This window comes from Vigna unguiculata, chromosome 2 (assembly GCF_037176805.1).
Source record: "Vigna unguiculata cultivar grain cowpea cultivar isolate G323 ecotype 2 chromosome 2, ASM3717680v1, whole genome shotgun sequence".
NCBI lineage: Eukaryota > Viridiplantae > Streptophyta > Magnoliopsida > Fabales > Fabaceae > Vigna > Vigna unguiculata.
In genome coordinates, this window is record NC_140793.1 from 7,897,367 (window position 1) to 8,041,545 (window position 144,179).

The 144,179-nt window shown below is 32.5% G+C and overlaps 11 protein-coding genes across 15 annotated transcripts; 5 read left to right on the forward strand and 6 right to left on the reverse strand.

The window, feature by feature from the left end:
* Positions 1–1,062: 1,062 nt before the first annotated feature.
* LOC114174415 (uncharacterized) lies at positions 1,063–1,811 on the reverse strand. The gene is made up of 2 exons (XM_028059259.1): positions 1,331–1,811; positions 1,063–1,130 (listed from the first exon to the last, which is right to left on the reverse strand). Exons 1-2 carry the CDS (start codon positions 1,809–1,811, stop codon positions 1,063–1,065), a joined length of 549 nt encoding a protein of 182 aa, XP_027915060.1.
* A 2,219-nt stretch (positions 1,812–4,030) lies between these two features.
* LOC146888295 (uncharacterized) lies at positions 4,031–5,395 on the reverse strand. Its single transcript, XM_085670038.1, has 2 exons — positions 4,956–5,395; positions 4,031–4,898 (listed from the first exon to the last, which is right to left on the reverse strand). The coding sequence occupies exons 1-2, from the start codon at positions 5,393–5,395 to the stop codon at positions 4,031–4,033; spliced, it is 1,308 nt and encodes a 435-aa protein (XP_085526164.1).
* Positions 5,396–15,272: 9,877 nt separating this feature from the next.
* LOC114174155 (uncharacterized) lies at positions 15,273–19,052 on the forward strand. Its single transcript, XM_028058931.2, has 6 exons — positions 15,273–15,659; positions 17,122–17,239; positions 17,379–17,716; positions 17,818–17,949; positions 18,159–18,257; positions 18,365–19,052. Exons 1-6 carry the CDS (start codon positions 15,337–15,339, stop codon positions 18,888–18,890), a joined length of 1,536 nt encoding a protein of 511 aa, XP_027914732.1. The 5' UTR covers positions 15,273–15,336; the 3' UTR covers positions 18,891–19,052.
* Positions 19,053–22,185: 3,133 nt separating this feature from the next.
* On the reverse strand, positions 22,186–26,430 carry LOC114174156 (1-aminocyclopropane-1-carboxylate oxidase homolog 4-like). The gene is made up of 3 exons (XM_028058932.2): positions 25,845–26,430; positions 22,580–22,954; positions 22,186–22,510 (listed from the first exon to the last, which is right to left on the reverse strand). The coding sequence occupies exons 1-3, from the start codon at positions 26,406–26,408 to the stop codon at positions 22,259–22,261; spliced, it is 1,191 nt and encodes a 396-aa protein (XP_027914733.1). The 5' UTR covers positions 26,409–26,430; the 3' UTR covers positions 22,186–22,258.
* Positions 26,431–76,034: 49,604 nt separating this feature from the next.
* On the forward strand, positions 76,035–86,732 carry LOC114174159 (uncharacterized). 4 transcript variants are annotated; one of them, XR_014992957.1, is made up of 2 exons: positions 76,035–76,839; positions 84,357–86,732. XR_014992957.1 is itself a non-coding variant. In XM_085669776.1 (2 exons), the coding sequence occupies exons 1-2, from the start codon at positions 76,410–76,412 to the stop codon at positions 85,182–85,184; spliced, it is 1,245 nt and encodes a 414-aa protein (XP_085525902.1). In that variant the 5' UTR covers positions 76,081–76,409; the 3' UTR covers positions 85,185–86,732. The 4 variants fall into 4 exon arrangements, 1 of the variants encoding a protein (XP_085525902.1); XR_014992956.1 differs by lacking the exon at positions 84,357–86,732 and adding an exon at positions 78,078–84,350; XR_014992958.1 differs by lacking the exon at positions 84,357–86,732 and adding an exon at positions 82,250–84,350.
* Positions 86,733–90,993: 4,261 nt separating this feature from the next.
* Positions 90,994–99,422, forward strand: LOC114174160 (ubiquitin-conjugating enzyme E2 variant 1B-like). The gene is made up of 5 exons (XM_028058936.2): positions 90,994–91,172; positions 93,085–93,224; positions 97,947–98,072; positions 98,236–98,362; positions 99,155–99,422. The coding sequence occupies exons 1-5, from the start codon at positions 91,145–91,147 to the stop codon at positions 99,211–99,213; spliced, it is 480 nt and encodes a 159-aa protein (XP_027914737.1). The 5' UTR covers positions 90,994–91,144; the 3' UTR covers positions 99,214–99,422.
* Positions 99,423–101,593: 2,171 nt separating this feature from the next.
* LOC114174158 (putative peroxygenase 4) lies at positions 101,594–105,464 on the forward strand. Its single transcript, XM_028058934.1, has 6 exons — positions 101,594–101,884; positions 102,008–102,112; positions 102,807–102,892; positions 104,689–104,783; positions 104,903–105,028; positions 105,104–105,464. The coding sequence occupies exons 1-6, from the start codon at positions 101,839–101,841 to the stop codon at positions 105,249–105,251; spliced, it is 606 nt and encodes a 201-aa protein (XP_027914735.1). The 5' UTR covers positions 101,594–101,838; the 3' UTR covers positions 105,252–105,464.
* Positions 105,465–105,978: 514 nt separating this feature from the next.
* LOC114174157 (large ribosomal subunit protein uL10) lies at positions 105,979–108,206 on the reverse strand. Its single transcript, XM_028058933.2, has 5 exons — positions 107,761–108,206; positions 107,556–107,624; positions 106,980–107,078; positions 106,368–106,760; positions 105,979–106,285 (listed from the first exon to the last, which is right to left on the reverse strand). Exons 1-5 carry the CDS (start codon positions 108,016–108,018, stop codon positions 106,142–106,144), a joined length of 963 nt encoding a protein of 320 aa, XP_027914734.1. The 5' UTR covers positions 108,019–108,206; the 3' UTR covers positions 105,979–106,141.
* A 2,780-nt stretch (positions 108,207–110,986) lies between these two features.
* On the reverse strand, positions 110,987–111,814 carry LOC146888296 (uncharacterized). Its single transcript, XM_085670039.1, has one exon. It carries the CDS (start codon positions 111,812–111,814, stop codon positions 110,987–110,989), a length of 828 nt encoding a protein of 275 aa, XP_085526165.1.
* Positions 111,815–111,853: 39 nt separating this feature from the next.
* Positions 111,854–114,301, reverse strand: LOC114174416 (uncharacterized). The gene is made up of 3 exons (XM_028059260.1): positions 113,428–114,301; positions 112,173–113,339; positions 111,854–112,062 (listed from the first exon to the last, which is right to left on the reverse strand). The coding sequence occupies exons 1-3, from the start codon at positions 114,299–114,301 to the stop codon at positions 111,854–111,856; spliced, it is 2,250 nt and encodes a 749-aa protein (XP_027915061.1).
* A 22,083-nt stretch (positions 114,302–136,384) lies between these two features.
* Positions 136,385–141,596, forward strand: LOC114173119 (putative peroxygenase 4). 2 transcript variants are annotated; one of them, XM_028057349.2, is made up of 6 exons: positions 136,385–136,497; positions 137,160–137,264; positions 139,019–139,104; positions 140,694–140,788; positions 140,879–141,004; positions 141,319–141,596. In XM_028057349.2, the coding sequence occupies exons 1-6, from the start codon at positions 136,458–136,460 to the stop codon at positions 141,464–141,466; spliced, it is 600 nt and encodes a 199-aa protein (XP_027913150.1). In that variant the 5' UTR covers positions 136,385–136,457; the 3' UTR covers positions 141,467–141,596. The 2 variants fall into 2 exon arrangements, with proteins under 2 accessions (XP_027913150.1, XP_027913149.1); XM_028057348.2 differs by having other exon boundaries at positions 136,393–136,497; positions 137,157–137,264.
* The last annotated feature ends 2,583 nt before the right edge of the window (positions 141,597–144,179 follow it).

The following is a 144,179-nucleotide window of genomic DNA, read 5'->3' on the forward strand; positions in this document are numbered from 1 at the left end:
ATCCGGATTATGTAAGTGACATTGGAGCTCTCGGTGGCTTGCACTTGTGACGATTCCCAAACTCTGCAGAGTTTTAGGCACAAGGGGTATTCACCCAACCACTCCCAAGGTAAGTCCCCTTTGCGTCTATGACGGATCGGGTCCATAGACTAGGACCTCCTGCTACTCCTCCCGACATAATCCATTATACTCTATATGAGTCTTAATGGTTATTAGGAGCGTCAGGATGCCACCAATATGAGTCCTCATGTCCTTACATTTACTAAAACCATCTTCCTTAGAATTTCCATTGAAATCCTAACTCCAACACATTCTCATACAGACCAATTTCACGCAATTCCATCACACTGACTATCATGCATAAGGATCACATACAAGACTAGCCATTATCACATCAATCCAATTAGTACAGCTTCATTTAATCAAAAACAGAGAAAAAACTCATTTTTTGCAGGGAATCTCGCTTAGGCTAGAGGGTCTCGCCTGAGCTAGAGAGTTGTCTCGCTTAGGTGAGCTGCTCTCGCCTGGGCGAGACCTCTTACAGTGACAATTCAATAATCCTGAGCGAACTCTCGCTCAGTCTAAGCTGGCTCGCTTAGACGAGAAGTTCTCTCGCTTAAGCGACTCCAGCTCGCCTAGGCGAGACTTCGCGCAATAACAGAGGCGATCTTCTGATATTTTCGCTCAGGCGAGAGCTGCTCGCCTGGGCGAAATTACCAGGATTTCTCATCTGTTCTTCACATGCAGAACCACTCAAATTCATCCAACACTCAATTTCACACAATAGGCAGTTCCAAACACAAATTAAACACATAATCAAGCAATTCAATCACTCATGATCACATTTCATACGAAAGTTGGGCGAAAAGTCAGCTTCCCTTACCTTTCGCCAAGAATTCAGTTTGGTGGAGTTAAGCAAATTGCAAGAGAGCAGAATTTTCAGTTTAACCTAGGAGAACCCATCACCACGACATGGAGAAGGAAGAATTACACGATCAGACCCAAAATTCAGAGGTTAACTAGTGAATTCTGGTTGGAATTGAACCAAAGTAAAGATGGAAGCTACCTTGGAGAATGGAAGCCGAGAGAGGAAGCCACTGAGGGTCCTGTTGAATTGGTCCTTCTAGAATCTGAGCACGTAACAGACAGATAGTGAGATAGCAAAACTTGAGAAAAGAGGTTGGGAGAGAATTTGGGCAGTAGAGAAGATGAGAAAGGTGAGAAAGATGGGTATGGTGGTTTTTGTTTCTAGCAGAGAGAGAGAAAGTTAAAAAGGGGTATCACATTCTCCCCAACAACAAAAATTTTCGACTCGAAAATTGAGACTTACCAAAGAACAAGTGTGGATATGACTTTCTCACGTCTTCTTCTAATTCCCAAGTGGAATCACTTGTCCTCTTGTCCCAAATGACCTGGACTAGGCTGATGGACTTCCCTCTGAGCTGCCTTGTCTGGATATCTCCTAGACCAACGGGTTGGACCTCCACTGTAAGATCTCCTCTAATCTGTAAATCTTCCATCTCAAGCACATGGGAAGGGTTAGGCACATACTTTCGGAGCTGTGAGACATGAAACACTGAGTGAAGGTTGGCCAAAGGAGGAGGTAGGGCGATCTCATACGCCACTGGTCCAATTCTTCTCAGAATCTGGTATGGACCAATGAACTTAAGAGACAACTTCTTCGAGCGAATTGCCCTTCCCACACCAGTAGTCGGGGTAATTCTCAAGAAGACATGGTCCTTTGGTTCAAACTCCAAGGGTATTCTCCTCTGATTGGCATAGGATTTCTGTCTGCTTTGAGATGCTTTCATTCTTTCTTATATGAGCTTGACCTTCTCGGTAGTCTGCCTCAGAAGCTTTGGTCCCACCACCACTGATTCCCCGTCTTGGTACCAGCACAAAGGCGTTCTGCATCTCCTGCCATAGAGGGCCTCATAAGGTGCCATGCCAATGCTTGTATGAAAGCTGTTATTATATGTAAACTCTACCAAAGGCAGGATCTCATCCCACGCACCCAGATGGTCAAGCACGCACGTCCGCAAGAGATCCTCAAGAGACTAGATGGTTCTCTCGAACTGTCCATCAGTCTGAGGGTGATAAGCGGAGCTTATAGCCAATCTACTACCCATAGCATCCTGTAACGTCTGTCAGAAGTAGGAGGTGAATCGTGGGTCTCTATCAGAGACTATACTCGACGACACACCGTGCAACCTCACGATCTCACTGATATACAACTGTGCCAACTTCGCCATGGACATTCTCAAGTTTATTGCTAGGAAGTGGGCACTCTTGGTTAGACGGTCTACTATAACCCATATAGCATTGTGGCTCCTCACGGTTCGTGGTAAATGGGTGACAAAGTCCATAGCAATGCTATCCCATTTCCACTCGGGTATCTCAAGCTGCTGTAGCATCCCTCCCGGTCTCTGATGCTCTGCCTTAGCCTCCTGACAGGTTAAGCATGATGACACATACCGAGCAACATCTTGCTTCATGCCCGACCACCAGAATGATTCTTTCAGGTCATGATACATTTTTGTCATGCCTGGGTGCATACTAAAACGGCTCTTGTGCCCTTCCTCAAGAATCATACCTTTCAGCTCTAAGTCTTCAGGTATGCAAACCCTGCCTCTGAATCTCAGCACCCCATCACCTCCCATCATGAAATCCTTGGCCTTCTCAGTGCCAAGCAACTCCACCGTCCTCTGAAGCTTGGGGTCCGATGACTACTTCTCCTTTATCAGAGTAAGGAAATCACTAGACACCCTGAGATGGTTACATCTAATGACTCCCTCCTCTAAAGCCACCTGCAACCGCATGTCTCTGAGCTGCTCCACTAAGTCTAACTCCCTAACCATCATATGAGATGCGTGAACCGCCTTTTTGCTTAAGGCGTCAGCCACCACATTCGCCTTTCCCGGATGGTACAACAACTCAAAATCAAAATCTTTCAGGAACTCCATCTACCGTCTTTGCCTCATGTTTAACTCCTTATGGTAAAACAGGTACTTCAAGCTCTTATGGTCACTGAAAACCTGAAATTGTGCACCATATAGATAGTGTCTCCAGATCTTCAGTGCAAACACTACCGCTGCTAACTCCAAGTCATGCGTGGGGTAGTTCTTCTCATGATTCTTCAACTGCGTGAGGCGTATGCCACCACTCTCTGGTCTTGCATCAGAACACATCCCAATCCCTGATGGGAGGCATCACAGTAAACCTCAAAGGGTTTACCTGTATCAGGAATCACTAACACTGGAGCGCTAGTCAACTTTTGCTTTAGCTCTAGGAAGCTCTCTTCACATCGGTCGGTCCAAGCAAAAGGTTGGTCTTTACGGGTTAGCTGGGTCAAGGGTGCCACTATCTTGGAGAATCCCTCAATGAATCTTCTATAGTAACCTGCCAGCCCCACAAAGCTCCTTATCTCAGTCACTAACTTAGGGCGTTCCCATTTCAGCACAACTTCCACCTTAGATGGATCTACTGATATGTCCTGAGCTGAGATTATGTGCCCCAAGAACTGAACTGAAGTCATCCAGAACTCACACTTTGACCGCTTTGCATACAACTGCTTCTCTCTTAGTATGCTCAGAACTGTTTTCAGATGTTCAGCATGTTCTTCATGAGTCCGTGAGTATATCAAGATGTCATCTATGAAAACCACCACGAACTTGTCTAGGAATGGCCTGAAGATTCTGTTCATGTAGTCTATGAACAAGGCGGGAGCGTTAGTCACACCAAACGACATCACTACATACTCATAGTGCCCGTACCTGGACCTGAAAGCAGTCTTTTGCACATCATCAGACTTGACTCGAATCTGATGGTATCCTGATCTCAGATCAATCTTGGAGAATACTGCAGCACCGTGCAACTGATCCATCAAGTCGTCAATTCTGGGCAGAGGGTACTTGTTCTTCATGCTTAACTTATTCAGTTGCCTGTAATCCATACAGAGTCTAGAACTGCCGTCTTTCTTTTTAACCAGTAACACTGGCGCTCCCCAAGGCGATACACTAGGCTTGATAAACTATTTTTCTAGCAGTTCTTCAATCTGTTTCTTCAACTCCACTAGCTCAGCAGGAGCCATTCTGTAAGGTGCTATAGACACTGGTCCTGCTCCCGGCACCAGATCAATGGAGAACTCAATCTCCCTAGTAGGGGGCAAACCGGGCACGTCCTCAAGAAACACATCTGAGAAGTCCCTTACCACCAGTGTCTCCATGGGTCCGCTTCTAGTCTCAACAGACAGTTGAGTCAGAATCAAGAAGCACTGAGATCCTTCCTTCATTGCCTTGTCCACCTGCTGTGAGGACATCAAAAGGTCTTCATCTTCCAAACTAGGAAACAACACCTTTCTCTCATTGCAGTCAATGAGAATGTGATTGGTAGATAGCCAATCCATTCCCAATATGACATTTAGCCCCACCAAGGGTAAATAGAAGAGGTTTACCCTGTACTTGCACCCCTCAACCTTGATCTTGCACCTAGCACACACGGTCGAGGTTCTGACTAACCCAAAAGCAAGTGTGGACACCACCAGGTCATACTGAAGCTCCTTCACCGGAAGACCCAACTCCACCATTCTAGATTCTGACACAAAGGAATGTGTCGCTCCCGAATCAAATAGAACATGCAAGCTCCTACCAACTATCACACGAGACCCGATGATGAGGTTACCTGATCTAGCTGCCTCGACACCCGTCACAGCATACACCCGACTAGCCGCCTGCGGTCTCCCACCTTCCCTTGTCTGATGTGGCTGGGGCTGTGGTGAAGGCCTCGACACTGTGCTTCTACCAACTGGGCAATCCTTGATGAAGTGGCCCTCCTGGCCGCATCTATGGCATGTCCTCCTACCAGAGAGCTGGGGGCAAGCGCTCCTCAGATGGGGCCCCCTGCAATGAAAGCACTGTGGCCTAGAAGGCTGGGACTGCTGAGGCTAATCTGAGAACCTCCTAGACCCCTGAGGCTGAGGCCTGGAGTATGGTTTCCTCCTGTCGTCATGTCTGCTCGTGGACCCAGATGGTCCTCCCACCTTTTGTTGAGACCTGTGCTGAGCCTCAACTTCAGCCTTGAGTTTCTCCATTACTCTTGCCTTCTCTACCAAGGCAGGGAATTCCTTGATAGAGAGCGGAGCCACCATGAGTTTGAGGTCACCCCTCAACCCATTCTCAAACTTTCTACATTGCCAGTCTTCCGCCATCTTCAGGGTGTGAAATCTGCCCAAGTGTTTAAATTTTTCAGCGTACTCCGACACTAACATGTCTCCTTGCATCAGCTGCAAGAACTCGACCTCCTTTGCATACCTCACACTATCAGGGAAGTACTCAGCATAGAACTTCTTCTTAAACAGTTCCCATGTGATGGTCTCTTGGCTGTCTTCCAACATCATTTTCATACTGGATCACCAATGCACGGCCTCTCCAACAAGAAGATACTCAGTGTATGCTAGCTTGTTCTCTACAGCACATCTCTTTGTATCATAGATTCGTTCCATGTCCCGCATCCACTGATCAGCTCCATCTGGGCTAACTTTGCCATCAAAGTGGGATGGATGGTGTTGTAGGAAATCCTCCAAACTCCACTCTTGCACTCGTGGTAGTGAAGCTTGGGAAGAACCAACGGCTGAACGGTTTTCTCCAATCTGATGTAGGGATTCCAAATGCCTCTGCTGAGTCGCCTCTGCTGCTAGTCTTGCAGACTTCATCTGTTGAAAGGCTAGGTTTTGTTGATTCACCATGTTAGCATTCTGTTGCTGCATGGCTGCAATCATCGCCTCAATTGCTCCTACCAAATGAGGGTTATCTGGGTTTGGAATAAAAGGAGGAGGAGGCCTAGGTGCCATAGCTCTGACCATACAAAGAAAGGAACCATCAGATTAGTCAACAGGTACTACAACCATGCCAAACACGTTACGAGGAACACACAACAAAAACAAAGCAAGCTCACACCTACAGATCCTAAAGGAACCACTGCTCTGATACCAAAAATGTAACATCCCATTTTAATAGTTTTTATGCTATCAAACAAAACATTAAATTATGATAATTCAGAAGCAGATGATAGTAATAGGCCAGTATAAGGTAACAATACAGTCATCCTCAAAATAACTATACATATACTCTCTATACATACAACCTATACTAAGCAAAAGGGGTTACAAAACACCCAAAACATCTAGGCGGAACAAAAGATGGCAACTACCGCTGGAAGCGTCCAAACACCACTCAACTCATGTCCAGGAGGGGTGTATCCTCACCTGCACCTATATTTGCTCAAGCCATTCAATAAGGGCGATCATTGCAAAAATAGAAGACACACAGAACACACAACATACAGGAAGGGTAAGCTAACTTAATTAAGAATAAATCATGCAATTTGGTAGTTAAGCATCAATCAGGGTTCATCACACAATTATCATAATCATCCAAATCACCACATCCATAACACAATATCACCATTCTAGACTCAATATCCGGATTATGTAAGTGACATTGGAGCTCTCGGTGGCTTGCACTTGTGACGGTTCCCAAACTCTGCAGAGTTTTAGGCACAAGGGGTATTTACCCAACCACTCCCAAGGTAAGTCCCTTTCGCGTCTATGACGGATCGGGTCCATAGACTAGGACCTCCTGCTACTCCTCCCGACATAATCCAGTATACTCTATATGAGTCTTAATAGTTATTAGGAGCGTCAGGATGCCACCAATATGAGTCCTCATGTCATCACATTTACTAAAACCATCTTCCTTAGAATTTCCCTTGAAATCCTAACTCCAACACATTCTCATACAGACCAATTTCACACAATTCCATCACACTGACTATCATGCATAAGGATCACATACAAGACTAGCCATTATCACATCAATCCAATTAGTACAGCTTCATTTAATCAAAAATAGAGAAAGAACTCAATTTCTGCAAGGAATCTCACTTAGGCTAGAGGGTCTCGCCTGAGCTAGAGAGTTGTCTCGCTTAGGCGAGCTGCTCTCGCCTGGCTGAGACCTTTTACAGTGAGAATTCAATAATCCTGAGTGAACTCTCGCTCAGTCTAAGCTGGCTGGCTTAGACTAGAAGTTCTCTCGCTCAAGCGACTCCAGCTCGCCTAGGCGAGACTTCGCGCAGTAACAGAGGCGATCTTCTGATATTTTCGCTCAGGCGAGAGCTGCTCGCCTGGGCGAAATTACCAGGATTTCTCATCTGTTCTTCACATGCAGAACCACTCAAATTCATCCAACACTCAATTTCACACAATAGGCAGTTCCAAACACAAATTAAACACATAATCAAGCAATTCAATCACTCTTTAACATATTTCATACGAAAATTGGGCGAAGAGTCAGCTTCCCTTACCTTTTGCCAAGAATTCAGTTTGGTGGAGTCAAGCAAATTGCAAGAGAGCATAATTTTCAGTTTAACCTAGGAGAATCCATCACCACGACATGGAGAAGGAAGAATTACACGATCAGACCCAAAATTCAAAGGTTAACTAGTGAATTCTGGTTGGAATTGAACCAAAGTAAAGATGGAACCTACCTAGGAGAATGGAAGCCGAGAGAGAAAGCTGCTGAGGGTCCTGTTGAGTTGGTCCTTCCAGAATCTGAGCACGCAACAGACAGTGAGATAGCAGAACTTGAGAAGAGAGGTTGGGAGAGAATTTGGGCAGTAGAGAAGATGAGAAAGGTGAGAAAGATGGGTATGGTGGTTTTTGTTTCTAGCAAAGAGAGAGAAAGTTAAAAAGGGGTATCACATATGTTCCAAATGATATCCACTGATATATTATATACATGTTATTTTTAAACAATTTTTAAAACTTTTAAAAATAACTTTCCACTAAAGTATCTTAAAAGGATTACTAAACATAATTTCAAATTTTAAGAAGATGAAAATTAAAGATAAAACTCAAATGTCATAACTCAGTTGCATAAACATCTTGTTAAACACGAAGTCTTATAAAAGAAAGGTTGGTTTATAAAATAAAAGTTCATGCAAATTTCTTATGTACTTCTTTTCGAAGAAAAGTACATGAGACCTATATCTTAATCCATTAAAATAAAAAGAAAAAATAGATTAATTTACGTTTGAAATCTCTCATTAATAAATATAAAATTGAATTATAATATATAAATGGAGTTTATGTATCATCCCATTTTAATAGCACAATACTACTGAAATAAAATATTTTATTATGAATATTCATAAAATAGATAATCTAATATATATGGTATATTTGTACAGTCATATCATATATGACTACAATAATATCACACACATATTTTCAATCAACTAAAATGTGCTTCTATTACCGAACTATACCCAACATGATCTAATATCGCTCGAATACCCAACACTACTAGAAATTCTCATATTATATGAGATTTTTCTGACAAATTTGTTAAAACAATTTGCAAGAAAAGACTTTTTTTTGCAATTTTTTCTAAGAATTTTAATTGACAGGTAATTCCTTCGTGGGTAATTATTTCCTACAAAATTATAAAATTTGCAAGTATTTCCTACAAAATTTGTTGCAAAAAGTGTTTTATGCAAAATATTTTGCAAGAAAATTGGTAGCAATTTCTTGCAATTTTTTTTTTCATAACAAAATTTGTAAGTATTTCCTACGAAATAAATTTCAAAACAAAATTCGCATGAAATATGAGTTTTTTTAGTAGTGCAAATTGAAGGTGCATCAACCACAAGAGGTACCACTACACCTGCATCTTCATACGCTCACACCAATAAGGTGATCATTGCAAAAGAAAACAAACAAAACAAAGAAAATAACATAAAAGAAGGGTAAGCTAACTAAATAAATTATACAAAAGCACTATGAAACATTTCATATGCATATAAGTTTTTATTTCAAAATACAACACAATCATTCAATCGGGCCTAACGCTTGGCAACATTGCAATGGCATTCGACGGTGTATCAAAAACATCAATTTGGGGAAATTGATCCTATGTACTTGACTAATTTGGCACCTTTCCTTTTAGAGTTTTTTATTCCAAATGGTTTTTAGAGAGTTCAAAACTGATACCCAATCACTTGAGACACAAATCCAAACCTTTCCCCAAATCAAGATCACACACAGATAAAAAATCAAACAGTTCAATATATAACTCACCAAATTCAACAAACCACATAGAACAATTCAACAAACCACATCAAACAGTTCAATATACAACTCATCAATTTAACAAACCACATCAAACAGTTCAATATATAACTCATCAATTTAACAAACCACATCAAACAGTTCAATATACAACTCATCAATTCAACAAACCACATTACAATTAACTATCAAAATGATCAATTTAACAAAAAACTAGTTTCCCTTACCTAAAAAAGCAACTTCATAGACCCAACCAACTCTAAGAACACTAAACGCTCCTAATTCCAAAGGATGTACTATCTATACATAGATTTCTATCTACACATAGAACATTACAAGAACGACCAAGACATACCATTATAATTATTGATCAATAAAGACTCATATAGAAGATGAAAACCTCACATACAAGCAGAAAAAGTCTCACATGCAACAAAAACAAAAGAAGACCAAGAAAAACGGCTAAAACTCAACTTACGCGAACGGAGAAATTGATCAATCCAAATTGAAGAGCTTACCGCGAGGATCACTTCTATGGTATCAAATCTTCAATTAGGCGAATAAATAAGGAGAACCCTTAGAGAGACATTAGATAACTCTAAAAAAAGTGTGGTTTAAAATAATAAAACTCATTTATAACAAAACTATTTATACTAAAATCTTTTAATATTAAAATAATTGAGTCTCACTATTTTTAAACCACTATCACTTCTAAAATGCCATTTTCTTAGCCTTTATAGTTTGCATTCCCACATCAATTTAGGTTCATATCAATTCACACTTGAAAACTGGATAAAAAATTTAGTATGACCAACCTTTTATATCTCTTTTATTATATATTATAGCATGACATTGATCTAACTACTATATTTTAATCTTTTAAAGTTAAGAATTGTAGAACTCAACTTCAAGATTGACCCACTTTTATGTAATGTACTTTTTCCCATCTAAAAATGTGTATAGAATGAACAATTGTTGATATTGTAATCAGTATTATTGAAATAGATGATCGAGTTACAAAAGAGGATGAATTGAACTCCCTTGTTCTTTTAAATTTTTTGTAAAACTTTAAACCAAAATCTAATTGAATTTGGAGTGATTAAGACTTTAAAGATGTATTATCTTTAAGCTGATTTTTCAACTCAATGCAAATAGTATCAACTAAGTAAACATTACTATGTGAATCGAATCAAAATATGAAAGAATTTGTATGTTTCAACCACAAAGTAAACATTAATTCAACTTAATATTATTAGGAGTAGATTAGAGTAATTATCAATAGTTTAACAAATTTAGAAAACTGTTACAATCACAACAAAGTCTTTACAACAAGTTCAACCAAGAATACAATCAAGAAAACCACTCTTGAACCCTACAAGAGTTAACACTACCACTCAACACATTATTGCAATTTGAACACCATGTTCAAATACACTTACCAAATGAAATTTCAAGAAATGGAACAAGATCACCTGGATTTACTATTACATCAGCCAACAAGATGAATACTAGGATCAAGAAAGATAAAAAAGTTTGATCTTCAAAACTTCTAAGAAACCTCCAAGAAGTTTAAGGCAATTTCCAAAACACGCTACTCTAAAAATACTAGGCTAAACACAAGCGCGCACACATACACACACACACACACTACTATAAACAAACTAGGCTAAAAAATTCTTCTTGCCTTTCATCCTCCATGACATGTTGAGTTGAGGTTGGATTCATCAAATCACTTTTAGTCCAACAATATTTCTCAACAGGTATGACATAGGACATCAAACTTTAGTCAATTTGCAAACTATACTAATATTTTACATGTTGTTGAATGTTGAATCTTTCAAGATCTCAACTTTGAACCAGGGCATGAAAGTCCTATTGTGCTCTATCAACATCTATATCTCTAGTTGTCGTGGGTTATTCTCCTCCACATGCCTTTATGGGAAGATAAATAAGGTATAACCTCGTATATACAAATATGCTTGAAATACTTCTAAATGAGATTTGGTCATTATATGGACACTTTGTGCACTTACTAATGGATTTCTTATTATGCGAAGATTTGGATGGACGTCCTAAAGGATTTTCTTTCAACATGTGTTTTGAACAAAATTAAGTGCTTTCGTTTACATTCATGGAAGCTTTTAGACATTTTTTATTCTTGATATACCTTTTCAAAATCCTAATACAACGCTCAACATGAAACATCTGTATGTTATTGTTCCAGTTTGGTTCTAATTTTTTCTGCAGGTGCGTTGGTTCAATTGTAGTACAACAAGGTCATATCTATAGAGATTTGGTTTAATAAAACGGTAACCTAAGATCTATTTAAATTTGTACAAAGCAATGATAACATTGATAGATTTGAAATCAATTTTGATTAATAAGAAGAATAAGTGATGATAATTAAGAGGTTGAGATTGAACTTGGCTTTTCTTCCCCTATTGCATTGTCTTTAATTCGCTATAAATCATGTTTAGTACTTTAGTGTTCTTGGAAGTACTCTTTACGGTAATTCTAAACCCATTCATGGAATTTAGAACCTAAGGTTATCAAACTCAGTGTGATTCCTCACCCTTGATTAAATGACTTCTTGCATTAATGAACATGACTCTTTACCTAACTAAAGCCTTAGATCTATTCCTAGAATCTAACAAGCATTAGGAAATTTAGTTGGATCTAAACTTAAACCAGTTCAACACTACATTTAAGTAACATGGTTGATCAAGTCACCGAAGCAATTAAAGCAAATCAAATAACCAACATGTAAAGCAATAACATGACATATATTAAATCAAATGTAGTACAAAGAGTTGGAGAATGTACATCCATTCCCAAAAAGAGTTTAACTGCTCATAATGATTTTTAATGTAAGCACAAGAAGTTGTTGTCTTCCTCCCATTATTCTCTCTAAGTGTATTACAATGGGTCCTAAGAACTTTATAACTGAATTAAAAAATCAATATTAACATCTGCATACAAATAACAGAGCAAGGCTCTATCTTTATAGAAAAATAACGTGTTGCTTCAGCTCCAAAGAATTTGGTCAGCCATAATGTTTCCTCCCTAGGTTGGTTTCCTTCATGCTTGAGATTTTGGCTTAGTGCTCAACATTGGAGTTTTCCTTCCTAAGAGAGTTTTCTTTTGAGGCTTAACTACCAATTCTGGTGCTTAAGATTTCTTACAGTGAAGGTTTTTTTATTTGTGACTCATATTTAAATCTTCAGCAAACCGCCTTACGGTGCTTAGTGCCAACTTTGAAGCTTAGTGTCATTCCCTTAATTTCCTTCAATTTATCTGCAAAAACATCACAAACACATCAAATTTCATATTTTCTAACTTCTCTACTCCTCATTTTATAATTTTAGGCAAAAAGACTTGTTTCACTTAGATTTACATCAAATTCATATAAAATAAGTGTTTGAATGATATACAATTCTAAGTAAACTAAACACTTATCAACATCTTAAACATAATGTTCTAAAACCCCTAATTTCTCTTATCAAATTAATGAATATATGCATTATGATGTCAAAAAAGGATAGAGGAAAAAATCTCCAATTAACACAAGATAATAACAATCTCATCCTAGAGTTCATCCAACTTCAGAGGTCAAAAATTTTACTCTAAAAGCAAGAGAATAATCAACATAAACAAGTTATTCTGTGTTTAACACTTTTGGATAAGATTCCATTAATAGCCACAAGCAACATTTGAAGAGTATCTTTGTAGTATCTTCATACCCTTTAAATATTTGAAAACAATATTTTTTCTGTTTGGACATAATGTAACATGTTAGTGTAAAATATGTGTGCTTACCCACTTCCCTTAATGTCAACTCCTCCCATATTTTTAAATCAGTCAAATCCAAATTAACATTTACACTACAAGTCTTCTCATTAATGTCAAGAATCATACCAATTAAGCTATCAGGCACAAAAGCCAATGTTATTCCCTTAAATTCTTGTAATGATTTAACTATTAGATAATATAATGTTATGTTTTTTGTTTATATTGGTTTTCTCATTTTTATACTAAAACTTCTAATATAAATCAAATAAAGGATGATTGCATGCATCATTTCTCTAAATAAAATATAATAAATATATTATATTTTTTATTATAATATTAAGTTTTAAACTTACTTGATAATTATTTTTCTTAATCATTTTTCTAAATTACTGATTATCATGTCAAATTTTAGATTTACTTGATGATTAAATTTTGGATTAAATATGATTTTGTTCCTTTAACTTTCAATGGAAATTGGAACTAGTCTTTCTTTTAAAGTTTGGACCAATTTAGTTTCCATATTTAAAAATGCGTGAAATTAGTCCTTTTAACCAAATTTTGTTAAATTTATTTAATGTTTCAAATGCATTTGTCAACTAACATTGAAGGGAAAATGTGTCAAACAATGTAAAAAACTCAAATGCTATCATGAATTGCGATTGAAACATCAAATAAAGTTAACAAGATTTTATTAGAAGGACTGAATCCACACATTTCTAAAGGTGAGGAACTAAACTTGGCCAAAGTTTTGAAGATGGACTAATTCAAATTTTCACTTAAAGTTAAGGGACAAAACATATTTAACCTTTAAATGTTTTATCACTTACTTGATAATTAAAGTTTTCATAATAATTTTAAAAATTGTTGATTATCATGTCATGTCCTGAATTTGTTTCATAATTAAATTTTCAATCATGTTGTGTCTCAAAATCACTTGATAATTAAAAATTAATAATAAATTTCAAAATAAAAAAATGTCAACCAACCAAAATATATATTTTTTAAAATACGTGATCCCTAATTTTCTATTTTCCATTATGAATGAAAATATGTAGAAGCGAGACCCGTCATTGTCGAGTTCACCCAAATAAAATTTATTTTTCCCAAATAGTTTTTTAAAAAGAACTCATAATCCTGGTTTCTCATTTTGAATAAGAATACATAGGAGCAAGATCAATCTTGTCAGACCCAAATAAAAATTTCAAAAATATATTCTTTGTCATTTGGTATTTTCATGTTTTATTTGAACTTTTGAAAAAAAAACAAAATATTTTAAAAATTATATTTATTTTGCACACCTAATTAAAAGGAATCGTCTTAGGATGTTGTGGGGTGGTAATACCTTCTCCATTTGTAATTAACTTTCAGACTTAATCCAATTTCCAAACCAATTCTCTTTAGGTTTTTTTATATTTTTTCTTAATAAACTATGGTTGTGACTTTTTTTTTTATAAATAGTTTTTTTATATTCATCCCATCACGATTTCGGTTGTAATATGTACTAGATCGTCCAATGTTTGATATCCATTTTTTATTAAATGTGGTGGATAATCATAATAAACCATATAAAATCTTAGCATTATTTAAGTGTCCTCATTACAATTGTGATTAAGTTTAAGTTGTGCTTGACTCAAAGAAAGAATTTGTTGTGAGAAAAACTGCAAATTGTAATATCTAGTTATAGTAAATTTTGTTATAAATATGAATTAAGGTTCATAAGCAATTCAATTGAATCACAATATATATATATATATATATATATATATATATATATATATATATATATATATATATATATTATATTTATATTTTGTCCTCTTACATTTATTTTCTATCTATTTTATTTGTTAGTTTCTATTTAGGTTTAAATATTAATTTTGTCTATATTTTGTTGAGTTTATTTTAGACTTAACACATTTTTTTTAATTTGATATCAATTTTTGTAAATTTTATTCAATTTAATTATTTTTGCTAATCTTGTTTATTAAGTAATTAATGGACATTGAATGTTATATTGATATTTTTAATTTAAAATTAAAGTTTGATTAAAATTAACAAAAATTTTAAAAGTAGAAAATAACATAAGTGGTTTGGAATTTTAATGTTTAAAAGTTTAATAAGTTAAAAATCACATAAAATACCATTGTTTTAAAATTGAGCCTACTTCCCATTTTTTAACCTTTTAAAATTTACTTTTAAAAGTGAATTTATTAGGGAATCAATAGATCTTCCAAAAATAAATTGGAAATATAAATTTATTAAATAAAAGATCTTACAAAAATTTTAGTAGAGAATCGATTAAAAATGATACATTATACGGACAAAAAATATTAAAAGCTTTTAAAATTTTGTTAGTTAGAATACAAGTTTTGGATGAGTACATGGAACCAAAGTGAAACTGGTGTGAGTGTGAGAACCATAGTATGCTCAGAAACCTTTGGAAACGTTGTTGTCGCCGACGTTCGGGTCCCACGTTGCTCTGCTCCTCACGCACTTCGCTGTTTCACAGTGGCACCTGCGTGGAGGGAAACCCTGGGTGGAGAAGGAGAATTGAAGAAGAAGCCTCGCTTCAGATTTCGCATCCTTGGCCCGAATGGGTCCAACTCATCAAGTGCTTGCTCCACAAGGGACACTTTCTTCACGAAGAGGGAAACGTGTTTCGCAACACTGCTTTGGGTGCCAAAGATTGCAATGCCATTAGAACCGCGTGCCTCAATTTCGGTAGAGACCATTTTCATATTTTAAGGTAAAGCAGTGTTCTTTGGGTTGATTGTTTCTTATAATTTGGATAGTACTAACTAATAAGGATGCTGGAGGTTTGCACACACACAAAAAAAAATTAATATAATCTTTATTGTTAGTTGGCGTGTTTAATTATAATGTTATGTTGGGGAAAAGTTTGGCTGTGATATTTAGGTTGTGCATGCAAGGTGTTTGAGTTTAAAATTCTGATAGACTGTATACTGCTAAGACTTTGTAATTGGTGGAATTGTGATTCTCTGATTTTACTTTTGCTACTTATCGCAGCTGAAGTTCTTGTGCTGCCATCTGTTTATGTATTTTTCTTTTTGTGAAGTTATGAATATAGTAATATAGTTGTGGAATTATGTTTCGTCAACTTACTGGACGAATTTAAATTATGCTGTGATGGTACAATGATTATGCCATCCTCCTAGTCATACACAGTATTGTGGAGTTAGTCTATGTTTTAAGTCATCTTAGGTTTATCACAGCATGCGTGTACGCATTGCTTTTGAGTGACAAGTGTAATTGTTGTTGAGAACCTAGAAGGTGTTTGTTATTTCCTATATTGGTTCGTACTCTTTCAAACCAGCTTATGACATACAAGCTTTAGTTCTGTATAGTTTGATACACAATATGCAGTGACTGTGTAATAATATTTTTCGTAATTGGGTGGAGGCTATGTGGTGGTGAGCTGCCTAAGATCTGGTTATTTTGTTAGGTAATGGTGAGGGGAAATTGATAAATCTGACACTGTTAATGATTCCTCTCTATTAATAAATATATCATATATCATTTATTTATTTTCATGAATGCTAGGTTTCCCTCCTGATTGAACAAAAATCATAATATGAGAACAAGAAATCATGTAGAAGTAGGTAATGAATGAAATTGGTGTGGTAGTTAGTTTCTCTTACTGCAGAAAACTGCATTGCAAATTTGATGTTTTTTATTTTTGTTTGACAAACATGAGGAAATTTATTGTTGAGGAGCACTGCAACGTCATTTAGAACATCCAAATGAATATGAACCTACGCATAATTTATTTTTTTTTGTGTTACATATTTGACGCTATGGGAGATTTTTCGAAAAACATTATAATAGAGATACTGGAATCTGTTTAAAGGAGTCAGAGGATAATGCCACGTCTAAAAGAGTTGGTTTAAGTCACGAGAAAATATGAGGGGGTTTTCTTCCCCAAGTTTCCAACCATGCTAGCTATCTGTGAGCATGGTTTAGAATTAGATAGCTGCAGATGGAGACCTCATATCTGGAATTAAGTTTTAAGTTGTATAATGTAAGAGAGAAAGTGAATGTGAGTTCCATGCTATAGATTAGAATCAATCAAGTTTTCTTACCCTTTATGTGGCTATATTAATCCATGCACAAGATTTTGTTTTTAATTCCTTCTTTTTGTAGTGGAAAAGAATTTTAACAGGAACTCATTTTTCTAATGGTTTACTCAGATTCCTGTCACGAAAAGATATAGGAGTCACTGTGGCACTTGGATGTCCGAGCTTAGATAGGAAAGTAGTCAACTCAGGAAAGCGTCTCAGAGCATATGTGGGTATTGATGAGGGAAATGTAAGTAATGACTTAGTTTCTGATATCATTTGCTTTTGTTTGTGGTATACTTTACAAGTGTCTTTCTTTTCTATATCAAAAACAGATTCTTTACATTTAACCAATAACTATAATTTGTATGAACCGATGCTTCAATCAGGTATGCAGTTCCTGCAATTTGAGGGGGGACTGTGAAAGGGCATTCGTGAAGGCACGTGAAGATGAAGGTGGGAGAACAGTGGATATTATGCGTATTATATTGACCTATGGCCTTGACCCAATTACTGGTTCAGTGGATAACAAACCGTGTCTTACTAAAAAGGTAGAAGATTCTGTGAGAAGACTGCTGAAAGAAATAGTAGAGCACAGTACCAAAGAGGAAAGTTCTAATTTTCCAGACAGCACAGAGGTTGTCATGGGACATCTTCATTCCAATCAGCAAGGCAAGGGCAAAGTAGATGTTGCAATGATGAAGCAAGGGGACTGGATTTGCCCGAAGTAGAGCTTTATTTCCATCTGCTAATTGTTCATTGTATTAAATCATATACAAGTTTCTCTTGCACTTGTTTATGTTTCCCTTTTCATCTTTCATTGGGCAGATGCGATTTCATGAACTTTGCTAGAAACATCAGGTGCTTGCGCTGTGACAGCCTCTTTGAGGAAAAAATCAGGCAATTGAAGCAGGATAACAATCACTTACCTTTGAAGAAGGGAGATTGGATATGCAATACGTAATGGCTGTTAATAGAGTCTAGTTTCTTTGTTTGAGTTTTTTTGTGTTGTCTTGTGCTGTGTTTTTAAAATACATTACTTTTGGTATATTAAAAAGATTTTTAATATATTTTAAAACATTAAAATAAGTTTACATAGGTGTATTTTAAAAGTACAGTAAAGGACTGGTATTCATTTTTAAATTAAAATCAATTTGTGATTTCTGCAGATGCAATTTCCTCAATTTTGCAAAGAATACAAGATGTTTGCAATGCAAAGAGAGGGCTTCCAATCGTCACCTTAATCCCGGTGAATGGGAATGTGACTCGTGGGTTCCTTTTAACCTTACTGTTATTTTGTTTCAGTTCCTGTGCCAAATGAACAGTTTTTGTTTATTTACTTCCTATTGAACTGACTGATTTCCTGTTTGTGTAGGTGCAATTACATCAATTTCAGAAGAAACATGGTTTGCCTGAAATGTGACCACAGACGGCCTATAGTATCAAGGGCTTCAAATTCTTCTCTTCAACCTCAGCAAGAAGACATAAACCACCATAAGATCGGAAAATATAGTTTTGGTGCCAATCAGGGTGATAGAAGTGGTGAAACACGGAAGGTGTTTGAAAGAAAGAATAGGAACAGAGAATCATCTGTGTGGAGATTTGTAGAGGACAAGAGTGAGAATCACAAGCTCTTAAATAAATCAAATGACCCTTCTGAATTTATAGATTTTCCTATTGTTGGAGGTAAGACTCAGTTGTCTGAGGTACAAAGGAGAGAAGAACACAAGACTGAGTTGTCAAATCAGTGGAGAAGGCCTCCATGGCAAAGTGACACTGATGATGAGTTTTGTTCTTCGGATAACCACAGTACTGCTGATGAGTTTTGTTCTACCAATGATCAGAGTGCTGATGATGAAGAAATGGACGAATGGTTCGGAAAAGGGAAGATTGAAAGGTAGGATTCTAGAATAGTGTAATTTCCCTACACTGTTATCAATGTGAAAGTGCTTTTTTTTGTGAACCAATACTTCAAATAACAGCTTGTAATTGTAATTAGATGACAGTCAATATACACTATTTATTTATTTATTTATTCGTTTAGAAAGATGACTTTGATAATATGTTTTGATATTTGGGAGAAGCATGAAAGTTTTAAGTTCCAGAGAATATGTAAAATATTTGAGAGGCTCTTTATAATTTTTGTGCTAAAAGGATAGGTTGATTGTAATAACTTTTTACAGTTATGATTAGGGTTTATTTCTGTTTTCCAGAGTTTATTTTTTCAGTTACTTGTTTTGAAACTAATCTGTTGTAAATAAGGTTATAAATACCCTGACCTTTGATGATAAATGCAAGTAGAAATTATCAGTTCACATTGAGTTGTGTTATAAATTACCTTGACCTTTGATGAGAGTCAATATGGCTGAAACTGTTCCGACATAGAAACATTGATATACGATTAGAAGGTTAGATTTATTTTTTATACTTGAATTATTGAAAAGTTTTAAAAGGTAATTTATGTTTATAAAAAATTGAAATGTTTTATCATAAAATATATGATGTGGATAGAATTTCTTTAAAGAAATTGACATTTAAAAAATTTATGAGATGAATTTGATTATTTAAAATTATAAAATTTCAAATTTTACTTAAAAATTAAGAATTTTAGATTATTCGTACTCTTTTCTTTCTTAATCTATATGGCTAATTTTCATATTCTCTTTCTATATGGTATGAACTGGGACATTATTGATTTGATTGAGACTATAATTTTAATATTAATTTATTTTTAAGCTACAATTATTTTTCAATTGACATTATTAAAGTTATTTATTATTATTAAGGTACAATTATTTATTTATTGATATAATTTTTCCTCTATTAATGATTGTGAGATGTTTTCTATCAATGCAGTAGGGTTATTTAAGATGTTAGTTAAATTCTTTTGATTGAAGTTTTAGTAGTTATTCTTTTTTAATCTTTATATATAGTGATTATTTTTCAATTAACATCACCAATATTATTTAATTTAATTTTGTATTTAATGTTTTTTTATTTAGTAATAATTTAAATACTCAATTAAAAATTCTTGAATTCAATTTTTTTATTCAAGAAAAAACATTGAATATTAAACAATTTAAAATAAAGGTAAGTTAAATGTAATATATTTGAATTTTCTAAAAGAAATATATAATTTCCTATTTGAGTGATGGAAGTTTAACCATAGAAAGTTAGAATATATTGAACTTTCTCATTATCTAACTTTTAAGCAATTCTATTATTGTTGAATGTTTGAGAAGCCATGACCTATTACCATACCTTCACACTCTTGTTTTTGAATGTTTCATGAAAATAACACTATAAAAGAAGAATAATAATAAGCTAATTCTTTATTATTTTCAATCCGAGGCCTTCCACATATGTTAAAAAGATGTTTTATATTTCACCACCAACACTACACATTGAAGATAAAAAATTTAAATTTCTCACTCGTATGACATTCATATTCTCTTATTATTAAAACATTAGTTAAAAACATTATAAATCAAGGAAAAATAAATTAATTTTAATTTTATAAATTATTCTTCCAAAATTATTCATAAAAAAGATATATTTATCCATAACCAGATATATAGGTTTGAAAATGACAAATAGAAATAAGAAGAATCTCCTCGTTTCATTTTCTAGACGATTTCGGAAAATTTTATAGTCTTCTAAAGATTCTAGAATTTTTCTGACTTTTATTCTACTTCATTGAAAATTCTTCTTTTTCTTCATTAGCTCCGGAAAGAAATTCTAGAACATTCGATATCTTGATAATATGCTTGAAGGTTTCTGCTGAAGGATTATTCTCACACAGATCTATTAACTTCTCATTTTTATTTCAATTAGTTATAAATATTTACTCGAATAAGTTCCTCTATAAATACTTTTGAGAAAGAAAAGTATAATAAAAATAAATAATTTTATAAATTAGAATTAATTTATATGTAAATTAATTTGTTAAAATTTATTCACATAATTTTTTAACCTTTTTGTTTTAGTTTCTACATGAAACATTTTTACTTTATCGAAAAGTACATATTTTTCTTGCAAAGGTACGTACTAAAAATAGTTGTATTGAGAAATTAAAAAGTGGGTTTTAATTATATTCATAATGTAATCTTACAAAATTGATTTATAAAATAAGATTTATGTTAAATATTAATTTTAGTTCAATAACATGTTATAAGCTAGACTCAATTAACAATAAATCTAAATCTTATTAGGATATATTTATAATTATTAATAATATCATATTAAATAGTAGACTTTAATTATAATTCAATTTTACAGTTAATAAAATAAAATTTATATCTAATTATTATAAATTTATTTTATCTTTAATCCATATAAAATTTCTAACATAAGTTGAAATTGTTAAAAATAAAGGAAGTAATGTTTTACTACTAAAATCTTCTGATTTTTTCTTCCTTCAACCTTATTTTTACTAATTGCATCCTTATACTATTTCTGCTACGACCATCACTTTCGTCATCAACACCGTTATCTTATCACGATTGCATAGGGAAAAGAGAAAAAATGCATTGCGAACAAAATCTCATTATGAACAACCCATTCTAGAACAAAAATTATGGAAAACTTGTTAAAAAAAATATTTAAAATGTATTTTATTTGTTTTAGAAAGTTTGTTTTTAAAATTAAATCCTATTTGTTCTTACAAGTTGTTCTTACAAGATCGAGTAGATCTCATGAAACCAATAAGTTAGGATTTTATCTATTGTCTTTATCTTCGACTTTAGTCTTTGATCTTAAAAAGATAAGTATCTTTAGTTTTTTAACTCTTGTCTTTAACTCTTGTCTTTGATCTTCGGTCTTGGTTAATGATGATGGGTGAGAGTACATACAATATTGATACTTTGACATTCAAGTTAATATTATATCAATAGTTCCTTCTCAAACAAACAAGATGTCTAGTACAAAGGATAATTTTCACTTTACCATAGGTGTTTATCTATTTATAACATTTTTTATTGGACTTTTATCCTACGGTGGTTAAGAGGGCTCAATCACGGTTTAATCATGATTTAAGTTTTGGTTTATGTCTAATCTCCATCTACTTGTGTTAAGCGTTGATTGATTTCTGAGTCATGTGGACCTAATTGAGAAATTAAGAAGTTGAGAGGCTAAGAGACTTAAAAGGGTAAGATGCCAAGAAATTGAGAGGCCAAGAAGTTGAGAGGTTGGTGTACATGAAAGGTTTTTAAACAAGCTTTTCAAATAAGTAGTTAAAAGGTTTTTAACATTAAGATACATAAACAGAGATTCATGAGTTCCTAAAGAAATTGGTCAATGATTTACCATCCAACTCTTTCTTGAAGAACCTTGTCATAAATTCATTGAAGGTGAAGTTCCTATAAAGGGCTGGTTTGTCTGCTGATGTTAGCTCCGGCAATGGTCCAAAAACTCTCTCTCTATCACTTGGGTTCAGGAAAACAGCAACCGACACTCTTGCCTCATTAGAATGGTTCGCCAACACTCGATGATGAGCACTCTTGTACGCTTCGTTAGAAATTATCTGCCACACAAAATCATCAATATCAGATATCATATAACACTCTTGTTAATTAAATTATTATCATGATACCTGAAGGAAATCTCCGATGTTAATAACCAGAGCTTCAGGCTGAGGCTTCACATGGATCCAACCCTGTTCCGTCTCAACCTGCAACCCACCGATGTGGTCCTGCAGCAACACGGTAAGAGCCCCGGGATCGGCGTGAGAATTAAGCCCAACCGTTAGATCAGGCTGAGGGCAAAACGGGTAATAATGCCCCACCATAACTCTTCCTTCCCACAAACCCATCTCGTTCAGCCTCTCCGCACCCAATCCCAGCCCCTCACTCAGTAACTGGTACAACACACGTGCAACACGCACCACTTCCTTATCCCATTCCAGCACCTCTTCTCTGCACACCTCGGGAATCTCGCTAGACTCAACTGCTGTGGGGCCCATCCTAATCTGCAAAATCAAATACAAACTCATAACTTTTCATTACTTTGGTTTCGTGTCATTCCGTGGAATTAATTTGTTTTCAAATGTCGATTAATTTTATAAAATTTATTTCATGTTTTAAGCTTACGTGCTATCTGTTGTTTAAATCTTTTAGACAAAATGTTAAAGTTTTAATTACCTATTTTGTTCATTTTTTTAATTTGATCCTGTTTTATCAAGATTGATACAATTTAATTTGGATTTTTAAAAAATAATATAATTTCTTAAAACTAGAGTTTGTTTTTTAAAAAATAAATTGTAAATTAGTCCATCAAAATTTACATGAATGTCTCGTAACGATAACTTAAATTTTGTATATTATATAGGATTTTTTTTAAATAAATCTGTTAAAAATATTTGTAAAATAGACATTCTTTCTTTATTTTTTTATAAAAGTTTTAATTGATAATTAATTTCTTCATGGATATTTCCTGTAAAAAAAATTGGCAACAATTTTTACTGTTCTTTTTTAAGTATTTTTTATGAATAAATTTTTAAAACAAAATTAATTTCAAAATTTAATTATTTAAATTTAAATTATTAATTAAATGTATCTTTAATCTTTAGTTTTTTATAATAGTAATAGTAATACAAATTATTTAATTATCACCTAAATTTTTTTTTTTACTATTATGTCCTCCACATGTCTTATTTTATGAATAAAAGAACGTAGTTAAGAAAGATAAGTCCTTCTCCCTTTTTTAGCTAACCTAAAGAAAAATTGTAAGGTCCACTATTTTACTTTATCCTAAATTGTAAAAAGTTGTCTCAAATTAATTGGGCCTGGGGCTGACCCAAAGGGATCCAAGGATCCTAAACTGTCCTAACCCTAACCATTCTCATCACTCTCAGAAAATAACTCATTTTTCTTTAGAGCTCCAGTTGTTTTTCTCTGCTAGGGTTTGGTACCACCTTAGTCAAGCAAGCTCAATCTCATTTCCGTGCTCCACGTAAGTCAATCTCGAGCTCATATTTCTCCTCTTTGGGCATATTTCATATTTACAGTTAGGGTTTTGTAGTAACCCCGTTCCTATTCTGTTTTACCGTTTGTTTTAAGCTCTTTGGCCTACCCTTAGGACTGTTATGCTTACTGTGTGCGTATCAAATTATTCCGCTAGCTTATTTCCAAGTAAGGGAAACTAGACCCTTTTCGTGTTTGAAGTATGTGGTTTGTTTCCATCTGTTTCGTGTGTAAAATAATATGGAAAGTGATTGTATTCGTGTATGAATGATTTGAATAGGAGTGATCGACTATTTTTCTGGTTTGCAGGCGTAGAACAGTGGGAGGGAACTGCTATTTTCGCCTAAGCGAGCTCAACTCGCCTAAGCGAGAGTAGTAGTACCTCACCCAGAAGTTTTGCTCGAGTACTCGCTCAGGCGAGTTGTGTTTTGAGGAAAGACCATCTCACTCAGGCGAGATGGCCTCGCTTTAGCGAGCATTCGCGAAACTTCCCAGGCCCTCTATCGCGATCTCGCCTAAGCGATAGTCTACCGCTTAAGCGAGGGTACCCCTCTCGCCTGAGCGAGGGCTCCTGGCTTGAGGGGATCCGCTGTTGTTATAGATTGTTTGATTGGTTGATTTCCTCTATTTAAAGTATGAGGCTTGTGAATATGCATGAAGTATCTATGCTTAAGGATTGAATTGATGTGTTAGTGTGATCTCGGCATGGAAAACAAATGAGATGGTCGGTAATGAAAGTGACATGATATTGGTATGAGATATGATTCTATATTAATGGATGAAACATGTTATTGGTTTCGTTAGGACGTAATTCCATAAGTCTCTAGGTGAGACTTTATGGTGGTGCCTCAGTTGGTCGGGACGTAATTTTATGACTCCTGTTAGTGAGAGTTCATGATGATGCCTCATCTATATAATTTAGTAAGGATTCAAGGTAAGGATTCAAGGTAAGGTTGCATCCCGACACTCTAAAGAGTCAGTTAGTCTCACATAGAGCGGACTGACTCTTGTGGTGAGGGTAGCAGGAGGCCTGAAACTCAATAAGGACTAACCTTGTGTGTGGGGTTGAGACATTGTAACACTTAGTTCGGGTGTGAGCAGCTCGGTAAAACAAGGAAATCCACCACAAGTGCAAGCATCCGCTAAATCTGACTAAATTATATGTATCTAGATAAGTCGTGTCTGAATCTTAGTGTATTATTTGCAACTCATAACATGATGGGTTGACATATGTATCTTGAACTATGAAATTGTATATAACTGCATGATAAACTTTTTTTTTTGCTCTAACTTACCCTTGTGTTGTTTGTTATATGTTCGGTATGTGTGATTTTCTCTTCTTGTTTTTTGTGATGATCACCAATTTATTGATGTAAACATATGCGAGGAACACCTGTGATCAACAAGGAAGTGATAGTTCGCTGCGTAGCCCACTGGGCTGAATTCTACTGTTTTGGACTTTTTCATAGGACTATGGCCCATGTACTATTTTGTCCTTTAGTACTCTAATAATTACTATCAAATTCTTGTATTTTGTTTGGTATTGGCCTCTAAATATTTTTTTTAGATATTATAAGGAGTCGTGTTTATACTACAAGACTCGTCTCTTATATTATCGGTGTGACAAATCATTTAATTAAAACAATTATTTAAACAAAGTGTTACAAAAATGATATATTAAAAAAGTTTTTTTAAAAAACTTTAACAAACTACTAATTTAAGTAAAAAAATATTACTTTATTACTTTAGTTTAATTAAAAATAAAAAATAATATATTTTAATTTTATTTAGGAAAAGTTTATCAACTTGTCAAAATATCTTTGTCAAAAGATCATTTCCCTACATTAAAATTTCCATGCGTATGATAATTTAGGATAGTAAAAATACTTTAGTTACCTGGATTGTGTCGCGCCAGCTGGCAGCTTTTGATTGGAATAGATCCACGTTGGAAATGTACGATACGCCCTTCCCCATCTCCCTACGGTACACCGGCACCCTCTTCTCCGCCGGCAGCTCGTGGAACGCCTTAACCGCCGCCAGAGTTTGCCGGAGTAACTCTTCCGGGACGCCATGGTTGATCACCTGGAAGAATCCCACCGTGCTCGCTGCCTGCCGGATCTGCTCAATCACGGCGGCACGCGACTCCTGCACGGCGGCCAGGTCCACCGTGGGAATTTCCGGCGCGGAACCGGGTTCTGCCCCGCGCTTCAGCTCCGCTAGGGTTTCTGGCGGGTGAACGAAGATAGGGGGTATGGCCTTGATTCCCGAGTCGATCAATCCTTTGACTCCGACCTTGGTTTCGTCGAACTCCTTCACCGCTTTCGCGCGGTCGTAGGGCGCGGCGGCGCTGACCGCGGTGGCCACCGGCGATGACATAGGGAAGAAGCGAGAATAGGAATCGGTGAAGGGTCTGCTTGTTTCTAGGAAGTTCAAATTCAGTGAACAATGAAATGAAAACATTAAAGCGCAGTTTTCTCACGCAGTGACAATAAATAAATAACAAAAGCAGAACTATTTTAGATACGTCAAGAAACTTGACTAATTCTAGTCATTTTTTATTTTAATTATATCTTTTATTTACACATAATTACAATAAACGGTTACGTGACACTAAAAAATTATAAGTATTGTCTTAGATAGCATTATTGCTTATATAAGTGTTGCTTGTACTTACTTTTAAGCGACAATCAATTGATGTTTTTCTTTATAAGATGAAAAAAAAAATCTAATAAAAAATAGTTTAGTTTTAAAATTTTAAAAAGTAAGCTAAAAACATTCTTATAGATATATGACAATTTCTCTAAATATAATTATTTATTAGATTATTTTATGTTTAAATATTCTTTTAGTTTTTGTTTTGTTCAGTTTATTTAATTTAGTCTTTTTTTTTGTCACGTTCAATTTGATTCCGTTTTGCTAAATTATGTTTAATTTCATCATTTTTTATTGATATCGTTTAAATTAATAAGATCATAGTGTACAAGCTAACACTGTTCACATTATATGAAATATTTTAATTATGATTAATTTGTATTTTGTTCAAATAAGTTCTTATTTTAGTTAGATTTATTCAATTTAGTCTCGCTCTCCACTTCATTACCCTCGACCTCCACTTCATCATGACTCTCACCATGGACTCATTTATCACCCTCACCCTTCATTTCATGACCCTTCACCATTGCCGCCACCACCACCACTATCGTGGTCATCGCCGCCACCACCACCACCACCAAACTAAAACCACCACTACCACCCTACATCCACCAACACCACCTCCATAACCACAACCACCACCACACTAAAATCACCGCCACTACCAAACTAAACCCACAACCACAACCACCTTGCAACCACTCCCTACAACCATCTTAACATGAATGTATGATTTATGCTAAGATACAAAGTTATTATTTAAATGGATAAATCATTTTAACAAGTTACTAAGATAATATTTTTTTGAGATAAAATCATGTCATTAAATTAGTAAGTTACGATTACGATTAGTTATTTCAACTAAAATATTAAATTATATCTTGTTAGATTTAGTAGTACTTACACGTATGAGTAATTTATTTGGTTAAAAGAGATAAACTTAGAGATATACAAAAAGGTATATGTTCTAACCTCAAGTTCGTCAACATCGATAGAGTCAATTACAACATCTGATGTATTTTCCGCCTTGGAGTTTGGAGCTCTGTCACGATTTTAACCTTTAGCATAACCTTCTAATATACTACTTGTAACATCAATAAGTTCAACCTTTAAATTTACTTTCCCTTGCAACCTTATGTTTGGTATCTTTAGTCATGATAAGGTCGATTGACTTTGTGTTTTGATTTACTTCATCTAGTTGCTTCTTTGAGACACTTAACACTGCCGAATTTTCTTGCTCTTTCTTTTTCATGCCCCAATTCTAAGAAAACCACTCATCTTCCTTCATATTATCTAAGGTAACTCATAATCTACCAAGGACTTCTTTAATTCATTGATGCACCCACCACCTTCATAAACAAATCTTGAAAACTATTTTCTTCCAATGGTGAATGATGGTCATGCTCCTTGCTAATATTATTTCATCCAAATCCAAACTCCTTCATGCCCTATGAAATGTAGCATTTGAGAATCAAAGTTTCATAGCAAGGCTTTTCCCATATAGTTACTACTATTTCGTATCATGTTGATATGCCACAATGAATTCACATTTGGCGAGTTCATCAAATTTGATTTGATCGAACCCTTCTTGCTCCTTATTACTAGTGTAGGGAACCTCCTTTCTTAAGGAAAATTTTGGAGTGGGGGTCTAAGGTGGTGATTTTTGACAAGAATGGAAAGTTAGTTCATAATTTGGAGTTGGCAAAATGTTTGAAGTAACATTAATGTAGGTTCTATTTGGATGTTAACACTATAAGGATTGGCATTCTCAATTACATCCAACTCAATGATCAAGGATGAGTTTTTCTTCTTTTTTGCTAACCTATAAAAGTTGGCTAATATGTCTTTCTCTAGCATTGTCACCCTAACCTTGGCACACAATTGTTGGTAGTTAAAATATTTTCCCATAACTTTTGCAAAAGAAAAATAAAAAGTTGGTATAAAATAGGAATACAAAAACAAGATGATCAATACACTACGCCATAATTACCAATAGATAGCACTATTTAAAAAGCATTTAATTAAATAAGCGCTATAAATAAAACTAAAACATCAAAAGAAAGCGCTTTATAAAATAAGCGTTATACAAATAAGCACGTATAAATAGCGCTTTATCATAAAGGCGATGTTTATAACGTATTTATATTTTAAAATAATAATAATAATAATTTTTTATAGATTAATAGAGAGCATCAAGTGATTTAAGCATTATGTTTGTGATGTGAATAGATAATGTGTTACGTATTTTGATATGAATAGGTAACCTGTAAGTAAAATCTCTAGAAAAAAAATGGTTCAAGTGTTGCTTTCCCACTTAGTATTCTCTTGTTCACCTAAGAAAGAAATCTCGCTGCTCGCGTGACTACCTGTTCCGTTCACTGGCGTTTTCCCCATTGCGACATCCTCTTCCCTTTTCACACTCTTATCCTATGATATATATATATATATATATATATATATATATATATATATATATATATATATATATATATATATATATATGGTACCTCTGAAACCCTAGCTTTTCAATATCTCGTTTTTTCTTAGTTTTTTTCGGCTAAACCCTTTTAATCTTGCTTTTATTGTGAACAAGTGGCTTTTTCTTGATATTAGGTTTTCCATTTTTTTATTTATGTGTTGGTTTATGGATCTTAGTGGGTGCAAACTCTGATATGCTTTCCTTCGATTAAAGAGGTTAGGTTAGATGTGTCAAATGTGTGTCCTTCACCTTCCTGCTAATGCTTTCGAATATTTTTGAATTAGAGCGAATTGGGAAACAAGAAAATGACATTGTGTTGATGATGAGGTATTCGCTACCAATCAAGATTATTTGCAAAAGGCCTACACTTTTCTTTTATTGTTGATCTAAACTATTCCAATAACGTGTTTATGAAATTACAAAATCATAAAACTATATAGTTACAAAATTATAAAATTGTTAACATAATTAAAAATTGTAAAATTTTAGTTAATTATGTAAATTTGTTTTAGAAAATGATACTATCAGAGGACAAATAGAGAAAACTTTTTTTGTAAAAGCGTTATTCTATTGAAAAATATATAGAGCATTTGTTTTAGAAAATGCTATTTATTGATGTAAATTTGTTTTAGAAAATGTTGTATCTAATAGATAGATAGAGAGCACTTTTTGTAGAAAGTGTTGTCTTTTTGAGAATTATATAGAGAGTGCTTATTTGAGAAGCGTTGTCTATAAGATGTCATTAGATAGCGTTTTTTTACAAGCGCTATCTATTAGCAAAAAAAGTGTTGTCTATTAAATATTTTGGCGTAGTGATATAAGAAAGTACTTACCCAAATACCAATTTCTATGGTCATTAACATTGGCTATTTTATTATTTCAATGTTTATCCTTTCCTTAACCAATAAGATCTACTCAGTCATAGGTTTAAACTTGTCATGTGTTTGTCAATAAAGAGGAAACTAGGAAGTTTAGTCAAAGCACACTCTTATATGTATCTTTCTTTGAGCATTTCATTATAAAGATTTTGTTTTTGAAAGAATTTGTATAGATAGAAAAAACAGGATTGTATTGGACTCAATTCATAGAAACCTAATCAACTTGGGAACCGCATTAAAGTCGAAAAAAATACATAAATTTCTTTATGGTTGAAAGACTTGGAAGGAAGTCCAACTATTGTGGCAAAGTTCACTCCAAGTGACATAGTCCTCAACCTTTTACACACCAAATTGGATAGAGGAAATAAAATATTTGTTCCTGCAGGGACAACATTAAGTTATTATGAGACTCAAACCTTATCTTATCGCAATCTTTGAACTTCTCGGATGGGTACTCTACGATCTTGCATGCTAAATCCCTGTTACTGAGTACTTCATGGAACATAGGGGGTGTGCCTGCAGAAAGGACTTTGACGATCAAGTCAACTTGAGCTCTAAAAGTAAAAACTCATAGTTTTGCATCTCTAATTACCTAGGTCCACTTATATTTATAGAGGATTGATTACTTATAATGCTTTTAATTAGTTAATTGTGGGTTGGGATTTGACTAGGCTTAATTGCTTTTGACCAAATTTTATTGGGCCTTACTAGGTTTAATTGGGCCTGCGTTACAAGCCCTATACTCTTTGAACATGTTTCGTTAGATCTTGTCTTGTTTTTGCCTAAGTTAGAGCAGGTTCGCTAACATGCAGGCATATCATATTTTCTTGCCTTCATGTTTTCAATCACGAATGTGTCTAGTTGATTATGCATATCTTCTCTTTAACTCATGGTGTCGGATAGTTGGCTGGTTTTGTCGCTATATAGGCGACCTTGGGTATACATGATATAGTTATCGGTTGAGCGCCTATTATTTGTTATGTCGTTATGTATCCAATTGTGGTATCTACGGTCTTTTGGGTTAGCGGCTTGTCCAACCCCTATGGTACAATATCTAAGCTCTTAAAGAAACACTTGTACACATAGGGGAAATCCTCACAATTGACTAATGACTTTTTATAGTCCCTATTTGAGGCTTAACATTCATCTATAAATACTAATTTAGTTCCTATTTTTGTTGAGTTTGTTCAATTTAGTCCAATTTTTTTCTTATTCAATCAAGTCACAAATTTCTTCAATTTTTATTAATTTAATCATTTTTTTTTGTAACAATGCTTAAATAGTTAACAACATAGTGACAAGGTTGAACAGTTTGTTTAAGGTTGCCCTTGACATATTTTGTTTTATCACTGACGTGTGTGTTCCTTCTCATCTTTATAAAAACATACACTCCACCTTCTCTAAGGTCTAACTTCACACTTCATTTTCTTCCTCCACGCACAAAATCAATTTCCACACATGCATCTTTTCTCAGCACCGAACCATCCATCATCGAAACAAAACACACAAAAACTTTCTTTGCATTATCTTCTTTTTCATAAAACCAACACACCCAACAATACTCTCAACCATAATCAACTTAATATTCTTCCCCAATCAATTTCCAGTTAAGAATCGAACAACACATAACCACACACAAACAACTTCTTTTTCTCCTCTAACATAATCACATTCACTCTCATCTCAAAACAAACAAATTAAACTCAACTTTTCTATCTCTCTTCATCCCCACAGCTTAACCAGAGAGCACACAACTACAAATTCCCCCTCATCTCATTCACCTTATATCTAATCAAACATATCGTCATCATAAATCAAAGAGTAAAGCTAGAATAAGAATAACATTCTGGTGAAGCTCAAACGGTGGCGAGTGACAACCTCGGCGTGGTCACGGTGGCAACTCTGAATGGTTCATTGTGTTTAACTATCGGAGGTGCAGTGTAGACGAGCTTTGTTCTCAAGAGTGTGGAGGAGTTCGTGTGTAGGAAGAAGAATGAGAGGAGAAGTCGCGCGCCACTAGTTGTTGGCAACGACTCTAGTAATAGTCATAAGTGATGGTGGTTATGGGTTCAAGAAGCATTTGTGTCTACCTATGAAGGCGGAAAGATGGTGGCGCAGACGTTGGCTGACAACGCTATCAATGGTGACGGTGAACCAACGACAAATCTGAGCGACAAGGTTAGAAGGAGGCTAGGTGGTAGCTGCTTGAGATCCTTGGTTGGTGATTTGGGTTTCTTGAATTTGAAATGGATGTATGTCATTGGAATTTCATAATTGGGATTTCTTGAATTTGAAATGTAGATATGTGATTGAGGTTTCTTGAATTTGGAATGGAAGAGATTATCTATGAAAGTGTTTTTTCGGGATGAAGGTATGTGGGGATGACTGATGAATGATAAGTGTTGGAGTCCATGGAGAACGATGAGGACTAGGCCACGTTTGGGGCCATGTCATACGAATTGTTCCACCTTGTCACTATGTTCTTAACTATTTAAACCACGTTACAATAAAGTTGAAAGTGTGTAGGTAAGAAAAACTAGTTTTTCTAGTGTTTATACCTAACCCATTTATGAAGACCCAAATACATATAAATATAACTATTTAACTAAGAAATATAATTTCTACTCATTACTCATAATTATTATTAATAATAATAAATATTCGTACTAATTTAATAAAAAAAATCTGTTATAAAATAATCATTTTTTTATTACAAAAGATTCTAAACGTTGCAGAAGCCATAATTCTCGCTGCTTCAGTTTCAGTTTTGATGCTAGATTTGCTTCCATTTAGATTTCATCTTGAAAGCATGAATTTCGTTTTCTTGTACATTGTAGCAAAAAAATATTTTGACCATTGTCGTGCATTAATTTTCTCCATGCGGGTCATGGGCTTTCAACCCTACTTTATCCCTCATTCACACCTATAAATAGGTGCTTTTGGTGCTCTCTAAAACATAACATCTCTCATTATTTTCTCTTCTTTCTTCAAGCTCTCTTCTCCCTCCTATTATTCTGGGTTACTTACTCTTTCAAGAGTACTTTCTTGCTAGTTTTGAGATCCTCGAAAAATTCTAGAAGTTCTTGTTGTATCATGGAGGCTTGCGCAACACCCTACGGATAAGTCTTTAAGGGTAATGGATATACATGTCTTAAAAAGTGTTCTTTTGTTCGTGATTTATCAATTATTTACAACAAAATCTACTACAAATAAATGATTATATAATACTAACACATCCCCACCAGAATTCATCTTTAAAGAATTCATAACTGACCAAAGGAGATATCTTCATTTCTAGTTTACAACTTTTCATTATAATATATGTTCTACATAATTTTAGTATAAGAGCACATTATTATAGAAAATATTTAAATACATGTGCTATTTTAACAATAGTATAAACTTAAGATAAATAATACATTTAAATAGGGATGCATTGTTGATATTTAAAAAAAATGTTCATTGAAGTCAACATTACAAGAAAATCTTGAATTAGAAACCTATTCTGAAATCAATCATAATTAGTCACTATAGAGACCAATTTAGATACTAATTTACAAAATTAAAAATCATTGGTTACTAAAATATTCATTATATTATGAATAAAAATTATAATTGGTCATTAATTAATTAGAGACTAATTTACAAACTAATTTCTTTGGTAGTCAAAACCTTGGTAGCTAATTTTTAGTGACTAATTTACAAATTAATTCCTTTAGTAGCCAAAATCTTAGTAGCTAATTTAAAGACCAATTTAGTAACCAATTATAATTTTTTATTCATAATAGTGACTATTTTTGTGACGTCCCATTTTAATAGATTACTCTACCAAATAAAGCCTCACCACAACTTTGATAACGAGAACCAACCAGATCAACATGAAACGTACGAAAAGTAACTATTACAGTCATCCATAGGAGTACTTAGAGGAAAACTTGGACATACAACCATGCCATAAGAAAACACAATCTAAGGTTTAACAGTTGTGCAAAAGAAATGCTCTAGGAGCATGGGATTACAAGGCACTAGGGCCATAGAACTTCTTCGAAAGCCACCTCAACGGACCCACTAGGCTGCACTGTTACCACCAGGCCTACTCCCAGAATTTCCTCCATCTGCTCCCACCAAGGGTGATCATCGCAAAAGAGAAAACACAACAGGAACACGAAACAGAAAATGCAAGGGTAAGCTAGTGTAACATGAAACTTATCATAGCGTAAAAGAATAAGTGCATAAACATTCACAGGCATACAACACAGAGACACATAAGTCATGTTATGGCAAACAAGCAAGACACTATGACTCAATTATCCGGATAAATATATTAAGATCGGATTCACTGGATGCTTGCACTCGTGGTGGCCTCTACTGCTCTGCAGAGCCATTGCCAATGGGTTTCACCCTACCACTCACGAGGTTAGCCTTTAAGCGTCTAAGGCCATTATCCTGCCAAAAACTAGGGCCTCCCGCTACTCTCACCACTTGGGTCAGTTTGCTCTACTTGAGACTCACTGACCCTTTAGAGTTTCGGGATGCGATCCTTACTTGAATCCTTATCTTAATATATACACTACACGCCACCATAAAGTCTCCCCACGGGACTCATGGAATTACGCCTATCACATTAAATTTCATGCCTCTCATACCATAACCACCACTTTGATCTCATACATACCATTCTCATGTTAAAACGTCACGAAACCACAACCCCATGATCAATCCCATACTAAGCATGCCAATTTCATTCATAAAACCCAAACACCCAAGCATATTCACGTACATCATATTTAGGAAGAATGATCCAAACCATACATGCAACAAATCATCCAAACAGCCAAGAAAACATAGCACCCATTCGCAAACTCGCTCAGGCGAGACGCTGGCCTCACGGACACAGCGGATTCTCGCCCAGGCGAGGTGAGCAACGTGGGATTTTCACGAATTCTCGCTCAGGCGAGATCTCCTCGCCTGAGCGAGACATGGCGTCGCTCAGAACGTGGACTGGTCGCCTAGGCGAGTTCTCGTGGCAGTGAGCACTCTGCTACTCTCGCCTAGGCGAGACGAGCTCGCTTGGGCGAGAATAACAGATCTCACCACTGTTTTACGCATGCAAGGCAGAAAAAACAACACTACCAACATCCAAGAGCACATGCAACTCAGTTTCATTCGATAAAACACACTACTCAAGCTTATAAACACAGATTAACCCCAAAAGAAACACACAATGACTCGGACTGGCGAATCTAGCTTCCCTTACCTTGTTAAACGCTAGCAGAAGAGAGTAGCGACTCAAGAAAAGTAGTGGAGCACAGGAGCAGGGTACGGAGCTGAAAACAGACCCACACAGAGTTGAGAAAAGGTGCTAGGGAGAACCCAAGACAAAACTATTAACCTTTGAACTGGTGCAAGAGAAGGACAAGGTTGGAGTTCGACTTACCCGGAAGTACAATGTCCTTTGCTAACACGAAACAAGGGGAGAACCTCTATGCCCTAGCAGAGCTCTTTCACTAGACGAGGGAAGGGAACAAGGAGCTGTTTCTCTGAAAATGGAACAGAATGAAGGGGTTAGGGGCTGGCAAGGGTATTGGGTCCCCTTATTGGGTCCCCTTATTGGGCCGGCCTTAGGCCCACGAAGGCTAGGCCCCAAAACTCAACTGAAAAGGAAAAGGGGGCTTACAATTTTAGTAATCAATAGTTTTTATTTTGTAAATTGGTATATAAATTAGTCACTATAGTGACTAATAATTCTTTATCACTAAAATTGATTTTTATGTAAGAGTTTTCTTGAAGTGCAATTTGACGAATTAAATTATATTTCTATTTTTATTTTTAAATATAATTATCTTATTTAATAAAATAACATTCACATATTTTATTAAATGTATATTTTTATTGAAATACTATATAAATGTTGTAATAAGTTATTTTTATTGAAATAATAAATTTAATATATCTTATAGAAATTAAAAATAATAGTACTAATGTGAGAACCCAATTTCCTTTTTAAAAAAAAATAAAAGGCATTCTCTCTAAACCTAATTTCCTCTCATTCTATCTTTAAAAAATTTGATTCACCTTTTTGAACGAATCTTCATATATCTCTTTTAGAATCCCCTCTTGTAGCTCATTTCCTCCTTTTTGCAAAATCTGGCATTTTCTACCTTTTTTTTTTCAAGAATACGCCATACTAAACCTCGCTGCAAGAGCAACATTTTTTGGGTGAGTTTCATTTGTGCCCATTCTTGATTTGGGTTAGATCTTAAAGGCAAGGGAAATTTTGGGTTTGCATGTTGTTATGAGTGGGTTTTCTATCTTCCTTGATTTGTTGTGTCTCTAGTAGTATGCTTAGATAATTAATCTAAGCTCATTCTATGTTTAGGCATATTTTGAGAGGAGTAGGGTGTAAGGACAATTGAGCAAAGCACCAATAAAGATAAGGAAAGCTAGTTTTAATCTCTTTTATGTTTAAATAATGGTTGAAAATCTATTAAATGATTTGATTGAAGCATACATGTTTGATTTTAGATGAAATTGAGATGATATTACGAAAATTATAGTGGATAACTTTTTGTTTGTTAAGTTTGGATGAATTGAACTGTGAGTACTAGTTTGTAAAATCTGAAATGGTGGAAGGGGTTGTGAGAATTAAGGCTTTGTACAATTGAGTTCAAGTTTTACTTTCAAGAACTTGAAAATCCAGAAGTGTTGGAAAAATCCACATGTCATATGTGGAACTTGCCGGTGTGAATTTTGGATCCTAGAGCCAAATCCACAGGTTGTGTCAAAATCCACAAGTTACTTGTAAAACATTTTATTTGCTCTTTTCATTTTTTACATTAACTTGCGTCTCTTTTCTGTTATGTGTTGCATTGTGTTTTCTTTGTGTTTCATGAAATTTTACTAGTCGTTCTTAAAGATCAATGTTTCAAAGTGTTTATTACATGAAATTGTGATGATCAAGGTAGTTGTTCCTAAAGGGGAATTCTACCATGTCTGGTTAAGTTGTATGGTGCATTGGTGATAAGTGCAGAGGTAGGATTATTTTGACTCCACTATTATTTGAGTCAAATAATCGAGAATCTCTAGGGTTGGGAGTCGAAGAAGGTTTGTATCTAGAGTGATGATGCTAATCACACTTAGTAAAGATCCTGGATTTCCTGTCTAGCTCAATGGATTGGGAAAACTGCCCATACACAATATAACTATAACTCTTGAAAGGAAAGATTAATTAAGCATAGACAGGTACATAATCCTATAACATTAACCAATACACAGTCTTCCGGAGGTCGAGTACTGTTGAGTGATAACATATGTTGTATCAAATACATTTTTGTGAAATGTTGGATATCTTATAATTTAACTATTTTGCTAAAAATTAGATTATATGAATATTCTCTTTTATTTAAAACTTATAAGTTTTAAATTACATCTAGCTTACCATGTTTCTTGTTTATGTTGATATTTTCTTTTGCTATGACCGTGGCTTCCATGAGAGCAGAAGAAACTGTAGGATATGAGGAAGAGCGACGTCGATATTACATGAGTATGCTGAAGTACAAAGCTACTTTAGCCTTTTGAAGATTTATAGTTATGATGTTATGTATAAGTTGCTCCATAAATATTCTTGTTTTGTAAGACTTTATTTGTCAACTTCTCTAAAAGTTAAAATAAGGGATTGTACTTAATATCATGAACTACTAAATTGTGTGAATTCATGTCTTGATATCATCTTTTGTAATTCTTAATAATAATCATCTTTGGACATCCAATTTTATATTGATTAAAATTAAATTAAATAATTATAAAATTGAAAAGTTGTCTCACGTGTTAAATTTTGAAATTTTCTTAAAAAATATGAAAATTCAAATTAATGTTATCTTGGTGAGAGCATCATTCAAATAACTAAATACTTAAATAAAATAAGGCTTAATATATAATTTGGTCTTCTAATTTTATTTGAATTTTCAAAAAGATCTATAGTTTTTATTTTTTCCAATTTAGTCCGTCAACTTTTTAAAAAGATTCAATTTGTTTCTTTCTTTTGATTGATGTTAACTGTACATGCCACATGTCCATTGATGAAATTTTCAATTTTTAAAATTTTTTGTTATTTATTTTAAACTACCATGTGTCAGGTTATGGTTGTGCCACATGACACTGTCACTGCCACGTGTCATGTCACTATCACATGGTAATGCTTGTTTTTAATTTAGTCTCATATTTTTAATTTTGATTCAATTTAGCCCTCTCTTTATTTTTTTAAATGAAGTAATTTGATCCCTTTCTAATTTAAGACTAAATTAATAATGAAACTTCGTTATAACTTATATATATTAAAATATTTTTTTTCTAATTTATACATAAAACTACTCCACCTAAATATTTAAATTATTATTTTTACATTAAAAAGATCCCTATTTAAACTTATATTTTTCTAAAAATATTAAAAATATAAATATAAAGTGACACTTGTCATATTAAAAATATTAGTCAAATTAAACATTTAAAAATAATAAGTGTCACTTTACATTTACATTTATAATATTTTGAAAATATTATAAGTTTAAATAGGATTTTTGTTGTGTAAAAATGTAAAACAAAAAATTAATTTGAATATTTAGGTGAATTTATATATTTTTAAAATATTTTAATATGTATATACAAATTATAATTAAATTTAATTATTAATTTGGTCTCAAATTAGAAAGAATTAAATTGCTTTATTTTAAAAAAAATAATAACTAAATATAATCAAAATTATAAATATGAGACTAAATTGAAAACAAACATTGTCATGTGATAATGACATTGTAACATCCCGGTCGGATATTACTAATTTTAAATAATATAAAATAAAATAAATAATAAAGTCACATTTATTTAAATGTTTTTCCCAAAATATAGGAAATTAAAAACATTTATTAAACTCATCCAATTAAACCACAGTGTTCCAATAATCCATACTAGTTCATATTCCAGTAAAAATGCGGTTTACAAAAAAATCTGAAATTAAAATGATAGTAAACTTCTATAAAAAGCTTTCCCATGCTAGCCCCTCTCCGGCTCTATGCCTCACCAGCATCACTTGGAATGTCATCTGCTCCTGTGTGACAAGTCACACGATCATCACCACACACACACACACATAAAGGGTGAGCTCATAAACAATTAACATTAAATTAATAAAATCAAGATACACCCAACTATTTTATTCTAGTTAATTCTTGACAAAGACCTTATTATCCCAAGGTTTTTAAACCTGCAAGTCACACAAATAATTGATCATGGACTCAGGATATATGATGCTTCCACGAACCTGCCCGCTCGTGGTCCTACCTCTACGAACCTCCCCGCTTGTAGTCCAACTCTACGGACCTCCCCGCCCGTAGTCCAACACACGTGATCCACCAACTATGAACCTCCCCGCTCGCAGCAGCTCTCAAGTGTGAGAACGGAACATACGAACCTCCCCACTCGTATCCTCACACGAGAGCATCAGGATATGAACCTCCCCGCTCATATCATCATGTGTTCACCACCAGCCATGAACCTACCTGCTCATGACACAACCAACATCTCTTGGTCCAAGTCTCACATCACAACATCAAGACGAAAATTAAGAAAAGCACACTGCAATATAAGAGGTACATACTCAAGTTGGTCTTATGGATTCCAATGCTTCCACGAACCTACCCGCTCGTGGTCCAACTCTATGGACCTCCTCGCCCGTAGTTCAACTCTACGAACCTACCCGCTCGTATTCCAACATGCGTGAACACCTACTATGAACCTCCCCGCTCATAGCAGCCTCAAGTGTGAGCACGGAACATACGAACCTCCCCGCTCGTATCCCCACACAAGAGTACAACAGATACGGACCTCCCCGCCCGCATCAATCATGCATTTCCAACCTTCGTTACGAACCTACCCGCTCGTAACTAGTCCAATATATCCCTGACCAAACCCTCACAAAGAGCCATGCAAAACACACAACAAAGCAAACTACCATAGCACTATTGCTTGGTGTAGCCCCTATGCCGTTAGGCGAAGTTACAATTCAGACTGCCTAACAGTTCTCATACACCGTCAGGCGCCACACGGTTTAGAATCCCCCTATTAATAACCATCGCCTGGCAGTCCAATCCGTACCACTAGGCGCCACACCAGTAACATGAGTTTACTGAGTAAATCATCATAGAATCCATTTTTGCTATCCCAATTAATAAAAAGTATATTATTATTATTATTATTATTATTATTATATACATCTTCTAAACATATTGATCTTTTATCACACCTTCATTAAATAATTCAAAGACTTTAATTTAATTTTAAACACCCGTATGGTATAAATTATCAAATCCCTATGAGATATAATATCCTTACCATTTAATAAAATATTATAATCTACGTTATGTATAATAAATTAATTATATACGAATTTCCCAAATTGCATCACACATAATTACCTCTATACCATATGTGTTTTTTTTTTTCAAATATGATAATGATTTTCACCCTATTTATAATGTTACTCGAACAATTTAAGCTATATAATACGTAATATATAAAATAGAAGTATTTTATATTTTCCACAAGCAATAACTAATAATTATATAATAACACCTTTCCTTTTATATACATAATTAATTTAATATAAATCAATATGGTACTTACTAGATTTATAGTACAAATACAATATTTTTTTTATATATATATATATAAACATTATATTTTTGTATAACTTATATGCTACACCTAATAGAATTATCCTGCAGCAAGGCCCCTTTAAAAATTAATTACAACCTAAAAATTTCATAACTGGAAAACTTGAAAATTCAGAAATCATCTCCTTACCATTATAGATAATTTTAAATAAACCAAATTAGTAAAAGTGTCACTCTTTAATGTTGCCAACCCTTAAATCACAAAACTTCCTTTTCATGCCAAAAAAAGTTACAAAAATCATTTTAGCACCCCTAGTTATAGTTGCTACTAGTGGTTATATGAAGAAATCCTAATAATAATTATCAATCATTCTTTTAGCATAAAAAAAACAACCACGGTCATAACATAACATTAATACTATAATAGATGTAATTTCTACAGTTACAAAAAAAAAATCAATGATTACCTTTCATTTATAAAACAAATCTGCACCTTTCCAAATTATTATACATGACAGATGGAATATTAACACTCCCACGTAATCAATTTAATAACATATTTTTTTTTCTACATAAAAAAATCATATACATTTTCTTTTCTTTTATCTACCCCGATTCATTAGTTTAAATATCTCCAATTAATAATATTTATATACAATATATATATATATATATATATATATATATATATATATATATATATATATATATATATATATATATATATATTACCAAACCTGTTAGAAAATTAGTCCTACCTAATCTCCAAATTCCCTTACCATCTAAATAGAATTGTTTCTAACAATTTAGATTCATACTCTACACGCATGTATACATTTCCGCCACGTATATATTATTATAATACTAATATCTATACCAGAAACTATATTCAAAACTTTCACGTATAAATCAATTATTAGTATTCTAAAAAAAAAACATCACACCACATATTTCTTTTTACCAAATTTTACATCACTTTATAAATCAACCTATCATTATTTAAACAAAAAACAAACACTTTGTATCTAATAATACCAAACTGTGATAATATCTTTTCTTTCTGTTAATTGCTCGACATTTTAGTTTGTAAAGAACTATTCACATCTAACAAATCGCATAGAATATCTAGGACAAGATAAAATCACCCACTATGCATTCAATCCACAAAATTATACATGTTCTACAAAAGACTTCACCAATAAAGCAAATAAACATTGCCTTCTAAAGAAAAATAATGCAATTTGTTCAAAACTATGGCTGCACCATAATGGCCAATTTGGTTTCGAAAACTTCATCAAAAATAAAATTAAACAAGCAGCCAAAATGTACCACAAATAATTGTAAAGATAAAGTGAGCTCCCCTTACCTGATTTTCTTGCTCCATATGCAATTATAATGATTCGCGCTTGTTGTCCAAAGACTCCACTCTTTGTATCCTCTCCAACACCACCCTCACTCTCTCCCTCTATGCCACGGTTTTCCAGTCCCCTCTCTGATTCTCCTTGCTACCACACTCTATAACTCCTTGCTTTCTCACTCACTCTTTTCCCTCTCACCAATTCAGCCCAAAATAAATAAAAAAAAATGATAAAAATGAAATTAATTCAAATTTAAAGTTTAATAACCATTACTACACCTAAACTACTACCTTTTGCTTTCTCACTCACTCTTTTCCCTCTCACCAATTCAGCCCAAAATAAATAAATAAAATGATAAAAATGAAATTAATTCAAATTTAAAGTTTAATAGCCATTACTACACCTAAACTATAACTTTCAGGTTTCCCAGGGAATTTCTACAGCTTCTAGATCATTTAACCACTTGGCAAAATAGTAAAACATAAAGTTAATATATTCACTCTAGCCAAGATTCGAACTCACATTCACATTCATAATATATTGGTAAAATAAAACCCAATTAAAATATCACACTAATGGCACATACAATACTCAAACCTAAGTCCTTTCAACATAACTAAGTACCCTCAACCATTTGAACTAGTAGTATTTCTTATCTAGGACTTGTCAAGAAATTCTCTTAGGTTATTCTCAACCCACCATTACTTGTACTTTATTAGTTATTATTTATATGAATTTCCTGGGTCTTACAAACATGACTAGGGATGTCAATGGAGTGGGTAGTAGCTCCCCCGTACCCTACCCGTTATATAAATATTCGTCCCGTACTCGTATCCATATTTGTCGGGTATCCCTTATGCGGGTATCCGTCTATTTTTTTCAAATTCGCGGGTATCCATGGGTACCTACGGGCATTTACAAAATTATTTAAAAAATAAATATTTAATCATAATTTCAAATAAAATAAAATAAAATACATCACTGTCATAAATTTTAAATAAAGTTCAAACAAACTCAAGTCCATACAAGTCCAAATAATTATAAAAATAAATATAAAATGACAGTTCAACACAATGAAAATTCTTTAATAATTAGTGTTTTGATCAATAGGCCCACTTTCTGTGATTGATTCCTGAAAAATAATAAAATAATAAACCTCAACTGTTACATGCTAAGTATTCTTATTTTGATTCAATCATTTGACAACAAGCATACCATAAACGTCACTATCAATATAGGATTTGATGTATATGTCCAATTTTAAAGAAGGGAAATAGAAGAATGTCAAAGGGTACTTGAAGAAGACAACGCACCAATACTAGAAGTTGGAAGAATGAAGACGGAAGAAGATGCAACTTAGAAAATATTAGATGAGAATGTTTTTTACTAATATATATATATATATATATATATATATATATATATATATATATATATATATATATAAGGGTATTTTTGTGAATCAAAATTTAACAGGTACGGGTATCCATGGGTACAGATACTATGATACCCGTATCCGTCCCGTTAATATGCGGAGTTTTATCCGCGGGTATGAATATTTTTGACATCCCTAAACATGACAAGTGACACTCTCCCAACACGACACAACCACACTTGATAAGTGACATTTTTTTTAAAATTAAAAAATTCAACAATTGACACACGTACGAATATTACGTTAATATGCAAAGGAAAAAATTGAATATGTTTAAAAAATTAAAAGATTAAATTAAAAATAAAAAATGATGAGTTTTTTGAAAATTTAAACAAAATTAAGAACCAAAATTAGAATATTAAACCAAAAAATAAATGAAGTTTTTAATAAAATTTTAATGAAAAGTATTACATTTTTTAAATTAAGTCTACAGGAGAAAAAGAGATTAATTTCGTTAAAACTTTCAAAATAATAATTAAGTCGTGAAAGACAAGAACACGCAACTGTTTGTTTTTGTTTTGTAGTGACGTGGCATCCTCTGAGCCAGACCGTTCAAACCGGATGTTGCCACACGCTACGGCAGACTGAGGCCTCATTTTTGTCTTAAAAAAGTATTATAGTTTAAGTTCATTTTTTTTTTTTAATTTCGTGAATATTTATTTGTAGTTTACAGTTTCATCTTCTAATTTTTCAAATTCGATCAATTTTGTTATACTACTATTAAGTGTATTTGGACGATTTTTTTTTAAAAGAACTACATGAAAAATGGAATCAATTATTTTATAAATTAAAGTTAATTTATATAAAGCTAAACATAAAAAACATTTTCTTTTTGAAGAAGTTATATGAAAAAGTCTTGTCAAATGAGTTATGGAAAAATTAATTTTTTATGATAAAATTACCTTTTATTTTCTATTATTTATAATTTTTTTAAAATAAGTTTTAACACGTTATCCTTAAATATATGTTAGATTGTTTAACAAGTTTGTAATGTTCTTACGGTTGTTGGTGGTATGATGAACTTTTATATATAATATATTGTTAGATTTATAGTGGGATTTTACCGGAGAGAACAAATACTAGCGAGATCCGAGTGAAATCATATAAGACATTGATATCACTCTTAATTCAAAAAACTTTAAGATAATGAGTTTATGAGTCTAGTGTTCTACTCTTTCATTTCTAACCAATATAGAACTTAGATTTTTATAATTGAATTTCTAACATATATGAGTAGATCATATACAGGGATGTCAACGGGGCAGGTGGGGTCCGAGCACCATTACTGAATGAAGAATCATAATGTTTTTTACTAATATCTATATATATAAGAGTATTTTTATGAATTAAAGTTTAGCAGGTACGGGTATCCACGGGTACAGATACTATGATACCCGTACCCGTCCGGTTAACATGCGGGTATCAAAAATATCCGTACCGGCAGGTAGCGAGTATCCATTTTTAATATCCGTTTCCTATCCATTACGGGTTTTATTCGCGAATATCCGTGGATAAGAATTTTTTTGACATCCCTAATCATATCAAATCACTACGTCATGTGTTGAAATTAATAATTAAATAATATTAGACTAAAATTATTCAGAAAGGACATAACTAAATTATTATTAACTTTTTTTTATAAGAATCAAAACTAAAAAACCATATGTAATAAAAATATGTTAATTGCTTAAATTTTGTTTTTAATTACGGTTACTGACATTAAGTTTTTCTTTTACTGAACTTTGACATCTTTAGAGAAAAAAAATAATATATGAGTAGATGATACCTAATCACTACGTCATGTGTTCAAATTAATAATTAAAAAATATCTGGCCAAAATGATTCAGAAAAGACATCACTAAATTATTATTAACTTTTTTTTATAAGAATCAAAACTATAAAAACCATATGTAATAAAAATATATTAATGGCTTAAAATTTTGTTTTTAATTCCGGTGACTGGCATTAAGTTTTTCTTTTACTGAACTTTGACATTTTTTAGAGAAAAAAATTGCAGTGACAAAACTATTTTTTTTAATTAAATTTATCTTTTATTTTTTTTAAAATATTAAACTAACTTCTTGTTTATAAGGAATATAAGAATAATATTTTTATAAACTAAAAGAATAGCATTTCTAATATAAAAATATGCTAATATAATATTCTTAAGACGTAACTAAAATTTTAAAGCATGTTATATGTTTGAGAAAATCTGAAAAGTATTAAGATTTTGTAAAGTTTATTCAAAAACAAAAGTTCCTTCTCTCTTGTCCCTTTCTTGAGACACCCACAAGTTACAACAAATACCCCCAATTGTTAAATAGCATATTGGAATCTAACTATAATGTGAAAATTAAGTTTTTGAGTATGTTAAAGTAAAAATGTTTGTTGCTTTTGAAAAAAAAAACAAAAACATTGCTCCAAACATAACAAAAGTAGTGGATTCATGTAATGTCTTCATCAATCAACAACATGACTAATCTGACGCAACAAGTGTGGCCGGCACACTTTATCTTTTGAGTGTGAAGAAAAACACTAGGTCTAAAATAATTAGCCCAAAAATTAAATATATTTTAGGATTAATATGTTTTTAATTTTTTAATTTTTAATAAATTTTGGAATTAGTTTATTTTAAAATTTTAAATTAATTTAATTATTCATTTTTTGAAATACATAAATTTAATTTTTTAATTAAATTTATTAAATTTATTTGATATTCCTATATTTTATTATAGAAAAAGGGTATGAAATGTTTTAACTGTCTACTCTTTTTTCTTGATATTTTCTGACATTTTTCTCCCCAAGTCATTGTTGCTTGTAATAGTAAATTAGTTTATGTACACTTTGTTCTTGTTGTAGAAACTTAGGAGTGTTAAATAACAAAAATTTTCAATTCTTGTTTTGTTTCCTTTATGTTATGCTTTTCATTCATTGTCTTTGTCAATGATAAAAAGATACATGTATGAAGATCTTTCTTGCCATATGAAAATTGTTAGAAGAAATAAAAAAATAATAATAATAAAAAAATAAATAAGAGATATGGATAAAACAAAAAGCTCGATTAAACAAATATTTTTTATAACAAACAATATTAATATAGGATAAAATTTTAAATAAAAAAGGATTGGAAATAGTTAGGTTGAGGCATGCAGGATGTTGTTCTTATATTAAAAACACACTTAATGAACAAGCCAAGACAAAATAATATGTGTTCCTCTCCCAATTTACAACATATTATATTGATCGATTATAATGAAGAATCTTTGAATCTTATGAATATCAATATTTTAAAAGATAATATAAAACAAAAAATTAAAAGCACTCACATGAGTTATTAAAAAAAAAATTCTATCAAGTTTCCTCGTGCATATATGTTATATTTATAGACACAAAAAAATAAATATTAGTAATTTACCCTTAAAATTAATAATCTATTAAAGTATGAGTAGTAATAAATCTGATTAAAATAAATAGAAAATAGTAATAAATACTGTAAGATCCAAGAAATTTAAATAATTAAGTAAATAATTATTTAATAATTGTGGGTAGTGGGAACCTATATGTCATTTAATGCTGGGTTTTATAATGTGGAAAAATACTAGCTTAAGTGGTTAAGAGTACTTAGTTATTATGAATGGACTTGGGTTTGAGTCTAGTTTATGCCTTTTTATGTTATTTTAATAGTTTATTAATTTTAATGATATGCTTAATCATGATGAGTGATTATAAATTCCTAGATGTATAGGAATTATCATGAATTGGTTGAATGGTTGTGTATTAACTTGATAATGGTGTGGTTGTGTGTTCAAACCTTGGGTTATGCGAAATAAGATTCCTTTTTGCAAAAATTATTTTTTGACATGGATGGGAAGAAGTAGAAAATCCTAGCCGTTTAGAAGAGCAGTTGGAAGGGTTGGAAAATCATCATAAAATAGTAATTGAATGATGAATAATAGGGAGTTAAGAGGGTATTTGGAATGATGAATAATAGGGAGTTAAGTGTGAGGTAGAGTCCTTTTTATACTCCTAATCAATCTGCACTAAAAGGAGAGAGTTAAGAGGGTATTTGGAAGCCATTGAACATGGAAAAGGAAGAAGGTGCCAAGGAATGGGATTTTGCTATCATCAGGGATCGTAAGCTTTGCAAATTGGAAGTGAGGAAACTAGGTTAAGGGAGTTGCATTTCATGCTTTAACCTTTAATTATATAATTGTGTAATGTATGAGATGCATTTGTGTGTTTTGTTTATGCCAATTTTTTTTTCCGTGTTTCTGAAATTTTCCAGAAACCGCCTAGCGGGCTTTCCTGATTTCTGGGCGCTAGGCACCATCGTTTTTCTGATTTGTACAGTTTTCGTAAAACTGCATTTCTTGGTTCGTTAACCGTTCGAATTAGGTGAAATTTTGACAGGTGGTCCATAACATGTAGTTCTTCACATTGTACGGTGGAAATTGGATTTGGAAGTCAGTAGCTAGTGATATATGTTACTCATTGTTACTGGTTTTGAAGTCTTTAAAATGCATGAATAAGCTCTTGACAATTTCAAGTAACTTCTAATGAAGCATGATTGGGTTATGTTGTAAGTCTCTATGAATTTGAATGCTCCTTTGGGTTAGCCACATGTTGAGAATTAGTTTATTGGTTAATGCATGTGTGTCAATATAAATTAACTTGTTGCATAGGAGAGGCAATAGTGCTATATTGATTTGCATTAATGCATAGGATTATGTGCTTAAGTTGTCAAAGTGTTGTTGCTTTATATTTGTTTAAGCATACGTTATTCATATGTTGGAATTGAATCCTAGCATGGGTTTAAAGGGGAGATATTCTTTCTAAGAAGCGTTGGTGCGCAGGAAAGGAAGTTGAGAACTGGAAGTATTACGAACAGAAAATGTCTTGGTAGAGTGATGAGGGTGCACACTCGTGACTATATTTGAGATAGTTTCGTTTCTCAATTCTAAAGGTTTTGGTAAAAGAGAGAAAGGTGATAGGTTGAGTTTGTCTCCTATACCTTTCTTGTTATGTTGCGTTTTTTTATATGTGTGTGTTATCTGTAGTGGCTGACTATAGAATCAATGTCAAACTTGATCTGTTTGTTTTGCAAGAGTTGGGTAGGGCCTTTGAGAAAATCTCTTGATCGAAGATGCGGGTATGCATAAGGATATCTCGGTAGGCAAGGAAATCTAAGTCGGTTTGATGAGCCTAAGAGCGACGTTAGAACCTAGAAGCAACACATTAGACAAGGGGATCTTCAAGAATGAGTTCTTGGGACTAATACCACAAGTTTTGCGAGAGGAATTGAATTCAAAGGTTGGAATAAGGAGAGGTGTTCAAACATCTACTGTTGTCGTGAAGTTGGGAAGTTAAATTGGTACTACATCCTAGCATAGGTCTAAAGTCGGAGGTAGAAAGTGGTGGAACATATGAAACGAAGGTTGAAACAAAAGGGTAGAGACAAGGAAGGGATAATCTCAAGTTAAAGGTAAGTTGAGGCAGAGCTCGGATGATTAAATCGATAAGGCAATGTTCAAAGAAAATGATGAAGGATTGACCCCAACCAAGGATGGAGGCACATGCTTAAGAAGACTAAGCATGTTTAGAAAGGAAGTTCACTAATCCTTCATCCCTTTCATTTGTGTTTGTTATTTTTGATTCCCTAAGTTGACTTAGTTGAATCAACTTTAGTTGACTTGTTGACCTTTGACTAGGTTTGACCTTTTGACTATAGTTGACTTGACTTAAGCCAACATGCTAATCTATGTTTATTTGCTTTGTAGGTTAATTAGGAGTAAGAAAGCAATGCTAGGTGGCGCATGGTGATTGGGGAGCATAAATCATGTGGAGAGAGAGTAAAGCAAAGGTATAAAGCATAAAGTAAAAAGCATAAAACAAGTGTACCTATGTACCTTTGGTCTCCTTTGTTTTTAGCACACTTTGGCCACTTTTTGGAGACATATGAGACACATTCTTTGTCTCCTTTTGTGCTAGAACGAAATTAGCCTTGCACACACCATAGTTAGCTCTTTTGTCTCTCATTTTTTGTAACCTTATTTGACCTAGTTTCTAGAAGCTAGGGTTAGGTTTTTGTAGAGACATCCTTAGGTATCTTTTATTTGCTTAAAGGCCCCTAAACTCTTCTATATAAGGGGTGCTCTTAGACATGTAAAATGGTTGAAGATTTTGAAGTAAAAACACTCTTGTGTCTCAACCATTTGTGAGAGTTTCCTCCCTAGGGAGTGAATACTTTTAAGCCTTATCTTGCATAGCAAGTGGCGGCACACATCCACTCATCTTCAAGGTTGTCATGGCTTCTAGCCTAGCCTTGTAGTGGCGTGCTTCTCACATTTTTACCATTTCTTTCCTTTCCATTTTATGTTTTCTTATTTCTTTAATTGTTCTTGATTTTCTATGGTTTATGTGCTTTCCATTTCCTTTTCATTTTGAATCAATCCATCATCTTCTTCTCTTGAGCTTTGAGAAAGGAACCTTCACATCTAGATAGCTTGCTATCTTAATGTCCAGTGGGGATTTCACTTAGCTTTCTTAATCAACCAACACCATATTCAATAATCTTAAAAAGGAACAAGATATTCCTTCATCATTTGGTATCTAGAGCCTAGGTTATCTTGAATTTGGTGTTTTTCATGTGCTAACCTTGTCTTGTTGTAGCTATCTTTGTATGGTTCGAATCCTCTTCCATTACACACAAAAAAACAGTGCTGGCAGAAAACTTGACGATTTTAAAATATTAAACTGCACCAGTTAAGCGGTCAAAAAATTACATTTTTGGTGTCAAAAGAAAGCGCTTTGAGTCTAGTTTCCAGAAAAATAAGAACCAACGTATTTGGAGTTCTGTGGAGAAAGTTATGATAAAATTAGTGAGCAAAGGTCAGATCTGCCAAAAATACGTGAATCAGCGTTTTCAGGTTTTGTTGTGGCAGTTTGGCTACGGTTTTTGCACCTCTTTAAGCTCATAAATGTGGTTGGATAACATGTCTTTGGATGATTAGTCTTTGAGCCTCAAATCCATGAGTTTAAATGCATGATAGCTACTTGTTTGTGTCTTTGTGTATGTCATGTTAAGTCTTTAAATGTGGCTAACTTTTGCTCGAGTCATATGTCATATGCTAACTTGAAGTTTTCTTATTCTTGTTTTTCCAAGTATTTGAATATTGGTTTCACTTTATGTCTTGCTTGATGTAAGCTCCATGAAATTGATTTTGGCCTAAAACTTGAGGAACTAAGTGTCCAAGCCACCTAAAACTCTTTCTTACCATTTTATGAAACTAGTTGTGAAAGAAGAAAATTTTGCACCAATTTTTGCCTAAAAACTGAGAGCAACCTTGCTCCTTGGTGAACTAAAAGTGTGTTTTTCACTAGGTGTTATGCTACTAGTTTTCATACTTGAGAATTGGGTGATATTGGCTAATTAGTTCCATGTTTTAACTTGGTTATGATCTTTCTTGGTGTATGCATGATTTAAGACTTGAAGATGCTTGTCAAGTGTTTTCCATAGAGTCTTTAAAATGTGCTTTTCTTGTTATAGTCTTGTTAAAATTTTTGTCTCAAACTTTTCTTCTTTAGACTTTAGCTTTCCTTGTTTTTGTGCTTTTCTTGCTTGTCACTAGGTGTTCTTTGTTTCGTCTTAGTACTTTTTTTTTTTCTTGAAACTCTTGGGATGTTGTGGCCGAATCACTTGTCTTGCATTTGAAAGGTTTTGAACAAGTTTTTAAAAGTGTTTGCTTCACTCCTTTGGTGGATTTTGAGTGCTAGCCTTGCCTTGTTACTTTGGGAGAGTGATCTAAACACTTGGGTTACAATTTGGGTTGGATTTGGTCTCGATTTTCATGTTGTCTAACCTCTAATCCATTTATTTTGTCTCGGATTTGAGTGTTTTTGTTGTAGGAATCATGGCAAGTTCATCAAATGCACCTACACCAAACAAAAATAATACATTGATGAGATTGCTTTGGGATTTGGAGTTGTCTAGGAAGGAGGCCTTTGAACAATTGAGAAAAGACAAGGAGCAAAGTGACCTAAGAATCCAAGAGCACATTCAAAGGCTTGAAACTAGGGAGAAAGAAAGAGATCCTAGGAAAAGAGGGCATTCTAGGCGCAACCCATCACAAGAGAAGCAAACTCCAAAGATTCCTAAGTTCTATGGTGGAAGTGATCCCAAAATCTTCCTTGATTGGGAAGCTAAAGTTGATTAAATTTTCATTGAAAATCATGTAAAGGATCAAGCACAAGTTGATCTAGTAGTTTTAGGATTTTTGGAGTATGCCAATACTTGGTGGCATAAAGTTTGTAAGAATTATGACCAAGGGCCACCCGCGGCTTCTTGGATGGACATTAAAACTCTTATGCGCGCTAGATTTGTTCCTCCCTCCTATAGGAAGGAACTTATTATGAAGCTCCAAAGGCTTCACCAAGGTCCTATGAGTGTGAGTGAATACTTTAAAGAATTAGAGTCTCAAATGCGTAGGGTTGAAATAAAAGAAACTAACAAAGAGAAAATAAAAAGATTTGTGAGTGGTCTTAGGAGAGACATACAATACCAAGTAGAGTTGTATGAGTATTCCACTCTTGAAAATTTTTTCACACTTGCCCTTGGGATTGAAATTCAATTGAAAAGAAAAAGAAAGGCAAGGAAGAGTTACTCACCCAACCACTACTTTAGTCACTCATGGAAGGGAAAGGATAAAAAGAAACATGATAAGTTCCCTTCTAACTCTCATCAAGAACCACCAAGTAAAAGTAAGTCACTAAGTGATCACATTCACCATTCCACTTCTCCAAGATCAAGTTCCATTAAATGTTTTAAATGTTTGGGTTATAATCACATTGCTTTAAATTGCCCAACCAAGAGGACCATGATCTTAAAGAAGAGTAATGATGTTGAAAGTGAACACTCATCTCCCCATTCTCTTTCAAAAGAATCTTCTTCCTCTAGTAAAACTAAATTTTTTGAGAAAGACCCTATGTTATTAAGGCGCATGATAGGTCAAGATCAAAGTGAGCTTGAGCCAACTCAAAGAGAAAACATTTTTCAATCTAGATGCAAAATTAACAAATGGGTTTGCTCTCTAATTATTGATGGAGGAAGTAGTACCAATGTAGTTAGCACAAGGTTGGTGGAAAAGCTTAGCTTAGAGACCATTCCTCATGCTAAGCCCTACAAGCTTGCTTGGATAAGTAAAGAGGGAGAAATAGATGTAAATAAACAAGTCCTAATTAACTTCTCTATAGGAAGCTACAAAGATGAGGTGCTATGTGATGTTGTTTCCATGGAAGTCACACATATCTTACTAGGTAGGCCATGGCAATTTGATAAACAAACTTTACATGATGGTCATACCAACCAATACATTTTCTTCAAAAATGGGAAAAAGACCACTTTACAACCTCTATCACCTCAAGAAGTTAATAAGGATATAAATATAATAAGAAAAGATAAAGAAGAAAAAGAAAAGGGGCAAGCTTTCACTAAGGTGCTACTTGCCTACAAAAAAATTCTTCCAAAGCAAGATGTGCATCACCCTTCCTTCCCTTCCCAAGCCAAAAAGGAAGGCCCAAAGCACAAGAAAGAGAGGAAGAGTAGTCTAGAAAATAAAGATGGCCTAACCAAAGCTAGGGGTAATACCCTTAGAAAGGATGGAACAAGAGCTCATAAAAGGGAGGCGCAAATCCTCCCCCAAATCAAGTCAAGCTCCATCTAGAAAGGCTCAAAGAAATTGTGGTCAAATTCTCTCCAAGGAGGGGAGGATGATGAAGGATTGACACCAACCAAGGATGGAGGCACATGCTTAAGAAGACTAAGCATGTTTAGAAAGGAAGATCACTAATCCTTCATCCCTTTCATTTGTGTGTGTTATTTTTGATTCCCTAAGTTGACTTAGTTGAATCAACTTTAGTTGACTTGTTGACCTTTGACTAGGTTTGACCTTTTGACTATAGTTGACTTGACTTAAGCCAACATGCTAATCTATGTTTATTTGCTTTGTAGGTTAATTAGGAGTAAGAAAGCAATGCTAGGTGGCGCATGGTGATTGGGGAGCATAAATCATGTGGAGGAGAGAGTAAAGCAAAGGTATAAAGCATAAAGTAAAAGGCATAAAACAAGTGTACCTATGTACCTTTGGTCTCCTTTGTTTTTAGGACACTTTGGCCACTTTTTGGAGACATATGAGACACATTCTTTGTCTCCTTTTGTGCTAGAACGAAATTAGCCTTGCACACACCATAGTTAGCTCTTTTGTCTCTCATTTTTTGTAACCTTATTTGACCTAGTTTCTAGAAGCTAGGGTTAGGTTTTTGTAGAGACATCCTTAGGTATCTTTTATTTGCTTAAGGGCCCCTAAACTCTTCTATATAAGGGATGCTCCTAGACATGTAAAATGGTTGAAGATTTTGAAGTAAAAACACTCTTGTGTCTCAACCATTTGTGAGAGTTTCCTCCCTAGGGAGTGAATACTTTTAAGCCTTATCTTGCATAGCAAGTGGTGGCACACATCCTCTCATCTTCAAGGTTGTCATGGCTTCTAGCCTAGCCTTGTAGTGGCGTGCTTCTCACATTTTTACCATTTCTTTCCTTTCCATTTTATGTTTTCTTCTTCCTTTAATTGTTCTTGGTTTTCTATGGTTTATGTGCTTTCTATTTCCTTTTCATTTTGAATCAATCCATCATCTTCTTCTCTTGAGCTTTGAGAAAGGAACCTTCACATCTAGATAGTTTGCTATCTTAATGTCCAATGGGGATTTCACTTAGTTTTCTTAATCAACCAACACCATATTCAATAATCTTAAAAAGGAACAAGTTAGGGTTGGTTTCGCCAGGCGGGATTGTGTAGCAGAAGTCCTAGAAGGAGCTTGGGGCCAGGCGGCGCAAGCGATGCGCTAGGCGGTGACAGAGCGACAGTACTTCTGGAAGGCGCTTGCGCCTAGCGGTGTGAGATGCCCACCAAGCGGTCTAGAACCAAGTTCCGCCTAGCGACGCGAGAGGCGCACTAGGTGGTTTTGGGTGCAGAGTTGACTCGTTAGAAGGTTTTCTATACAGCTTTGGATGAGTGTCATGATGCGATGCTTTGGCTGGGGGCCCATTTACGAGTGTAACTTGTATTGGGATAACACACGACCATTCTAGGATATAGCTTAGTGGTTTGGGAAGTTCAGTGGAGTGTGTGAGATCGGGGCTCGTACGGCGGGATTTCGGATGATTGCCCTCTTCAATGCAACTGATAGAGTTTTTGGTAGTCTGGGAACAACTACGAATTTCATTTCGTTTTGGGAAACTCCACTAGGTGTCGCGGTGAGAGGTCATGGCAAATTCATTCCCGCGTGTGGACTATTAGGTGGTGGCTGGTAGTAGGAGGGGTGAGTAGACACTCGTGCAACAAAGGTCGATCAGTGAACTCACCAAAGGGTGTAGAAATACTAGATGTCTAAATCAAGGGTTGAAAGTTGAGGGACTAAGGAAAAGGGAAAATCCTAACACGTGTTGTAATTTTGAGATGTTTTAATTATTGTCACATTTTAATTGTTTATTTAAATGAGCTCACCCTATTTGTGTGTGTTTGGCGATGATCATGTAACTTGTTACATGGGAGCAGATATTGATGCAGGTGAGCATGTGGATGGTTAGCGATGGAGTGGGGAACAACTATAGGAGTTATAGTAGTTCTTTTTATAATAGTTTTCTTTACGAAGGAATATGGACTTTTTTTTTGTAATACTTTTATAGATTGTTCATTTATGTAATAATTGAACGATGCAATTTTATTTAATATTAACGCGTTGACTTTGGATATCAAATTTTCCCGCGTCTTGGGAAAGAAGAATTAATAAATGAGGTTATTTATATATATTATTGTTGATTTTATTTTAAAGGAGTAATTTCTGGCTATGACGTTATAACGATAGCTACAAAACTAGTGGAGTATTGAAGCGTGTGGCGTTTGGCGATAAGGGTTGTCCCGCCAGGCGATACTTGCAAAAATAGTAGCATCAGAGGCGTTTGGCGCCTGGCGGCACGTGTCCCCCGCTAGGCGGTCTGGAAGTGAGTTTCGCATGGCGGCTCTGGAGTAGTGATAGGCGATGATGCAAAGGCATAAGCTTTGTTTGCTTTGGATGTGCGTGATCTACAAAGCTTTGGTGATACCTTGAAGGTCGGCTTGCTGGGTTCCTTGAGTTGTGGCTCGGAGCATATCCCTTGAGTTGTGATTGGGGATAGGGGTTAAGCATGTGCCATTCCTTGAGTTCTGGCTCAGAATGGCATCTTTTGAGTTGTGGCTCAGAATGGCATCTCTTGAGTTGTGGCTCGGGATGACGGATGAACATGAGAAACTCTTGAGTTGTGGCTCGGGTTGGCGAGTGTTGTCGGTGTGAGTGTGCATGTTGTGGCGCGTACGGCGAGTCCAAATAGATTGCCCTCCTTAGTTTGAGACCAACGAGTTTGGTAGTCTTGGGACGTTACGAATGTTATTCGTATTGGATACTCCACCTGGCGGTACGGAGTGTGGTCCGTAGCATGGTTTCCTACATGTGCTCTACCAGTTGTTGCTGGTAGGTGTGGCAACAAGACATCTTGAGGTATTCATCAGAAGACGTAGAACACAAGTAACATGGTGGTGGCCATGTGATATAGAATCAAAGGATGAAATTCCTTTGGTGTGTTTATATATATATATATATATATATGTATATATATATATATATATATATATATGTTTTATATATATGATTATTTAATTGTTAGCTCACCCTATCTGCTTGTGTTTGGCGATGATCATGTACGTTGGGAGCAAATGATGTTGTAGGTGGATCTGATGAGGCATAGAGCTAGAGCGGGGCTAGTATGGGAGAAATGAGTTTTCTGAGTTTTGTATTTTATATTTCTAAATAAATTGTAATATTTTATATTACGAGACTTTGATGATTGTAATGAAGCTTATAATTATGGTTTTAAAGTTAATGAAAGTTTTAAATTTCCCGCGTTTTGGGGAACTACAGTTATATTAAATGAGGTTTTAATATTATTTTATTCTATTTTATTTAAAATATGTAATATCCGAGCTGGACGTTACAAATCCAATTAAACTAAAATAAATGTAATAAAGTTAAAAAAATTGTTCACCTTTTAATAAAATTTACCCATAAAATTTGTAGTCCATTAAAGTATAAGTAACAATAAAATAATTTATTTTTTTATTTTTTAAACTAAACTAATTATTTCCAACAATTTGCCACATACTTTAAAAAATAAAAAATGTATCATATTTTAAAACAAAATAGTATATTTTGACATAAGGAACCTTCCAAATTTGAGCCTTACACATAACGCTTATAAACTTCCACTCGAAAAAATGTAGAAACTTAATTGTCTTGAGCTACATCTCCTATAACATGATTTGCTAAATAGCACATATAATAACAATGTTCGTTTTAGGTTCTAATCGGTGGTTGCACATTACGACATGGTGCATATATCATTTTCATGAGTGTATAAAGACTTGTCCATGTTTGACAATGGCGACCCCATCAATACACTCACTAGGTAAACCCCATAATCACATCCCCACAATAATTGTCACTGGGTTTATTAAGATGTATTTTTAAAAAATGCATAATAATACACATACATCAACCTTATTATTGCTTCAATTTATAGTACACCTCATTATACGATTGAGACAGAACATTTATTCAAATCAATTGGTGTAATTTACTCAACAAAAATTTTGTTATTAGTCATTGAACTTCATCCCATGGGATCATCATGCATGTGGAGATGGGTGTCCATTGTTGCAACTAATTTATGAGCTTTAGTCTTATTGCCCTCAACGACTCAAGTACTTATTCACGTGTCAATCCTTTTGGTAAATGATCCACAATATTTCTCTCTAATTTGACAAAGTCAATAAAAATAATACCATGAGTAATTAAGTTTCTAATATATGTGTAACTTGCTCTCAGATGCCTTCCTTTTTCATTAAAATTTTTGCTAGAAACTTTAGATATAACAACCTGATTGTCACAATGCATTGAAACATGAGGTATGCTTATTTAATAATGATAAATCATATAGAATTTTTTTAAGAAATTATGCTACAACAAAAGTAGTATCTAAAGCACTAATCTTTGCTTCTATGTTAGAATCAGTAAAAACATAATCAATAGATGTCCTTGGAATTAGAAATCCAATTTGCATCATTATAACCTTCGGTAATAGCAGAAAATTCTGTAATAAATTCCATAATTAATGGTTCCTTTCAAATATCTAAACACCCTTTCTAGTGTATATATTTTCCTAATCTACCAACTACATATGAAATATCAACTCTAGAGAACTTTGTTTTGGCACTTGGATATTCATTAGATAAGAAAGTGGTCAACTTAGGAAAGCATCTCAGCATATGTAGGTATTGATGAGGCAAATGTAAGTAATGACTTAGTTTTCTTTATATCATTTGCCTTTGTTTGTGGTATACTTTACAATTCTCTTTCTTTTATAGACACTACTAAAAATTCTCATATTACATGGAAATTTTCTTGTAAATTTGTTAAAACAATTTGCAAGAAACATGAATTGGTTGAATTGGTTGTGCATTGATTTGACATTTGAATGGTTATGGGTTCAAACCTTGGTAGAACCAAAGTATACTTTCTTTAAGTTTTGCTAAACTTATTTTTGGCAAAGATGAGAAGGGTTGGGAACCCTAGCAGCTACATGAAGGCATTCTAAGGGACTGGAAAAACAACCACAAAGTGATCTTGAATGGCAATTCAGCTAGCTTAATGCCATTTTCGTTTTTCTATCATCATTGCCAATTAAGACAATTTTTAGTGACCAATTAAGGAGAAATAGATAGTGTTTGTCGCTACCTTTGTTCTGGAAAAATTTAGAGAGAGAATTTGGTGTGGTGAGTGAAGCATAGAGGTGGAATTGAAGGAAACTAAGACAAGCAATTGGTGATCAAGGGAGCTCTCCAAATTTCAAAGTTTAGCTAAGGATTCCAGGTTAGGGGAGCTAGACTACGTTAATCTGACTTCTTTGATTGAATGCATGATGTATGATTTTAATATATGTATGTTTCCTCTCTACTTTGATTTCATTTCGTGTTTTTGAAATTTTCCAGAAACCGCCTGGCGGGTGATGAACTACCGCCAGACGCCTCATATGATTTTGTGTTAATTTTGGGTTCCTGAAGAGGAACCTCCTGGCGGCATATCCTTGGCCGCCAAGCGACGTAGACTATGCCACCCAGTTTTCTGGGTTTTCTATGAACGGCCTAGCGGTGGTAATTGACCCGCCAAGCGACGTAAGGGAACGGTGTGGTAATCATAATTTGATAAAAAGGGAGATGGTTAATTGTGAATTAACTGGTGCCGCGAGGAAATGGAGTGAAAATCATAAGAGCATGAAGTGAGGGTTGATGAATTGGGGTTATAAAAAATTAGACCAAGTTGAGTGGTAAATGTTATGAAGATTTCATGTAATGGGAAATTTAGGAATACACCATGAACCTGAACTTGTGAGTGAAACTTATTGGATTGTGAATTGAAAAAAAATCAGAACAGTTGGAGTTGATAGGGTTCGCAGGTGCAGGGAGAAGTGTTGGGTTTCTAGAGCTACAGGAACCGCCTGGCGGCACCCAATTGGCAACCAGGCACTATACCAGAGATGCGTGGTATTTTGATTCACAAAAAATGCTGTTTTCATATTTTCACAGAACAGGAACCGCCTGGCGCTAGTTTTGTACTGCTAGACGCCAGGCTCCTGATTTCTAGGCGCTAGGCGCCACCGTTTTTCTAGTTCGCGCAGTTTTTGTAAAACTATATTTTCCTGTTCGTTAACCATCTGATTTAGGTTAAATTTTGAAAGGGGTTTCATAACATGTGTTTCTTCACTTTGAACGGTGGAGATTTGAGTTGGAGGTCAGTAGCTAGAGATATACGTTACTCAATATTGCTGATTTTGGAGTCTTTAAAATGCATGAATAACCCCTTGATAATTCCTAGTAACTTCTAATGAAGCATAATTGGGTTATGTGGTAAGTCTCTATCAATTTGAATGTTCTTTTGGGTTAGTCACATGTTGAGAATTAGTTTATTTATGAATGCATGTGTGTCAATATAAATTTGCATGGGTACATAAGAGCATGTGCTTAAGTTGTTAGAGTGCTACTACTTTATATTCGTTTGAGCATGTGTTATTCAGAAGTTAGAATTGAATGCTAACATGGATTTAAAGGGTGGAATATATATATATATATATATATATATATATATATATATATATATATATATATATATATATATATATATATATATATGAATATGGGGATTGATTCATATGATATATGGTGATACTTCTGTACGCGTATGATGAAGCCATCTAAGTTGAGATTATTCTTATGAGTCATGTTAATTTCTGGAAGCCTATATGCTTGATTGTGGATATGCTTAATTATAAGAGTAGGATTGATTTTTATCATGTTTTGGGTGCTTAAAAAACCAGTACTGCATAAGTATTGGTGTAGCGCCTGGCGGTGGTGTTTGACCGCTAGGCGATAGCTACAAAACCAATAGAGTATTGAAGTGTGTGGCACTTGGCGGTAAGGGTTGTCCTGCCAAGCAATACTTGCTGAAATAGTAGCATTAGAGGCGCTTGGCACCTGGCGACACGTGTCCCCCACCAGGCGGTTCGGAAGCGTGGTGCGCCTGGCAACTCGTGAGTAGAGCCAGGCGATGTTGCTGAGGCAAAGGTGTTTGGGTTGCTTTGGATGTGTGTGGTCTACAAGGCTTTGGTGATACCTTAAATGTTCCTTGAGTTGTGGCTCGGAACGTATCCCTTGAGTTGAGCTCGGGATAGGGGTTAAGCACGTGGCATTCCTTGAGTTGAGCTCGGAATGACATCCCTCGAGTTGAGCTCAGGATGGCGGATGAACACGAGGAACTCTTGAGTTGAGCTCGGGTTGGCGAGTGTTGCAGATGAGAGTATGCTGGTTGTGGCCAGTACGGATGGGTCCAGAAAGATTGCCCTCCTCAGTAATTGGCTGACGAGTTTGGTAGTCTTGGGACGTTACGAACTATGTTCATATTGGGAACTCCACCTGTCGTTACGGTGTGTGATCCGTAGCATGGTTTCTCGCACGTGCTCTGTCGGTTGTGGCCGATAGGTATGGCAACAAGGCATCTTGAAGTACTCATTGGAAGACGTAGAACACGATTAACATGGTAGCGGTCATGTGGCAAGAAATTAAAGGATGGAATTGCTTTGGCATATTTGTATTGACATATAAATGCTTTATATAATTGATGTTTTTATTATTAGCTCACCTTATCTGCTTGTGTTTGGCGATGATCGTGTACGCGGTACACATGAGCAGAAATGTTGCAGGTGGATCTAGTGAGGCATAGAGTCAGAGTGGGGCTAGGCTGGGATAAAGAGTTTTCTCAGAGTTTTATTGTTTTATGATTTGGAATAATTTTGTAAACACTTTGCGATACTTATGAGTTAATCAAGTTTATGAATTGGATTTAGTTTATTTGACTATGTAATGAAGTTTTAAATTTTCCGCGTTTTGGGAAATGAGATTTAATAAATGACGCTGACGTATTATTTCTATTTTATTTTATTTAAAACCATAATATTCGGACGGGATGTTGCAAAAGGGCATTCATGAAGGCACGCGAAGATTGTTGAGAATTTTTAGGGATTTTAGAAATTTGAGAGATATGTTGTATAAAGGAATTTGTTATTTTATTTTATTCATGTACTTTGTATAGACAGAGTAAAATGTAACATAATATCAAATATCAAATATTTACAATATATCAATCTTGATTTCCTAAATGTAAATAATAACTAATTTCTAAAGCTGAAATTTCCTAAAATAAAAATTTAATAAAAAGATATTAAGTAAATATTCTCAACATTCCTTCTTGCTTAATATCTATTTATTTAAATTTTAAATCTCTTGATTTGATTCTCCTTATTTTGGTGCTTGATTTTCTCCTTCCATTTTGCTTATGGTTTTTTATTTTCTCTTTCTTCCATGGGATCAGATCTTCATTCAATTTGACATTTTTTGTTGTATTTCTTCTTTTATCAGCATCATCTTCTTTGTCAATCATGGTAGTGCATTGGACCTTTGATGAATGTTAGAATGTGGGCATTCATCTACTTTCTTCACTTGGACATCAAACTTCTTCAAGAGATATTCATCTTCTTTTAATTTTGATCCTTCTTTTATATTTTCGTCATTTGTAGCCAATTTCTCCTTCATTAAATCCAAAATAAATCTCATATCTTTCATATGAACTTTGAATACTTTGAGATTGTTAGCATCTTTGATCACACAAATTTTGTTTTCAAAGAAAACCTTATAACATTTCTCTAACATTTGAACAACACTTTCTACCCCATTTAAGTCTTCTTATGCCAACATGCTTGCTATTGGTTATATCAAAGTTGATACATTTAGCTTTAAAGGCTTTCCTCGATTCACTGGTACCATTACTAAAGGATTGATCAACGTTTGCTTCATTTGTTCAAAGACTGCATCATGTTCTTTTCCCCATTTGAATTCTTTTTCTTTCTTTAGTCTCAACAAAAGAGAAAATACACAGGTCTTTTTTGCCAAATTTGATATAAATCTTCTCAAATAATTTATCTTCCCCAACTATAATTGCAATTACTTTTTATTCACTAAGACCTTTATATCGATAATAACTTTTTCTTTGTTCTTATCAATTTTAATGCCTTTCTCATGCAATAAATCCTACGAATTCATATACACTTATACCAAGTGCACTTAATATTTCATTTCCTAATATTGTATTGATTAACATTGTAACATCTCATTTAATAGTGTTAAACTACTAAATAAAACATTAAATATTGATAAGACAAAATAGATAATTATAGGCATATATAAGATATTAATACATTTATCCAAAACAATAACTATGATATTATAAAATATGTAAAGAACCACAAAGATATCTAAGAGTTTTTTCAAAAAAGAAACTACATCTATATAGCCCCAAGAACCCTCAACACTACTTAACATTCTCACATTTAAGTGATAATTGCAAAAAGAGACAAACAAACCACAAGCAAGACAAAATAAGCAACATGGTAAGCTAATGTGAAAAAGAATTATTCATATAAAATTAAAATCACACCAATAGCCTTCTTACACATATAAAACACATCTATATGTATAATCACTCAAGTAATTGACATTAAACTCAAGTATCCATATACATGCACTTGACATCAGACGGCCTACCCCGCGCCACCAAGCGTCACACTAGTACTTGAGATTACTAGTTTAGCACTCCAAGTCAGGTTCCAATGAACCCAACCCCCAAACCACACAATCTAGAACATAACCAAACCTGCACTTATACTCGAATTCACACAATTGCACAATCACACAACTCATACAATAACTTAATACACATTTATACTTGAAATTGTGTAACCAATTGAATTTCACTAAGGATGCTCTTACTCTTAGGAACCTTAAAACAACCTTCAAAGTAGTGCAATGCTCATACAAAACAAGTTAACACTCTTGCTCAACTTTGATTTATGTGTTTGGCCCACCATATTACCCCTCAGGTCCATCTTCTATTAATATTTGGAACTTAAAAAATTAAACACCAAATTCAGAAACCCCAACTCGCAACCATTACCTTTAGACCCAAAATGCAGTTGCGCACTAGTTGGCGCTTGGCGGTACCTTGCTTGCCGTCAAGCGGTGCATCAGGTTTCATGATAGAAACCCAGATTTACATACCTACTCAAAGTCTCCCCACATGCATATCCCATTATTCAATTTCACGAACAATACAATTTAGCACGTTTTATATATATATATATATATATATATATATATATATATATATATATATATATATATATATATATATATATATATATATCCATATTGAATTACACTCATTCGAACATAAAATTAATTGCACTAAATTTCACAAATCAACACAAAATCCCTAATCTCAACATCATGCTTCATCTCATCCCATATTCCCGCTGCGAATCCCCAATAATTATGTAGCACTCAATCATCAAAGTATCTCCAACGGAGTCAATTCATGCAATTTATGAACACACACATTTAGTGAGATTACATAAAGTCTCAAAAAACCACCATGTGCCCTAGAATTCAACAAAAATTACAGAATTGGAAAACCCAATTCGCGTCACCTGGCGTGTAAGACGCTACCGCCAAGTTGTTCATAGCAAAACCAAAAAAATGGGTCCAAACAACATGTGTGGGTGGCGGACCTTCATTGGTGTCAGGTGGTTTCTAGGCAGAAACCTAGAAACTCAAAGAAACAACGTAAAATGAGTGTTAAAGGGATTTACATACATTCCACACACCCAACGGCATACAATTCACGCATTACACAGTTAGATGCAACTCCTCTTACCTAGAAATCCCGCTCCAATGCACTCTAAGGAATCCTTCTTGCACCAAAAATTGCTCTAATTGCAAAATCACTCCTAGCCTTAGCAGAAGTCTCCTAAGGTCTACCTTTGGCTTCCCTGATGGCGGGTAGGGTTTCTAGGGTCTCTCCAATATAGCAAAAAAAATGATAAATGTGAAAAGGACTATGTCACGCTAGCCAAGGTTCAAACCATCATGCATCCAATTACCAAACATATACACAACCAATAAGCCAATACATGATTCATGAATATTCATACACACCTATGATTATATTATAACACTCCATGGTCAATTACACAAGCAAACAATTAGACAAGTAAATCAACACATTAATGGCATACACCAAACTCAAACCCAAGTCCTCTCAACATCACCCAACACGCTCAACCACTTGAGCTACCATTGCTCCTTGTCATAACTCTCCGCATGAATTAACTTAGAGATTCTTTCTCTCACATTTATATTTAATAAATATTTATTATTTATTTAATTTTCCCGGATCTTACATATTAGGTCCAACATGGTTAAACCTTGCTTGATGCTTTTAGGATCCATTTCATAAACAATTAGGAGCATTATATTTCCTTGCATAATAGTTCTTATAAACATGACCTTGCTTTATACAATAATTGTAAGAAATGAATGACATATCATTGGGTTCACTTTTGGAAAAGAAACTAGTAAACTTCTTGGCTTTCTTTTCAAAAATAGAGTTGTAGCCTAGTCCAGTCTTTCCAAAAACACAATTTGAGAGCCAACGACAACTTTTAGGTTTTCTTTCCTTCTTATGAATTTTGCACAGGTTTTTAAAAGGTATTTAACTTGATTTTTCAAAACAGTGCAATTTTCACAAGGTTTTTCAGCCAGCTGACTTTCACAACAATAGGTTGAATTATTGTAAATCATGCCCTAGTATTCAAAATCAACTTTTAAATCGTCTAATTCTGATTCTAGTTGATTAACTTTGTTTTCTAGCCAGTTGTTTAATCCTTTTAAATGTTTGTTTATGGCATCAATTTATTTAGCTTCCATATGCAATTCTTCAAAGTCATGTAACAATTGATTATAGTCATTCTTGTCTTTTGATGATAGAGAATTACTTGGGTTGATCAAGATGACTCATATCCAGCCATGGGACACAAGTTTGCTTATTCACTTTCATCTTGTGATGAGCTACTTGTTGAATCATCATTGTCTTCCCAAGCTAAATAGGCATGTCTTTCCTTGGGCTTTTTCTCTTTTTTTCTATCACCACTTTCTCTTTTTTTTTCTTAATGTTTATACATTCAATTTTGATATCTTTTTTCCACAATTATAACAAGATAAACTAGGAGTATTACTTGAATCACTTCGTTTAGAATTGTACCTTTTTTTATTACCTTTGTTGCATTTCCTCTTAAGATACTTTCCAAACCTCTTATCCAGTAGATTTAAGTTCTCATTGTCACTTGATTTAGCCACCTTATCCTCAAGTTCATCACTCTTTTTGGTGTTAGTCTTCAAGGTTATATTCTTCACCTTTTTCTCACTTGACCCTTGCTTATTCAGCATATGCATCTCAATTTCGAGCTCCCTTAGCTTAACAAACAATGCAATTGTGGTCATAGTGGACAGATCCGTTGATTATGAGATGGCAGTGACTTTAGGTTGCCAATTCCTATTAAAACACTTTAGTGCTTTGATGCTTAGCTCTTCTTCATTAAACTCTTTTCCCAAGCTTATAAGATAGTTGACAATATGTGTGAATCTCTTTTGCACTTCAGCAATTGCTTCTCCTTATTGCATCTTGAACAACTCATATTCTTGGATCAAGGCATGCTTCCTTGCCCTCTTCGCATCACTTGTTCCCTCATGAGTGACTTCAATGACATCCCACATGTCTTTTTGACTTTTGCATTAAGAAACCCTAAAGAACTCATCCATGTTCAATGAAGAGGTGAGGATATTCTTTGTTATATAATCATATTGAGCATGCCTTCTTTCCACCTTTGTTCATATATTCCATGGCTTGTCAACCTACTTGTTATCAACGACATGTTTAGGAGTGTAAGATCCATTCACAATTGCATCCCAAATACCGTGGTTGATTCAATGAAAATTTTCATTCGAATTTTCCAAAATTGGTAATTAACACCATTAAACATATGTGGCCTATGTGTAAAAGCACCTTCTTTTCAACCATTTCAAAACAATTTTAGGATCAAAATTGAACAACTTTCAAGAACATTGCTTTAGATACCAATTATAGGTTTAAAAGATCTTTTTAAGTCAAGAAGGAGGGTTGAATTAGCTGAGTATTGAAAATATGACCAATTAAAACTTATGAAAACCCTTTTAAAACGAATTCAATTGACAAATAAATCAGATATGTATTGTTGTAGAATCACACTTTTCAGTCGATTAAAATAAAAAGAAATAACATATTAATATGTTCATGCAATATGATTCAACAAATTAAAAGATAAAAAGAATCAACTGATATTCTGGAAAATTATGCAAAAACGTGAAATGCATGAAACTCACTCAAACAACATGCTTTATTAATTGTAAGATCTGCGAAATTTAATTAATTAATTAAATAATTAATTAATAAATGCGGGTAGTGGGAGCCTTTATTGCATTTAATGTTGATTATTGTGATGTGGAAAAATATTAGCTCAAATGGTTGAGAGTACTTGATTGGGTGAGAGGACTTTGGTTTAAGTCCTATATATGCCATTTATGTGTTATCAAATTGATTATTATTTTGATTATATGCTTGACCATGATGAGTGATAATATCATCCTCGAATTATAAGAATTATCACGAAACATGAATCGGTTGAATGGTTGTACATTGAGTTGACATTGACATGGTTATCGGGTCGAACCTTGATAGATCCAAAATAAACTTTTTTTTTGCCAATTTTCTTTTTGGCATGGATGAGAAAGGCCAGAACCCTAGTTGGCAGAGGGGAAAACAAGGGGGCTGGAAAACCATCTAATAATTGTGCTTTAATGGTAATTACCACTACCAATGAAGGAATTTTCGTTTTGAGCCATTAACCCATCGTTAAGGCTTAGTAATTGGCCAATTAAGAGGGAAAAGAGAGAGGCTGAAGGTTGCCATTGTTCTGCACAATAGGGAGAGAGAATTCAGAGTGGAAATTGTGTTGTTGATTAAAGCATAGGGGCTGAATTGGAGAGAAAACTAAGGCAAGCCATTGGGAGCAAGGAAGGAATCAATAATATTCAAGTTTTAGCAAGGAAACCAGGTTAGGGGAGTTGCAATTGTATTATTATTAGTTGTATGATTTATGATGAATAAACTGCTTAAACTTGGTTAAATCTATTTAAATTCGTATTTCTGGAAATTTTCCAGAAACTGCCTAGCGGGCGATAAAATACCGTAAGGCGACTCATGTTGTTTATGTGCATTTATGGGTTCCTACGAGGAACCGGCTGGCGGCAAGCAATGTGCCATTAGGCGACACATCCCTGATCACCCAGTTTCTAGGTTTATGATTAATGGCCTGACAGTGATGAACACCCGCTAGGCAACGCGAGTATAATTAAATTGATTTTAGGTTTTTCGGTGTTCTGGATTACTTTTGATCGGTGGAAAACATGCTTTAATCATGGATTGACTAAAGGGAAGGAATAAAAGATGAAATTTCATATTGACACGGGGAAATTGGATGATTTTGGTAATTGGGGATTTTGAATTTATCATTAAATTTCAGTGTGAATTGGACTAGAAGTGGTTAGTTTTATCTTAGTTTAAGGTTTGGATGCAGCTGATTATATTATGGTCTAATGAATGGATGAAATGTGGATGATGGTGATCTGAGGGTTCTCATATGTTGGGGAAATTATGAAATTTTTCCAGAATCGCATGCACCGCCTGGCGGCACAGGGCCAATCGCCAGGCACCAACGTAGTATAATACAACTCTGCGTGGTTGTGCGGGAAATTAAGGGTCTGAGGCTTTCCGCGGTTATTTGTTTTAGGATGGTGAATCACGGGGGCATTGGGTCAAGGATGAGTGAATTGAATACCTAAATTATATGTAAATTATGATTGGTTAAATATATTGGAATAGTGGGAATTATGATGTTAGAAATGTCGTGTTCAAGGTTGAGATATCAGTTGTGATGCATACCTTAGCTGTGTTGGGATATAGGAATTTGATATTCGTTGTTTGAATACCTTGGGCAGTGTATGTTGTTAGTTTGGGGTGAAGTATAGGTGGTTGAGGTTAGAAGTGCAATAGGTAAAATTCATTATGGGAAATTATGGTAATTATGGTACTATTAGGGAAACTATGCTCAAACTACATGTTAATAATGAATCGGAGGGTTCCTATGATTGGATTGCACTGGTGAATATGTTAAAGTGTGAGAATAATTCCTAATGACAAAACCATAAAGGTATTTACACCCTTAGGCAATAGAGTTGTGGATTCTAGAGTGTGGACGTTTGTTTCACTCAACTTCGACTGAAGGATGCGAATGTAATAAGGGAACAATGGGTGGAAACATTCTCAAGAGACTCACACCAGTATTTCGAAAGTACTGATGTAGCGTCTGGCGGTGGTGATTGACCCGTCAGGCGAGAGCTACAAAATTAGTGGGGTTCTGGAGCGAGTAGCACCTGACGGTGAGGGTGGTCCCGCCAGGTGATGTCTACAGGTCATTGGGCTCCGAGACGTTTGGTGCTTGGCGGCACGTGTCCCCCACCAGGCGATTTGGAAGTGCGTTTCGCTTGGCGGCTCAAGAGCATCGCCAGGCGATAATGTAGAGGCAGGGCTTGTGTTTTGCTTACTTTGGATGTGCGTTGTCTACAAGGCTTTGGTGATATCTCGAAGGTCAACTTGCTTGTGTTCCTTGAGTTATGTCTCAGAACGTATCCCTTGAGTTGTGGCTTAGGATAACGAATGAACACGAGGAACTCTTGAGTTGCGGCTTGGGTTGGCGAGTGTTGCCAGTGTGAGTGTGCGAGTTGTGGCTCATACGGATGGGTCCAGATTGATTTCCCTCCTCAGTAACTAGCTGACGAGTTTGGTAGTCTTGGGACGTTACAAACTATGTTCGTATTGGGAACTCCACCCAGCATTACAAAGTATGGTCCGTAGTAGGTTTTTCGTACGTGCTCTACAAGTTGTGGCTTGTAGGTGTGACAACAAGACATCTTGAGATATTCGTCTAAAGACGTAGACCATGGATGACATGGTGGTGGCCATGTGATATGGAATCAAAGGATAGTGATCCTTTGATATAGATGGGTTATATATATATATATATATATATATATATATATATATATATATATATATATATATATATATATATATATATATGTTGTATATATGTTTATTGTAATTGTTAGCTCAACCTATCTGCTTGTGTTTGGCGATGATCGTGTATGCGGTACACGTGAGCAGATGATGTTGTAGGTGGATCTGGTGAGGCATAGAGTTGGAGCAGGGGCTCGTTTGGGAGAAGTTTTTACCAGAGTTTATTATTTTTTTAAATAAATTGTAAACTTTTATATTACTAGACTTTGACATTATAATTGAGTTTTATAAGTATGGATTTTGATCTACTTTGTGACGAAATAAAGTTTTAAATTTATCGTGTTTTTGGGAAATGATATTTCAATAAACGACGTTTATTTATTATTTTTTTATTTTTTTATTTAAATTCGTAATATCCGATCGGGATGTTACATCAGCCAAGATTATTTCCAATTGATATATGCGACTTAGTTATATTACCATATAACGTAAAAACACAAGCACACCTTACAAAGATAGATTTAGTAAGTTTTCTTGAGATTTAAGTGAAGAACAAGATGAGGAAGAGAGGATCACAAACTAATTTTTATACTGGTTCACTCAATAACTAACTTACATCTAGTTTATTAGGACAACCTGGGCCTGATCATGCATTATACCAATATCAAAAGTTTTACACAATCCCTCAAGATTACACTTTTGAATAAAACAAAACAGCAAGATTCCTGAATCCATAAAAATCTTATCCCCAACAATGTAAAAATCCCACTTACAGACCTAGAATCACACCAGGAACAACACAGAAGCACAAGAACAACCAAACCTGATGGAGGCTCTCCCTAGCCAACCAAACATGTGTTTTTCTAGCTTCAAACAAGCAAAACATTGCTCCAAGATTAGGGGTGGCAAAACGGGTTGGGCCCAACGAGCCAGCCCGTCAGCTCGTGCTAAAAGGAACGGGCTGGGTTGAAGATTTCAACCCGTCAGCCCGTTCTGGCCCGTCCCGTCCAGCCCGTCAACTTGACGGGCCAAAGTACGGGTCAGCCCGTCCTGACCCGTTGGCCCGTTTTAAAAAAATAAAATAAAATAAAAATAATTAAAAAGATTAATTTTTTAGATTATATATTTTAAATGTATAAATATATAATAGTATTGTAATTTAAATCATTAACACCTACAAATTAAGTTTGAATTATTAGTTATAATTGAATAATTTAATATGTAAATTTAATAATTATTTTAACTTATTTAATTAAAAACATTAACTAATCAATTAAAAGTTAAAATAATATTTTATTTGATTAAATATGACTTTAATAATAATTTATATGTATATATAAACAAATTTAAAAAATAAAACAAATTAAAAAATTTGAAAACTAATTAAAAAAATAAAAATAAAAAAATAAAAAAATAAAAAAACTAGACGGGCCAGCCCGACCCGGCCCGTTAGCCCGTCCTATACGGGATGGGTTGTGACTATTGGCCCGTTTCTGTTTGACGGGCTAGCCCGTTTGCCACCCCTATCCAAGATCAATCAAGATCTTCAAACACCAGCTGCAAATATGTAATCTAGAGAGAGAGTTTTCCACATTTGTATGACTATTTTTCATACCCAAAAATCTCAAGTTGTATCTCATCTCTCTGAAAACTAGCTTATATAGCTTGGTCATAAGTGAATTCAATATATTGATTTGTGCGTACAATATGTTGATTTCACTTGAATTAAGTGAAATCAATCGGTTGAATAACAATTCAATGGATCGAATACATTCATACCAAAACTATATGCAACAAGTCTTTTAATTTGTTAAAATCATTTTTAACCGATTAAAAAGGATACTCCCAAGATAGAATAGACAAATGACATCTAACGTGTGCCATATAGTCTACAAATACAATACAAAATATAAGCTTCATGATTTTCAAATTAATTTCAGATTTAGTAGAGTTCTAACGTGATCATGAATGCATTCATTAATTCTTCATCTACCACATATGATCTTGTAGACTTGTTTTATCAAATCTATACACCAAAACCATTTTAACTTAAATTAGGCCTTACTTCCTTCGTGTAAGTCTCCGCAAATACAATGATAACTTCTTATTAAGAGGTAGGAGCAACGTCGGTCAGAGAAACTTGCCATCTTCGCAAACTTCGGGAAGTTAGGAAGGGGCTGTACCCTTGCCAATGTTGATTTTAAATACTTGAATCCATCAGCGGGGGACTTTTTTGACAAATTACTTTGCTGAACTTACTGAAGTTCTTTCTTTGAATGCAACATTTTTTTGTCTGCCAAGCAGATTAATTATTTCGTTGCGGGAACAAATGTTTACGTTATTTTTAGCGTAAAATGGAAAACCCTTCTATTATAATTTAGCACAGATAATAAATTTAGGATATTTAATAATAATTATCTTAACTATTATATTCAAACTACTTTTTATTAGTTAACAATATATTGATATGGTATATTCATTAAATCACTTGGCACAAGTGTTAGGACTTGTGCTCCTTGGACCAGTTGGTTGAAATTTTAATTATGTTCATTTATTATGAAATAAATTATGTTGGAAGAATAGTATTAAATGGAATTTCGGTGATAATTAAATAATTTGTATTAATATTATGACTTAAAAAAATCAAACGTTAAATATATATTTAAATAATAATTTAAATTTAAATAATTAAATTCTGAAATAAAGGAAATAAAGATATATATATATATATATATATATATTAAAACACAATTAGGTTATAGCTAAATTACAATTTATTTATTTAAGTTGTTTATTTGTGATCTTAGTCTCTTTATTTTTAGTTTATCTATTTTTTTATTTAATCTTAAGATATTACAAAATTTCAAATTGTTCTAATTTTAAATTTATATATGTTTTATATATTTTATTTTGGTCTACAAAACCCTAAGTTTAACCTACTTATTTAAAGTGTCACTTAGATCTAATTAATTAAAACATAAAAAATAAGTGTATACAAAATTGAGGATTGAATTGAAGTTGGAAACTTTTTAAAACATGAGAACTATATAAAAGAAATTAATTGTGAGATTGAAATAACGTATAAAAAAGTTTAAATAAGAACTAAAATTAAAATTAAACCTTTTCACAGAGCCTCGAAAGTACTGGGTGATATTTGGTGTTTCATTATTTAAAACTTTTTGTGTAAAACATTCAAATAACGAATATGTACACACTTTTTTTTTTAACTGTAGATAAATTTTATAAAACTTCTGGAAAACATTTAAAAATAATTGTTGTTTAAAATAAATAAATATAAAATTATAAAATAACCACAGCAATCTAATAAAAAAATTACTTTTTATTTTACTTTTTCAAATTATGTCAGAGATTCCCGAGGTGGTGGTGGAGTGGGATAAGGAGGTGGTACGTGTTTCACGTGTGTTGTATGGAGGGTGCGGAGAGGCTCGGCGAGATGAGTTTGGAGGAAGGAAGAGTTATCGTGTAACAATAGTACTATTATAAGTTTAATTAAATAAATCCTTTATCACTGAACTGATGTGCTTACAATGAAGATAATAATGGTTATTATTGCATGTTGGTGTGTATATCGGTTTATTTAAATAGATTTAATTTAATTTAATTGTTTTACAGATGTTGAGTATTTGTAATTGAATTTGTATTATATTCTTTTATCATTAAATATGTAAATTTTTTATATAGTTTTTTAGATGAAAAGTTTTTTAAATATAAAAATATTGTGGTAAATTTTAAAACAATTTAATGAAACTTTAACCAAAATTAATTAAATTTATGAAATATTTTAAAATATTTTTAATCCTTCAAATATTATTTATCTTAAATGTTTACTTTAAAAAGAAATTAATAGTTTATTAGTGGTCTTAATTAGAAGAGTATATATGCATTTAACGGACAAAAAGAAAGGGAAGTAAAATGATTAGAATTAGATTATGAAATCACATGTTAACTTATATCTTGTGAACATATTATTAGAAGCATTTAACTACAAGAAGATTTTGGTTAAATTTTGGTTATATACTTATTCATGATTTCGTGTATCAGATAATTTCTAACGAAGCGTATAAGAGTGTTCATCATCGAGTGTTAGCCAATCATTCTAACGAGGTAAGAGTGATAGGGAGAGACTTTTTGGAATTTTTGGACGATTGTCGGTGATAGATCTGGATGAAAATTTTTAAAAGATCAAAATGATATATTCAAATTTTATATATTTAATTACAGTCACTAATGTAATAAAAGTATAAATAATTATTATTGAAATCTCTTTGTATGTTTATTTTTAAAAAAATAATAGTTTTGAAGTTGTATTCAAGACCTTTCTTATATTTCAGGGTTGGTTTGAAGTGGAATTTGTAAATATGGGTCGTTTGACCTTTTTCTTTTGTAAAATAGGGTGAACTCGTCAAGAGTGAGGACGACATCAAAGTTGAAGTTGTCAGGAGTGAGGACAACATCAAAGTTGAAGTCATCATGATACAAACCAGTTTTCCCTTTTGTTTTTTGAAAAAGTGAAGTCATCATGATTTAGGCCGATTTCAGTGTATTAGAAAAATGAAGTCGTCAGGATTAGGGATGACAACGGGGCGGGGCGAGGCGGGCACGAGTTTCGCTATCACATACCATACCCATTCCCGTAGAAAAAGTTCATCTACATCTCATACTCAAACCCAACGGGTATCAAACTTTTGTCTCATCCTCATCCTCACCGGGTAACGTGTATAATCTCGTACCCATACCCGTTTTCTTACTACTTCAATATTAATTTTAATTAATTTTTTAAAATAATAAAAAATTATGGCAAAGGAAACATTATATTATCAAATATTCAATATTAGAATAATGGTTGTTTCTTCGATATCAAATACTTTAAAATAAATTATAATTATTTGTATTTTAGATTATAATACCAAATAAAATTTCATGAGAACCAAAACATTTATTAAATTTACAAATACTAATGAAACATAGTTGATAAAATTTAAAAATATTCTTTTAAAAATTTAAAAGAAAAATAAATATTCAAATTAAAATATATTTTAAATGTTTATTTACTTCAATCTTTTAAATAATAATCATAATAAAAGTTTAAAATAAATTATAATTATTTTCATTTTAGATTATAATACCAAATAAAATTTTATGAGAACCAACACATTTATTAAATTTGCAGACATTAATGAAACCTAGTTGATAAAATTTAAAAATAGTTTTTAAAAAAATTTAAAAGGAAAACAAATATTCAAATTAAAATATATTTTAAATATTTGTTTATTTCAATCTTTTAAATTCTAATGAATCTCTTTTTTATACACTAATAAAAATTATAATACATCACTTGATCAAAATGATACAAAGAACAAATAATAATCATAATAATAAAATTTTAACATAGATCTTATATCTTTTGAACTTCAATTATGTTGGATGGTGATAAAAACATATTTATGACAATTACATTAAACTTTTATATTGTAGTAAATAAAAGTTATTTATACAATTATAGTGAAAAAATTACAATATGATTGATAATGAGTTAGAAAATAAAAAATAATTAGATAAAATATATCGAAATAGTATTCTACATAATGAAAATAAACAACAAATAAAAATATTAATAAATTAATAAATGTTTCTAAACAATTTGAGAGACTATTGGAAAAAAATCGCATAAAGGAAAACAAATGTATAATTAAGGCTATGATAAGATGAAAAATACTTTATAGATTTAAGAAAACTTTTCAAATATCAACATATATACCCAATGGTTGAGAAATAACAAAAATTGTTTTAGCAAAACAAAAGAGTTCTTCAAATGAAACAAAAACTAATAATAATAAGTATTTTTTTTATATTATCTAGTAAACGAAAGGTTTGTGCTATTAAATACTTAAATTGAGAGTATTAAACATTATCAGGAGAAAGGAAAATATACAATAAATAAAAATTTTAAAAATAATAGAAATGTTCAAATGTGAGACATAAAAAAATTTTAATTGACATACATATTTTTAACATAATTACATAAAGGTTATGATAAGGTGAAAACTATAATTGAGATGCGAATGAGTTTCATGATAAACCAAATAATTAGAGGAAATAAAAAATTTGATATACATATATATATATATATATATATATGATTACTTAATTAATTGTGAATATTTTAATAATTTAAACGGGACGAGTATTATGGCGGGGATATGTAAATCCCCATATTCATCCACATACCCAATTGAAAAAGTCGGGAATTCCCCATAACCATACCCATACCCAGTCAATGTGGGAATTCCCCGTCAAAATGGGGACGGGTTCAAGTAATACCCACGGGGACAAATTTATTTGCCATCTCTAGTCATGACTCATGACAACTTCACTTAAGTATTTTTTTAAGCAATTAAATATTTTTTTTTAATTTGAGTTGATTAGTACATTAAATAATTAAAATACAAAAATATTATTGGAATACATTAGATAATATTAAGATCATTATATCTAGCGACTAGAGGGATGTCGATGACAATCAATCGACTAATTTCATTTTACGACCTCCACAAGAACTGAAACAAAATGGTAGATTGTATTTTTCCTATTTATTGTACAATTCAACTCAAATTAAAAAAAGACTAAAATATTTAATTACACTTATTTTTTTTTTTAAATATTGAAGTGAAGTCGTCATGAGTCCTAATGACTTCACTTTTCTAATACACTAAAAACGGTTTGATTCATGACGACTTTGCTTTCTTATTTTTAAAAAAAAAGGAAACTGACCTGTATCATGGTGACTTCACTTGTAATGTCATTCTCACTCTTAATGACTTCACCTTGTTTTAAAAAAAAAAAAAAAAACAAGAAAAGGTCCAAGAGGAAATAAGAAGGAGTTCTAAAACTCTCACACAAGTCACACACTTCGAGGAAGGTAGTAGGATTGTCAACCAATTCTACCAACCTCCTTCACCTAGAAGGCATGGGAGGTGTTCTTGTCGACGTTGGTCCAATTAATAACCGAGTATAAGTCTAGAAAGAGCAGAAATTGTGATGTCTCCTGTCTTCTTCCCTTTCTCTTTTTATATTAGTTAGTATGCTAGTCCTTAGCACGACTATCCGGGGAATCTGGGCCGTGGCGAGAAGGTTGCGCTTCCTGGGGGATAGCTTCCCGTTGGGGGTATCTTTTCGTTAATTCCGCCCTTTGAGGGGTCATTTTCCAAGCCTCATGCTCTACAGTACTAATGAGCTGTTAATTGCGCTTGGGCTGTCTAGAAAGGGCTTCATGGTCGGGTCAAACTCAGGCGCGCCTGGGTTGTGCACTAACCCTCCAACCTCATGGACAGTTAACTTGGCGAGGAGATCGTCTTGTTCCCCCTGGCGCGCACGATCTTCGATTGCTCAAACATCACCAATAACAAAGTGCCACGTGGGCCATGTTTCAGAACATTTCAACTTCCTAAAAATTCAGGTTTTCCCTCTTAAACCTGTCCTTTCATTACCATCTTGTCTTTTCATCTCTCGTCACGCGATATCGGCATATATCCACTTCTATCCTTTGCTGATTTCGTGGCCATTACTCGCATCATTCTTCTCTAGCCTCCTTCGAGACTGCCTTAAATGGTGTTTTCCCGTAGGATCGTTGCGTCTTCCAAGAGGTATTTCAGTTAACCCCTTCCTCTACTCACTTTATGCGTTTTGTTGGTTGTGTTCGTGGTGTCATACTAATACTCTTGAAAGGATGGTTTTTACTCGAGCTTTAGTTTCTGTTACTTAGTTCATGCTTTGATGCTCTTCGTTTGCGTTTTGATGCCCTGCATTCGTTTATGAGATGCTCAATATAGTAGTTCTTCTAGGTGGTTTTTATAGGAATGGGGGATTGTGTTCCAAAGGAAGGAAAAAATGTTCAGTTTGGGGGTTTTGGTGGTTTTCTAGCTGCGATGAGGGTTTGTCTGAGTGGTTTTCTTATCTTTAAATGGTTTTCTGGTTTCTTTGAGGTTGTCTTTGAGTGGTTTCTGCGTTTTTGCTTGTTTGTCCATGCTAGGAGGTCTTAGACTGTCGTGCTCAGTTTGTGTCTGATTGATCACGACCTCTTATGATGAATTGTATCGCTAGGCGCCCATAGGTCTCTGTAGGGAAATATCGAGTTTTACCTCGGATCAGATGGTGGATCGGTTTCGTCGGGGGTAGAGAATATGCCAAAGTAATGAGGCTGATGTCGTGATAGTCTGATGTGCTTTAGACGAGCCGGTGTGTGCTGATATCAGCACGGATTCTGCCTCGAGGCAATTTTGTTTTTTCTACTCAACCCTTTTTTCTAAGATCAGGCTGAGGTTACCTTTGAGCTCTTTTGAAAAAATTCTGTTAACCGAGCTCAACGTGGCTCTAGCACAGGTACATCAGAATAGTTGGGCTTTCGTCCAAGCTTTCCACATTTTATGTACCCATTTCGAGTTAGTTTTGAGCACGAATGTGTTTCTTTATTTCTTCGAGATGAAGAAATCCACTAAGCAGATGTGGTCTTCCCTAAGTGGCGTAGGAGGTCGAGTGCTTTTGACATTGTTTCAATCATCTTACAAGGGTTTTAAGGGTTCCTTCTTGAAGGTCCGAGCTTCTTCTCAAAAACCTGATCTCCTAGAGGGTTCCCGCTATATTGGACTCAGAATCCCAGCTTTGTCGGAGCTAGGCAGCTAGGAGATCTTGACCCATAAGAGCGAGAGCATTACCTCTTGTTGGAACAACTCAAAATGTTGTTTGAGATTAAATAAGTTCTAAGTTTCGAGTTTCAACCTGCTAACCTTAAATTCTACATCGGTTGGTTCATGGATGTGTACTTGGCTTCTCTCCTTTGATGCTCGCTGTTTAAGATAATTTATTTTTTATTTTGCTTTTGTAGAGTCTAGGATGGGTATGTCCAAACAGGATCTTGCTAGGCGTTTGAAGAGTATTCGAGCCCTTGTACCTCAACCTACTGTGGTGGAGGCTCTCACCTGAGTTGCGGATGCCATGCTGGTACCATCTGATGATGGAGAGACAATATCAGAATCCGAGTTGAAACGCCGGAGAAGGGGATCGATGGCCTGTGGTGAAGTTGAGATGGTCGCGACGTCCTCACATTCTCGCCCCGAGCATGCTCTTTCTTCCACAGGACAGCTGCCTTTGGAAGGTTCGAGTAGCATATGCCAAAGCTTCTGGGATTCGTCGTATCGTCATGTGGCACATAATCTAGCTCACAACATTTTTTAGGATGATCTCCGGTGTTTGCTCAATCAGGATGTGTCATCGATCCAAGAGAACATATGCGCCTTTCTCCATAAAGTCGAGGTGTCTTCGATATCCTTGTGTGAAAAAATGAACCGCCTAAGTCTTGTTGAAGAGAAAAAGGACAAGGAGATCGCCACCATAAAGCTAGAAGTATCTCGACTGACTTCCGAGCTTGCTGATATGGAAAAGTTGAGGAAAGGCCTCAAGGAACAGGAAGTGAGGTCTACTGAACTCGAGATCGCTCTCAAGGAGGCTACCGAGAAAGCGACCAGTCTTGAGGGAGATCTCCGCCGACTGGGGTAAAGGCTGAAGAAAAGTAGAAAGTATGGAAGGAGCAGAAGGAGAAACTGGCAAACGAGGCTGCTACAACGTATGGAATAGGATTCGAGGCAGCCTTGGAGCAGGTCCGCTTCCTATGTCCTTCCGCTGATCTTTCTGGTGGGGATGCTAAAAAAGTCGTCATTGACGAGGACTTGGTCGATGGGTGATGCTGGTTTTTTAGATTTGATGTTTCCTTCTTCGTATATTGAAAAACAATACTTTGTATAATTTAAGATTCTGAACTTGAAATGAGGTCGTACCTGTGGATGTTTTTATGCTCGTATTTGTGATGTCGCGTGCTTTGACCTTTCGTTTGAAATATTTTCTTTTACTTAGTTGACTGGTCTTACGAGATCGTCGCTTGCAATCTTTAAATTTTGCTACGGATTTTGCGCTATTTATTCGTAACTCTCAAGTCCAAAGTGGATACCGAGCTGAGACTAAGCATTCGATTTAGTTGATTGCTCCTATGTCGAGCTTAGGTAGTCGCTTTAGACAGCTCTTTACCGTCTCTAAGCCGAGCTTAGGTAGTCGCTTTAGACGACTCTTCGCCGCCCCTAAGTCAAGCTTAGGTAGTCGTTTTAGACGGCTCTTCACCGCCCCTAATCCGGGCTTAGGTAGTCACTTTAGACGACTCTTCACCGCCCTTAAGTCGAACTTAGGTAGTCGCTTTAGACGGCTCTTCACTGCCCCTAAGCCGAGCTTAGGTAGTCGCTTTACACGTCTCGTCACTGCTCCTAAGCCGAGCTTAGGTAGTCGCTTTAGACGGCTCTTCGCCGCCCCTAAGCCGAGCTTAAGTAGTTGCTTTAGACGACTATTCACCGCCCCTAAGCCGAGCTTAGGTAGTCGAGAATTGCATCATTTAATTAGGAACAAAGAAATATGAATTTTATTTAAAAAATGAATCTGACCTCATTAAACAACCCTTGTGTTCCTTAGCCAAGGGAAGAAGAGTGTCAATATGGACGAAATACATGATGGTTTAACTAAAATAAAGACGGGGATTTACTGCGTTCCAAGTTCCGGGAACTTCCGATCCATCTAGAATTTCTAAGACGTAGGTGTCATTCCCGAGCACTTGTTTGATACGGAAGGGTCTCGTCCACTTCGGGGATAGTTTATCTTCGATTTGTAAGGGATGGGTTTTTCTGAGGATGAGATCGGATTCCCTAAACGATCGGGGGATGACTTTGCTTTTGTACCTAGATTCGACTCGTCTTTTCATTGCCTTGCTCTTGATTCTCGCCACTTCTCTCACCTTATGTAGGATGTCTAGATTTGCTCGCACACCTTCCTCTGTTAAGGCGACAAAGAATGTTCTAACTCAGAGAGTAGGTTGTTCAACCTCTATAGGTAGAACAACGTTCATACCATATACCAGATTGAAGGGGGTTTCCCTTGTGGTCATCTGTTTTCACTGTGGAGATACGCCGGCGCAAAGCTCTTAAAATTATTTGATTTGTTGCCTCTGCCTATCCATTTGTCTACGGGTGTTCCACAGAAGAGAACACTTGACAGATTCCCCCGCTTTTACAAGCGTCGCGTACAACTAATGTCGTCAATTGCGTTTCGTTGTCGGAGATTAATCGCCTCAGAACTCCAAATCGGCAGACGACATTTCTCCAAATAAAAGCTTTTATTTTACTCGCCGAGATTGTTGTTGCGGGCTCTACCTCGATCCATTTTGTGAAATATTCGATTGCGACTATCAAGAACTTTCGTTGTCGAGCAGCCAGGGGGAATGGCCCTAGAATGTGATTCCCCATGTGTGGAAAGGTCATGGAGTGCTTATGGAGTGCAATTCCTCAGGTGGTGCTCGGTGAAGGTTGACATGGCACTGACATTGTGGGAATCGTCTCACGAAATCTCGACAATCTTATTTTAACGTGGGCCAATAATAACCAGCTCGGAGAACCCTCAAGGACAGGGTTCTGCCTCCGACGTGACTGCCGCAAATACCTTCATGGAGCTTGGACATCAACGGATTGCCCTCCTCCAGTGTGACGTAGATGAGGAGTGGTTGGCTGAAATCTCGACGAAAAAGTCGTCCCTCTATGATGGTGTATCTGGCCGCATTCTTTCTAACAGCTTGAGCTTCCGTGGGATCGAATGGTAGACGACCATCTGCCAGGTACAACAAGTAAGGGGCCAACCATGATTTTGAAGGAGGTCCCCTCTCTTGTTCAATGATGATCGAGCATGTTTGGACGTTGGATCCAGTGTTTGTGACCCTAGGTGTCACCAATATCTCTCGTATTATTGATCTTTGTCGTCTTAGGCGCGATCAACTCACTAATTTAGACAAGAGATCGGCACATGAATTTTGCCCCTCTGGGACGTGTATCAGTCTAAACGAGTTGAAAGTGGTAGCCAGGGTTTAAACGAAATCTAGATACTGAGCGAGCAAAGGGTCTTTAGCTTGGTATTCCCCCGAAACTTGTCTTGTTACTAGCTGGGAGTCGCTTTTCACCGTTAGTTCTTTCATGCTGAGCTCTTTGGCGAGCAACATTCCCGCTATTAGAGCCTCGTATTCTGCTTGATCATTGCTCGCTCGAAAGGCGAAATGAAGTGAATGCTCTAGTAGAGCACCTTGTGGATCCTCCAAGATGATGCCAACTCCACTTCCTTTCGAGTTCATTGCTCTGTCAACCAACAACACCCATCCTCCATACTCCTCTCCCTCCATGGCGATTGGGGTCAACTCGGCCACAAAGTCGAACAATACCTGAGCTTTGATAGGACTGCGAGGTTCGAAAGAGATGTCATATTCCGAAAGTTCGATGGCCCATTTGACGAGTTGTCCTGATACTTCAAGTTTTTGGAGGATCTGCCTTATGGGTTGGTTGGTCATTACTATGACGGGATGTGCCTGGAAATAATGGCGTAGTCTTCGCGTGGAGAGAACCACAACTAGAACTACTTTCTCAATTTTCTGATATATGATTTTCGCCCCTCGAAGAGTTTTACTAACAAAGTAGATTGGCAGTTGGTCCTCCCCCTAGTCCAGCATCAAGGCCGAGCTTATGGCACTGTTGGTGACCGTGATATACAATTTCATAGGTACCCCTTTGTGGTTGGCATAAAATCGGTGGGCATGACAGGTGTTCTGTTAGTTGCAGAAAGGCTTGTTCACACTCGTTTGTCCACCAAAAATTCTTTCCCTTCTGGAGGCATTCGAAGTACGGATGCCCACGATCACTCACCCTCGGTAGAAATCTCGATAAGGCAGCCATGGGTCCTATCTGATGAAGGATTGACCCCAACCAAGGATGGAGGCACATGCTTAAGAAGACTAAGCATGTTTAGAAAGGAAGTTCACTAATCCTTCATCCCTTTCATTTGTGTTTGTTATTTTTGATTCCCTAAGTTGACTTAGTTGAATCAACTTTAGTTGACTTGTTGACCTTTGACTAGGTTTGACTTGTTGATTATAGTTGACTTGACTTAAGCCAACATGCTAATGTATGTTTATTTGCTTTGTAGGTTAATTAGGAGTAAGAAAGCAATGCTAGGTGGCGCATGGTGATTGGGGAGCACAAATGATGTGGATGAGAGAGTAAAGCAAAGGCATAAAGTATAAAGTAAAAGGCATGAAGCAAGTGTACCTATGTACCTTTGGTCTCCTTTGTTTTTAGCACACTTTGGCCACTTTTTGGAGACATATGAGACACATTCTTTGTCTCCTTTTGTGCTAGAACGAAATTAGCCTTGCACACACCATAGTTAGGTCTTTTGTCTCTCATTTTTGTAATCTTATTTGACGTAGTTTCTAGAAGCTAGGGTTAGGTTTTTGTAGAGACATCCTTAGGTATCTTTTATTTGCTTAGAGGCCCCTAAACTCTTCTATATAAAGGGTGCTCCTAGACATGTAAAAGGGTTGAACATTTTGAAGTAAAAACACTTTTGTGTCTCAACCATTTGTGAGAGTTTCCTCCCTTGGGAGTGAATACTTTTAAGCCTTATCTTGCGTAGCAAGTGGCGGCACACATCCACTCATCTTCAAGGTTGCCATGGCTTCTAGCCTAGCCTTGTAGTGGCGTGCTTCTCACATTTTTACCATTTCTTTCCTTTCCATTTTATGTTTTCTTCTTCCTTTAATTGTTCTTGGTTTTCTATGGTTTATGTGCTTTCCATTTCCTTTTTGTTTTGAATCAATCCATCATCTTCTTCTCTTGAGCTTTGTGAAAGGAACCTTCACATCTAGATAGCTTGCTATCTTAATGTCCAGTTTCACTTAGCTTTCTTAATCAACTCACACCATATTCAATAATCTTAAAAAGGAACAAGATAATCCTTCATCATTTGGTATCTAGAGCCTAGGTTATCTTGAATATGGTGTTTTTCATGTGCTAACCTTGTCTTGTTGTAGCTATCTTTGTATGATTCAAATCCACTTCCATTGCACAAAAAAACAATGCTGGCAGAAACTGTTCACAATTTTAAAAGACTAAACTGCACCTGCTCAGTGATCCAAAAATTACGTTCTTGATGTCAATGGAAAGCTATGTTAGTCTAGTTTCTAATGAAAAAAGAACCAATGCATTTGGAGTTTTGTGGAGAGAGTTATGATTGAAATAGTGAGCAAAAGTCAGAGCTGCCGAGATCACCGCGAATCAACGTTTTTCAGGTTATGTTGGGTAGTTTTGGCTACTGTTTTTGTTACTCTTCTTACTCCTAAATGTTGTTGGATAACATATCTTTGGATGCTTAGTCTTTGAGCCTCAAATCCATGAGTTTAAATGCATGATAGCTACATGTTTGTGTCTTTGTGTATGACATGTTTGAGTCTTTAAATGTGCCTAACTTTTGCTTGAGTCATATGTCATATGTTATCTTGAAGTTTTCTTATTCTTGTTTTTACAAGTATTTGAATCTTGCTTTCACTTTATGTCTTGCTTGATGTATGCTCCATGAAATTGATTTTGGCCTAAAACTTGAGGAACTAAGTGTCCAAGCCACCTAAAACTCTTTCTCACCATTTTATGAAACTAGTTGTGAAAGAAGAAAAATTTGCACCAATTTTTGCCTAAAAATTGAGAGCAACCTTGCTCCTTGGTGAACTAAAAGTGTGTTTTTCACTAGGTGTTATGCTACTAGTTTTCATACTTGAGAATTGGGTGATATTGGCTAATTAGTTCCATGCTTTAACTTGGTTATGATCTTTCTTGGTGTATGCATGATTTAAGACTTGAAGATGCTTGTCAAGTACTTTCCATAGAGTCTTTAAAATGTGCTTTTCTTGTTTTAGTCTTGTTAAAAGTTTTGTCTCAAGCTTTTCTTCTTTAGAGTTTAGCTTTCCTTGTTTTTGTGCTTTTCTTGCTTGTCACTAGGTGTTCTTTGTTTTGTCTTAGTAGTTTTCTTTTGTTGAAACTTTTGGGATGTTGTGGCCGAATCACTTGTCTTGCATTTGAAAGGTTTCGAACAAGTTTTTAAAAGTGTTTTCTTCACTCCTTTGGTGGATTTTGAGTGCTAGCCTTGCCTTGTTACATTGGGAGAGTGATCTAAACACTTGGGTTACATTGTGGGTTGGATTTGGTCTCGGTTTTATGTTGTCTAACCCCTAATTCATTTATTTTGTCTTGGCTTTGAGTGTTTTGTTGTAGGAATCATGGCAAGTTCATCAAATGCACCTACTCCAAACAAAAACAATACATTGATGAGAGTGCTTCGGGATTTGGAGTTGTCTAGGAAGGAGTCCTTTGAACAATTGAGAAAAGAAAAGGAGCAAAGTGACCTAAGAATCCAAGAGCACATTCAAAGGCTTGAAGCTAAAGAGCAAGAAAGAGAGGCTAGGAAAAGAGGGCATTCTAGGCGCAACCCAACACAAGAGAAGCAAACTCCAAAGATTCCTAAGTTCTATGGTGGAAGTGATCCCAAAATCTTCCTTGATTGGGAAGCTAAAGTTGATCAAATTTTCAATGAAAATTATGTAAATGATCAAGCACAAGTTGATCTAGTTGTTTTAGGATTTTTGGAGTATGCCAATACTTGGTGGCATAAAGTTTGTAAGAATTATGACCAAGGGTCACCCGCGGCTTCTTGGATGGACATTAAAACTCTTATGCGCGCTAGATTTGTTCCTTCCTATTATAGGAGGGAGACTCTTTTGAAGCTCCAAAGGCTTCAACAAGGGTCCATGTGTGTAGATGAATATTACAAGTTAATGGAGTCCATGCTTCTAAAAGTAGGACTCCAATTTGAAAGTGAAGAGGAAAAGGTAGCTAGATTTGTGAGTGGCTTAAGGAGGGACATACAAGATTTAGTAGAGTTATATGAGTACTCCTCTCTTGACAAAGTTTTACATTTGGCCATCAAAGTTGAAACTCAATTGCAAAAGAAAAAAAAGGCCAAGAGGAGTGGTTCATACAATGACTACTATAGTTGGGGAGGGAAAGAAAATTCTGGTATAGTTGAGTGAGGATCTTAGCGTGAGTGTGGAACCAGTGGTCCAGACCATTATGGTGTTAGTGGTCCTAGACGATGACTAGGGTCAAGTAAGATTATAAGAATCGTCGGAATTGCCAATTTGTAGGAAGTGTGTAAATCTAAGGTAGGGAGGTTGTTAAAGGATGCATAAAGTGATGGAAATCGGGACAGCTAAGTGGAGTAAATAATAGAGCTTATAGAGGTAGGAGTTTACAGGGACACATTGATTATTGGAATAGTTGAACTTATGCATGACTAATTCGATAAACTAGTTTAAAGGTATATACATGAAGTGAAGGGGGTTCAACTATCTGAAAACATGATTACGTGAGACCATTGTGGGGAACTTGAATAAAAGTCACGAAAACCAGTAAGAGTATATTACTGGTGTGGCGCCTGGCGGTGGGATCGCACTCGCCAGGCGATAGCAAGGAAACAGTGGGGTTCTGGAATTGGTGGCGCTTGGCGGAAGGGAGTATCCCGCCAGGCGATGGCGACGAAATCAGTGGTCTCTTGGACCACGTCCGCCTGGCGGTATGGGTTGTTCCGTCGGGCTGTAGTTAATGAATTTGAATTCTGAGGCGCTTGGCACCTGACGGTACATGTCCCCCGCCAGGCGGTCTGGGAGTGGATAGCGCCTAGCGATACGTGACCCCCACTAGGCGATTTGGTTGCTGTAAGTCCTAAGTGATTGGACTTCGTAGGGTGATCTACAAGGCTTTTGGTGATGTCTCAAAGGTAAGATTGCTGGGTTCCTTGAGTTGAGCTCGGAACATATCCCTTGAGTTGAGCTCGGGATAGGGGTTAAGCACGTACATTCCTCGAGTTGAGCTCAGAATGACATCTCTCAAGTTGAACTCGGGATGGCGGATGAACACGAGGAACCCTTGAGTTGAGCTCGGGTTGGCGAGTGTTGCCGGTGTGAGTGTGCTGGTTGTGGCCAGTACGAATGGGTCCAGATAGATTGCCATCCTTAGTTGTTGGCTGACGAGTTTGGTAGTCTAGGGACATTACGGACTATGTTCGTAATTGGGAACTCCACCTGGCGTTACGGTGTATGATTCGTGGCATTGGTTCCCGCACGTGCTCTGTCGGTTGTGGCCGATAGGTTTGGCAGCAAATTATCTTGGGGTAATCACTAGAAGAGGTAGAACATGAATGGTCTGGTTGTGGCCAAACGTTAGAGAGTTGAGAAAGAGATGATATAGTGGTTAATTGTAGAAATTATAGATATATGATTGGCTATTTAATTATTGTTATGAGATATGTTGATTTTATAAGCTCACCCTATCTGCTTGTGTTTGGCGATGATCGTGTACGCGGTACACGTGAGCAGAGGATGTTGATGCAGGTGGAACCGGTGACGCTTAGCTACAGAAAGGGGATATCCGGGGTGTTTTATATTATTTGTAATTTCTACTTTTGGAAGTAAAATGTAATCTCATTTGAGACGTTTATTTTGGATTATTACAATTTGGTATTCTTGAACTTTGTTTCTATTATATATATTTATGAAAGTTTAAATTTCCCGCATTTTTGGGAAATGAAGTTTATTCATAAATGCGACAACTTTATGATTTTAATTGTTTTATTTATTTAAATTAGTAATATCCTGACGGGATGTTACACTCTACAGTACTAATGGGTTGTTAATTGCGCTTGGGCTGTCTAGAAATGGCTTCGTGGTCGAGTCAAACTCAGGCGTGCCTTGGTTGTATAAGAGATAACATGAACAACCACCAAGAGAGACTATGGTAGACCTTTCTCATTTCCATGGGAAAGAAGATGTTATGGCATACCTAGATTGGGTGATGAAAGTAGAATAACTTTTGAGTGCCATCAAATCATAGAGGATAAGAAAGTTGTCGTAGCCATCCTAAGCTTCTAAGGGAAGGCTATGTATTAATGAACTTACCTAGTGAGATAAAGAAGACTTTTCAATTCCCCTCAAATCCAATATTGGAATGACTTGAAAAGTGCCCTAAGAAGAAGACACATACCTTCCTACTACCACATGGAACTTATGGATAAACTCCAAAGGCTCCAACAAAAATACATGAGTGTGGAAAAGTATAGGCAAAAGATGAAATTCTATATGATGAGGGTCGAGAATTAGGTAGAAGAAGAACCCCCTAAGATCCTATAGAAAGAAAAAGAGACACTATGGGAGGGAACATCATCACACACTCACTAAAGACATTATGTGTTTCAAATGTCTTGGTAGAGGTCTCATTTCATCACAATGCCCCACTAAAAGGATCATGATCTTAAGGGGTATTGATGTGTATAGTAGCCAAGATGAAGAAAGTGATATTAAGGGTGAGGAGAAAAACACACATAAGGGTGAGGATGCCTTTCCTTGTATTGGGGATCATCTTATGATAAAAAGAACTTTCCACAAACAACCTAGTTCCCAAGCACTAACCCAAAAAGAGAACATCTTTCACACAAGATGTAAAGTTTTAGAAAATACATGTTCTCTTATTGTGAATAGTGGTTTGTGTTGCAATTGTTGTAGCACTAGGTTGGTTGAAAAGTTAGCACTAGGTTGGTTGAAACACCAATGAATTAATAATGATAAGGACATAGTTGTTAATCAACTTAAGTTTTCCATAAGGAATTATGAGGATAATGTGTTATGTGACATAGTACCTATGGTAGCTTGTCACATCTTAATGGGAAAGCCTTGGCTTTTTTTTTAAATAAAATCATACACCATGGTCATACTAATGAGATAACCTTCACCCACAAGGATAAAAAGTTTGTGTTTCACCCTCTAACACCATCTCAAGTGGTAGAGGATCAAGTGAAAATGAGAAATAATATAGAAAAAGGAAGTAAAAAGAAAAATGATGACACTTATAAAAGTGAAATCAAATGTTCAAAATGTTCAAAGTGTTAAGGTGACACACACAAGTCCAATGATTTCCCTGACAAAAGAATACTTATGTTTAGGGCTAAAGGTTTGTGTGAAGATTCCAAAGAAGTCTTCTTTCCACCTTCTTCTAGAATGGAAAAACAAGACCAAATAAGATATTATGTTGGAAAGGGAAGTCACTCTAAAAGCACGTGGATTCAACACAACAAGGCAAACAAGATCTTAAAAAGAAATGCTCCCCAACTTCAATGCCTTGATCATTCATTTGATCACAAGTGTATGATCCTTGGGAGCTACATGCTTTGGATAATTATTCTAATAACACTTACCTTGTCTCTTGTTTTTTGTATAAGGGTATTTGACCCCAGGGAAAGAAAACCAAACATCTCCAAGAGGAAACAAAGAATTGAAGATTTGAGGGCAAATCCTTTTGAAGAGGGAGAGGATGATGACATACCTCCTAGCATGGACTAAGCACTTTCATGAAGAGTTAGAGTTATGTATGCAAGGTGAAGCCAAGCTTTTCTCCCTTGGGCCATCATGGAGCACTTATAGTAGATTGGGAATATCTAGACCTTCTATTAAGGATAAAGTAATGTCAAATTTCCTTTTAGGCCTCGTATTAAGGGCCAAGTAGTATAGAGCTTTGGTCAAATTGGGTCAACATCCAATTTGAGCCTAACTTAAGTAATCTTGGTTAGTTTAAGTTTTTAACATAACTTGGTGGACAAGGCATGATGAAGGGCGCCCCACATTAGGATAAGTGACCATGTGTCATGATTCCAGTGGGGAACTTTTGCAAGAGTAGTGGTTTTTCCTGAAAGTTAGTAGAGAGTTTTTTCCTGAAAGTTAGTGGCCAAAAGTCCTCCTCTCCTTCACTAAGATAAGTTTTTTTTTATAGTTTGGAGCCATGGAAGCATTTTTAATGTTTGTGTCTACTTTGGAGACACCTTCTTTTATAAATATAGGTGTTTCCCTCCTTGTAAAACCAGTTTGAGATTTGCAATGAAATGTTGCCAAAATATTTAACCTTTTTTAACTAGTCTCTAAGTCAAGGCTAGAGCATCCCAAGTGTTCCCTCTAGCCACCCTTCGTTAGAGTTAACCCAAACTCTCAAAGAGAAACATCAACCATCTCCATCCCACCACAAAATGAGAGCTTTTCCCCTTCATCGCCTTACTTTCGCGCACCACTCAACACCATACCCATCATCTTCATGCTTTGGCCCAACCTAGCTTAAAGAGGAGACTATAAAAACTTGTAGAGAATCAAGGGTGGTGTAGTTAAGTGAGAGAAGCCAAGTTCAAGCCAAACATCTTAATCAACATCACTTATCTTTATTTTTATGCAAACTTATTTTCAAACATTTATCATTGTTTTGTAACAAACTTGAATAGATTATAGATTACTATTTTATCAAACCAAATCCCTGAAGAAACTATTTTCTTGAACGAATAAATTTACACCCTTAGTGGGAAACTAACAACCAATTATGGCATTTCTTTCATGATCTTATGGTAGGTACATGACTTCTAGTGTTTGATTCAATGCATAAATTCGAATTTGAATCTAGAATTAGTATATTTGTAATCCTTTATAATATGATCTTTGTTTTTATGAATGCATGATTGATATAAATGTTAGTAGCTTTCTCATAATACAATTATAAGCATTGTGGATGTTAAAAATTGCCATTAGCTTACCCTTTATTTTTCTATGTTGGTTGTCATGTTCTCTTTTGCTATGATCACTTTTATTAGCAGATCATTAAGCTGATTAATTATGATAATTATCTATATAGTCCAAACCTAGCTAGCTAAGGGCCCATAAACCTAATATAAATAAGTTATATCCGAACTTAGAGATATCTAGGCCTAAAGGTTGAGTGAAGAGATGAGTGTTTTAAGGAGTCTTTGTAGTCTGTTTTCCATCCTGCAAAAACAAACACAAATATGATGATTGATCTCAATGATATTATCTTAATAGATTTGACTTTCGTCTCAAAACCTCCCTTGACTATGAACTGAGAGATTTATTTCAACATTCAATAGTCCTACATTGTTTAAAAGTCGAGACAAAAAATAACATCTTTCAACATAAAAACTTATTTCTCATGACCAAAGACTTGAAGTTTAAACACACCTTCAAAATGTTTACCCTAAACACAAACAATCCCCAAAATCATTTCAAATCCCAAAAGCCTAAAATACATTAACATGCTTGGAAGGACGAAATCAAAATTAAAATGGAAGAGATAGGAGGAAATAAAAACCCTATACAACAGTTGCACACTTTTTTAGCTAGGTTGAATTTCTGAATGTTTCAAAGGTGTATTTGTACTCTTTTCATTTATCTAAATTCACTTTATTTTGTTATCTATTCCGCTTCTCTTACTTTCCACCCACCAACTTAAAAGCAAAAAGCCATATCTTATTTATTAGTTATACTACTCAAATAAATATATATCATGAAATAAATAAGGTACTCAGCATGATCTAAATTTAATTAACACTTATTTAAATTAATCCATTCACTCATTTTTCACATAAAAACAATACTTTTGTCATATGTACATGTTGATTTTCCTTTATAGAGAACTGACACAATTTCTTCCATTTATTTTTGTGTATCAAAAGTATTCATAGAGAAATTTACAACAATACTCACTCTTATTTATAAACCGTTTAGCTTTCAACACAATTTGAAAAAGAAATTATTTTTTTCTCATTCTCTCATAAGTAAATTTGATAATCAAAATTTAAAAGTTAAGTTTAGTTTCATCTAACTAAATATTATACATGTTTTTTTTTAACTTATGAAGACGTCGAATATGTTTATTCGAAAATTAATAAAATTAAATTAAAAAAAATACATGTTTTTGTTTTCTAAATGGAAACTATGTATTTAGGTTAAATTTACAAATATTCCCAACCTCTACAGTAGTTGGATTGGAGTACAACTAACAGCAACATCACCAAATATATAAAACTTGGTACCTTTCTTTCTTTCTTCTCTCTATCGATTCTCCAAACAAACCCTACCCGTTTTCAGTGTTTCAATTTCTCGCAATCGTGATGGGTTCCGAAGGATCCAGCGTCGTCGGTGAGCACTCATTCCTTTTACCAATCGTTATTTGCCTTTCCAGTTCTTCAATTTTTCAATCCTTAAATGCTTTGGGACTCTTCATGTTTTTTGTGATCTTGTGCTTCCCTAATTGAGGAACGAGACTTTGTGCTTGCTCTGGCCATAGCCCACTGTTTCTAGTTGCGTTCCATTTTTAGTTTTGAATTGGGTGCCTGTGTTGGGTTATGATGAGTTGGTTACAACCGTAACTTATAAATGACTTTTGATTTTGGAGGTATATGATTACAATTGACTTTTTATTTATTGTTATGGTGATTGGAGAGGGGGTGATTCCTTTCTTTCATTTTTCTCCGGAAAATAGTCACCCCATGCTATAACCAATTCTGAAATAAATGGAAAGGGAGTTACGCAGATTTTTACTTCAAGATTTCTGTAATTGGTGGAATCGTTAGCCAATGTTGTGTCTGCTATCTAGTATAAAGCTTGCTGCACGAGGCAATTGAGTTGCTGTGGGCAGTCCATGCGGGGTTTTAAATGGTGCTTGCGCGATTGCAGTTGTGATTTTTTTTTTGGCAAATTTTGAATTTGTTATCCTTGATATTGGGCTGAGGTGGCTGCAATAGGGTTTCGGAGACCACAAAAGCCTTGATGTTGTAGCTCAATTGTGGTTCTCGGTTTTTACTTTTGCCACTTATCGCAGCTGAAGTTCTTGTGCTGCCATCTGTTTAAGTATTTTTCTCTTTGTGAAGGTATGAATATAGTAATATAATGGTGGAATTATGTTTCATCAACTTACTGGACAAATTTAAATTATGCTGTGGGGGTACATTGATTATGCCATCCTCCTAGTCATACACAGTATTGTGGAGTTAGTTTATGTTTGAAGTCATTTTAAGTTTATCACAACATGCGTGTATGCATTGCTTGTGAGTGACAAGTTTAATTGTTGTTGAAAACCTAAAAAGTGTTTTGTTATTTCCTATATTGGTTCGTACACTTTCAAAGCCAGTTTATGACACAAGCTTTAGTTCTGTATAGTTTGATACACAATACGCAGTGACCATCCAATAATATTTTTCGTTACTGGGTGGAGGCTATGTGGTGGTGAGCTGCCTAAGATCTGGTTATTTTGTTAGGTAGTGTTGAGGGGAAATTGATAAATCTGACACTGTTAATGATTCCTCTCTAATAATAAATATATCATATATCTGCCTAAGTTCTGTTTTGCCAGTTATTGTAAATATATTTTAATACTGATATATGAATGGTGGTGGCCTTGGTCATATTCGGTAATAGTGATAAATGAACTCTTAGGATGATACTGATGACTTACGGTTTGCTACTTGATCATTGCAACATGGTTCATATTCCCACTCTTTTTTCTTTAAATGTATCGCTAATTTAAATTGTGGGCATTCTATTGGTTTTTTCCCTGTGGCTGTTTGAAATGGGTTTATATTACTGACATGCAAAGAGAATGGGCAGCTTTGCTACATTACAGATTCTTCTCAAATATCTTTGTTGTATCTTGTTTTCTGTTTATGAGAATGCCTTATCCTCACTCAAATTGTATTTTTCCTTTAAAATTTCTTATAAAATCCCTTTGTAAATTTATCAATTATTAACGCCTCCCTTCATCAGTCATCACAACGATGAGGAGTTCTAGTTACACACACCTTCTAACACTCTCTCATTGGTTATCATTTGTTGAAAACTACTATATCACGAGAGAGATTCTTGAAATAGACATGGAACCCTCAAAATTTTGTGATGTGGAATAAATTTTCACAAATAGAACAGAATGTGTTTAGAACTGTGTTAAAAAGTGTATTTCTTGCATTTCTCTTGTAACTATTCCATTTAAACAGTTTTGAAGGACTTAGTAGAACTTAGATTTGAAATTTACTCTTAAATTATTTGCCCCCTGCAGTTCCTAGGAATTTCAGATTATTGGAAGAGCTTGAGAGAGGTGAAAAGGGAATCGGAGATGGAACTGTTAGCTACGGAATGGATGATGCTGATGACATATACATGCAGTCGTGGACTGGGACTATTATTGGACCCCCTGGTGTAAGCTGTCTCTGCTTTTCTGGAATAATACTGTCTTTTTCTTTTGTTAGTTATTTTTGACACTTGGAACCCCAACTAACGTTCTTATCTGCTTCTATGACTAAGTAAATACTTTGAACTTCAGTAGGAAACTGGGAGTTGTTGAACATTTTTCAGTAAAATGTTATAGATCAATAATCTGTAAACTGATATTTATGTTCTTCAGACATGCATAAATGTCATATATGGATTGAAATTTTGGATGACAAGTTACAAATAAAGGTTCCACTAGTATAACTAATAGCTCATTTTATTAGCTTCATTATATAGATGTTTTAGTAAAGCCAGCTCCTTTTTTGTTGATTGATGTCGTGCTACTCAATAGGTGTATTGAATGAATGTGTTTTCTATTTTGTACATATTTTTTGGTTGGCTTCTATTTTTAGTGTCCAGAGGGTACATACATATGTTTTAGAAAAAAATGGACTCGTCAATGAACCAAAAAGAAGAATTTCAAGGTTTTATGGTTGGACTTAGTTTTATACATATGACACAGAAGCCTTTTCTAATTGGATAAGGTTTTCTACATTGATAATGTAACATCACACCATTGGATTGTCATAACCTAATGTACAGAAAGGTCATTTAGATCTATTTTCTTTTTAAGAGTTTCAATTGTTTTTTTTCTGTAAAATCCTTTAACCTATAATTTCTGGGTCATCTTCCATTTCGTCAACTCTTCTTTATGAGTGAGATGTTGTGATATCTCAAGGTACATAATAATTAGGGTTTAAAAAGGGGTGTTAAACGATAACTGAAAAGTAATAACCTCTAGAGTCAGTTACTGAGAGCCTTTGTGACTCTGTTACAAGGTTTGGTACAATTCTTGTAGGTTTGGAAGAATGTTGCATACAATTATTGTGGGAAACTTCTTAGTCTCAAAAACTCAGTCACATCTATAGCTCGGGGGACCTAAATTGGGGCAATGACGGGATATACTTGATTTAGTAACAGTTTTCAATCTACCATTTCTATGTACTGCTATTCTCTTCTCTCTTTTGTTCCTGGTTTCATCTCATTTTATGTGTCCGTTAATCCATCCACAAAACATACTCATCTATATAACACTGTTCTTGTATGCTCTTTACAGCTCACCATTCAGTGGGTACCATAAAGCATAGTAGGTATTATGGCCGTATGGTTATTTTTTCTTTAAGCTTGAGAAGCACCTTACCATCACAAATAACACCTACCTTACATCCTCCCTGCTTGAATTACTATAATTGTTATATATACATACTTACATGTATTAAAATACTATGTTAAAATATTCCTAATTACAGAAGTTTGGGAATACCCTTAATCCATTAGCATTATATAATCTGGAAGCATATCAATTGCGATGTATATTTTTTAATAGAAGTTTGATATTAATTCTACCCTCTCCCTGCCAAGAGAGCATGGTAATTGATTCTAACCCTTTGTCGTCCTTCTATAAACCATCCATTTTTTGGGGTCCTGCTTTGTCAGTGATGATCAAGATGGAAAACACAGTCGGGTAAGTGTCTTGGTACACTGTAAGAGCTGTCATGTTTAAACTGATATTGTTCCTTCTTCTTCCTAAGTTTATTTGCTCATGTCTGTTTCGGCCTTTTGGATTTTATTATGAGAAGTCAACTGGTTTTTGAGTTTTGCTCTGGTTGCATACCTTTCTGGGTGATGTAGAATTAATTGTATCAATCACAAAAGTAAAAGTAACAAACACGTATTGGCCTATTAATAATATGAATGATCCAAGGTTTTCCAGTGTCTTTGCAAATATGAAATAGGAAAAACCTTGAAACAGCCATGTGTAGTACATAGGGTAAAAGAAAAAGTAATTATCATTAGTTAAATGTAGGAAATCACAGAGGGGGAGAAACCCTTTTAAACATGCAAGTGTATTTTCCAACCAGACGCACCATCCAACTGCCAAAATTGAACTGTCGTGGTTGTTTTAAGAATTTGTTTTCTGTTTAATTCTATTTTAACTTTTAATTAAAATGTCACCTTATTTTAATTTTATTTTAAGTTTTCAAAGATTTCTGTACGAGACATTGAAAACAACTTATTATTGTTCACTGTTCCTATATAAATTGTTGAAAACAGGAAACAAAATGAAAATAGGTGACATTTTTATAATTAAAAATGAAAATAGAAAACATTTCTGAAACCGATCAGCCCCTTAGCCTCCTTTTTTGTGGCAACCTTTATATCATACTATCCCCTAGAAAGTCATCTAGTGGGACAAATCCGTTCTTAAATTCTATTAAAGCTTCCAAAGTAGCAGCTTTGGTGGAGAATTAGGTAAGTTTTTCAAATTTGCATAAAGTCATATTTCACATATTTGTACGAATCCTGTTAAGTACTTGCATCTCATCAAAATGTTACCTAAGACTACGCCTTTGATTTCGAAATGGGTTTTTGTTAAGTATGAATCATATTAAGAGTGAAGCTATCTGGAGAAAAAGTGAGGTAAGTTCCTCAAATTTGCATCAAGTTGTTTGTGCTAATCCTGTGGAGTACTTCCATCTGAGTGAGGGTGTTTTGAATTTCCAAATGATTTTGTTAAGGACGAAGCAGTCTTAGGTCAGGAGTATAGCAACTGAAGGAAAAATTTGAAGGAGCTTAAACACTAGACTAGAAAATCAATGGTCCAAACTCTCCTATGCAAATTGGTTCAGAGTAGTCTAAAGTGAAATAAAACGCCGTTTTGATTTTACTGTTTGTCTGTCACTCAAATCTGTATGGAAATGAAGATCTCACTTTCAAGAATGATCTTGAATTCTTGACTAGGAATTAGAATACAAGATAAGGGGCAGATTATGCAAAGTAAACAGATGGAGAAAGAAAAGTAAAGTCTCTGAAAAGGAATGTCTGTACCTAAATGTCCACCCAGAATTCATAGGTTTAACATCAACCAAACTGAAAACAATCAGTCGTATAAAGAAAGCATTCCCTCGGTAATTAGACTTGCGAGAGCTAGTGTGGTAGCTGTTCTGCTTGGTTTGTACTCATTTCTGGTCAAGGCCTACCAGTTCTGATTTACTTGATGCCACAGAATTTATATGGAAGCATGAGCACCGAGGAAACCATTTAGCTTCTAGAGAATTGTTTTGAGATACCAAATTCCAAGATCTTATGAGATTTTAGATTTCAGTAGTATTGATTATGAAAGAATTGAGATTGTAGAAAACGTGTTTGGAAATAGTTTTTTAAAGCTGAGGTTTGGTTTGGATGATAAAGTAGACAATCATTTTTGTAATGCCATATATTTTGAGTCAAATGACAAGATTTTCACTTCTCTCAAGATCAATTCTATTCGCATGGAATTGATTTTTTTCTTTAAAGAGCAGTACTGTTTGGGTCTTCAAATTTCAATGCTATCCAAATGAACTAAATCTGCATCATTTTTCTTAGGCCCACACCAATGCTACCAACTAACACAAAGGTCTCTTATATGTTTGTCCACATGTGACCAAAGAAATCTCTTATGATTTTCTATATACACAGAATTCATTTTTGAAACTTTATTACCCTATCATGATTATTCTTCCCACAATCAGGTTTTTAGTAATATCCAAATAGACTTGATCTGGGTCATTTTTCCTTCTCCTAACACAGCACAATTCTACTACCATGTTGATATGTTTGATACATTTATTGTTAGACATGTTTGAGACAAGTGTCCAGTAAGTATTCGGCAAGTGTTAGATACTCCTTGACCTTGTTACAATTAAATTTTCTTTTTGAGCTCTGACTCTTCAACACATCTTTAGACATTTTGTCTACACAATTTGAGCATGATAAATGAAAGTGAGTTGACACCTATTATTAGCTAAACAATTTCTAAACAGTATTTATCATAAAAAGGTAAAACGAAATAAAAAGAAAACAAATTATATTATAAATAATCCATGACGTGTAGCATTTTTTTTTTTAGTTTTGTATCCATAAGATTTAACTATTTATTTTAACTCTTTAAAATATATGTTTCTTAATAAGAATTCTATTGTGAGGACTGTTATTGTAGGAAAAATATAGCAAATTTGATTTTAAAGTGTGAATCTTAATTCTCAAATATATATGCATGTGTGTGTGTATTATGTATGTATGTATGTTAGCGATGGTGGCGTGTCCTATATTTTAGGCTCTAACCCTGCTTTAGAGTCCATGCCAGCATTGTTTCGGAGTTGGTGCTTTGTTGCCAAGATGAGTGTCATGGAAAAGATGCTGTGGAGATGTGACAATATCAATGAAGAATAGCCCAATAATTGGAGGGTGAAGACTAGAAAATGAGTTAAAACCGTTATAAGGATTGGCCTCTAGGGAGGATTGGCCTCTAGGGAGGGTTGGTTTTGACAGAACACAATGGTATCATTTGATTCAAGTTGTCAACCTACCTGTAATAAAAGGCTTTGGTTGCGTTTGTTTCGCTTTAAGTAACAAGCAAATGTGTAATGAAATAATTGGTTTTATAATGATAGGAATTAAATGAAAAATAAATTAATGTTTCTGAATAATTAAATCCCACTTTCTTTCATCTCATCTCATTTTTACTCCATTTCCTGTAGTGTTCACTGATTACTTTTAATTTCTTTAAATAATGCGTTTCACTTTCTAGCTGCTAAGCAAAACTGAGACTTGTATCTATCTAATAATATGTTGATATGGCTTGTTTCTCCTGTCATGTCATTTTACCAGACTGTTCATGAAGGACGTATCTACCAGTTGAAATTGTTTTGTGGCAAGGATTACCCTGACAATCCTCCATCTGTTCGATTTCAAACAAGGATTAACATGACATGTGTCAATCAAGAAAGTGGAGTGGTAAGAGAGAATTTTTTTCGTAATTGGAATTGAGCTCATTAATCACTAAATTGAAATTGAACTCACTAAATTCACTAGACTGGATTTTTAGGATTAACATGACATGTGTCTGTCATTACTCTTGCGTGAGTGAAATTGAACTCATTAATCACCAAATTACCAGGTTGAGCCACATTTGTTTCCTATGCTTGCTAATTGGAAACGTGAGCGAACAATGGAAGACATTTTGTTGCAATTGAAGAAAGAAATGATGTCACCACAAAATCGGAAGCTAACTCAGCCTCCTGAAGGTGCATCTATCTTATTTTTCTTGTCGCTATTTGTTTATATATTTTATAAATTGCTATATTGGTAAACATCTTTCGTAATTGTTAGTGGTATCTATAATTTGTTTGGTTTACTTCTCAGTGTGTGCTGTCATTATTTGTGTGTCTTGTCATAGTCTAAAGCTGTAGGCAAAGATGTTCTGACTCTTGTATATAAAGTTACTTCGTCTTTTGGTTAGTGATTGAAAGTTAAGTATCAGAGATTGTTAATAGAATTAACTTTTTTGAACTTGTAATAAGGAAGTTGGTGATTGTGAAATATGAAGATGCCAAATCACTTGCAACCAAGTTAGGATTTAAATTTGTTAGATTTTTTACGACTTTTGAAATTTTGGCTTATTCTTTCACCAAGTAGTCTTAGGAAGTGCTTTTGTTTGTTGTGTCATCTGTTAAAAGCTTGAAGATGAAATAGTGTTATATTTGTAATGATAATCCCCACATTTTTTTTTTCTTGAATCTCAGTTCATCTTAATTAAATTCAGGAAGTAAATTATATATTTTGTACATAAATTATCACTCGTTTGCAAATATAGTTCTTTGAAATCTGAGATTTTTTGGTAGCAACTTCCTTTCCTGAAGATATATTTTTTGGTATCTCAATTTCTTTTCCATTTTATCTTCTCGCCTGTTCTTAGTAGTTTATAAACAATTTTGATGAGCAGTAGCTTACCTTTGTATATTGGTTGTTGGATGATTTATTTTTGTGATGAATCTTAAATGGCTTGAGCATACTGAATGGTTATTTTATGAGTGTAGGCAATGAAGAAGCCAGAATTGATCAAAAGGGTCTGGTGGTGAGATGTTGTATTGTGTAATTCAGTGGAGAATCCAAGAATAATAATGTAAATAACTATATTCAATAGATGATCCACGTTCACGGACGCATGCATAAGGCATTTATAATGTAATTATGGACCATTTGGAGCAATCCAAGATATAGTAGTGACTATCATATCAGCTCTTGTGAATCCTTTTATTCTACTGAGGCTGTTTCTACAGCGGACTCTAATTTCGCAGTTTAAAATCCTCTTCTTCTTTTTCCTGTCTTTCATCTGTATACTTGTGTCTTATGGGATAACATTTGACCTATCATCAAACGATGCTTAGTTTCAATGGTGGAACTCAGTGTTTGGTTAAATTATGTTTTTGGTCTGTCTTGTTATGTTAGGTTGGTAACCCAATAAAGAATGACTCATCTCTACCCTACACTTTCATCTTAAACTCCATTTCTTTACAAAACTTTATCAAATGTCACTTCGTATTAAATATTGGTTGGCACATGTGATGTGATGGTATGTTATGATTTAAACAATGGGATGTTGTTTTCTTCATAATTTTGGATTCTCTCTAGAAGTCTTAAATAATGACAATCCCACATAAATGTAAACAAGTAGCAAAAATTAACTATCACCGTCTAATTTAAGTTCTTGATAAAATTTTATGCATGACTTACACAAATCAAAACCAGCACTAACATCACGTAAATGAACTTTTGTGAAAAATGACTCAATTTCTTCATCCAAGCATGTGACATGAAAAATGATAGGACAACATATTTATGTATGACAACACTTGAACAAATGATTTGTAACCAATATGACATAAGAAAAATTCATTTATATTTATCTTTTTCCAGTTGTATATACTTTCTATCATTTTAACTCTTAAATAAATAAAATTTTAATTATTAACTATATATTAAAATGATTTTTCGTAGATACAGTTTTATATAGTATTTAAATGAGTGTTTTCCAAATATTCTTAGATAAATTTATTATTATATTTCTGCTAATATGTATAATAAATTCTAGGTTAAATAGCACATCATGACAAATTTTAATTTTCTAATTTTTTACAAATAATTTTCTCGTTTTATCCATTAATATTTTTATTTCTATCACCAAATTTAAAACATAAAATTATTATTTAATAATTATTTCAAATTAATTGTCACCTTTTATGATTAATAAATCTTTTCCATCGTTTAGATAGTAATTATATTCATGCATATAATTATTAAAATAATTATAATAATAACCCACATTTTGTATTCTACATTTCCTTCCAAAATCCAAATTAATATTTATTCAATTTAAACCACTTTATTCTATCATATAATTTATTATTCACAATTCCCTCATTTAAGTTATATTTAATACTTTTTTTTTAGTTTATCTTTGCCCTTCTTTTTAAAAAATTATTGCGTTTATTTATATGTTAATTATTATATTTAAATTTTCAATTTTTTTAAATAAAAATTCGAACTGTCATTCAATTCCTACAAAATCAAATTCCAACTAAGTTACCAGTCCAAATACAAAACTCACACCCACAATTAGACTTTCTAACGCCAAATTCCATGAAATAATGAAGTGTGTGTGATATACTCTTATATCCTATATTGGGAATAAAATTATTATGTTGATAAAAAAAACAAAATCTTCTATCGATAATGAATATCACAATTTCCAACTTTGGGACCACAACCAAATTCATTTCGTGTGGCGTACCAAAACTTTCGAATCTCTTAATTATGAAAACCAATTTTTTATATTCATGCAAATTGCTTCAAGCAACAACACATTTTATCCATAAAACATTTTAAATATTCTAATAAGAGTTTTTCACGAATAATTAAAGGCAAAAACATCAAAAATAAAACTAAAAAGTAAGAGTTTTTCGAATTATTGATTATTCTAGACTTGACATTGTGAATTATAATAATTAAAATGTATTTTGACTTAAAAATAATAAATTGTGAATTAGGATAAATATTATGTATATGATAATCATATAAATTAACTATTTATTATCATAAAATAATGTTAAACATGTTTAGTACATCACGTCACCCTAACTTCCAATCACGCATGCTTAAAGTTTAAACCACGTATCAATTGTTTTTAATTATTATTAATTTTGTTGCATAGTAACACATTAATTAAGAGTAATAAGAAAAAGCACATCTCTTCGCCTAGTAAAAGAAATAAAAAATATATACAATTTAAGAAAGTATCTACTCTTTTCGACAAACTCCATTTATTGATGCATTTCACACATTGCAATTAACCAAAAAATTCTCCTTTCATTGATTTCAAACTACTCTTTTTTTTCATCTTTATCTATTCACACTTAATTTTCACATTTGAAAAATTGAAGATTTTGTATTAAGACTCATCAAATTGAGAACTTAACAAACCTAAAAAGTGATAACGTGTGAAGAAGATGAAGGAATCTCATTTGCTTTCTCTCCCAACCGAAAGTGCTTTTTCCCAAAACTTATAAAACGGAGTTCACTCACGAAATGTGTTCATTATTATCTCATCTTCATCTTCAAAAACTTGTTATTTTCTTTCTCTTTTTATTCTTTCTTCTTCCTTCTTCCTCATTACACACTCATTTTACTACTTTTCCATACTCTTCCCTTTTATCAAACAACCATGGCTGCCATATCTTCTTCCACAAATCATAGCAACAATCCAAAGGGTATCCAAAAAACTTAGCTTTTTGTTGTTTTGTTCATGTTATGATCCATTTTTCTATGGTAGATTATCATGTGTTTTTGTTTGTGCCAACTTTTAAGAAATGATTGATGAGTTTAATGTGCAGTTGATGAGAAACCAATACCACACGATCAGAATGTTCTTCAGAAACACGTTGAGTTTTTCGACAGAAACCAGGATGGAATCATTTACCCATGGGAAACTTTTCAAGGTTAAATTAAATTTGTTTTCTTTCTGCATTTTTGCTGTTTTCTGTCTTTTCCTTAAAACTAAATTTTGATGAAACAAAATGCTGTTTAGATCTAACCCATGTCTCATATACAACCTCGTATCTGTTAAGCTTTCTTAACTAAATTTTTATCAATAAATATTAAGATAAACAAATATAAAACGTGTGAAAAAATAACTAAAATAATTTTATTTATTTATTTTTAAAATTAAATATTAAAATGCATTAAATTTTAAATAACAATAAATTTACGTTAAAATATAAAACTAAAAACATATTTAATTTTATTTAACGCAATTCTCATTTTACAAGTGCGTATTAAAATTTAATTTCTAGGAAACTATTGCAGTTTATCCTTAATTATTTTAATAAGGTGTATTAGATCTATCAAACTTTTTTTATTTCCATATTCAAAATATTGAATCCTTGTCGTAAAATAATGGGCTGAAAATCCGTAACAAACTATAAATACAAATATTATTTTATATATTTAGTTTTGAACAGTTTATGAATCTATATTTTAGTAAATCTTATTCATAATAACCCTTATAAGTAAATCATGTTTAAAATGATTTTAAGTAAATGAATTTAGAGAGGGTTGCTAAAAGGTTGTTTATTAAAAAATTGTTATTGTTGAAGATATAATTTAGTTTTGGTGAATTTGATTTAATTGCAGGATTTCGTGCAATAGGTTGTGGATATTTATTATCATCCGCTGCAGCGATTTTCATCAATGCTAGTCTCAGTAGTAAAACTCGCCCGGTATTTTCTCAAATTTTTATTTTCTCACTAATTTTTGGTCATATTTGAAGGCTTCGTCGTTAAAATACATTATATATTTGTTTAAATTCATATTTTGATTTTGTAAATTTAATTAAAATGTGAACTTATGAAATTTTAATAATTATATTATAATATAGAATATTATAAATCATATAATTACATTATGATATATTATGAATGTTAAAAATTTGTAGAAAATATAAAAATATGAAAAATATAAAACATATGATAGATATAACATATATGTTATAAGAGAAACTTCTTAATTTATTTTATTTATATATATATATATATATATATATATATATATATATATATAACAAAATATAAAGTTAAATAACTTTTACGAGATTTTGTTTTTTGAAAATAAAGTTATAAAATGATTGTCCAAGAATTTTTTTCTTTTCAAATGCAGACTTAAATGACTTTGGACTTAAACAAATGTTTATTGTATCTAATATGCTAATTTTAATACTTTAGTTAAATATTTAATTAATCAAATTTTAAATGTATGATAAATTTTCTATTTTAATTGATTTTTTATTAGTTTTTTTAATTTATTAAATATTCAAACTTTTATATTTTTTTAATTAAATTATTGTTGTTTCTTTTTCTATAATTATTTTCTTATTTTGTCATTTATTTTATTTGTATACACATGTATAAATATTAAGTTTTATAATTAATATAAAAATAATATTACGGTTGATTAATTTTTTATTATCTCCTCTACATGACTTATAGAGATCAAAGAATTGTTCCTGTCACAACTATTAATATAATGTTTATTGATATTTAACATATTTTCATTTAGTATAATAAAAATTATTTATCGATTTATATTAATCAAAACATAATTTGATATTAATCAAATAAAACATCATGTTTCTTGACACACAGACAAATAAATAAAATGACAAAAATAACAATCATCTTACCCGTTAATGAAAAAATAAACTAGACCCCTTAAAAAGAAGAAGAAGAAAAATAGTAGAATTTAAATGATATTTTAAATATTTTAAATAGAAATTAAAAGAAGAAGAAAAATAGTAGAATTTAAATGATAATAGAGAAACCAAAATTATAATTAAATTTAAAAAACAAAATTATCACATGTACTAGTACTAGAGAATAAGGAGTTATATTTTAATAAACAAAGATAAATAGTTTAGAAACAATATTTATATTTTCAGAATACATGCATCATTAATTTATAAACGTGTCATGTCATCCATAATATATTTATATTTTTCAAATACATGTTGAATAAAACTTTATTTCTGTAAAGGTGCAATCAATTGTAGTTTATCCGGATGCTGATGGTGATGATCTTTTTCCAATTCCATGGAATATGCTTCGTTTGGAAGCTTTCTCATAAAAAGTAGAAATTTTATTATTTATACGACAAATTAAATGATTTAGAAATAAATTTTAATTATTTAACACGGATTTTTATTAATTAAATTCTACTTTTAAAAGATAAAAAAAACATCGAATAGTTGCTTAATCTGTTTTAGATGGGAAAAAACGAGAGCTATATATACAAGAGACTGTTTGGTGTAGCAAGAAGTATTTGGTTTTGGTGATATTCAATTTTTTATTTAATAATGTCTCCGATAAAAATTTTATGAATGAAAAAACAATATATTAAAGATTTAAAGAAAATCATATTGAGAAATTTTATTTTTCATGTAATTATAAATAATTTTTATTATATTAATAGTGTATAGTAATTTTGGTATGTTTGAATATTGATGAAGTTTCTTTGGCTGTAGGGCAAATTTCCTTCTCCACTGCTACCAATTGAAGTAAAAAACATTCAGAAAGCAAAACATGGAAGTGATTCCAGTGTCTATGATAGTGAAGGAAGGTACATAGTTTTTCAGTTTTCCACAAAAAAAGTTGAAATTATTTAAATTCTTATTTTGAAGTATCTGTTCTGAAAACAGTAAAAGAAGTATTAATTTGACTACTTGTGTTGTGTTGTAGGTTTGTTCCTTCAAAATTTGAAGAAATATTCAGGAAGCATGCACGAACACACCCAGATGCTCTAACATCTGATGAACTAAGAGAGATGCTGAAGGCAAACAGAGAAGCGAAGGACTATAGCGGATGGTATCAAAATTATCAAATAAACTTTACATTTATAAAAACGGTATGAATGACAGAAGTTTTTACACTTTGATGCAGGCTTGCCAGCTTCTCCGAGTGGAAAGCCCTTTATGTTCTCTGCAAAGACAGTAATGGTTTACTACACAGAGAGACTATTCGAGCTGCTTACGATGGAAGCTTGTTTGAAAAAATGGAAAAAGAACATTCACAGAAGAAAAACAAATGAATATAATACCCACAGATTCATATATAGATTATTCATATGAACTATACCATTCCTTCTCCATGTCCTGCTCAGTGCCATAAAAGTGTTACTAATTTACAGTATATATGCACTTCAGGAATAACTTCTTTCCTGATGTTTACTGTAAAATATTCAATATGCTTTCATTCCTTGCAATATTTGGTTGATAATAATAGAAGAAAAATTATTTATAAATTATAATATTTATTTCAACTCACTCTGTCACTACTGGACTCCTTAACTTTCATGAGTAAGACAGATAATTCTAGGAGTGGGTTAGATGTTCTTAACCTAAAATATTAGCCCGTTTAGTAAATGGGAACTTCCTGTAAAATTACTACTAGAACCAAAAGAAAAAAATTACTATCAAAACACTGAATACACCACTGACTGCACCCAAAAAATCTATTTTATTTTGATCAAATATGAACCCATATATTTCTTTTCCATTTAAGAAAGAAATTGGATCAAACAACCTAAACAAATCCAACCATTATAATATTAACATAATTTATCCTATATAATTACATCTTTAAATGTTTATAGGTTTTGTATATTACTTTTTTAATGTTCATGAATCATAAGATTTATGATACAAAATGATTATCGATAAGATATATAGGATATCCAGGGTATCGAAGCGCATTTCAACTACCATGCTCTTAACAATTAAAGAGCCAAATTTTAAAATAGCAACGGGGCACAGATATGCTAAACATTAAAACTGTGAAATTTTATAGTTAAAATAGGAAGTACAATGTAAGATGAAAAGGAAAAACAGAAAACTATAACAACTAAATTGAAAGACCAGTCCTCAATTCTAACAAAAAATGGGAAAAACCTGAAAGGCAACCTCAACGAGCATTACATACTTAATCAAACAGACTAAAACCCATGTCATCATCAGATTCTTCTGCGGGCTCTTCCTTCTTTTCCTCCTCCTTAGCTGCTGCAGCTGGAGCACTAGAAGCAGCAGCAGGAGCAGCAACAGCAGCTACGGCAAATTTACTTGGGTCCTGCATTTAATATAAAAATTCGTAAATAAAAGGATAGGGATAGCACGGCTTCAGATAATCAAAATGTTAAGAACATTATTACCTTCAGATACTCCTTGACCTTGTCTGCCTCGGGGAAAGAATAATCTGTCTCAACAGCAACGGAAAGAACATTCTTGTAGGCATTCACAAACATATGTGGTGCAGCTGCAAGTGTTGGGTACGAGATAGCCAACGAAAGAGAAGTAACCATGGAGACACCAGCAACAAATTTCTCAAGGAGGTCATCCTCAGTAAGATCAAGGACCTCAGGACTAAACACAGAGCCATTATCATAAACAGAGAGGACCACAAGCCCATATGAGAAGGGCCTAATCCCAAGCTTGGCAAGCAAAGCAGCTTCAGAAGATCCAACCTTTTCCCCCTTCCTAATGAGTTCAACAGGGGTAATGATTTCCACAGTACCCTTGTTAATCTTGGTTGGAATGTTAAGCACCTAAAATAAAGAGAATACGCATAAACATACATATTTTAACCCAAGCTCACACCCTGTTAGGTAGTTTGTGAAAACTGTATTTAAAATAATTTTGTCATACAGTATTTTTAAATATAAAGACTGAAAGATGATTTTGGTTGTCTATAACACAACTGATGGTTTTCTTGCACTTTCACCACATCTATACATTCTAAAAATAGTTTATAAAACAATACCAACCTGGAAGAAAGAGGTCTGAGATGGATCGAGACCAGTGTTGCCAGGAGGAACAACGACATCAATTGGGGCAACCAGACCAACACGTGCAGGGGCACCGACCTGTGAAAATCAAATACAGCAAAATTTTTAATGAACATTCAATTGAAATCTTGTGAACACAGACACAATTGAAATATATTAAACTAATCATTTGTAAATACAAAAGAACACCAAACAAACGTAATGACAAATTTCTCCACTCATTACAATTTCGACCAACATATTTGGATAGGTCCAACCTTACGCATTTAAATTGTACAAAAAATCAAACTTATGATTCGCAACTTGAATCGCATAGTAATCAGGAGCAAGATAATATAGCATCATTCACTTTAATACTTCTATTTTATGTCACTTGTTTTTCAGCCTAAAGATACTCATCCAAACCCTTATACACTAAGCCAGCAATATGATCCTTTAATTAAAAAAAATCACTTATATATAGAAAACAGAGAAAAAAAACACACTATCAAATATCGAATGCAATAAAATAAATACAGTAAAATAAAGTTCAAAAATAAAAAAGAATGAGTTTACCTTGTACTTAGCAACCTCCTCACTGACTTCCTTCAAGTCACCCTTAGTGAAAATCAATCCCACATTGCCCTAATTCAACGGAAAACACTTTCTCTCAGCAAAACAATTCAAAAACCAATACCGAAATTGATTGAAAGAACACAACAAGCATATACACAAGAGAAGGGCGAAAGCTTAAACAGATTGAGGAGAAAGGGGAACTGACGACAAGGAGAGGAATGAGGCTGAGATAGACGTTGTTGCCGGTCTTCTCAGCGTGAATTCTGACGGAGCGCTTCATCATGGTGTTCTTACCCATGAGGACGACGGAGTCACCGCGGAGACCCTTGCGAATGTTCTGGAGCTGGTTGGATCCCACGTTGTCGGCGTTCACCACGAGGATCTGACCGTACTCTTCCAGAAGCTGGCACAGCTTACCATCGTAAGCGATCTTCTTCTCAGCCTTGGTTTGTTTCGGTGCCATTGATGATGATGCTGATTACGACGACGGTGTCTGTGACCGGAAGTTCGGCGCGGCAAAAACGAGGGCCAAGACGGGGCTCTGGCTCAGTCAAGGCGGACAGCAAAACGGTGCCGTCGCTTTAACCTCTGCTTCGTTGAGGTGAGGTGCTGAAGAGTGGGAAAGGAAGAAACGGAAGCGAACTAACGACAACGGAAGAATGGGGGTGGATTTATGAGATTAGGGTTTTTGAGAAACCTAAATCCCACGGTTGGGATCGTTTCATGCAACAAATCCGACGGCTCATATAAAGGCCCAATGGGCTTTGAACATTTATTTTGTTGGGCTTTTCCCTTCTTCACTTTAAATGCAATTCTCTATTTTAAAATGACTATTTTATTTTTATAAAGATGACTTTTGAAGTGTTCTCGAAATATTCAGGAACGAACCTTTAGAATTTTTGGGACAGGGTTTTCAGAACATATGCAGTGTATTTTGGAACAAAATTTTTGAAATACATAATTCTTGAAGGAGTTAAATATGTTTTTGTCCTCAAGTGAAACTAATTTTTTGATTTTTTATTATTGATAATAAATTATAAATGTGTTAAATATATAAAATGTTAAACTTAAATAATGATATTATTGACATGATAATAAACATAAGTCATGAAATACACTATTTTGAACAATAATATTATAGAAATATGTTTAATCTAATTACAACAATAACCATTAACAAAGACTTCAATATTTGGTTCGATAAAATCATTGTCTGCTTGAAAGACAACAATATCACCTTCTTTTAACTCATTTTCAGAACAAAATAACCTCCAACCTTGACTTATCTTTGTTGAACTTCTATTCTTATTCGATATTAGGATTTTGCAATTGACTATAGTTTTGGGCCTATAAGAAACACATCTTCTACATTCTTGTCCCGAATGAAGTTGACAAACTTTGATGGCAAGTCCTATATGATTCAAATGTTATTGTTAGTGCATTAATTATTTTCATTTAATTATATGTAAATTGATATTAAATAATACTTGAAATGATAAAAAGAATTCGTAAGGCATATACCAAGTGACTTGCTTTGCTTTGATACTTTGTCAATTTGACTGAAAATATAGATCTTGTTTCTTGATGACTGATACGACACATAAATGTTGACAAACTCCTTGGTGTACAACCACCTTTAAACACGATTACGTGAAATAAAGAATTTCCCAAATACTGAAACTGCATGTGAGAGTCACTTTTGATGTCATACAAATCTCTCATATTAATCCAACCTTGTGTGATTTTTGGATTATTTGAATCCATGTTATAGGTAACTGTCGTGCTCTTACCATTTACATCTACCAAGTGCCACTGTGGAACTAATTTGTGTTCATAAGCAATAGCAAAATGTCAATCGACAAATCCAAATGGCTACAAATTAATAAACACAGTAAAAACAAGAACAAATTTATCTCTACAACGAAATGAAAACATAAACACAAACATATATATGTGGGAAAAATCTGAACATCTTAATGTAGCTGATACAGTACGAATCACGATGATACAGTTGACAGCAGAAAACACATACAACAACAAATATCAATGCTTTACAAACATGTATTTTTGTGGTTAAATTTACAGCATACCTGAGAGCATATGTAGATTGTGTTGAAGTTCCAAAGAATTGTTCTGTTGTTTGCTCCATCTGTACTGGTTTGCTCCATCTCCATTCCCCTAATTGTAGAACAAAGTCAAGGTTTAAATATATGGGTAACTGAAAAGGAGTGTGAAGGAATGATAAAGTTGAAGTTGGGAATGGAAGAGCAAAGATTATCACGTGTAAAAGGAATCTTACCTGAAAGTGGCAGCACAAATTCAGTTTCACGTGCAAACAGTGGCTGTAATTGTAAAGTAACTGAAATATATGTTGTATGTGTTTTTTGCAGATACTTTAATATATAAAGAAACTGAAACATAAAGCATTTACAACTGTACTGCATGTACTTTACATATTAAATTTTATATTCATTATACATAAAAGAGTTATAACAATAAAGCTACCTGTACTGCAGTAACGAATAAGAAGATGTAGGTGGATATTTTTTCTTCATAATACATTAAAGCCACGAACAAAAATTAAAATAACAACAATTGAGAATCTTTATAACTGTTATAATATTTGTACTGCAGCAACCATAGTGTTCAAAATATCAATCCATGACTGGACAACAAATAATGCAATTCAAACATGTATCAATGACCATGTACTTTTCAATATGGCTGCAGCTATCAAAAAAATCCTGAAAGTGTATACTATACACTATGGCATATTATAATCTGCAACAAACAAAGGAATTACAGTTAAAGATACAATAATTGACAAATTATAATAATTTTGTTAAGTAAGTTGTATACCTTTTATCAAAGATTTTCAAATATTTCTTTGTAAACCACATTGGTAGTTGTATTGCTTACTTTTCCATCTTCATCCAAAATTAAAATTTTGAGTCCTTTCTTTGTTGTGACTCTAGAAATTGCTACGTACAATTGTCCATGAGTAAAAATTGGGCGAGGAAGATAAAGTCCAACTTTAGAAAGAGTTTGGCCTTGACTTTTGTTTATTGTCATTGCAAAGCATAAGGATATTGGAAATTGCCTCCTTTGAAATTTAAACGGAATGCTGGAATCAAAAGGTGTCAAGTTCATTCTTAGAATGAAAATTTTGTCACCAACATTTTTGCCTATTATGACAGTAGCAGAGATAACATTCTTTCCCAAATCATTAACTTGCAAACTTGTACCATTGCAAAGACCATTTGCTTGATCAATGTTTCTTAAAAGCATAATTGGTACGCCATGATTTGGAATTCCTGAACATTTGATATCATTTAGAAACTCTTGTGTAAACCACTCACCTTGAATTTCTTGATCATCATCAGATTGGCAAGGAGTGTCTGAACTTAAATAAATTTGTTCTTCACCAGGAATCAAAGATAAAATGAAGTCTTTACTTGTTCAACAATATCAATTGTAGGGCAAAGTATAGCGCCGTCATCAAAGAAGCCAGGATTCATGATATTTTCAATTAGACCACCATAAACAAATTTCACTAAAGAAAGTAAAGGTGTTTCACTTTCTTGAATTAGAAGATCTGTTGGTATTGAAATGTTGGCTTCACCACTTTCATTCAAATTCATATTTCCATCTCCAATTTTAAGAATCCAATCAGTAAATTCTTTTATATGTATTGCACTTTCATTTGAAACAGCACATTTTAACCTCATGTTTTGTGATAGCCTAAGAACTATGCAATATTGCCACAAATCAAAGTAATTAATTGATGAGTTCACAATATCATACCTTGATCCCTTTCTTACTACTGGCAAGATTTGTCTAAAATCACCGCCCAAGACAACAACCTTTCCACCAAATGGTTTGTCAGCATTATCTTCATTTGTAGCTCTCATAATGTCTCTCAATGTTCTATCAAAAGCTTGGATACATAACTTATTCATCATAGGAGCTTCATCCCATATGATAAGTTTTGTTTCCATCAATAGTTTAGCACGAAGACTTCCTTGATTGATGTTGCACGTTGATTCATCATTGATTGTTAGCGGTATGCAAAAAGTAGAATGAGCAGTTTTACCTCCAGGAAGCAATAAAGATGCAATGCCGCTTGAAGCTACATTAACCGCAATCATTCCCTTTGCTCTAATAGCAGTTGACAAAAGTTTCCACAAATATGTTTTTCCAGTCACACCATAACCATATAAGAAAAAGAAATTTCCTACATCTGAATTCACTATTGTCATAATTTTGTTATAAACATGTAGTTGCTCATTAGTGATTGGCTACAATAGAGAGTGATGTAGCTTCTCCATTTCTTCTTTATCATAATTTAGTTCATCAATAATGAACCTGTTATTAAATTTGAATGAATTAAAAAGATCAGGTTGAGGAAAGGAACTATAATCTGTTAAAGATCGCCCATTGGAATTTAAAAGTTCTTCTACTTCTAGGAGACACAAATTGTGTAAATCATGTTCTTCCATTTGAAAACCTACAAAAAAAAAAACATGTCATGAATAAAAAAATATGGAATAAAGAATGGAGATTATTTATATTTAGTACCTGGTATGTGCAAGTGTTTCCTTTTTTGATATAGGATACCATCTGCGTATAAATTCCAAGTTGCATCCCAAACAACTTTTGGCTTTGACATTGTATTCATGATTAACAAAGAAATAAATAACCTTCTAAGTTGATTTCCAGATGCAAGATGACTAGCCTCTTTAATAACATCAATGAATTCTTTGTCATCTGCTAATAATCCCAATTCCTGGCAAGCCTCTTGGTATGTAGAGAATGTTTTACCATTAATTATCTTTATACTATCATGATTAATAGAACCTTTTTGTTTTGTCAGTAAGATTCTCATGTAATAGCATTCACCCAATCCTGGAGGAACATATGTCAGTTTTCCAATACTATAACCCTGCTTTCTTGGTTTCCATTGCCTTTGTTGAGACATACAAACAAACTTTGTTGGAAATTCAGCATAGGTCAAGTTCCTTCCTTTCTCATATCTTTTGTTAGCTTCAAACCAAGCTAGAAACATGGTATTGATGTTGTCATTCCTTTCCAATACATCATCAATTCTATCATTATCTTTAAACAAAATTGTTTGTTGATCTTGTAGGTGAAAAGTTAAACGCTGAACAGCAGGCCATCTATGATGGATATCAAATCCATAAATTCTCCAAACTGCTTCACATGGAGATAAATATCTACAATCATAATATCTTTTAATCTCATCAACAATATGCATTTCTGTAGAATCATTCTTTTTGTCTGTAATTTTCATTGTGGCTCTATCAGGACATTTGTTGACATATTTGAACAAATACTTGATTGAGTTTGATTTGTTACAATATTCTATATTAACATGAGCTTGATATCGCGTTAAGAGAAGATGACTATAAGGCACAACATTTCCATTACCTAATTTATGTCCATTTTTCAACACAAATAAACCATCATCGCTACGCCTATATACAGGATATCCATCCTCATCAATTGTAGTTTTATGTCTAAATTTTTTAGGAAAAAATTTAGAACACCGACCTTCTTTCATGCATGGTGAGTTGAATCTAGCAGCTCCGCACGGACCATGTATCATATATGTTTTAACAGCCTTTGAAAGTTTTGGATACAGATCTGGATGAGGAAGTTCAGCAGAGATTACTTCATTTATGTGCTTTGCATTTTCTAACTTGTTTGAGTCACTCAACCATAATAATATATGAGCATGTGGCAGACCTCTCTTTTGAAATTCAACTGTATACATACCTATAATTTGAAGATAATTATTATACAAAATAATTGGCGGTAAAAAATCAAAATGATGGAAATGTAGTTTGTGTACCTGCATTGACTTTGCCAAAGAAATTATTCTTCTTAAAATTAGTCATCATTTGGTCTAATTTCATTTTAAAAACTCTGCAAACAATGTCTGGCCTATCTGAAGCAGTTAAACCTCTTGATTTTACAAAATCAAGAATTTCAGGCCAATTGACATTACATGTGATTGTTATAAACAAATCTGGATAGTCATACCTCTTACAAATGGCCATAGCATCTTGGCAATTATTGAACATGTATCTCATGCCGCCTATAAATGAAGCTGGCAAAACTACATGCTTTCCAATGGAAGAAGGATGAGTTTCACCTTTGTTAACAACTTCTTGTAACCCATTTAGAATATCGGAACAAATGAGTTTTTGATTATTTCTAATAAAAGACAACCTTTGGGCTTCAATCATTATGTAGGTATCCACTAAAAATTGTTGAAACAATCTACGTGAGTGTACAACTTTACCAAATTCAATCTTTCTATCTTGTATTCTGAAAGCAATGAATTCTCGTAAAGAAATCTGAATTCTCTTTATACTTTGACCATATCTTTGACAATCTCTAATTGGAATATCCTCTTGATAACCATCCTCTCCATATGAAAAAATCAAAGGATATTGCAGAGGAATGAAACATGTATGAGTTTCATGTAGTCTCGTCAACTGACCACAAACTTTCTTGACAATGATGTCTCTTCCTACATCTAAGGTGCTCAAATCACCAACTATCAATGCTGCGACTTCATCTACTATTGGCGTATTGTATACTCTAGGATCCTTAAAGCGATGTCTAAATAACCTCAATCCAAAATCTAAACGGTCATCATCATGTATAAAATCTCTTACTCTTCTGAATGATTGAGCAAGAACATTGTGTTTGTCAATCATGTTTTTCAACTCTTTTATCAATGATTTATCAAATATGGATTGTTGTATATCAGACGTGTAAAATTACAAAAGGATAAATAATATACAAAAATATTCATAAAAAAAATAAAGTATATAGGCATACCCAAAGTGACTAACTGATGAAGGATTATCTTGTTTTCTTTTAAGGTTATTGAATATGGTGTGAGTTGATTAAGAAAGTTAAGTGAAATCCCCACTGGACATTAAGATAGCAAACTATCTAGATGTGAAGGTTCCTTTCACAAAGCTCAAGAGAAGAAGATGATGGATTGATTCAAAACAAAAAGGAAATGGATAGCACATAAACCATAGAAAGCCAAGAACAAATTAAAGGAAGAAGAAAACATAACATGGAAAGGAAAGAAATGGTAAAAATGTGAGAAGCACGCCACTACAAGGCTAGGCAAGAAGCCATGGCAACCTTGAAGATGAGTGGATGTGTGCCGCCACTTGCTATGCAAGATAAGGCTTAAAAGTATTCACTCCCAAGGGAGGAAACTCTCACAAATGGTTGAGACACAAGAGTGTTTTTACTTCAAAATCTTCAACCCTTTTACATGTCTAGGAGCACCCCTTATATAGAAGAGTTTAGGGGCCTCTAAGCAAATAAAAGATACCTAAGGATGTTTCTACAAAAAACCTAACCCTAGCTTCTAGAAACTAGGTCAAATAAAGTTACAAAAATGAGAGACAAAATAGCTAACTATGGTGTGTGCAAGGCCAATTTCGTTCTAGCACAAAAGGAGACAAAGAATGTGTCTCATATGTCTCCAAAAAGTGGCCAAAGTGTGCTAAAATCAAAGGAGACCAAAGGTACATAGGTACACTTGTTTTATGCCTTTTACTTTATGCTTTATGCCTTTGCTTTACTCTCTCCTCCACATCATTTATGCTCCCCAATCACCATGCGCCACCTAGCATTGATTTCTTACTCCTAATTAACCTACAAAGCAAATAAACATAGATTAGCATGTTGGCTTAAATTAAGTCAACTATAGTCAACAAGTCAAACCTAGTCAAAGGTCAACAAGTCAACTAAAGTTGATTCAACTAAGTCAACTTAGGGAATCAAAAATAACAAACACAAATGAAAGGGATGAAGGATTAGTGAACTTCCTTTCTAAACATTCTTAGTCTTCTTAAGCATGTGCCTCCATCCTTGGTTGGGGTCAATCCTTCATCACTAACTCTGTTTGTTGTTTCATTTTCTGTGTCATAAATATATAGTTGTGCAAATTTTGGACTTGATCCTTTATCGGGCAATAAACTTCCAATGCGATTGTAATTTTGACCACTAAGAATAAACTGAGGAGGACCACATCCATGATTGATTGAGGAATGAATTTTCGCACCAATCTATGTAAATGAGAACATGTTGTTGTAGCTTCTTATGTATTGTAAGAAATGTTGGCTTGTAGTGTCTTCACCTTTCAACAACTTTTGAAGAAATTGAGGAGGTTTCTTCAACAATGGAAGTTGGACTTTTCCCTTTTGACAACAAAGAGAGAAATCAACTTGTTTTAATCTTTTGCATTTATCAGATCTTTCTTCGTACAACAATTGAGCTTGACAATCGGGACACTCAATGGAACAGTCCCCTACATCAACATTTGCTAAGTACATAAAAAAAATGTTATTAATTAAAAGATATTTATATTTATATGTACAATATAATAATATAAATTGGCTAAAAAGTAGTGTTCAACCTTGAATTTCAGCTCTTGAATACAAATCAGAGGAGAAATGCCCAATTAGATAATCTGAAATAAAATAAAAAACAATTATTAATAAAGGAAAATTAAAAAAAAATATTAATTTATTTTTATAATCAACCATTATTGATTACCATGATTCTCATCTTCATCAGAATTATTGTTAAAATTCAATATCTTTGAAATAGGTGTAATAGCATCTTGAAGAGAAGGCTGACAGAATTTTACAACTTCTAAATATTGAGATGATTTACTTGGTCTTGCACTGGTATAGGATGGCAGCTTACATATGTCTAAATATTGATTTAAACATTAGCAACATGAATTTGTAACAATAAAAGTAATTAAAGTATTCAAATTAATTTTGTTAATAGTACAAATTACCACGACTTTGGTTGTCTTCAACATCAAAAAGATTAACAACTTGAGAATAAGAAGAAGAATCCACATAAGCAGGAATGAAGCTGCTACCAACAAATTCTTGATCTAACCTGTTAGTAATTTTATCCAACAGTGGTTGTGTATTATGACAGTCACTTTGAACCATATCTGCAAGTATAGACATGAAATATAAAATGATGATATATTAGTTTATAACAGTTTTCTTATTTGCATATTCTATGAATTTGTTCTTATTTCACATTTAAGTACTGTGAAACAGAGACAAGATTATAAGTTAGATTGTTACCTTTGTTGTTAATGTTGGTTTTGTGCAAAATTGGACCATTGGTGATTTCAATTGAATTACCAACCATTCCAGATCCAATGGAGGTAGAACCATAAATTTCTTTACATGAAATGTTAGTAAATATTAGTAATACAAAAACTATTAAAGGAATTGAAATAAAGATAAAATAATATTAGATTTATCAGGCATGATATTACTTTTTTCTGCAATTTTCTGATTCCTAATAACTTTCCTTCTTGTTCGTGCATTCTTATAATTAAGTTGGTCAATGTCTGCAAATTGAAATTAAACAAAATTAAATAAAAATGTATCCAGTTTAAAATACAAATATTACATTAAATATAAAGATGAATGAGACATTGTGTATCCATTGGATATCCATTGAGTATGGATAAATTGACAAAGACATTGTGCATTTCAATTTCATTGTTGGGAATTTCAATGAAATTTAAATTCAATGAACAAACTTACCACGACATGTCAACTCCAACAATGGCTTTCTATTTGAATATTGAATTGCTTGATCATGCAGGTTTCTATCTTCACTGACAGTAAAGGAGTTGTTGATAGTTGAATTTGGGGTAATATTTTCATTCCATACTGCGAGAATGGTTCAAAAATAAGAAGAGAGCATAATAGATAAAGTTCATTTCAAATAAAATTGTTAAACAATGTAATCCAAACTGTTAAACTTTAGCAGTAAAAGCAATCTAAGTATGCAATCCAAGTAATAAAGTAATTGCATCTGTTGCATTTTTTATATGAATCCCTAAAAAAATTATTAAGAACACAACTTATCTGTAAAAGATGTATTCAGTAACAATGAAAAAATGCTACAGTGTCACTGAATGGACAGTGATTACAACAGTTTGTATTGAATGAAAAAATCATTACCAAAATCTGTATAATGAGAAAAAGGTGTAGTATTTCTAGAAGAAAATGCTTCAGTGTGAATGAATTTGTCTTGATTGGTATCTGCAGTGAAGAAAACAAAATAAAAAACTGTGTTGATAAATGTACATCTGAATGTTTATGTTATTCTATTGGAGATAAGTAAATGTATTTATTGGGAAGAAGTTTTAAGAACAAATGAAATGAGAAATAAATTTATTTTACCTGAGGACTTCATCATCATATTTGAAATCTTTGTTGACACAATGCTCTTCCTTTTTCTTCTTGCATTTGTTGATAGATTTGCAGCCATTTGTTTATGTTTGTTTATGCATACACTTGATGTTATGCATACACTTGTTGTTATGTTTCCAAAAGTTTATACATACACTTGTTGTTTTGTTTGTTTACACATTGAAGAGAAGTTCAATAAAATAAACATTTTGTTGGAGGATGTGTTGAATATAAAGGGACATAGTCAGTTTTCCACGCTGAATATTCCTAAGGTAGATAATGTAAGTACAATCTTTTTATAAAAAAGAACAACCAAGTCATTAATATGGAAATTGTACCTTTTGATCAATATTTGGAATAACGTACCTTTTGATATGCAATGTCCAAATTCATGATTTGCAGACACTGATATGCTTCTATTCAGAATTTGCATTTGTAGTATAATCCCTTTTTGGGCCAACACATAAGTACTATGCTTGATAATAGTCAACCATGAAAGTAGAAATTTGTTTCCACATTTAGTGTACCATGAAACTAATGGAAATAATTTTTAAGAAATGAGGTCAAACAAAAAGAATGACAACCCAATGTAATTTTAATTGTCCTTTGATAAAAAATGAATACACGTGCTGTTTAACTTTTTATAACATAAATACACTAAAACTTTTAATACACGTGTGTTTGAGAGTAACAAATATTTTTTTTTTATTGCATTCTTTTTATAAAACAAATAATGTTATGTGATAGTATTAGAACACAAAGTTAAAAGAATTACCAAGTTAGCAATAATTACAACTTCAATCTGTGTTAAAATTTTTGATAAAGAATTAAAATTTTTAATAATTTTTATTATCGCAACTGAATATTGTTTGTATAAAATTAATATTAAAATAAATCTTAGTTCTAATGATATTTTTTTAAGAAATATATATAAAAGTAATACATAACTATAATACATAATTTGAAACATGATAATAAGTAAAATCAAATTAAGTAAAATATTAAAGTTGACCAAAATTAACTTACGGATAATACTTTTAGATATGGCTTCTACTTATTAGAAGCAACAAAATTACCATCGATAGAGTCTTACAAACAAAAAAAAAACAAACTTGCTTGAAAGTGAAAACAAAACCATAAATACCATCTAAAGCAAATAAAAAAAAGTAAAATATTAAAAGCTAAATTCTTTTTTGACATAGACTTTTATCTTCTTCTTTCTCATTTGGTTGTGAGCTGCAAACAAAATAACATCCCCTTCTTTCAATCGATTGAATATGCAAAATCCCTTCCATCTCTTCCCAATCTTAGTTGACTTCTTAGGTGAATTACGCACCAAAAGCTTACACTCAACAATGCATGTGTTGGTCGATCCCTACAATTCCAACCTCTTGAATCTACGTTTCCGAACATAAGCTGCAAAGTCAGTTGGTAGGTCCTGAAAAAAATAAACAGTTAAATAAATAACAACTTATATGAACACAATAGCATATAAAAAACAACATAAAGGTACATTGTTCACCAGATGGCTAGCTTGGCTTTGAGATTTTGTCAATTTCACTCTAAAAAGATGTTTTGTTCGCAATCGATGTATGTTCGTGAGAAATTTGGTCGCAGTTGATATTGCAGTCATGCTGGAGAATACAGTAATCTGGAATGTTGAGTTTCCAACATATCTGAATAAGATTTGATGGATATGCTGCAATTTATAAAAAACTCTTAGGCTAGACCAACCATCATTCTGCAATGGATTATTGACATCCATGTTAAAAGTTAACTGATGGCGATTTCCTTTAATATCTTTAAACTGCCAAACCGGTCCTAATTCTTGAGCAAACATAGCAAAAACATTCGATCAACATGACCAAACTCCTAAAATTCCAGTGGTCAACAAACAAAAAACAGGGTCAATAAAATTTCAAAAAATGACTGTAATAAACTGAATGTAAGCAAACATTAAACTGATCATGAAAGAAAGACAGAGAATAAATAAGATTTAATCCAAAGTAATAAAAACATGCATGTGTGATGTAAACAAAAAGATTTTTTGGATTATTGAAGAAAGTTGACATTGGAAGCAAAGTAAATTAATACGTCAGATATACAGCAAAGTAAAAAAGAAATCTTTGCTTACGGAAGCAAAATTTTGTAAATTTAACCTATTATTGGAAAGTTAACATTTTTTTAAGAAAACAAAGATTTGTAACCAAGAACAAAAAAATGAATGGGTGATCGAAAAAAATTAAGATGAAGAACAAATGAAGAATTTTTTTTTTAAATGATCCAAATGTCATATATTTAAACGATTGTTGAAGAAATATAAGATTTTTAAAATTAAAAAACATAGTAAGTAAGAGATGCATGTCTGGTGAAAGAAGAAACAGTTAGACATAGATGAAAAATGCAAAACAAAAAGAAAAACCATAGATTTAAACCATTTTAAAATAAAGTTTTGATTTTTATGTAAAAATAATAATAAATAAGGGTTCGAACAATGTTTTAAAAAATGAATGGGTGAAGGAAGAAAGAACATTTACAATACATTTGAACAGCTAATATTGAGTTAATAGAGACATATTGATGAAGAAAGAACATATATTTCAACTTTTTGTAAAGAAAACATACCTGATTATGAACAAAATGCATTGTAGTGAACTTTCCTAAGGTTATTCTAGCAGGCACAGGGACATAGGTATCCATGGAGGATTAAGGGAAGTGACCGTTCTGTTTCGTTGATGGATAATAAACAAAACTTGATGGATACTCAACAGTTATATACATATGAAAACACTGTTTCAAATTCTAATTACTTTACACACACACACACATATATATATATATATATATATATATATATATATATATATATATATATATATATATATATATATATATATATATAATATGTATATATATCTTTAATGCTTTCGTATATATTTACTACAAAATAAAAATATTACCAAAATTTTAAATTAAAAATTAAGAATTAAGAATACAAATACAAATTAAAAGTTAGAAATTAAAAATAAAAATACAAATTAGAAGTTTAAAGAGTAATATAAAAAATTCATAAAAATAAAATAATCAAATAATATAATGTAATTTTTTTAAAAAATAAAAAGATTACAAATATTAAAAATAAATAGAAATAAAAATTCAAATTAATAGTTGAAAGACTAATAAAAAAATTTAAACACATAAAATAATAATAAAATTATATTTATTACAAATTAAAAATATTACAGATTATTAAAAATGATTTTTTTTTAAAAAAATTACAAATATTACAAATCATTAAAAATAAAAATACAAATTAGAAATTCAACAACTAATACAAAATATACAAAATATTTATACAAATAAAATAATTATAAAATGTAAATGAATGTCATCTTTTGTCTTGGTTAATTAAAAATTCAAGAATCAAAATTAAAATTCAAAATTGGAAACGAAAGTAAAAATTAGAAGTTCAAACAACAATAGAAAATAATCAATAAATGAAAATGAATGTCAGTTTTTGTATTAATTGATTAAAAAGAATTTATTACAAATAAATTCCTTTCAAAACATGAAATAAATTAATTGATGGTGTAAATTTTCAATGAATGTCGGTTTTTGTTTTGGTTAATTAGAATTCAAAAATTATTTGTGTTCAGAAAATTATTTTTAAATACTAAAAGATAAATTCAAAAAATTATCATTTTATTACAATGTTAATAAAAAGAATAAGTTATATATGAGTTACAATATATAGCTATCATGATTTTGAAAACATGAAATAAGTTATATATGTTGTGCAACAAAAAATGTAGTCAAAACATGTACGATAGATCAAAACTTTATCTCTTTGATGTAGCTAGCATGATAGTGTAGTTGACAAAAAAAATAATATCAACACATTGACATTCAACTAGCAACATATCAACACACACAACAAAACATAATAGTACATGTATGTAACCTGAAATATATTTTTATGAATTATTGATTGCTAAGATTGAAATGTAAACAAATGCTGAAAGACAAAAATCTTTAAAAAAAAATACACATATAATAAACTTGCTTTCATATAGCTAGCACGATTATGGTGTTGACAATATAAAATAATATCAACACACTTACACTTTGCTAGCAAATTGTCACTGCAAAAATAATTAGGGATTGAAGTTGAGCAATAAGTAAAATACTTCATAAATAAATAAACAGAAATTTGAAATGAATGTTTTAAAAATTAGAACAACTAAAGAACAACAAAACATATTGTAGCTAGCATGATAGTGTAGTTGACAAAATAAATAATATCAACACATTCAGATTCAGCTAGCAACATATAACGATGTTTACAAATCAACAAACAACAAAAGATAAATACTATATGTATGTAACCTGAAATATATTTTTACAAATAATTGATTGATAAAATTGAAATGTAATCAAATGCTGAAAGACTAAAATCTTTTAAAACAAAATACAAATACAATACACTTCCTTTGATGTAGCTAGCATGATTATGGTGTTGATAATAGAAAATAATATCAACACAGTTTGACTCTGCAACCAATAAAAGCTAAGATTCTCCAGATGAGATGATTCTTTCTGGGTTAACTCATCATTTTCAACATCAATTACTGGTTTATTGACCAACGCTTCCTCTATAGAAACAAGGGTTGATCCTATAGTGTTCAAATGATCACTTAGAGCCTCAACATCATTTGATTCTTTAGTGAATTTGATCAGCAAATCCTAAAAATAAACTTGAATAAGTTAGCATATAAAAACTTTTAGAAAAAGAAGTATAGTTGTAATCTTAACATACCTCTGCAATGGTATCAGATGCCATCTCATTTGTAGTCTGCTTAAGTTTACTTTCTTCTTCATTTGCAGAGTATACATCCTAACAAATATATTAAAGTAAAAAAAGAGTTAAATTAAAATTATATATATGAAAAGACCTAAACATAAATAAATCAGATCTTACCAAAGACTTAACTTCAACATCACTAAAGCTTTCAATGATTTTTTCATCCATGCAGACTTTTTTAACTCTAAATGATTGCTCAAATTTGCTATTATAATCATTCTTGCACTCGACTTTGAACAAATAGGTCTTATCAATGAGGACTTCAAACTCTTTAGGCAAGTTACCAGCAGCAGTGTTCTATGAAAAGAAATAGAAATGCAAATGATTTAACTTAATCAAAAATAATTTGTGTATATAATAATCGGAGCATGATTTCTTTGACTATATAGGATACTTAACCTTGTCTTGTACGTCAAGAATATCAGAGCATGATTTCTTCAACATTGCACTTGCATCACGATCAAATACAACAAAAGTTGTAGAATCAGTAGCATCAATTACACAAAGTCTAAGTTTAAACCTAACAAAAAAAAATAGAACATTATTCATTTATTCAAATTTGTCTATTAGTAAAATTAGTAAAATTAGAAAAATAAGAATTATGAAGATTAATAATATTACCTAGGTATAACCTTAATGACATGTTTGTTACATTTTTCACAAAAAAAACATTTTGGAATCAGGATACACAGCTTTGTTGCAGATACATGCTGTGTACCACCAATCATCATGATCTAGAACATGTTTGATAATAGCCTTCACTACAAAAGTACTTTCCTGGAACATAAATAATGCAACAATATAAAGCACAGTATTTAAACTAAACAATTTAAATGAAAGATAGAGGAAAAGAATTCAACCTGTTTAAAATCTTTGAGACCTTCAATTGAGCATCTAGGATGCAGCTTAATGAAATCTTCTTCTAAGCTAACTTTTGAAGACTGACCAAGTTGGGTAAGAGGTTGAGAAGGAGATTCAGTACTATCCCACATCCTACAAAAAAAACATGCAAATTAAACGAAAATAATAAACGAAAATAAAAAATTGCAAAATGTACTTACATTTTTTTCAACTTCGTAGCATCTTCACCATCACAGTTAAAAATTATCCTCGTACAGTTCATACAGTTTTGAATAGAAACTTTATCTATAAAATATATAAAGATGTCAAACACTTTTTAAAAAATTACTACAGGTGTACAAAATGTCAAAAAGTTAGTTAACTTGGAAGAACTTCACTTTGTAATAATGTAAAGCAATGACAACATATTGATCCTTTCCAGAGGCAAGAAATGCATTTAACATATCAACATATTGACCAAATAAAGTACACTCTAGTCGATAACTATTACATGATGTAAAATTTCGTTAGATAAGACTAATGTTAAACATCAAATAAAAGAAGAACAATCCTCTTACCCATCAGATTCAATAAGGATAACATTCATCTTGGTCTTCTTACCACCTTTCTCTAACTCTCTCTCTGTTCCAACACCAATAAACATTCCAATGACATCTAAACAAAAATAAAACAATAAAAAAATAAAACATGAATAAAAATTTAAACGCAAAGAAGAAAAAAAAATTAATATATTTACTAAGTAATCTATGTCAAAACCAAGTGCTTTAATGGTTGAAAAAGGGGTGTATGCAATACTAATTTTGGGAACTAAGGTAGATTCTACCAAATTGACCTTGGTTCCAAATTGGAAGTTGATCTTATAGGCGTGATTTGTAGTTCTATAAGAACCACCATTACATGAAACACTAAAAGACTGAATGGAGTAAACATTATCCTCTTTGATTTCAAATTGAAATTTGTATATCAGTGTGCGTCTAACATACGCATGGATTAGAACACCCTGCACAAACAGTTTCATATATCACATTATAATATAACATGGAAATTAAAAAAAATAAAGAAAAGTAAAAAAAATGACGGACATTTATAGTATGGTGTAGTACCTCTTTGTCTTGAAGAACAATCTCCATGCAAAATGGAGATTTTCCTTTTGTGTAATCTTCTACAAATCATAACGTTACCACTCTTGCAATAATATTCCAGCTTTCCTTCTCTGGGTTCAGTTCTTGTAATGACTAGGTTTGTTTTTGCAAAGCAGACATGGTGTAAGGAAAACGGAAAATTAGACAATAGTGAAAAAAGGAAGTTGTGGATAGATGTATTTGTAGAGAACATAAAAAAATAAGAATAGTCTGATGTATTTGTAGAGATAATACATCAAAACTAAAATCGTACACATGTTGTGGTTTTGGTTACACAAATTTAGTAAAAATCGAGATAAGCAACTGTCAAACATATGAAGAGGACAGAAGAAACAAAAACAACTTTTATGAAATGCCTACTATGGTTCATTCAAACAAAAACCATACGCATACTTTGGTTTTGGTTTCCCAAAGTGAGTAAAATGTGGGAAAAGCAACTGGTCAAACATATCAAGACCAGAGAAAAAAACAAAAGCTCTTTTTCACACAGCTCAATGTTGTGGAATAAAAGGAAAATATGGCAGAGAGCAAAAGAAAAATAAAAGCTACAGGACATTTAAAAGGAAATAAAGATATTGTTTGAAGGTTTCAAGAAAAGGAAATATGAAGACAACAAAGAAGAAAAACAAAACTATGAAGAGATCAAAAAGCTGAAAAAGGAAAGAAGTAACATGATGCAGTCATGTAGCTGCATCGAAGATAAAGGAAAGAAAAGACCTGATGTTAATTAACTGAGGACTCCAACATAACATATGGGTAAACTACATAAACAAAATACATCATAAGGTTACAAATAAATTATAAGGTTGAATAAAATAATTAAGAGATATCTAATTTGTTTTAACAAAATTAAAATGATATCTAATACTGGTTTCAAAACTTCTACATTATTAGTTCTCATATACAATCCCATGGACAACAACTTTGGTTCTGGCTTTGAGATCCTCAAGACAGAGCATGAGCAAAGCAGCTGGCCATCTTTCTTGCATAAAATTGCAGCTAGTATTGTATCTTTTGCATAAAAAACATTACTTCCTCTACATTGAATTCCAACACTGCCTGAGAAAACAGATCCACCTTGGGTTGCAATGAAGAAAATTGAGCAAGTCCTTTTAAAAAATCAAAAAACAAAAATCAAGCATACACTTAAAAACTAATTATGTATTAATATCGTTACATCCGATACAATACAATAACATCAACAACCAAGAAATCAACAACCACTGACAATAAAAGATGAACAGAATAAATTGAGATGAAAATAATATCAATGCATATCAAAATTAAAAAGAATAATCACTATTCCAACTTCAATTAAATGCACTTTAATAGAACTCAATGAGTTCCAACTTCAGACTAAACTCATGACTGTCATTTTGAGACATCCTGTATATCAATCTTCAAAACCTACAAAATAGGTAATCACTAAAACAGTGAAATAATCCTGTAAAAACAAATAAAACAAAGTAGTGGTCGAATATGATGGAAAACAGAAAAAGTTAGAAATAAACCATAAAAATTGTGAAATCATACGGTAAAAACATAGAAATTCTAATGTAGTGGTCGAATATGATGGAAAACAGAAAAATATACAAATAAACCATAAAAACCAAAACCAAAACCTGATCGGAGATGATAGTAAAAACATCAAGGGTAAACGGTGAAGGCAAAACCAAAACCTGATCGGAGAAACCCTAAAAATGTGAAATCAGCCTGTAAAAATAAAGAAATTAGCATGGAAGCATAAAACAACAAAAACTTAAGAAGTAGTGGTCGAATATGATGGAAAACAGAAAAATATACAAATAAACCATAAAAACCAAAACCAAAACCTGATCGGAGATGATAGTAAAAACATCAAGGGTAAATGGTGAAAGCAAAACCAAAACCTGATCGGAGAAACCCTAAAAAATGTGAAATCGGCTAGTAAAAACAAAGAAATTAGCATGGAAACATAAAACAACAAAAACTTAAGCAGTAGTGGTCGAATATGATGGAAAATAGAAAAATATACAAATCAACACTAAAAACAAAAATCAAAACATGATCGGAGATGATCAGAAATGACAAAAAAAACATAAAGGGTAAACGGTAAAGGCAAAACCAAAACCTGATTGGAGAAACCCTAAAAAATGTGAAATCAACCTATAAAAACTACGAAATTATCATGGAAACATAAAACAACAAAAAATTACGAAGTAGTGGTCGAATATGATGGAAAACAGAAAAAGATACAAATAAACCCTAAAAACAATAACCAAAACCTAATCGAAGATGATCAGAGATCATAGAAAAAACATAAAGGGTAAACGATAAAGGCAAAACCAAAACCTGATCGGAGAAACCCTAAAAAATGTGAAATCAGCCTGTAAAAACAAAAAACAACAAAAACTTACGAAGTAGTGGTCGAAAATGATGGAAAACACAAAAAAGAAACAAATAAACCATAAAAACAAAATGAAAACCTGATCTGAGATGATCGAAGATGATAGAAAAAACATAAAGGGTAAATGGTGAAGGCAAAACCAAAAACTGATCGGAAAAAACCTAAAAAATGTGAAATCAGCATGTAAAAACCATAAAAACAAAACGAAAACATGATCAGAGATGATAGAAAAAAACATAAAGGGTTAACAGTGAAGGCAAAACCAAAAACTGATCGGAAAAAACCTAAAAAATGTGAAATCAGAATGTAAAAACATGATCGGAGATGAATATGGTGTGGTTGAGAAGAGTTGAGTGTGAAGAGAGTGAAAGAAATTGAGTGTGAAGAAAGTGAAAGAAAGTAGGGTGACGGTAGAAAGTGAGAGAAAAGTTGTTAGGGTTACGCTAGAGAGTGATAGAAGAGTGTTGACACAGAGAGTGAGAGAAGAGTGTTGACGACAGAGAGTGAGAGAAGAGTGGAGTGTGAAGAAATTAGAGTTTAGAAATTGAGTGACACGTGTCATCGCGAGGCTTTGCCACTTATCAAACAAATAGAGTGTTAGAAAATGCTATTTTGAGTTAATTTTGTGTGTTTTGCTTTTTGTGGGTCATTTAAAAAGTTGCCTTTTTGCTACGTTGAATTGTATTATTAATAGATTTGGAATTAGTCTCTTTTCAAAAATTTTGACCAATTTAGTCCTTCATCTTTAAAAAATGCGTGAATTTAGTCCTTTTAACCAAATTTTATTAGGTTTATCTAACATTTCAAGTGCATTTCATGATAGTATTTGAATTGTTTACACCCTTTGACACATTTTTGCTTTAATGTTAACTCAAATATTATCATAAAACGCATTTAAAATGTCAAATAAACCTAACAAAATTTGATAAGAATAACTAAATTCACGTATTTCTAAAGATGAAGGACTAAATTGGTATAAAAGTTCGAAGAGGGACTAATTCCAAAATTCACTGAAACTTGACAGACCAAAAACATATTTAACCCTTCTTGGAATAATCTTTTTAAAAAATAAGCTTTCCAAAGCAAACTTTAATGAAATGAGTTTCAAAACTTAATTTTTGGAACAAGATTTTCAAAACAAGCTTTTTTAAATTATGTATTATACATTTCGTAACAAACTTTCTGAAATAAGATTTCCATCAAACATGTTGTTTTGTTCTTTTTTCTTCCTCATTCTCATATCAATGACTTTAGTAGCCTGGAGACAGGAGGTGAAACAATGATGGTAACAATAATGATGGTGTAGGAAATAGACAATATTTTACTCTTTTTACTTTTAGCATGAAGTGTATAGTAATATAACACATAAAAATTGATTATGTTATATATTTGTGTTTTTCCTCTAGTATAACTACATTAGTTAACATTTTGTTTGTAAATATTTTTCGTAGTTATTCAATACTATTTCCCTTTCTCTCTTTCTTTGTTTCTTTTCCTTACAAGGTAATCACAACTATTGTCTTGGCCTTTGAAAAATCTTCTTCTACTCACAATTTAAAACCACCAATATTACCTCCTCTTACCACACTCACACTTTCAACACACCTATCTCCCTCAAACTTACCACTAAAAACTTCTTGATCTGATAGTAACATGTGCTTGCACAATTAGAGGATTACAAATTTTCAAATTCTTGGATGGTCAATATACCTCTCCCAAATACCTTAATCCTGATAATGCCCTTCATAACATTGTTAATCCCGCTTATGTCTAATATGAACAACAAGATCAACTCTTGGTTGCTTGGCATCTTACTTCTACGGACATGTTTATTCTCACTCAAATGGTTGGCCTCACCATTGCTCTTCTAAAATTTGGAAGAAGTTGCACGTTTATCATGCATCTCAATTTAGAACAAAGGTAAAATCTTTAAAGATTCAACTTAGAACACCTAAAAAGGATAGAAATGTCGCTACATATATTCTTGATATCAAGAAGATTGTAGACACCCTGGTAGCTATTGAATCTTCTATCTCCATAGAATACCACATTGAAGCAATTATTTATGGTCTTTATGATGACTATGACAATTTTGTCACTTATATTCTCACTTGCACAAATCCTTGCATTATGGAAGAAATAGAGTTTGTGCTCTTGTTCCATGAAGAGCGTCTTGAAAAATACAAAACCATTGATTTTGTTATTATAAACAACGTCATCATCTTTGGTTCCAGCAACACATATAGAAACAAAGTTCATCAATCCTACCAGCGAAACAACAAATCTACAAACGGAAACACCTCATTTATTAAGAACCAACATTTCAACAACATTAAGAATGCTCCAAGAAGTTTTTGGCAACAACAGAAACCACAATGTCAAATTTTAAACAAGTTTGGTCATGTTGTCACAAATTGTTGGCAGAAGTTTGAACATGACTTTCAACTTTCCATTTCTGCTAACCAATCTTAACTTTGTTCCTTAAAAATTCATGATGATAATCCTTCAAATATGGGAACACCCTCCACTCTAATGATCCTTTTTGGTATCTGGATAGTGGTGTTATGCACCATATCACTCATGACTTTAATAATTTTACAACCAAGTGTTCCTACACTAGAAATGAATCGATCACTTTAGGTAATGGAGAGGGTATGTTTGTTTCCCATATTGGTTCTACTACTTTTCATAAGTCACACACAAAAACACACTTGTTTTAAAAAAAATCTTGTGCATATTCCTCATTTTCAAAAAATCTAATTTGTGTTACCAATTTGCCAAGACAATCATGTGTATTTTGAATTTTATTCTAATGTTTTCTATGTTAATAATTCAGACAAAAAACATATTATGCTTAGGCTTCATAAAAGATGTATTATATGTTTTTTACCCCTTCTACTATTCTCCCACTTTGAGTGTTAATCACACTTTTGTAAATTCTATAGTTCTTTTATGGAATTTCCACCTCGGACATGCTTATTATCAAATTGTCCAGAAAGTGTTGAAGCAAAATAATATTCATGTTAACAAAACTTATATTGTTATTTCTAATATTTTTTGTGAGTCTTGTGTTCAAACAAAAATGCATCAGAATCCCTTTTCCAAATAAGATACATTTTATAATACTCCTTTAGATTTGATTTACAATGACATTTGGGGTCATTCCCTTATGCCTAGTATTGGTAATGCAAAATATTACATAACTTTTTTATATGCTTGTTCTAAATTTATGTGGATCTATTTTCTTCATCTAAATCTCAAGTTTCAACTATTTTCACCCTTTTTAAAATATTTGTTGAAAATCAAATTAATCACAAATTAAAAGCTATTCAAATTGACAATATTAAGGAATTCTTATGTCTTGCAAAATATCTCAACACTCACAATATTAGACGTAGGCTCACTTATCCACACATACACACACCAACAAAATGGCTCTATTGAAAGAAAGCATAAGCATGTGGTTAATATTGTTTATCTCTCATGGTTAGGGCATCATTGCCTAAAGGGTTTTAGGGTGAAACTTTTTTTAGTGTTGTCTATATCATAATAATCTTCATATGTATGTTTTAAACAATCTTTCACCTTATGAAAAACCTTTTAATAAAACTCCAAATATGATTTTCTTAAGGTTTTTGGTTGTGCTTACATTTTGATTTATCAAACAAAAATTTGGATTATGATCTAAAATGTGTTCTTTTAAGTCTATTATTTTGGACTTTTCAAATCTGTTTTACAACAGACTAAGATTCAACGGACTTAAATTTTAAGTTTGTCAGTTAGTAACAAACCTAAACTTTAAGTTCGTTAAAGAACAAACTTAAAATTTAAGATTGTTATTGAATGACAAACTTAAAATTTAAGTTTGCTACTGCCTACTAAACTTAGACCTTAAATAAAAATGGCATCGAATTTAAGTCTTTTGTGACTATAACAAGCTTAAATTTGCTATTTTTTATTTTAATTGTTTTATGACAAAACCAAAACCTAAAATACAACAAATTTCGCAGAACAAAATATATATTTCAAATTGTTCAATTCAAGTACATAATAAAAAGTTCCAAATCAAAATAAACAATTAGATGACTAATTTAAAATTTTTAGTCTAAACAAAGTCTAGCTTAAAATTTTAAATCTAAACATAACCTAAACAAAGTTTAAACAACTCTTAATCAAAACCTAATCTCCATGTTGGAGGAGATAAGTTATCGATTGATGTGTTATTTCAGCAATGGCCTCCGTTGATATTGGTGATGGATCATCGAACTCCTAAAACAAACAATGTTGTTATGTAATGGAGCACCTAAAATCGTAGAATTCAAGCACTAGTTATAAGTGTTTACCGTTGTCCAAATATCGTAAATTCATGCTTGAACAATAGCTTTGATAAAATGCATCGTGTAGTACTCACATTCCTATGAACTAATTTGCCTATTCCATTGTAATAAAAGAAAGAAAACTTCATATCATATAACTTGCACATAAAATAATTAAATTTACATTTAAATGATGTATCATCTTAGGAAATATAATTTGAACTTGCTTTTGTTTGTTTCTTTGACATAAAATGTTTGTGCCACTCACAACTTTAGTTAAATTAATGACACATTAGTCATAATTGTTATGTACTTATAGATGATATAAAAGTTTTATCATTACCCTTGTAATAAGTTCTCCAGTTCGTTGTTGGGTTTCTTATGAAAAGAACAAAACCAAACAACTATGCAATCCTCAAGAATAATCATTATTAATTGCCAATGCGACCTACAATAAAAGGCAAATGATTAGTTGAATAATTACCATAACTTTGAAAAAGGAAAGATACATTTGGTAAGACTAGCTCTTCAATGTATGGAGCCAAGTAAACACATAGGTGGGCATCCATGTTTGCATGTATTGTTATATGTTAACCTTTGTATTCCCAAATTTTTGAATGGCTTAGGGCTCAAGAAACTCGTATACATGTGACTGACTTTGCTCCACACTCATTGTGCTCATATACCTAGAACAAAGAATTATAAGTTAAATGTCATAGATTTCTATATGGTAAATATAGAAGAGACATTAATACTTACATGCACCATAATTGGATGATATAAATGTTTAACAACCATTCTCTGCCAATCAACTCAAATACATCATTGAAGTTAATGTTGATCGGTACTATATTTTTGAGTTCAAATACTCTGAAGTTCGATTGTACTATTTTTTGTTTTCTCATCAACCTAGGTACCATAGCCATAAACTTTGACATAGAATCATCCTCTGCTTCTTTCATGTCATCATCTTCATAAACAGAAGAATCTTGCATCTACTTTTGATGTTAGGATAACTAAAATAAATATATATCAAAATTTAGTTCATCAATTTATAAATTACAAAAAAGATTTATTAAAAAATAAAATGTATTATCAATAGATAAATTTAAAAATAAATTTCATTTATTAACATAAATTTATCCTGAGTAAATACTTTTAAGAATACTCAAATTTACATAGTAAAAAATCAACAATTAAATAATTGTAAAAAATTTAACAATTAATTAATATAAAAAAGTATATATATATATATATATATATATATATATATATTCTAATATTGTAAACTAATTATAATCTTAAAATAACTTAATAATTATAAATTGAGCTTAAAATAAAAAAAATAACCGAAAGATATTAAAAGTGTGACAAATGTATGGTTTAACCATAAAAGTAGTTAGGTAATCATTTAAAATAAAATTAATCTCAGCCAAATATTTGGTGATGTCGAAAGTACGGATATGTGCAATTAATTATTGGAAACAAAGTTTTTTTTACAAACTTTGACAAACTACTAATTTAGGTAAAAAAATACTATTTTATTACTTTATCTTTGTTAAAAGAATAAAAAATTAATATATTTTAATTTTATTTATGAAAATTTTGTCAAGTGTCAAAAAAAATCTGTTAAAACATAATTTTCCTTAATTATTATGCAAATTTTAAGTTTGATTTGGATTTTGTAAACTGTGCGTGTACACCTGAGAGGACTCTGACCTTTGATCTTTGTGAGCTTTTTAAGTAGCCTATACTTACCCATCATTCATTAAAGAATGTTGCTGGAGGAATGTTGTTGCTGCTATTGTGGAGTGAAAAGGTTGGAAAGTGAAAGAGGGTAAGAGTTCAGCAAGTGAAAAGTGAAAACATGGTGTAAAAATAAGAGATGTTCAAGGGTTAAAACACTTTTTTAGGTCTCTTACAAAAGTAAGAGATGTAAAAATAACACATTTTTAAGTCTATTAAAAAATTTACAGATGTAAAAATTAATTTAAGTTTGTTAAAAAGATAATAGATGTAAAACTATTTTTATTTAAGTTTGGTGGTCAACATCATACTTCAATAACTAGCTTTTATTTACTTAACTGCCACTGCACAATTTTTAAGTATGTTTTCTTGTAAACAAACTTAAATTAATAGACTTAATAAGTTTATGTATATCTCACGTCATGTGCTTTTTAATTATATTGTTCTTATCTAAATATTTTAACAATTCATCTTATGCAGGTAATATTTGTCCATTAAATATTATACTTTTTCTATGTGTGATGTCATGCAACTATCTCTTTTTCATTCTTTCCTTCTCTTCTTTTAAGTGTATGGAGTCGTTGGTTAAGTCATAATCTTACTTAATGAAATTATGTTTATAAAATCTTCTAGTGGTCATTTGTTAGACAAGAAAAATCTTTGCTAAACGAACCAAAATTCACTTGTTATGTTGAGTATTTTGGCTGAGCAAATAGAATTCTAATTAAGTGAATTTCAACATATGTTTAATTATTTCGTTGATCGAGCCAAATGTTGCTTGAGCGAAAGAGTATTTTTAAGTTTTCATTGAAACATATGAAGGATGTGTGATGATTTGAAATTGACATGAGAATGATGAAACTTATAAGAGTTTGTGGTCACATATCTAAGATGATATGTGAATTATTGTTTGATTAAAAAAATAAATATTAACACTTATATCGTAACAGAGATCCCCTTTCTTCACTCATAATTCAAGTCATATAGGCTAAGATATAAAGTGGTAAGAAGCAAATGGAGTTTTCACACACCGCAACTAGCGTGAATGTATGGTATAGGCTATAATGAACTTAGCTTGGTCTTATGTTTTTGGTTCACTTGTAAATTTGTTTTTTAGATTGGATCAAATGTTTATCTTTGGTAAAACATGCTTAATATGAGTCTTTCGGAAGACATCTTTTGATATATTTTTTTTTTTGCTGAATATCTTTAATAGATTACATCCATGATTTTGAGTTTCATCGATAAAGTTGTTTGTAGATTGCTAATGAAGTGTTTTCTTTTATATTATTCTCCTATGTCATTAGCATAACCTTGTATGTGTTATTTGTTTTGTTAACAACGATAACTATACTATGTATGTAAACTAGGGGTGCAATGTGGGCCGACATGACCCGCACTTGGCCCGAACAATGCAGGCTGGCCCGTCCCGCCCTGCATTTTCAACGCGGGTTGAAAAGTATGGCCCGTCCCGTATAAGTGCGGGCCAACCTGTTTTTGAATTTTTATGATAAAAATTTCAATGTTTAAAAAATTGGAAAACTTTAAGAAGTTCACAAAATTAAGCAAAGACTTTGGGGAGTTGGATGATAAATTGATAATTCAACATTTTCATCATATTCATATTCATACGTTGACATACACGACGTATTCTTAAAATTTTAGCACATTAAAAAATAGATAATACTTATCTTTTCCAATCTTACAATAATTTGGAACGTTAATGCAAGAACCCAGTAAAAAAGTAATTGATATACACAAGTACAAGTTTTTTTTATGCGGACTTGCGAGTCAGTCCGCACGGACCGCAGACCAGCCCGCACGGGCTACAGACTTCTATGGGCCGGACACTGCGCGGGCTTGTGGATTCACTAGTCTAACTCATCTCGCGTTATTTTAGTAGGTCTGCTGGCCACCCGACGGGCAAGACTCATATTGCCACCCGTAATATAAACATTACAAGAATAATGTTTGAAACATAATATAAATATAAAATTTTTTATTTTATTTTCACTATGTAGGTATAAATATTTATGTGTATATATCGTGTGTATTTTAGGTTGTATTGCATATTATTATAAGCTTTGTATAAGTTCTTTCATAAGTTTACTAATTTAATTTTTAGAGTATTATAATGAATACAGTTATATGTTTATTTTTACACTTTTTATAGCATCATATATGCACATAAATGATTCTTTCTTAATTTTAAAATAAGATAATAACACAACAAAATTTATGCTTCTAAGCTTGACCCAGAAGAAGTGCAAATAAATGAAAAATATTCATTATGAAGCACTTGAAAGTTTCTGTCGAATATTGACTTCAGTAATAACCATTGTGTTGTGTGCACGCCAAAGTACATCCCTTTTCTGCATACTTATGCAGATAGATAACGTGGAAGAAAAGAATGATTATTACTGTTCTTTATAATAAATAATAAAAACCCAAAATAAATAATATCTAATAATAATAATAATAATAAATATTAACAAATATTTTCCTATTAGCTTTAGTTTTGTGTAGTTAGCTTTGAACATGATGTTAGAGGGTAAATATCTAGTAACATTTTTAAAATTAGGCCGGTTATAAATAAAATTATTTTAATAATTCAAGTATATAAAATAATACTGAAACATAATATCATAATTTTTAGTGTTAAAAATTAAAAAGTAAATTTAAAATTTTTTAAAATTTAAATATACATCCATTTTTATTAATAATAATGGATTAGAAATCTATTTATATTATAGCAATATATGTACAAAGATGTTTTTTTATCACAATTTACTTCTTGATGTATTCTTTAATACATGTAAAACTGTTTCAGTTATTTTCTTCTTTTATTTCCTTCTAAATAACAGTTAAACGATTTTAAATTCCTTCAATCTTAAATTCAAATAAAATAATATAAAAACAAAGAAATCTATATAAAAAATATAGATTTTTTATACATATTGATATTCTTTTATTCTTTTATGGTGATTTTTGTGGTTTATCTGAATTGATTAGTTTATCACTCCACTTTTTTTGTTCCTAGCTGCATAAGAGGACAAGTGTTTTAAGATAAAGCATTGTTTGTTTCCCTTATAAAATTAATAAAAAAAATGGCTTTTCCAAATGCGTTGTGTCTAAGGGTGGTGATCATTTCCTACACGCTAAGCCAAACACACCCTATGTTTAGCATATACTTATAAATATGAATTTAACCATTTCAACTACTTATAATTCTTAACTAGCTTCTTCTACTCAAACCAAGAAATCAAAGCTCTTTTCTTCTTCCAATTTTCCTATTCACATGGCTTCTTCTCATCCCTTGGAAACCACAAAACAAAAGGGTATGCAATGCAATTCTCTATATTTTAAAATAAAATATTTTGTTTCATATATTTGTGCTTTTATTTACTCTTGAAAAATTTATATTTAATAACTTCTTTAGTTCTTTATTTATTATTTTGAATGGTTTTAATAAGTTTGTTCCGGTTTAATATATTATATTAATGGTAATATTATTGATTTGTTTCACTAGTAACCATAACTCCTTGATATGTAATGCAAACAATAAATATCACTTTTATAAGAAGTTATTACAAATTTGATAGAGAATATTACACTAACATTTATTTAAGATGAAATGAAGAAAATTTGAAATAGTACGACGAAATTGAAAGAAAAAGAATTCTTGTAATAGAATTTTTTATTATTAAACTTGAAATTTATAAAGTCTTTATAAGTTTAAGACCATTTTTATTTTAGTTGCTATACAATATTTTCTTTAATTTTCATCCCTTTAAAATTTAAAATTATTATCTTTTTACCTAAATATTTGTTAACAAGTCAATTAATCACAAAATTATTTCTGTTTTCAGCCTTTAATATTCTCATCCTATTTTTAAGAGATAATTACTCATAAATGACACTCCAATGTTATATATGACATTAAGAGAATATTTATTTTCATAAAATATTCATATAACGTTATGTTATGTTTTTTAAGTAGGTGGTGAGAAACCAACTCCACTTCACGAAAACGTTTTGCAGAAGCATGCTGCTTTCTTTGACAAGAATCACGATGGTGTCATTTATCCATGGGAAACTTTTCAAGGTTACTTTCCTCACTCATGATTACTATAGATTTATATTTTTTTAAGGCTTAATAGGTTTTTCTTTTCTAATATTTTGGTGTTCATTTCGTGTATTTTTCAATTTTTTTCCTCAATTTTTTTTATTTAAAAAAGAGTCAAATAGATTCATTTTGTTAAATTGGTATTAATACCATTTAGAACATAATTATATATAGGGTTGGCAATGCGGGTTGGTTCGACCCGTTTAAGCTTGCTCCACACTTGGTCACAAAATGTAGGTCAGATTGGCCCATCTCGCTTTGAAAATACAAACTCAAAAGTCTAACACATTTTGCATAGGTTGTGGCTCATGGGATGACATTTTTTTTTTAATTTCTTATGATAAAGCTTTCAATGTTCAACAAATTAAAAAACATTAACAAGTTCACAAAAATAAGCAAAAACTTTGGAAAGTTGAATAATAAATTGATAATCTAACATTTTCAACATATTCATACTATATTCGTATTTTTTATGTGTACGACGAATTCTTCAAATTTTAACATATACAAAAATATATAACACTTGTCTTCTTCACTCATACATGAATTTGGAACGCCAGTCTAAGAGGAAAGTAGCCAACATACACAAGAGCAAGTTTTTTTATTTATTTATTATTATGCAAGTCGTGGATCAGCCTGCTTTACCTCACCTCTGGTCTACGCGGACTACGAGTAATATGAGTTGGACTTTTACATACCAACATACTTAATATCTCGACCCACCCTGCTTTTTTGGGGGGGGTTTGCGGACCGATCCACCTAGTCAAGCTCACATTGTCACCTCTAACTATATGTATAAGTGATTTTATTTCTCTAACCATTTACTCTTTTGGTTTTACTCATTGCACATCCATGATATATGTTTAATGTAAGTTTTTATTTTAATATTTATTTTTCCTAATTAAAAGATAAAGCAGAGAATTTTTAATTAGTAATTTGATTTTTATATTTAAACTTATGTTCCACTTTGATTTTTATATTTTCTTAATTCAATTGAGTCATGATATTTTTTCAAATAGAATTGATTTGTTATTTTTTTGTTAAATTGGTTTTAATATTGTTTGAATATGTCATGTGTCAAAATTTGACTCATCTTCCATTTTAGCACCTTTAGACATTTTTTCAAATTTTTATATTATCATCTTCTAAACGGTGTTAACATCAATTTAATAGAATAAATAAAAGATTTTATATTAAGACTATAGAGTAAAACATAGATATCAAAATGAATAACTCATAACTATAAAAACCAAATTTTTAATTAAGCCAATAAATGCAAATTACTAATTAAGAAAATGATTTAGTAATTTCTTTATTTTTGTTATAAATGATTATTTCTGTACATTAATTGTTTGAAAAAAGTCCAAAAATAGTAATTTCATATAAATTTAACATTATTAAAAAATTAATTAATTTTGAATAAATGTGAACTAGTTACATGTATCTCGTGTTTAATTGAAAAAAAAAATTATATTGTCATTGTGCCAGCATTTCACGGTAGAAGTTTTGGAGGTTTTAGCGTTACTGCATTTTAAAATTTTTGGCACCAGTAAATGTCTTTTTAAATGCAATGATTGGATGAATTTCTCTATAAAACATGTAAGATGAAAAATAAAATGACTTAAAATTAATAGAAAATATATAAAAAAATTGTGTAACTTATGGGAAAGAAAGAAAAAATGAAAAACAATTGTAGAGAGCACATTAAAATTTTTATTTATGATTAAATGCAGGGTTACGTGAAATTGGAAATGGAATCTTTTCGTCCGTTGGACTTTCTCTGTTCATCAATTTGGGTCTTAGTCAAACTACTCGTCCAGTACTTCTCTTTATTCCTTATTTTTTTTTCTTAAATTTTTATGTTTATTAGCAAAAACAACTTTATTAGTTTAACCTCGGTATTTTGAAAATAAATTTCATGGATCTAACTTTGTTCATTATATCTATTATTATTTATGTTTAAATTTTATTAGAAGTTTATTATTTGTCAATTATGATTTTCAAGATAAAGTCTTTCGGCCAATGACTATAGAATAAGTGTAAAAACTGTAAAAGAAATAATTGCAATGATCAAGATTTATTGTCCATAATTTGATATATGAGGGCATATGTGTTCAAACCAAGAATTATAATATTAAAAAAGATATTTCGAATTAAATAAATTGTATGGTTCAATATGTCAAAACTTTTGTACCACTTTATCATCAATAAATTGGCGCAAATTATTATAGACGCTTTTGATACATCTAATTAAGTAGAAGTAAAAGTGAATACAAGTAGAGGTGATAAAAGAGATCAGTTCGATACATTTTGATTTGGTCATCATTGATCCGTCCAAAATGGATTATGGACGGATGATAACTCATTCGGTATTGAGTTGAGCTTATTTATCACTTTTTTTTAATTTGTTTTCAATTTTTTAAAAATTATTACTTTTAAAATTTGTTAATATATATATATATATATATATATATAAATTAATATTAAAAACATATTTAATAAATAAAATATTTTCTAAACTTTGGATTAATCAATGTTTTTAATTAAATAAATTAAAATAATTATTATATTTCTATATTAAATTACTCTATTTTAATTAATAATTAAAATTTAATTTGTAAGTGTTAATAATTTAAAATATAATACAATTATATATTTACACATCTTAAAAAAAATTAATATAGAAAAGTTAATCTTTTAAATTACTTTTATTCTAAAATTTTAATCTAAAAGAATGAACCAACGAAGAGAGTCGCATTAACTAGCATTTTTAACTTATATGACAAGTTACATAGACCAAACCAAAATGGATCCCAATTTTCAATCCAACCTATATTTTTTTATAGATAGATTGATGAACTCGTCTGTCACGTCCGATCAATTTTACCAAAGTAATGAAAACTGGTTGGATAAAAAAGTAAACAAAAAATGTTAAACTATAACACAAAATCAGGTGAAAAAATCAACAATAGAACCGCAAAGTAGTAAAGAAAAATGATAAAATGGATTAAAATTAGATTAAAAAAACTCATTAATATATTATTTTAATTTAAGAGAACTAAAATATTTTTTATTTTCTTTTTTATCCTATCTATATACTTGTTATTATTAGTAAACATAGATGTATAATGTTGAAATTTCAACTTGAGTATAGTAACATATTTTATTTTAAATCTAGAAAATTATATAAATTTATAATTTATTTTAGTTTTTAATATCATAAAATTCTGCTATTATACTTTTTAGTATTTTGTTGTGTGTTTTTTAATTGTTATAATAACTTACTATTACTAATTCAGTATTGATTGGATCATTAAACTTATAATAAGTATCTTAGCCTTTTGGAATAATCAATCTAATTTTGAAAACAAATATATAAACTCCTTAAAACATTTTCTTGTGTTTTAGGGAAAGTTTCCATCTTTACTTTTCCCAATTGAAATTAAGAACATCCAATTGGGCAAACATGGCAGTGACACTGGAGTCTATGATACTGAAGGAAGGTAGCTAAATATTTTCACACAGTATTCCACATTTCATATTATGGTTTTAATATTTGCCAATATTATAGTTAATTTATGACCATTTTTTAGGTTTGTTCCCTCAAAATTTGAAGCCATTTTCACCAAACATGCACATACTCAACCAAATGCCCTAACATACGATGAGCTAATGCAGATGATACAAGCAAATAGAGACCCCAAAGATATCAAAGGAAGGTATAAATTTGTCTTTTAATTTAACATTTTCACCATTGATCGATTATTATTAAGGTGAGATATATTTTTCATTTTCAACAATTACAAAAGATTGTGTTTCATTTCTAAACTAAATAGAAATAGTAAAATATTTACGTAACTTTCATAAAATGTAAGATTAAATATTTTAGAATTATGTTTAGATATGAAACACAATTTTTTTACAATAATTTGATACCAAGAAATATATCTAACCCTTATTATTATTATTATTATTATTATTATTATTATTATTATTATTTTCTAATAATAGAATATTAACATGTATATAAAAGGATTGGTGGCTTGGTAGAATGGAAAATCCTTTATAAAGTTGCCAAAGACAAGAGTGGCTTACTACAGAAGGAAACAATCCGAGGTGTTTATGATGGAAGTTTGTTTGAAATGTTGAAAAAGGAACATTCTACACACACAAAAAAGTGATTCATTCTTTAGTTGGTGATAATTTCCTTTTTCTTTTATGTAAGGACACAATAATATGTAAAAGTAAGAATTTGTTCATGGTGGTGAAGTTGATTTTTAAGAATATAGGGTCATAAAACATTTTAATTTATTTCGAATTTAGTTTGTCATTCGATTGGATGTATTTGTTTAAGTTAAATGTATATATGTCATCTATCATATACATATATGAAATGTTTGGAAATTTTGGTCAAAAAAGCAGAGAATTTTGTCTTTTCGTATATATATGTTAAGATTAAATTCATCGTTGTGATGTGTATATAATAAAATAACAAGGAAATTTTCCTTTTTAGAATTTATTTGTATTATTAACTTCTGATTAAAGTAACTAACATCTATAATCAAGTGATTAAAAGTAATGTCACCATAGCATTTATTTTTTATTTTAAACAACCATATGAAGAGATTAATTTTTTTCTAAAATATAAATAGGCAACAATTGTTAATTTTCCTTATTGTCAACCATTATAAGACCATCCCTAGAACATGTTAATAGTAAAAGTTGTCTTTGAATTTGGAGATAGGTTAAAAGCAGTGAATTTGAAGAGAAAATGAGATAACAATATGGTTGTTTATATTAAGAGAAAGATAATGAGAAACTAAGAGATTCGAAAATTTATGAAAATTAATAAGTGATTTGATAATTTTAATAAATTAAAAATATTTTAATTGATAAAATTGAATTATTATTATTATTATTATTATTATTATTTATATTATTATTATTATAATTATTGTTATTATTATTATTTTTATTATATTGTATTATTTTATTATTAAAATGTAACAAAAACTAATTATATAAGAATATAACATATGTATATATTTTATTTCGTTGCAAATCTTCACATGAAGTTTTAAAACAAAAACTGTCTTGGCATATTTTTTCATCTTGAAATTTGAGCTTTTTTCCATGAATCATTGTTCGTTGTGTTTCTGTCGTTGAAACAAATACAGTGAAAAGCGTTATCCTAAAAGAGAGAATAGGCTATGAATTTATTAACTAGTGATATTTCTTTTCTTAATAACTAGTCTGTGCATATGTACGGATTTTTTAAAGAAAAATAATATAATTGATATTATATTTATTTAAATAAATTTAGAAAATATATATTTATCCATTAAAATAGTAATAATATTAATAAAAATTAAAATCTTTTTAAAAAATAAAAAAAATTATTTAGTCAAAATATTTAGTACATTAATATTTTTTATAATTAAAAAAATACTTATAATATAATAACACTAATAATAATAATAATAATGATAATAATGATAATGATAACACCAATAGTAATAAACTAATGATAATAATAATAATAATAATAAATTTATGGTAAAAATATTAATTTGAGTATTAATATTAATATTAACAACAATAATTTATAACTATGTAAAGAGATAAATCAACAACAAAAAATAAAAGATTCAAATAATTAAAATATGATCCCAAAATAAATAACAGTAAAATTTGTGTCTAATTATAATAATAATAATAATAAGAATAATACAACAATTATGTTTTTTCATCGGCTATATAATATTAATAACTATTTTTTTAATCCAACTAATTAAAGATAAATTAATAACAAATCAAATTAAAATAAAAGTACTTAAAATATAATCAATAATAAATAAAAGTAAAATATATATATATAAATACTACAATAATATTACTAAAAATAGTAATATCACTATAATAATATAATAATAATTATAAACATAATATATTATTAATAATGTTAATAATATGAGTAACAATAATAGTAAGAATAATAGAAAGAATAATAATAATAATAATAATTATATTAATAATATATATATATATATATATATTTATTATTATAATTATATTTATAATAATAAAAAAATAATATTGGAATAATAATAATTATAAGTATTATAATACTAATTAAAAAAATAATTTTCATATATTACAGTTAATAATAATAATAATATTTTTTTTTCCTTTCCATATTAATAAAAATATTAATATATTATATATTCATATTACTAATAATACTAATAATGTTATCAATATTAACAATATTAATAAATTTAATAATAATAATAATATATAATATAATATATAAAAGCATTGTGTAATAATAATAATATTAACAATCATAACAATATTAATCATTTCACGATTAATTTAGATATTGATTTTCTATAATAATAATAATATTAATAATAATAATAATAATAATAATAATAAAATTTCTAGTTATTGCTTTCCATAATAATAATAATAATATATAAAAATATTAATATATTATATATTAATATTACAAATAATACTATATTAATATTTTTACTATCACTAATAATATTAATAAATTTAATAATAACAAAAATCATATATAATAATAATATTAGTATATTATATATTAATATTGTTAATAATAATAATAATAATTTTACTACTACTAATAATGTTAATAATTATGATAACAATAAACATAATAGTAATAATACTAACAGTATTGATAATTTCATTACTAATTTAAATATTAATTTTCGTATATTATAGTTAATAATAATAATAATTAAAAAAAATCATAATAATAATAATAATTTTCAAATTACATCTTCCTCATAATAATAATAATAATATATAATAATAGTTAATATATTATATATTAATTAATATAATAATCATCACTAATAATTT

Coding starts and splice junctions, on each gene's coding strand:
- LOC114174155 (XM_028058931.2), top strand. CDS start 15,337: ATGCTCAGAAACCTTTGGAAACGTTGTTGTCGCCGACGTTCGGGTCCC. Junction 15,660..17,121: donor GACCATTTTCATATTTTAAG/GTAAAGCAGTGT, acceptor TGGTTTACTCAG/ATTCCTGTCACGAAAAGATA. Junction 18,258..18,364: donor GGTGAATGGGAATGTGACTC/GTGGGTTCCTTT, acceptor CTGTTTGTGTAG/GTGCAATTACATCAATTTCA.
- LOC114173119 (XM_028057348.2), top strand. CDS start 136,458: ATGGCTTCTTCTCATCCCTTGGAAACCACAAAACAAAAGG. Junction 136,498..137,156: donor GGAAACCACAAAACAAAAGG/GTATGCAATGCA, acceptor ATGTTTTTTAAG/TAGGTGGTGAGAAACCAACT. Junction 139,105..140,693: donor TTAGTCAAACTACTCGTCCA/GTACTTCTCTTT, acceptor CTTGTGTTTTAG/GGAAAGTTTCCATCTTTACT.
- LOC114174160 (XM_028058936.2), top strand. CDS start 91,145: ATGGGTTCCGAAGGATCCAGCGTCGTCG. Junction 91,173..93,084: donor CGAAGGATCCAGCGTCGTCG/GTGAGCACTCAT, acceptor TGCCCCCTGCAG/TTCCTAGGAATTTCAGATTA. Junction 93,225..97,946: donor CTATTATTGGACCCCCTGGT/GTAAGCTGTCTC, acceptor TCATTTTACCAG/ACTGTTCATGAAGGACGTAT.
- LOC146888296 (XM_085670039.1), bottom strand. CDS start 111,814: ATGACAATAGTGAATTCAGATGTAGGAAATTTCTTTTTCTTATATGGT.
- LOC114174159 (XM_085669776.1), top strand. CDS start 76,410: ATGCTCTACAGTACTAATGAGCTGTTAATTGCGCTTGGGCTGTCTAGA. Junction 76,840..84,369: donor ATCGTTGCGTCTTCCAAGAG/GTATTTCAGTTA, acceptor GTTTTGTTGTAG/GAATCATGGCAAGTTCATCA.
- LOC146888295 (XM_085670038.1), bottom strand. CDS start 5,395: ATGATGTTGGAAGACAGCCAAGAGACCATCACATGGGAACTGTTTAAG. Junction 4,899..4,955: donor CAGCCTCAGGGGTCTAGGAG/GTTCTCAGATTA, acceptor CTTTCATTGCAG/GGGGCCCCATCTGAGGAGCG.
- LOC114174416 (XM_028059260.1), bottom strand. CDS start 114,301: ATGATTGACAAACACAATGTTCTTGCTCAATCATTCAGAAGAGTAAGA. Junction 113,340..113,427: donor CTTTGGCAAAGTCAATGCAG/GTACACAAACTA, acceptor GTATGTATACAG/TTGAATTTCAAAAGAGAGGT. Junction 112,063..112,172: donor TTGGAATTTATACGCAGATG/GTATCCTATATC, acceptor TTTTTTTTGTAG/GTTTTCAAATGGAAGAACAT.
- LOC114174415 (XM_028059259.1), bottom strand. CDS start 1,811: ATGAAAGCATCTCAAAGCAGACAGAAATCCTATGCCAATCAGAGGAGA. Junction 1,131..1,330: donor ATATCCACACTTGTTCTTTG/GTAAGTCTCAAT, acceptor TTACGTGCTCAG/ATTCTAGAAGGACCAATTCA.
- LOC114174157 (XM_028058933.2), bottom strand. CDS start 108,018: ATGGCACCGAAACAAACCAAGGCTGAGAAGAAGATCGCTTACGATGGT. Junction 106,761..106,979: donor CTCAGACCTCTTTCTTCCAG/GTTGGTATTGTT, acceptor TCTTTATTTTAG/GTGCTTAACATTCCAACCAA. Junction 106,286..106,367: donor AGGTCAAGGAGTATCTGAAG/GTAATAATGTTC, acceptor TATTAAATGCAG/GACCCAAGTAAATTTGCCGT.
- LOC114174156 (XM_028058932.2), bottom strand. CDS start 26,408: ATGTTTTCATTTCATTGTTCACTGAATTTGAACTTCCTAGAAACAAGC. Junction 22,955..25,844: donor GCTGGCGCGACACAATCCAG/GTAACTAAAGTA, acceptor TTGATTTTGCAG/ATTAGGATGGGCCCCACAGC. Junction 22,511..22,579: donor ACATCGGAGATTTCCTTCAG/GTATCATGATAA, acceptor TTTGTGTGGCAG/ATAATTTCTAACGAAGCGTA.
- LOC114174158 (XM_028058934.1), top strand. CDS start 101,839: ATGGCTGCCATATCTTCTTCCACAAATCATAGCAACAATCCAAAGG. Junction 102,893..104,688: donor TCAGTAGTAAAACTCGCCCG/GTATTTTCTCAA, acceptor CTTTGGCTGTAG/GGCAAATTTCCTTCTCCACT. Junction 105,029..105,103: donor GCGAAGGACTATAGCGGATG/GTATCAAAATTA, acceptor ACTTTGATGCAG/GCTTGCCAGCTTCTCCGAGT.